This window comes from Falco rusticolus, chromosome 3, assembly GCF_015220075.1.
Source record: "Falco rusticolus isolate bFalRus1 chromosome 3, bFalRus1.pri, whole genome shotgun sequence".
In the NCBI taxonomy this organism is placed as follows: domain Eukaryota; kingdom Metazoa; phylum Chordata; class Aves; order Falconiformes; family Falconidae; genus Falco; species Falco rusticolus.
The window spans coordinates 92154909-92299087 of NC_051189.1; the positions used below are offsets into that span (position 1 = coordinate 92154909).

At 39.6% G+C, this 144179-nt stretch overlaps 2 protein-coding genes and 1 long non-coding RNA gene across 15 annotated transcripts; 1 reads left to right on the forward strand and 2 right to left on the reverse strand.

The window, feature by feature from the left end:
- Nucleotides 1-12330: 12330 nt before the first annotated feature.
- On the reverse strand, nt 12331-36347 carry LOC119143950. Of its 3 annotated transcripts, none has more exons than XR_005102900.1 (5): nt 36012-36347; nt 33631-34713; nt 30403-30503; nt 16571-16694; nt 12331-13113 (listed from the first exon to the last, which is right to left on the reverse strand). It is a non-coding gene; the product is annotated as an uncharacterized LOC119143950 (long non-coding RNA). The 3 variants fall into 3 exon arrangements; XR_005102899.1 differs by lacking the exon at nt 36012-36347 and adding an exon at nt 35179-35293; XR_005102901.1 differs by lacking the exon at nt 36012-36347 and adding an exon at nt 35063-35159.
- On the forward strand, nt 35279-61241 carry PRPF4B (pre-mRNA processing factor 4B). Of its 7 annotated transcripts, XR_005102897.1 has the most exons (19): nt 35279-35691; nt 39500-40693; nt 43718-43891; nt 44157-44312; nt 45034-45115; nt 46619-46829; nt 49347-49420; nt 50899-50989; nt 51347-51494; nt 52712-52849; nt 53939-54092; nt 55054-55168; nt 55686-55837; nt 56317-56403; nt 57190-57964; nt 58478-58523; nt 59047-59132; nt 59951-59996; nt 61057-61241. XR_005102897.1 is itself a non-coding variant. In XM_037378578.1 (15 exons), the coding sequence occupies exons 1-15, from the start codon at nt 35306-35308 to the stop codon at nt 57391-57393; spliced, it is 3366 nt and encodes a 1121-aa protein (XP_037234475.1). In that variant the 5' UTR covers nt 35279-35305; the 3' UTR covers nt 57394-61241. The 7 variants fall into 7 exon arrangements, 2 of the variants coding, with proteins under 2 accessions (XP_037234475.1, XP_037234476.1); XR_005102895.1 differs by having other exon boundaries at nt 57190-58523; XR_005102898.1 differs by having other exon boundaries at nt 57190-57467; nt 57830-59132.
- A 14514-nt stretch (nt 61242-75755) lies between these two features.
- On the reverse strand, nt 75756-110198 carry ECI2 (enoyl-CoA delta isomerase 2). 5 transcript variants are annotated; one of them, XM_037379796.1, is made up of 11 exons: nt 110080-110173; nt 95582-95653; nt 90771-90933; nt 89656-89754; nt 87883-88074; nt 86973-87042; nt 83817-83919; nt 82104-82224; nt 78965-79054; nt 77073-77216; nt 75756-76286 (listed from the first exon to the last, which is right to left on the reverse strand). In XM_037379796.1, the coding sequence occupies exons 3-11, from the start codon at nt 90891-90893 to the stop codon at nt 76131-76133; spliced, it is 1098 nt and encodes a 365-aa protein (XP_037235693.1). In that variant the 5' UTR covers nt 90894-90933; nt 95582-95653; nt 110080-110173; the 3' UTR covers nt 75756-76130. The 5 variants fall into 5 exon arrangements, with proteins under 5 accessions (XP_037235693.1, XP_037235691.1, XP_037235690.1 ...); XM_037379794.1 differs by having other exon boundaries at nt 95598-95653; nt 110080-110167; XM_037379793.1 differs by lacking the exon at nt 95582-95653 and having other exon boundaries at nt 110080-110198.
- Between the last annotated feature and the right edge of the window lie 33981 nt (nt 110199-144179).

Consider the following 144179-nt stretch of genomic DNA (forward strand, 5'->3'; position numbering starts at 1 on the left):
CAATATAAAAAAAATTAAATATTTCAGAACCCTAGAGGGAAACCACATAGTTCCAATTCAGACTAATGTGTTTAAAATTAATGTAAACATGTTCTTAAGAGGGGGCTTTTCTTGAATGTATCATCTTTAAGGTGTCAAGCACAGTTCATAAAGGAGGTCTCGCTCAAAACACTGGTTTACCAGACATCACAGAGAAGTGTTCCTGTTGCTCATGGTTGCTTACAAGCTCTGCAGAAAAGAGTACCCTCTTTAGAAAAGTGTTCTCAAAAGAAGCACCAGAGAAAGAAGGAAGAGTTCTCAGAGCAAAGGCAAACAGACATTAAAATAGAGAAAATAGGTCTACGATTTGTGGTGAGAATTAGAGAATGACTTTAAGGTAGGAGAGAATCAGAGCTCTGGAGCAGCTTTCCAAAAGGGTGGGAAAATGACATCTCTCAAAATGGATGTGATAAATTAATCAGAATTCATTTAATTCTTGGGAGAAGAGGAACGAGACTCAATGACCCAAGTTATCCTCTGCAGTCTTGTATTTCAGAGGTGATAGCTTTGTGCCAATTTTAGCTATTTTAGAACTTAGTTGTATATATAGTTGAGATATATTAATGATGTCCACTCCTTTACATCAGGCATGTTTTCCAAGTACATCTTGCTCTAGCATGAGGTGGGCAGGGACAGACATTGGCTTCACTCCTAATTGACTTTTAAAGGATAGAGGAAGAGTACATTTCTATGTAGGACTCCTGCCAGCAGTTCTGGAAGCTGGAGCTGTTGTCCTTATGCTTAGCAATACAGATATACAACACCACTTTGCTTCACTGTAAGGAACATACGGTCTGTCTAGCATGTGCTTGAACCACTGCCATTTCATTCTAGCCTGGCTGTTTTGTAACAACAAAAGAATCTGATTTTCAACCCATCTATTCCGTCAGTAGCATCGACTTAAACCCACACAATTCGTCACCCAGCTAGAGGCATGGATGCAGCCAGCTAAGTTTAACTTTACTCTGCAGCAGCACAGGAAAAAAATGACCTGCCAGCACTTAATCACTAAATGCATAAGGTTAAAAAAGGGCATTAGTACACTCTGCATAATTAATGTTTAGCCATAAGGTGAAATGGTTAACTTGAATCTATTGATCATCCTCAGAGACTAAGGATTAAGTGTTATCACTGTGTTTGTGTGGAACAGTCGCTGCTCCATGAGCAAGAGGGTTCAGCAGTCAATGAGATGATGTTCTCATGCGTCAGATAGGGACGAGCAAACAAAGCTGGTGCAAGTATTCACCCAAAAAACCCCACAATAGGATCACCACTCTGGATAAAACTGAGACAAACTGTAAACCTAACCACATTTATTTATTATTCTAATTAAAAAATAAATTACCACTTCAAAGGGCATTTTTAAAAGAGCAAAACCTGGTCGAACACATGTTCTTTCTGCTTACGGGTTTAAATCTTTTGTGATGCTAGTTTCCCACACAAGTTGACATAACGGAACAGCCCTGATGCTTTCCCTGTGCAGGGCAAGGAGTTGAATCAATCAGGATTGCTAATCACATGAGAAAAAACACACCGCAGAAAGAAACAGCTGGCAATACTAAATTTAAATTGATCTTCATAGAGAGAAAAATGGAAACATGTTGCGATAGGCCATCTTCACGAATGCACACGCTGCTTGGCTTTAAGCAGGGCATTTGAGGATCTCAAAGGAACAGCGTGGTTCGACAAATGCTTGCTAATGAATGCAAGAGTTGTAAAAGGAAACCTAAACACAAATATAAAAAAAAAAAAAGCAACTTCATAAATTAGCTGGTTTTACAGCTTGTACTGAACTAGCATCTTCATAGCCACATTGGAAAAAAAGAAAAAACATCCAGTTGATGTTGCCATCATTACATTATCACGTTTTTATTGTGCAAAGCAGATAGGACATAGGATCTCTCTCTTTCTGCAGGTTTCTGTGACAGCCAGAAAGCATACTATAGACAGAATCTGACAAGTAACTTACAAATTGTTTTTTGACCACACTGATTGCAATTACAGAGTGAAGAGCCAGAATGATATGAAGGCTAGAGAAAATGCCCTACCCATAGGGGACTAAAGAGTTCAACATGCTTCATTTATCAAAAACGAAATCAAGAATGATCCAATTACAGCACACACACACACATATAGTGAAAAATACCTGGTCTCATAGGGTTGTTTAACCTAGCAGAGAAATGCATTGCAAGAACCAATGGTAAAAAGTTCAAGCTAAAAATAACAACACAAATTTAGAAATAAAATAAGCAACATTTTAGCTGCGAGACATTGCGAGACAGAATTACAGCAGTACATTTCTTTTTTGGTTTTAAATGGTATAGTAGTTTCATAAAACACAAGCCATCTCTTGTCTAGTGGGAGCTGGCACACAGAAGTTCCATGGAATGGAATACAGGGAACAGGCGAGGTAGGTTATCTGACACAGGCACGCTTCTGTGTGTTCTGGGGCCAACCACACTTTGAAACCAGTCATTTCTCAATACTCTTTAACACATCACCACACCCCTCACCCTAACATTTGTAGCCAGGTTTCCTGTGAAAATAAAACACGTCTTTGTGCTCTACAAAGACATGGGTCTGTCCACCGCCTGTTAGTAATTCTGAAACCCAGTCGCAAATTTTAATCAACTTTAACAGAAAGGTAGGGAGGTTCTAAAACACTAAACCCTTAAATAATTTGTGAAAATAGACAAAAGAGAGGATCTTGTAGTTGCCACAGAGGAACTGGCCACAGTGTTAGACACCAGAGAATCTAAATGGGAAGAGGCAAGACATGCATACACATGCTTTGGAAACAAGCCTTCGTTAGTTTTGCTGTTCATGGAACTGCAGGAGAGTATTACAAAACTATGTGCTATGGCTACTGACAGTTTATCTTCTGAGCCAAATATGGTCTCTATGTTATCTGGGAGATTTTGCTCTGATAATCTTTTTGGCCTTAAATTCTATCCTAGTATATTAATTTTTCTTCAAATCTGTCATATAATAGAGGTCTTTCACTGATCTTACTCTAAGGAGGTCTCTAAAACATAGTACAGAAAAACACCACGGACAATACTGCCTCTCTTACTCATATGAATTCCACATTCAGCACTAGACTGCAGGGACTGGTCTTTTTTAAATACCATTGCAATTTTCAGACAGGTCCCGAAAAGGAGTTTTAATAACCAATTTGACTATTGACAGCATTTCATAACCTGAAAAAGATCCCTCAGCAGACCCTGTTGCAACATCAGGTTTGCAGGCAGCAGAGGTGCTGGCTGTTAGAACAGGCTGGACCGATGGGCCGAGGCCAGTGGTGTGAGGTTCAACCAGGCTCAGTGCTGGGTCCTGCACGTGGGTCACACCAGCCCCACGCAGCGCTGCGGGCTGGGGGCAGAGTGGCTGAAAGCCGCCTGGTGGGAAAGGGCCTGGGGGTGCTGGCTGACAGGCGGCTGGGCATGAGCCGGAGTGTGCCCAGGTGGCCAAGGAGGCCAGCAGCATCCTGGCTTGTATCCAAACGGTGTGGCCAGCAGGACAAGGGCAGTGATTGTCCCCTGTGCTGGGCCCTGGTGATGCTACAGCTCGAACACTGTGTTCAGTTTTGGGCCCCTCACTATAAGAAAGACATTGAGGTGCTGGAGCGTGTCCAGAGACGGGCAACGGAGCTGGGGAAGGGGCTGGAGCAAAAGTCCTGTGAGGGGAAGCTGAGGGAACTGGGGGTGTTTAGTCTGGAGAAAAGGAGGCTCAGGGGGAACCTCATGGCTCTCTACAGCTGCCTGAAAGGAGGCTGTAGGCAGGTGGGTGTCAGTCTCTTTTTGCAGGTAACAACTGACAGGACAAGAGGAAACGGCCTCAAGTTGCACCAGGGGAGGTTTAGATCGGATAGTAGGAAAAATTTCTTCACTGAAAGGGTGGTCAAGCATTGAAACAGGCTGTCCAGGGATATCATGGAATTACCATCCTTGCAGGTGTTTAAAAAACACGTAGATGCAGTGCTTAGGACATGTTGTAGTGGTGGACTTGGCAGTCCTGGGTTAACGGTCAGACTTGATGATCTCAAAGGTCTTTCCCAACCTAAGTGATTCTACGACTAACACCTCCTGCTGTGGCTATACCTAGGAAGCAACCACCTTGCTACTCCACCACCCCAATTAGGGTGAGATTAATTACTCCCAGGGTAAAAATCCTGCCTCTAGAAGGAATCTAGTTCTAGATGGAATGCATGACTTCCTAGGCTACTAAAGTTTGGAAAGAGTAATCACACATTTGGCTACAGGAGAGTTCAAAATTAATACAAGATCAGGTTAGAAAGGTTCAGTAGTAGCCGGCATGACCCCTTTTAGCAGGGTGAGGAGTAAAGCCATTGCCTGCAGACATGGTGCATGATAACCTGGCTTCACTCTGAATAACATGACTGGTACCAGCATGTCATCTACAGGAAGGAAAGTACAATAGAAGGAAGGCCATGCAAAGTCCATCCTTAGGAAACAGTTTTTTTGCCTGAAGAGATTTCCCCAATTCTTTAACAGGACATGTTTGTCTCAGTTTTATTAGAGACAGTTTCTATTACATGACCTGTTTCTGCCTGTTCCTCCAGCAGTGACTAAGCCAGGTTTAATTGCATCCTGTGAAAGGTGTGCTGCATTGCTCACTTTCTGTTAAGGAAACAGAAATTAAAGCTGCCACATGAAAAATGGAACTGCTGCGCCTCCATGCAGCAGCTGGCAAGTGAAGAAAAGGCATTCCAATCACCAAGACATCATTTCCAAAATTCAGACAACAAACGCCTTGAGCCAGTTGCACTATCACTGAGGAAGTGATGTTTTCTTAGTACGTAAAAGGATTATATTAGGTTGTTGTTTCTTTGTATTTGCATATGAACCAATAACAACAACAGTAATGCAGTAATTTACCATTGTAGGACATTTTCTAATGCTGGACACACCCATCCCTAAAAACTAGAGGCTGAAGAGAGATACTGTCTCACAGCAAGTGCGTCAGTAACAAAAAACTGGGAACAACCTCCTGAGCAATCTCATTCTGGACAAGAGCTGCTTGTGCACATAACCTCAGCGGCAGGGCCACTGGAGCGGCAGACAGGACAAGGAGCCATGATTTCTTGCCAACCCATACTGGCAAGAATAATACAGTTCTGGCCAAAGTATTCCTCATGACACAAAAGAGGAGTGCTACAGATTCCTTTCCCTAGGGATAAGAATTACCAATAATTATAGCAGCATGATGTTCTCCAGCAAGACTTGAATCGACAAGGCTCTGAGCCCCACCTATAAAGAGGAAAATTCCTCTACTAACAGCTACTAACCAGTACGGCTCAGTACCAGAATAAATCAACAGCAATTAGATGCAGTCAGCGCTTTCAGCAACAGCTTACAGGCATACCTTTGAATACACCTGGTTAGGAACGCAGAAAGAGCTTCCTTCTCCCTGGGCTACAGTGGCTCGTCACTGCTGTATGACCGCATTACTCACTGGGTGTGGAGTTACGAAGGCAATAACCCAAAAGAATGCTGAATATCAGTTTTCAGCGTGAAACATTCCACCTACCCCATGTCTGTTGGTTCATCTTCACGTGCCATCTCTCGGCACAGGTTTTCTGTATCTAAGAGTCCAGAGGCAGCTGATTATTGTGAAGATAATCAACACACTGTAAATGAGGAAACATAATCCATAGATGTTTGTGAGGTATTTTCTGCCAACACTGCTGCTGTGTTCATAGCCAATTTATTTCTGTTGGCCTTTTACATGTCCTGTTAGATGGGAATTACCTTTGAAAAGAGGAATGTCAAGTTAAAAACATTGATTTAGGTTTTCAACAAACTTGAAAGACTATTCAAGATGTTTTCAAGCAAAGCAATCCAAGAATGTATGTCATGTACATATCATTAAGTCCTGTTCAGTCATGATCAAGAAAAAAAATAAAACTTACTAACACAATGCACTGCCTTGCAAAATGTAGAGTTGATGCTTTAACTATTAGTCTCCCAACAAAAATCAGGTTTGAGCAATTCCTTCTAAATCAAACTTCTCCTTCCTACTTTTTTAGTTTTATTAGTTATCCTGAATTTGTTTTCAAGAAGAATCTTCTAGGGGAAGAAGGGAATGAAGTTACCTTTCTTCCCTATTTTTACTACTGTCCTAAAAAGGCCAGGCACATTTGAAAAGACTGATGCATGAGACCAAACTATTTTTCCTTGCCTAACTTCTGCCCCCTGCTTGTTTTGTAACCTCAATGAAGGAAAAATAAAAAACAAAAAACCAAAACCCTTCAGCCTGATGACAACCCCACAGCCCCACCACTCCTAACAGAACATTTGAAGCCACCGCTACGCACACAGGCTAATTCACTCATTATTAGCCAACAGAAAAAGAGAGTATCTATACAACATAGCATTTAAGACACGCTACCTGGAATGATGAGACACTATGCCTGTTCCATTTAATACAGAAGATTTCAGTATTCTCTGGAATTGAAATGAGAAGCCCAGTCTCCCCATGCAAAAATAACACTTTAATAGGAGAACTTTATAAACCCCATTTCCAAAAGGTTTTACCCTTCTGTACTCTTGGGAAGCACAGAATATGAAACCCTGTCCTCCTGTGCAAAGGAGTGACCTGAACTGTCATGGGGTATCTTCACATAGGCAAGTAAATTGAAGTAGGGGCCCCACGACTTTCCCCTGGTTGTGTTTGGTCAAAACAAACTCCAGCCATCAAACAAGGAGGTAAGAGTTCAGGACTGAATCATGACCAGCCAGAGGTACCTAAGTCTGAAGATTAGGGGTGAGACTCAATCCTACATTCAGCCTTGCCTCTTAATTTGAAAGCTACCTGCTCAATGCCAGCACCTTCTGGACTGGACTCTGAGGCACCTAGCTCACCTGTAACTCAATACATACCCATGCTGGGACACTGGGTTGCTCTACGCACCCAAGGCTTGGGATCTGGTGCTCCTACAGCATTTTCTGAAATCAGCCTTCAGGCCCTTCTGGAAGGATTCCACATCACTTGAGAGTTCTATACATTTGAATCCTAATTTATTCCTAAATTCTATTTCTTAGAAGCATTCTTGGAAGATCACCTCCTCCAACCTCAGGAGTGATGCGTCCCAGCAAAGAGCAAGTCAGGCAAAAATGCCAGGAGGCCTGCACAGGTGAAGAAGGTGCTCCCAGACAAACACAAAAAGGAAGCCTACAGAGGGTGGAAGCAAGGGCAGGCAGCCTAGGAGGAATACAGAGAAATTGTCTGAGCAGCCAAGGACCAGTTCAGGAAAGCTAAAGTTCTGACAGAACTAAAACTGGCCAGGGACACGAAGGGCAAAAAAAAAAGCTTCTATATGTATGTTGGTGATAAAAGGAAGACTAGGGAAAACATGGACTCTCTCCAGAAGGAAACAGGAGACCTGGTTACCTGGGACACTGAGAAGGCCAAAGTATTCAATGACTTATTTTGCCTCAGTATTCACCACAAGTGCTCCAGCCACACCACCCAAGTTGCAGAAGGCAAAGGCAGGGACTGGGAGAATGAAGAACCACCTGCTACAGGAGAATGTCAGGTTTGACACCATCTAAAGAACCTGAAGCTGCATGAGTCCATGGGACATGAGATGCATCCACAGGTCCCGAGGAAACTGGCAGATGAAGCGGCTAAGCCACTATCCATTGCATTTAAGAAGTCATGGCAGTCCAGTAAAGTTCCTGCTGACTAAAAAAAAGGGAAACTGTAACCTCCATTTTTAAAAAGGAAAATAACATGACCCAGAAAACTACAAGCCAGACAGTCTCACCTTGGTGACTGGCAAGATCATGGTGCAGATCCCCCTGGAAACTATGCTAAGGCACATGGAAAATAAAGAGGTGACTGGTGACAGCCAACATTGCTTCACTAAGGGCAAGTTGTGCCTGACAAATCTGGCAGCCTTCTATAATGAAGTTAGTGTTGGTGGATGAGGGAAGAGCAACTGATGTCACGTATCTGGGCTCGCGCAAAGCATTCACCACTGTCCCACTTGACATCCTTGCCGCTACACTGGAGACACATGGACAGACCATTCAGTGGATAAGGAACTGGGCTGCATGGTCACACTCAGGAGTTGTAGTCAGTGGCTCAATGTCCAAGTGAAGACTGGTGACAAGTGGTGTTCATTTGGGGTTGGTACTGAGACCAGTACTGTTTGTCAGCAACAGGGACAGTGGGATCAAATGCATCCTCAGCGAGTCTGCCAATGACACCAAGCTGTGACATGTGGTCGACATGCTGAAGGGAAGGGATGCCATCCAGAGGGACCTTGACAGGCAGGCCCAAGCAAACCTCATCAAGTCCAACAAGGCCAAGTGCAAAGTCCTGCATGTCGGTCAGGGAAATCTCAAGCACAGATACAGGCTGGGCAGAACAGTGGATTGGGAGCAGCTCTAAAGAGAAAGACTTGGGGTTCTTGGTTGATGAGAAGCTCAACATGCATGATGCAGCAATGTGCACTCACAGCCCAGAAAGCCAACCGTACCTTGGGCTGCATCAAAACAATGCATGAGCAGCAGATCTAGGGAGGTGACTCTCACCCTCCTACTCTGCTCTCACGTGACCCCACCTACAGTACCGCATTCAGCTCTGGGGCCCCCAACATAAGGAGGACATGGACCTGTTGGAGCAAGTCCAGAGGAGGGCCACAAGGATGATCAGAGGGCTGGAGCACCTCTCCTATGAGGACAGACTGAGAGTTAGGGTTGTTCTGCCTGGAGAAGGCTCCAGGAAGCCTTCCAGTACCTAAACGGGGCCTACAAGAAAGCTGGAGAGGGACTTTTTGCAAGGGCATGTGGCGATAGGACAAGGGGTAATGACTTTAAAATGAAAGTTATTTAGGTTAGATTTTAGCGAGAAATTCTTCACTATGAGGGTGGTGAGACACTGGACAGGCTGCCCAGTGTAGCTGTGGATGTCCCATCCCTGAAAGTGCTCAAGGCGAGGCTGGATGGGGCTTTGAGCAACCTTGTCTAGTGGAAGGTGTCCCTATTCATGGCAAAGGGATTTGAACCAGATGATCTTCCAGGTCCCTTCCAAAACAAGCCATTCTATGATTCTAGGTATATGTTTCTCAGGCCTGCTCACAAACAGCAGATTTGGGTGCCCAAACTGGACAGCAATACAATGACATTGGGCCACACTAACCTGTCTCCCCTTTTTACTACAGTTCTGCAAGTTGCAGGGCTGTGGTGTGTGTCATCTATTTTAGTATATACAAACTGATAAAAAAAACCTTGCAAAATTCATCTCGACAATGTTAAATTAATTTAAAACAAAGACTGATGAATGCGTGCAAACAGAAATGATCCAAATTAAAGGAAAACCCAACCTAGCCCAAAGCAAACTAATAGCCTTCACACACTTATGCACCACTTAGGTAACTGTCATACTCCTTTACTGAAGTTGGTAGAAGTTATTTTCAGAGGAGGCCTTAAGGTGTGGTTTTAAACCAATTTAATTAAAATAGTACAAGAAGTTGTGCTCATCCTCTTAGATGCAATCCAGCTTCATGAATTAGCCTGGTATCAGCTTGTCCACAGTAATTGTGCATGCAAGCCTAAACCTGTGGCTAACATCAGGCATAGTGTGATTAATCCCAGGGAAATCCGGCAAGAAATGAGTATGTCTATCTTCTTCTAAACTCACCCTGTACTAATAGTTTGAATTTACTTTCAGTAGGTATAGTGCACAATCACATTAATATTGACCAAGGCAAATGGAATCTAGAACTCAACATCAGCAGGTACCCAGTCTTGTAATAGTGTTTTAGGCAGCTTTCATAATATATGATGATAGAAACTCCCAGATGATTATCTAGATATGACATTTGTCTTAATTTATAGAAAGGAACTCACTAGCACAGGTATTATCAATAAAACCAACCAACCACAAATTTTGGGAATGTGTTGCGTGTTCAGCATATAAGCAGAATCTGCCCCCAAGAGATTATACTGAAATCAACCAGCCTGTAAAGACTGATATTTCTATTTGCAGTTTCCAATTAAAACATGCATTATTTATAGCAGTAGGACCTTTGCCTGAATATAACAAGACAAAGAGTCCTTTGTCAACTCTGTTACAGCCCCATACCTATGCTGAGGCTGCACTTTGTGGAAACTACTGTGCAAAGTAGAAGAAAGGAGGAAAGGGAATGGAAGGGAGAGTTTGCTCAAGAGGAAGCACAGTTACCAGCTTTATAACAGTCACACAGAAAATCTACCTCAGTTTCCCCTCTGACTCGCTTAAGTTGACATTAAAAAAAAATAAAAAAAATCAGACACATCACTCTCTGCTGGTTTACACAAAAAGAACATAAAGCATAACTCAATATTCCTAGAAAAATTGTGCTTGGAGCTGGGAGCAGGATTGGAAGATTTGTAATATATGTGACATTTGAACTAGAACTGTTTACTGATCTAATTACATTTAAAATATTTTATATTAATAAATTATAGTTTTATATGACAGTCACATTAGTCTTCCATTAACAGATAGTTCTGAATGACCAGGGCGTAGGGACTTTTGATAAGAGACTAGTATACCAAGGTGTCTCACAAAACAAAAAAGAAACGTCAAGATTATTAGTTTCTGTACCTACATTTTGTTCCTTTTCTAAAGAGTAAGGAAGCATTTCTGATGGACTACGTCATATTCATATTGAAAGACCACTTACAAGGACATACCAAAATTCTTCACTTTACTGTAGAATAACTGTACTGCCCGAGGCTGATATAAAGAACAGATCAGAATTTGGCTCTTTGAATCATATCTTATACATACAAAAGCTGCTATCAATAGTCAGTCTTTTCAATAAACTAGCTGATGCTGAATATTCCTGCCCACTTAAATAGACTAATAAATATACAAAAAAGAAATAAAAGCACTTTGTATTCAAGATCCTATTCCTAATTAGCTTATCAAGCCTATTATACAGCTTGCACTAACAGTGGGGGAAAAAAATGGGAGAAAAAAAAAAAAAAACCCCAGCACATTAAAAATTCTAGTGGGCAAGCAACTGCACCATGTTATGCCTGCAGCTCTGCTACTCCAGGCTGTACTCTTGCCTGTTCTCAAATGCTAAAGTTGAGCTTGGTGCTTAAATGAAAAATGTGAAAACAGGATAGAATGCTGCCAGAGGTAATCTCCAGTAATTACTAGTAATTTAGTAAGTGGTATAGGCCATCGTTCACAACATTACTGAAAAAATTCCCTAGAAAAGTAGGTACTAGATTGCTTACACCACAATTGTCAAGGTGACATCAAAATGAAAGCTCAGTTCACTTACTAACTATTAGAAGTCCCCTTGCACTTTTTGCAAGATTGGGACTGTTCATCCAAGTTTTGGCTGAATTCCAGTTTGGTTAATTAAATTCCACATACCTACATCCCCTCCGCAGTTCACATCTTTTGCTACTGCTAAATGCTATTAAAAACCAACTTGTTAAAGTCAACGTCCCCTGGGCCTAACATCAACAAGGATCAAAATATTTCCCCAATGCAAAGTTAGTGAAAAGCCAATGGAACCCTAAATGACTACTTACCACTCATTTTTAACTTACCAGTTAAAAAGAACAGACTGTTGCGCAAACAAGTTAAAATGCTGCCATACAAATTGTATTAAGGAAAGAAAATATTTCCCATTAGTAATTACATTATGTGCTCAGTTGCAAGTGTCCAACTATTATACTTCCAGACAAAGAGGAACCAAGTGTTTATGTTTGGTATGCATTTCAAACCTTTTCTGTTCCAACTGTACAACAGGAAGATGAGGTCTGTGATGTTCATCAGTTTCTAAGAACGTAAGAATTTTCTTTTCTGAAAAAGGTTTCTCCTTAATTCTTTAATAAAGATATTACTACAGTTTGCTAATAGCTACTCTCCACCATGACTCTTTTACTAACATTTTACTGTAAATCAAGAAAACCACAACTTACCTGAAAGGAAACTTTTATCCTGTTGAAGTAGTATATTCTTTACAATTATGTTTAAGAGAACAGTGTAGGCACAGCTCAGTCATTATTTGCTTCTGTCTGGTAGCAAGTTGTGATAACAGGTTTTCTATTTTTAGCAAGGGTTACATTTCTTGAGTAACATTCATAGCTAATAACAGACTCCACAAAACCACCATAGTCAAGAAATAAATGTGCAGTCAGAGTAAAACCAGTCCTCTAAGCCTAAAATTAGAAAATATTCCATTCTTCTAATTTAATCTTTTTTAAAGTAAGCAGTTTCTATTGGGGTAAATAAGGTACAGATGTGTTTAATCACTGGATTTTCAAGTCAAGTTTATTTGATGTCATATTTCAATAGTTTGTATTTTTACTTCAACATTGGATTAGCTTATGATAACACGTTTTGTTATAAAAAATAACCATGAAGAAGTTTAATTGATTTTTTTTTTACCCCATTGTGAGTGCTATTGCATCAGTTGATTTTCTTCAGTAATTTACTGTTTTATATAAAGACCTGTGTTAAAAATGAGAGACTTAGTACAGAAACCACCTGTTAGCTTTGTCACTGTCAGCTTTGGTACATACATTTCAACAGATTCTGCCTTGAAATGTCAAACCCTTCATTTGTAAGCAAGCGGAACGTATGAGCAAGAGGTAACCCTAACAAATCTACATGTCTACCCTTTGCGCAACCCAAACCTCCACACTCCTCTCAGCACACTGGAGTCACCACCTGCACCATAATGCGCACACAGTTCTTTGGAAGACCATTCCTAAGTGCTTTTAATCGGCAGACAAGGTTCACTTCTTCTCTTCTTCCAGATAACCCCTGGCTTTCAGCACAAAAGTCTGACAATGCCAACAGCTTCTTTATTTGCTGGGATGCTCTGGTGAAGTTTAAGAGTGAAGGACCTAATGTTCCACAGGAAGTGATTTGAGGGTAAAGGTGGGCTGGGAACCAGCTCCTGAACCCAAGTGACATTTCTTAATGTGTTTCTGGAGTTGTTTGTCATGGGAAGAATAGCAGCAAAAACTACAGCCAAATGCTTCACAAGTGTGATGTCAGTGCATCTGAAGGTCCAAGCTCTTCTTCTGAATGCTGTAATAAATTAAAAACGTATCAGTCATTAGTACCACCAGTAGCAGTGAGCACTGCACAAATGCAGGCAGTCAGTCTCTAGCTGGAGCATTCACAAATCCAAAGCGGCCATACAGTAGGTCAGGGGATGAGTCACCCCTAGCAAGATCTCATAGCTCTGTCCAGTGGCAGAGCTAGTCCAGAACACAGCTCTCCTGACTCACACCTCAATGATTTCGCTTACAGCTAGCTGTGTCCCCAAATGAGGGTTCCTAGTCCTAAAATACCTCTCATTTTACACAAGCAAGAGGACACCTTTCACCTTTTTTTTTTTTCCTACCACTGGAGCAAGTTAGTGCCATGTTTTCAGCAGTATTTCTGGTTTAGTGTCAGTTGTGCACCTGTGAATATATCTGTTCTTTGAAAATAAAACCTCTGTATAGATAATAAGAATCCAAACTCCTACAAGCACAAGTGTCCCCATTTACTTTTCAGTCTTAATAGGACTTACATGCATTTACATCCTTAGATTACAATTACACCAGCGGTGCACACTTTTGTGTGTGCATCTGCATATAATTCCAGCTCAACATAGGGAAAACTGCAAACCAGTCTGAATATACTGCTAAGTTTTGACCCTGTATTTGTAATTTCATACTACCTATTTTGCGTTATGACAGGGGGACATACCTCAAAACCAAGAACTTAATCATTTAACACAAATACTGTCAAGGATTATTTCTATGTTAAAATGTGAGGTCTGGTACATACTTAATATGGGTCTAAATCTTCCCCTGAGACACTGGAATCATCATCTGATCCTAATCAAAACCTCAGTTCCAAGTCACTAAGGCAGATATTCACATCTTTTCTTTTGCGTAGCTCTAAGCTCTTGATAAGACAAAAGCCTTTGTAACTATTGTAATAAGTTACATAAACATTTTAAGTCTTGAGTTCACTATACACAAAACCCCCCAAATATATATACACACATATCAATATACACAGAAATGCACTTTAAAATTAAATTTCACTGTAATCCTGAAATTTGATGAGCAGTTGCCACTGCAGATTTCACTGTATTGTTTTCCATTCAATGTATCTGGTAAACTCAAAGCACAAAGAATTTTAACAGGTGAGAGCCTGAATAATGAAACTGTTTTCTAACTGATTAGCAGTAAACTACATTTATTCACAAACTAAATCAGAATACTCAAAAAGTTTAGAGATGACACTTTTCTGTATATTTCATCACTGCAGTTATGCCATCCTTAGTATTGCTTATACTCAGATCTTCATGTGATTTCTACCCTTTACATTTCATTTTTGAGTACAGCCCCCTGAAACAGCCTATAGGTTCTGTGTGGGTGTAAAGTATATGCTTAGGAACCGGAAAAGGGTTGGGTTTCTTAAGGCTTTTCTCCCCCTCTTTTTTTTTTTTCCCCTCCTTTTGTAGTCCTACATTTTGTTGTATTTTTTATACAATTTCAGAAATAGAGAGCATTATGTTCTAGTGTGCTTAACATTCGTAAGACTATTGCAGACCTGAAATAGATCACTTAAGGAAAAAACACCTTAACTGTATTTACCCAACTCAGGCAAACTGAGTGGCCATTTCAAACATCCAAACTATTTAGCTCTGGAACACTATGCAGGCATTTGCAGTTACCACTACACAGACAAGAACTAAATACTTTGTAAGTGGAGATTTTACATACAAGAGAAGGGTACTTTCAGACAGTGTTATCACTTAGTCTTACAGACATTGGTTCAAACATTCACCTCCTGATCTCAAAAAAACCTTACTATGTAATGAGAGTCAAACTCATTAAAGAAAAATTCTATTAACTGCAAAGGGAACTATTTCCTCAACAAAAGTTAAGCTTGCAAGTGTTTACATCATGATGGCTAATGTGCATCTAAACAGGGCAAAGTAGGCACCTTGTTAATTTGAAAGCAAGAAAATCTTTGATGCCTGTAAGTAGGACTGACTTAATACAAATAAAGGAAAAAGTATATACTTCAAAGTAATACTGCAGAAAGAGACAAAATACTGTGACAGGTATAACATAATGGTGTATTAAAACCCAGATATTTAGTAGTACAGGACTTAATGACAGTCCCCTGTCGTGCTCAGCTGTATCCTATAAACCAAAGCTTTCTGATAGGACAGGAAACTGGATTTCTTGTGCCTACTACAGTAATGCATAAAGAGTAACAGGTGGAGTTCACCACTACCATTTCCCTCAAATTTTCCAACCACTATTTTCTCATGTACTAGGACATATATGCTACTTTCTAGGAAGTAAGTATCTGCAAACAAGTATCTCTCTTTGTGACAAGGCAAGCTAGTGACCATTCCATTACACAAATTTCCTTCTTTTTTGTTACAATATTTAGATAATATTTACCATTCTGCATTTTAATACAGCTGCCACAAAAAAATTAGAAAAAAGCCTTTTCCCCTGTTACTCCATCGCCAGATACTGAAAAGCTCTTGGTGAAGAATGAATTTATTGTAAGCTCAAGGTATCTTATCATATTCGATGAATGCAAGTCCAGATTTTAATTCTGGTATCAAAAGACTCTGGAAAAGGAGCACTAGTTTTGTAATCAGAATTACCTTTGTTCCGACAGATAAAGAAACTGAGTAAATTAAGCTTTCTCCCACATAAGTAACAAACCAAAATTAATCAAGCTGTCACTCCATCAACCACCACATACCTGAAGTGACTTGAGGACATGAGCTTATCTTAGTTTATACCTTTCGAGTTAAAAAAACGAAAGCAAACAGTACATCATTTACTGTACAGTTTAAACACACAAGAATTTAACATTTAAACAGTGTCTAAGGCTGCTAAGTACATGCTTTCAACGTGTACTTTGGCTTTACTAAGACTAGCTAATGCTCCCACTCATCACATGACACACACTGCCAACACTGCAAAATGAAATGTGTTAGCGCTGTCAGAAATGTGATCATTTCCTCAATCGGTGGGGGTGGGAGGGTGGAATCAAAACAGTACATGCAAAGCTGCAGGCAAAATCAGTGTGAAAAAGCAGCATGGTACACCTAACACAGCAAATTAAGTTCATTCACTAACTGTATGTCTTTTTTTTTTTTTCTTTTTTTTTATACAAGTCACTACCATTTGTCCCAATGCCCCTTCACACACAGGCACAATCACCTTCTTCTACCAGGTATTTTGGTATTTATCACATTAGTGTTCCATATGTCTTCCAGCACAGTCTATGCAGTAGTTATATAGAGAAAGAGTTGTAAAGAGGGGACAGAAAACAATCTCCTTAAATGAAAAAACCTTCATAGAGCCTAGCTCCAAACAAGAATATATCTAAACGCTTGACTTTGGCAGGAGTGCATACCTTGAAGTGTGGGGTTTTGTTGTTTTTTTTTTTAAACAAAAACAACACAACAGATTTACAGAATTTGTCCAACACCACAACTATTTACACTTACCGACTATATGAACAGAGTCAACATTTGTAGGTCCTCTCACTAGTGCATGTTCAGAAATGTCGCTGCAGAGAGCTTACATCAACGGAGGTGTAAGAGCAGATCTCACATTTGAACGGCTTCTCACCTACCAGCAAATGGAAAGCAAATATGAAGGACCTAGTTCTACGGGAACAAAAAGCGTGTGTGTGAAATTCAAAAGTATCAGTGGATTAGCATTTACAGAACATCCTCAAAGCCACACCTCACCTTTCACACGATCTTGTTGCTAATGAACCACGATCTTAGATAATGGCCTAGGCAGTTAAAGGTTATAGCCTGTTTTACTAGTAGGAGACCTAGTGCATCTAAATTTGGCTTCTACCCTAAGTCTATCAAGAAAAACCAGCCAGAAGCATTTCCAAATTTAGTTTTGATCTTTTTTTCTGAATCAAAGTTCAGAGGGCAAGCTTTTTAATTGGTGACACAGAGTATGCTAAAACAAGCAAAAAAATCCCCCAGAAAGGGAAAATGTAGCATAACAGGAAATTTTCAAGAAGCAATAGGATATGACATTAAGGGTAAGTAATTTTAATTTAATAAAGAAAACACACAAAGAGTTTTCTGTAAAGACAGTAAGGACAACATTTAGGTCACAAGTAGAAAGGAAAACAATGACTTCAATAACAAAAACATTGAGAGGTACATTCTTAAAGGACTAGCCTCCCCCTTCATCTACATTCCCACTAACAGTTTCTAATTTACAGTATTTATCTTCATACCTCTCTGATGTATGAAAATTCTGAAATACTAGCCTTACAGTAGAAAATCTGAAACGAACCCGACCAGAAAGAAACCACGGACTGAAAAAAAGAAAAAATAAAGCAAAAGAATCACAAAATAGTCAAGATTGAACGGCACCTCTGGAGGTCATTTGGTCCAACTCCCAAACAGGCAAACTTATTTTCATTTTTCCAGCCAAAAGTAAAAACACAAACCAAACAAGTATATTTAAGTTAAAAACCAATGAAAAATTAACTTATTTTAAGAATCTAAGCCCTAACACCAACCCTGGTATAGCAGTAATTCTCCTCAAGACAGCACTTCACACCAATGTTATTACAAGTAACTCTCCAGCTCCAGTTTTATTACTGGTATTTTTAGAGAATTAATGCAGGGGATATCACATTGCATGACCATTGCATAGTCAGCATGATGTGGAAATCAAAGCATTTTTTATGTTTACTCCCAGTTGTCAATGGGAAGCAAACAGGAAGAGGCTGATGACATTTTCAGGAGCAGCTGTCTTGATATCTGGAAAACAAATTACATTTTCATAGGTAATAAGCAGCTTCCTAAAACTCATTAAGTGTTCGCTTGTAGGTTACATAGCAAGTCGGCAGCAGAACAAGGAGCAGGAGAGAATTCCAGATTTGCAATCCTTCTTCTAGACAGTGACTGAAAATATCTTCAGTTTTTGCAAAAGTTTTTATTCTGCATTGTTTTGGTCACCTGCCTACAATACACACTTGAATATCATTAACAGTTCCTGGCCTCACTGCCTAGTCAGTCTACTAGGAGAAGTCGGTTATCTCTTCTTTGGCTATCACTCTCCTTTCCCTGTACTTTTTGAAGCTCTGTCAATTGCCTTCTACATAAGCTAAGAATATTTAATAAAGCAAACATCTGTCTTTAAAGACATGGCATACTTGCTACCACAGAGATTGAGAGCCATCTGTCCCAGTAGCATAAGATGTCTATCAGCCTCCTTCACACCTATGTTTCCTGCCAGACATCTGCCACCGTGTGTGATGCCATGGCTCCAACGCTGCAGGATGAAGCACCACCCATGTCACTCCAGTGTCAGAGCACCACACTCCTGCCAAGCCAGTGCAAGGTATTTAATTTCAACTTGATGAAAAGTTAATTTTGCCAGTGTGGACAAAGGTGGAAATTCCCTATTCACTAAGCTGCCAGGTCCTACAGGACAACTTCTCCACATGCCGATTTATTTAAATATTGTCAAAAGCATCTAATTGGCTCCCCACTGTCCTGTCCTCCCACTCACTGCACGCATCAAGTAGCAGGTTTCAGAAGGCCATTAACACAACATAGCACGTTCCCATCCTAGTTGTTCAGTTAAACTTATTTTCTAATCCTGCAAAACACTCAGTTTAGAAGAAAGTAGAAAGGCTTCACTTTTTAAATACCAACAAGATGGAGCAGATCCAACAGTCCAAGCAGACAGTGCTACAAAGTACATTCTTCTGCATAGATCAGAAATTCTAATGCCTTTTTTGTGCCTTATTTTGGCAGAACGAGGGACTTAACAGAACCATGGCAACACAAAGTCTATGTAAACAAATCACTTGATGAACACAGAAAGAGCCCCAGAGCATCGGTCACAGAGAGGCTGGGCCTTTGATAGAGGTTCAGCATGAAGCTTCAAAACAGAAAACTGAAGCAGGAAGCTTTCCAGAAAAAGAAAGGGAATACAGCCAAGGTAGATAATCAACTTGCACATGTTGGCATATTTCAGGATTTTTAGTATAATGGATTGTTGTTTAAGAAAGTTTTGAGAAGACATTCCTATTCTTTCTTGGCCGTGGAGTACCAGTACAGAAAAACCCTAAATTTATGAACTGATTGAAGTCCACATCCCCCTGAACTAGCAAACACATCCTTTACAGTTAACAAGTCAGGGACATAAGCTGTCCTTGCCTTTGCAGTATCTACATCTTTACATAGGTGTATTCTGAATATAAATCCTAAACAAGGATCAAACACAACCTTGAAGATCAATATCTGTAAACTACAATAAAAAACATTTCCATTACAGATTTGCCTGTTTTGTTACATCAGGATCACAATGTTTGTGTTTTGTATATTCAGCGTAAGAGGAAGACCAACCAATAGGTAAAAAGATCCCTTTTCTCTAGAAATCCTTTTCATGTCACAAAGGCATCACTCCTACACAGCATTCAATATTCAACTGTACCATACTTTTTTTTTTTTCCCCTCTCCCCAAGCAGTTTAGCTAAGTGGTAACATAAAGACGACATACATGTATAATCCACCTGTATGCATTTGCCCCTTCTGTATCAGAGAGGCTTTGAGCTTTGTCTCATACTCATGGTGCTGGCAGTGGAAAAGCTTTGATGCCAGCACATGTTCCCATGTCTTTCTGCAAAGCTAACAATACAAACACTTCCTGTCAGAAAGGAAACTAACCTTGTCACAGCTGGAAAATCATCAGCTATTCTTCCTGTGTAAATGGTCCAAAGGGATGACATTTCTCAATTACTGTGTTAGTTCAGGCTTTTAATGCCTTTTATCATGAGCGTTTAAGGCTATCAGTCAGGAAAGACAGATATCGCTGCGGGAGAGATGAGAGCACAAAGATTCCTATCAGACCTGTCTATAATCAAATACTTCAGTTATTTTACTATCTTTCAATTATTTATTTATATTCCCAGAATTATATATACTTTGCTGTGTTAAAGTAATTTACTACCAGCCAATACTGCATAATGCAAATGGTCATATAGGATTGTTTATTTTGATGTTTGAATGGTCCACGTAAGTTTTCTAGAAATTTTTTTGTCTGGACAGAAAAGACAGATGCCACCTGCTACTCCTTCAGGCCTGTAAGTGGATTTTATTTAAAAGGGAAAATAATGTGTATGAGAATTATATGTGCACTTATATACAAAGAGAGGATTCCTAGGAAACAAAATCATAAAACATTTGAAAAAGGCTTATACAGATCACAGATCTGCTGTTCCAGATTCTTCAATTTTTCCAGATTCTTCCCTGCCCCATGCTGAGAATACCTCAAAACCATGTAACTCTGTCTCAAGCACTTAAAAGTTCCTCAAAACTCAGCAACAAGAGAGGAAGCACTGGCTGTTCAAAAATTCAAACACAAGTTTATAATGCTGTGAAGTCACATCTTCAACACACAGTAATTTCAAAGGGAGAAATAAAAGCATAGAAGTTGTTTAAAATCCTTGTCCTGTGGAAGTCAGCTACAGCAGGTTTAAAAGATGCTTACATCTCTATCCAGATTATTGATCAGCACTCAGCAAAAGGATACGTCTTTTCAAATCTTACCTGTAAATAATTAATTACTAAGTAAATACTATTTCCAAATACATGCACTACATTCACATTAGATGTAATAAACAGGACATTCTAACAAAAACATGCCTACGTTCATGGTACATTTGTGAAGGTAATTAAAGTCCTGCTATTTTGAAAACAAAGTATTTTAGAAAACAATGAATAGTTTATATTATGCTTAAGACTTCTACTGGTAGAAGTATTCCAGGTAATTCTAAATTAAGAGTGAATCATGATCTCAAAGGTCTTTTCCAGCCTAAATGACTCTATGATTCTATACAGCTGTTATATTTTGCAACAGTATTCAAAACAAGACAGATGCAAAAGGAGAATTACTCCTCAGTTATTTGTGTGGATTAACACTTTCTTGCACCAGAGAAATAAAGCTGACACTGCTCAAAGAGTAAAATCCCTTAACTTGCATGAGGAAGCTTAAATACACAGGGGAGATGTTGAAGCGTTTGATGCATAGAAGGTGTGAAAGCTAAACCAGTGATCTTAGTAGAACCAAGGGGCTATACAGAAAAATCTGGAATTTAGACAGTGAGCTTCAAGATGAAAGCCAACTCTAAAAGGCAAGCTGCGCCACTCTGAATAACAATTTGTAATAACTTTTCCCCTCTTCCCTAAACATTTATGATCTTTCAAGAGGAAAAACCATCACACAAAAGAATTGTTTAAGATCTAGATTCTGAACTCCTACAGGACAGAGAGAAATTTAGAGCTATGAAGCAGGGACCAAAAATGCAGTGGCTAATTTCTGTAATATCTTTTTGAATCCAACACAACAGTAGTTCAAAGGTATAACATGCCAATTCACAGACTAGGAAAATGTTTTGTTACCATTTCTACTCATTGAAATCAGAAATAAAACTGTATTTTTTATGCATTTAAACAACACTTTTTCACAATGACATAACAGAACAACCTTCTTTTGTTGAGAGATTACTTTGTAGAAAAGTAGAGCTATTTGGATTTTCTAGCTATTTTAATTACTCCTTAAGAAAAGTGTAGGCATAGCTGCCTATTTCCCACATACTTAATAGCTTTAAACGCAGATTCCAGAATTTTCATAATGTTGCTGGCAGTGCCTACCTTATGTAGTGTATGTGGTGCAAACTCTCCACAAATACTGATGTGCCCTTTTTTCTTTAATAAGAAAGAATACTGCGTTACTAAGACAGTTGGTTCAATCTTCTAAGGTTAAGAAGCAAAAGAAAGTCCAAAGCAACCTGGAATTCTAATACGGATGACTTAACCTTTCATCCTTCAAATATAAATAAGGTGTATTTGAGACAGTGTGAAATTCTGACCCATTAAGACCAAAGGGTCTCCAGTACTCTTGATCAAGTTTTAGGCTTCATAAAGGTCCCACATGCATTACAACATGATTTTAATGAAAAAGTCAGGCAAGGTCATCAACAAATCAGTCTTGTTAGGTGTCAGTTTCCTTCTTCCCAGTTAGCTTCTGAACACTGATTATAGGCAGCTGATACAGATGCCACTATGATTCTCCCAGATTCTCCCTTCTTTGCATACCTATTGGGTAGGACTCAGCAACTGAAAAGGTTAGACTGCCCTCTCTCTGTGGCTTCTTGCTAACTACTTGATCTGTAACTTAAACAGAACTATGGTCACACACATTCAAGAAATTTACAATGGTAGGTATTAATCAGCATTTCCCAATAGTCATCAAAAAAACCTATACTCCATATCAGCAATACAGTACACCTCCATAAAGTTTTAGACTATAAAACTGTGCTTTGCTGCTGAAATAAGACAATAAAATCTGGTTATATTGTTTAGTATGATTAGTACTCCCTCTGAATTGAGGCCTTCGGCTCACATGCACTGTTAGAAGAATGCACAAGCCATACTTGTACATGAACACATGAATCATATGTGATTTAAAAGCATCACTACATTTAGTGTATTCTCAGGTTTATGTTCTGATGGGAGAAAAATGGCTATGAGAGCATTATTTTCAATTGCAATGTTACAATAATTTAACTTGAAATATAGAAAAGAAATATTTGAAAGATGTTAAACAAGACTTAGGTGACATTAACTAATAATGTCCTGGGGTGTGGTTGTTTGGCTATTTTATCCTTTAAAATATACATACACCTAATGCCACAGTCATAAACATCTTAAACCTTTAGATATAACTGCCTTCTTTATAAACTTGCAACAAATTTTACTAAACAATTTCTACTGCCTAATACTGAAAAGAATTTAGACTTCCAATTCATACATTCCAGCTATCCTTACAGCAAATAAATTAGGTAGAAGTCATCATTTTAAATGCTTAACATCAGTAGGTAACCTACACTGAGGATTATAGGCCAAGAGGAACATTGAAAAGGCATTTGAAAAGTAAAAGCCAGTGTGATGTTGTTCATTTGCTGCCCTCTTCTGGGGAAAAACAAAACCAAAAAAGCACCACAAGATGGCCAGGAAAATAGCTGTTCCCTGCATAGTTACCTACACTCCCCTGATAATTCAGCCTTATCACAGCAGATGTTTTCCAGTGTAAAGGCATTTTTAAAAGTGTTTAATGTTAAAGTATCAATAGACTCTAAAATATATTTCCCAAATGAGTCTGTTAATCTAGGCTAATGAGAGATAATTCCAGGAACAAGAGAAAATGAGGCTACTTGCTCTGGCATTCTAGAGTTCCGCCTAACAGCACAAACTGCGCGCTCAGAGTCACAGTCAGCACAGCAGCATTATCTTTATGCCATCCTACCATCAGCTATTCAGCCTAAGCTGCAGGACACAGCACTGAACTGGCTGCGATTTGCAGCAGTCTGTTCTGCCACAGGGTCAGGGCCTTCAGTGAAAAGTAGTAAGAGACAGCCAAGGCTTGTATTGTACAACATTGTAATTGTACAATAGCTAATTGCTATTGTAATTAGTTTGCCCTTCAAAGAGGCTGTAAGAAAGGAACAGTATTAACACAAAGTTTGTTTTGCTGTACAGATAGCACAGCAAAACTCAAGTCAGAACTAGGTATGAAAAGTTCAATTCTTAAAGCTGGCAGCAATCACATGCATCGTTCAGGGAGAGCTCCAGAGACCCAGTCTGTAAATGCTGCTTCTTACTTCAGAAACAGAGAGGTAATGTTTTCATCTGATAATCACACATTTCATATACAACCTCAGACTAAATTTGCATTGCCATACTCCACTGGTTCAGACATTAAATCATGATATCATTAAAAGAGTTAAGTGCTTAACCTTATGTTTCTCCAACTTCTTTAAAGCTGAGACAAGTTATTTCAAAATATCTCACTATGAACATGGATGCAGCTTGTCTACCTACTTTGTGAATTTGTAATGACTTAACTGCGCTTTGAGTATGACAAGGCTTGCTATTTACTTTAAAAAAAAAACACCCACGTAAAAAAACCCCAACAATGCCTATGTGAAAGATAACATCACCACCACGTTGGTCCATTCCCTACCTACTAGCAAAGCTGCTAGTTCAAGTAACCAGGCCTTTAACTATCCAACCCCAAATTTCTTTCTTTCTATTACACCAATTTCAACAAGCTACTAAACCATGTATTTATTTCTTTCCATGTGAGCAATAGCAACATCAAACCAGGAAATCTAGATCTGGTACAGACAATTATCAGTCCTAGAAAACAGCGAGATAAACCATTTAGGGAAAAAACTCTGACAGTTTACAGTTGTGTGTTATAGTTAATTAATTAATTCAAAAGCCAGGAAGTTCTTTAGTTAAACTGAAGGTGCCCATTGTGAAAATTTTCTAATAATGTAACATACAGATGTATGGCCATAAACAACAACAACAAAAAATCCCCAAAACCAAACTCACATAGTTAGAAGAAACCTAGAGAAACAAAACGTACACTAACTTCTCTACCTAAATTCCAGAAAAGCTATCAGAATATTGTGTGATGTCAGCTCACAGACTAGTGGCTACCAGAGATTACCATCTTCTCTATCAAAGAAAAAAAAAAGATCTTTTCTGAATAACAGAAAAGCATCAAATGCCTTCTCAAGTTCTCTTTGGAAAAGAGGATATACCCAAGGTCAGACAAAGTCTTAGTGTTAACTCTTAAAACTGCAGATAAGTGGAATTTTGCATTAACTGATAAAATTGGTGCTTCTATAAATGTCCCTCTTAGAAATGCAGCCATGGCTGCAAAAGAAGCTGTACATCGTCACAGTTTTTTGTATTTAGTTTACACACAGAATTCCAAGGAGTCTCACAGCACACCTCTTGGCTCTTCAAAGAGCACATCTCAGTGACTCCCCTTTGTTATTGCTTATAACAAAATGTACGAGAAAAATCTTTAGAAGCACCTTTTGATCAGCACCTGTTTACTTTATGCAATAGACCAGTACTATCGCAAACCAATTAGAAGACAGCTATGTGAATAAGGTACCTTATTTTTATTTAGACTATCTGTGGGTAACTATCTTATTAAAATAAATGTGCCACATTATCAATTGTTCTGCAGTGAAGGTCTACAGAAGTACTTGAAGCGTAACAAAGAAAATGGCAAGCTTTGCTATAACACAGGTCACACCTGCTGTAGGTACCACATGTAAATTAACTTGAATCCTTCTATTTGCTTTTATGTTGGAGCACAGAGGATTATCTTCAGCCTGCTTTCTTCTCTTCCTCTTTCATTTGGTTTTTTTTTTTGGTTGGTTTGTTTTGTTTGTTTTCTGATGGATTTGTTTGATGTCTGTTCATCTGACATCTGGTTTTGAATATTTGATCTCAAAATGAAGACAGAAGGGCTGCAGAAGTTTTGTGACTTTCCATATGCTCTTTCAACTCTTCTCTGGATTGCCAATTAAGAAATGTTAAGTAAACTAATTAAAAAAGAAATCCAAAATACAGTATCAACCAATATTTTACATTGCCATCAATGACTGAAAGACTCCAGAATCTGAGTTAAGACACTTTCAGGTAAAAGTTGTAGAAGGACTTTTGAAATAGTGTAACCCTCATAAATCAGTCCACTAACAGAGGAAAAAAAAACCCTTGCTGATTGTTCTGTGTTATGTTTGTGAAACACACACAAAGGGAAAAAAACCAGTTTCTCAAAAAAGCTAGATAAGCCATTTGTTTGTGTTGGGTTTTTTTGTTTGTTTTGTGTTGGTTGTTTTTTCAACTGTAGGGCAGAATTTGATCCAAGTTGTTACATATAGGTAATGCTGAAGAAAAGAACTGCTCTATTTGACTTCTGCATGTATTGTAAACACAAGCAGGCAGGCAGACTACTTACAGCAATGTTTAACTGCCAGTCATACACCCCCTAGAAGTACAGATTATCATTCTTGGATCCACACTTTCACTATAAAATTGCCACAGTGCTGCTCAGCACAAAGAAAGAGAAAACCAAAATTTGATAAATACAAATTATAATGATAAAAATGACAGCGTTTGGAAAGTCACTACTGTGTTTCTCACACTTGCCACCACAATAGCTAACCCTGTTGGTTTGGATTTTTTGAAGTGACAAAGCAGGAAGGAAAATGATTTTCAGGTATCTCATTTGACCTGAATCCATTGGGTTTACCAGATTACAATGTATTTATCATACAAAAGCTTTTTCTAACAATACACATTTTAAATAGTTGTCTAAGTTTCCTCAGCTAAACTTCCAATGATCATTACACAGAACAAGCAACTTATTTACATAACATAGTTATCATCTTGCAAGGAATTGATTTATTTTTATTGTCAGGAATAACCAAATATTAAGTTTCCTTTCTTGTAGTGTTGTTAAACTAGCATAAAATTCTAATTACATTAAGACTAATATCAAGATCAGTGAAATGCCAGCCATTTCCAACCTCAAAATATAAGCTGTATAACACAGTGCTGCATACACATTTAAAAATATAACATATTTTTTTCCCTTACCTTACAAAATAAATAAATAAGCCTGTTAGATGATTGAGAACATAGCCAGAATTTGTCTCAGAGTATAGTGGAATACTTTCATCCATAGAAAATATAATTTGGCACAGAATCACTTAATTTGACTCAATATTTTTGGTCCTGACAGTTTGCGTATTACCGCTTTTGTATGAGTTAATTATTTTAGCAACCAAGTATGAATGAATCTCAACTCTCTCCCCAAAGCCTACAAATGAGAAAAAAACCCTGATGTTATTTGTTATACATGAATCACTCTCAAAATAGTTGCACCAACTCTGAAGGTGACTTGTAAAATCCATCAACTTAAGCAGCATGTATCAAATGTTCCCCACAAGAACTTTGTAATATAGGACACTTCAGCCCACTGCTGTTTACAGGAAGAAAAAAAAAAAAAATTTTTTTTTTTCCTCACCCAGTGTCATGCAGCCTTATTTATTAAATTGCCAATTCCTTTTAATGTGATGGCACAGCAAGCACCAGATTACAAATGCTGCTGGATTATGGAGCTTGTAGTGACTGGGGGAGAAGGGAGGACAAATTGCCGATTTTATGACCATTTACAGATTAAAATTTTTTTTTAAATATTTTTGAGATGGTATATTCAAGACAGCATAATGAATAAACACTTCTGTGACCCTCCATTCAGTGTACACCAGCTTCTCCAGTTGTGGTTCAGTGGTCAATACATGACCACCACGCAATGTGTGTTAGGATGTCATAATGGAGCTGAAGCAAGTAACACTGAAGGGTCTAGATGTCACAGGACCTAAGGAAGAAATAGGTGAACTTTTATCTAGTAATGTACTGCACAATCTCACAGCCTAGTAACTAAGAGCATACAGCACATACTGCTAAAGATAATGGCATTTTTAAAAACATATTTTAGTATGTTAAGGTAGACTGCCAGCGTATCTCCCACAACACATAATAAATCCTATACTAAAACACAAACAAAAGCTCAGCTCACTAAGGTTGAAGACAAGAAATAAAAATCAGGAATTTCCACAATTAAAGTTGCCTTGGTAACCTTAATTTAATTGGGGTTTTTTGTGTATATACTCTTAACAATAAACCAAGGCTAATGAAGCACTACCCATTCCACACACTGAATTTTGGAAGGATTGGGGGTGGGTGGATGGTTGGATTTCTATACAGTCAAGTCAGGCAATTGAAGATTTTACAAGTGTACCCCACTCACACATAGGAGTGTTTGACTTTGCAACCTTTATTGCGAGTTTTCTTGAACTTTTTGTGGGTTTTTAAAAACATTTAACAAGTTACAGGCTTTATTTTTTGAAACAAAGTACCTTAGAAGTTAAAACAAATTCCAGATCTCACAACGAGGAATTAAATTTAGGTTGACTGGCATTGCTGAAGCCCTTAGATATACCAGAAACCTCTGACACTTGAACTAACTGCAGTTTGAATGACAGCAACAGTAAGTAGAAGTGATTGTGTACCCTGTTATTTTAATGCTCATTAGCAAGTCTGAGACTAAGTCCACCTCAAGCCACCCTCTTGCTAAGGTTATTTTCATTCTCTGAGATACCCAACTATGTCATTCTCTGCCTACTACGCCCTGTCCCAGTAGCAGTTTTCCTAGCATGTCAAAATTCTGCTTGAGTTCCTGTTCTCATCTCATCATGACCTCTAGCAACTTCTCACAAGTTTTCCAGCCCCACTGGTCTTTAGCATCCAAATTTTTTTATACACTCTCTATGAAAGAATTAAAAACCTTTGCAGCCAGGTACCAAAGAGGGCTGTCAAGTTTTCTTAGTTCCTGTCCCTGTCTCCCTAAAACAGTCTTTCACAATTAGCTTCCTGCAGTAAAGGTATCTGCGCTGCATTTTTCAGAGGCAGTGAAGAGGCCAAATTTTGAAAGACTTTTGCATCAGGAGTGTGCCTTTCATCTATTCTAACGGAAGATATAATTTGAAAAATGCTTACATCTTTCCTGCAAGCCATGGACTATTAGGGCTTTACAAATAAAAGGTACCCACAGTCCTACTGGTTCCACTTGAAAACATTATGAACAGAAAGTTCTCCCCCCTATGCATTCTAGAAAATTAGTCTAATCCTTTTGGTTGGTCTGTTTTTAAAAGAAAATTATCAATTGGAGGCAAAGAACAACATGAGAAATTTCAGCCAACAGTTTGAACAAACAAAAAAGCAAGGCAGGAGAGCAGGTGAAAACAGTAATTTTTAGGCAAACACCACCCCTGGTAACAAAGCAGAGCATCTGGAGTAGTAAAAAAATGCAGTACGGTTTTATAACACTAAATATGAAGTATGCAGTTAAAATACAGAAGAAATGTGAGAGATGCAGGCATATGTCCTGAAAACAAAAATTAAATTAATTAGAGGAAGGGAGTTTCTTTAACATAGAAGAACTGCTGCTAGGGATGTATAGCCTCTACAACTATTATAAAATATAAATTACAAAATCAAATTTTAAAGTGTAAAAATGCACAGGTCCCTCCAACTTTTGTTCATCCTGGAAGAGACAAAGCTGGACAGAATCCTTTGAAAGTTGCGTTAGGATTTAAGAAGCTTTGAGGTCAGCCCTAATTATTGCTCTTTTGATGGAACTAAAGGAAATAGATATCAATTTATAGGCTGCTATACATTTTCTCATCAGATACACCCTGCTTCAGTTAATGAGATTAAACAAAGTCAGAAATCAGGCATGCAGGGACAAGTTTTCCACATAGCTCTGTTCTAACCACAGCTCTAGGACTTTGTGGGTCAAGGTCTGAGGAACTGGAACTGCTAACAGCATGAACTGCAACATGCACACCTGACATCATTAAATGTCCAAAAACAAAAGAGAAAGAAACCAAACTCCTGGTCAAAAAAAGACCTAAATTGCAAATTGAAACTGGCTGACTGTCATTCAAAGTATTACAATCCTGGTGTTACTCCAGTCACATTGACACAAAGCTAAAGTCAGAAAAGCTTCAGACATGAAGCATCCTTCACAGCTTTGACATTTTAAGTACAGTATTACACAGACACACACACACCCCCCCAGGGTGAAGAGCCCAGTTTAACAACAAAACAAAACAAAAAAATAATTGTGAGGTAATATAGTCTTCCTTGTATTAAGCAAGGATCTCTACCTACTGTAGATGGAAATAAAGCTCTCACCGAGTATACATGGAATAAGACTGATGAAGGAAGACAAAACTTGCTGCTACTAACTTGAAGAATTTCCTTTTAAAATAACACACAAGTGATTATCCAGCCAAGCAATTATCAATTGCCAAATAAGCCTACCAGAAACTCAACACAGAAAGTATCCAAAACCCAAGCATCTCATCACGTCCTGCATCCAGATGCCCTGCACTGAGCATCATTGTTGTCTTTTCTCCTCTACCTACTGAATAGCTGCCTAGCTGCAAGCTCAATACAGCTGTTACATCCCACCGCCACCCACTGGCCTTTGAAGATGGGGATCCTTACTTAGTACCTTCAAGAAAACTAATAAGAACTCCCTAGCACTCTTTCCCCCTCTTCAAACCAGTTTCAATCTAGCTTAATGAATTTTAAAGCCTTCTTCCACCAATTAAAACGAATGTGCCTGTACATGCACTTGCATAGAGCAAACATTCAGCACTGAGAAATTCAAGTCCACTCTATAAAAGAGACAAGAGTAAAACATGTAATCAGAATGCAGTACATGTTCATAGTATTTACAAAGCATTCGTTGCACTTTATAAACTAAGCAGTTTAAAAAAGTAAAAGAAAGAGACCTCTTGAAGGGAGGGAATGGGGAATAAAAATAAAATAACAAAAAATCCACCTACCTTTGGAAAAAACCTCTCTCATCTCACATTCAGTACAAGGATGCAGTCTGAAACTGTAACCGTGGTTTGTGCACCTTTGTAGACCTTCATCCATTCCTTAGCTGTAATAAAAACCTAAGTTTATTATAATAGGTTAAAAACAGATTAAATACATTAATTTAAAATAGAAAACACATTTTTCCATATCAAACAACTATTAACATAAAAGTTCAGCTTAACTCCTATGTAGTTTTAAAGTGTTTTGTGCTTATTTAAGCAATATGAGGCTGAATTTGGCTGAGACACAGTATTTCAGAAGAAAGAACAATTATTTATTATGAAGACACAATTCAACCATATGGGCTCTGGCAGCAAAAACAAGGCTAGCTCAGCTTTAAGGATGCTCAATGTACTCTTCTTCCCCAGTGTCAAAACAGAAAAAAAAACAACCAGGGTAACAAGCAGTTCTCAAAATTTTCAAGCCACAATTTAAAATGAGTTAGCAAAATATGTATTTCAAAAATATATGTTTGCAGTGGAGTTATTTCGATGTGAATTATGGAGCATATGAAAAATACTGAAGGAACAGATACTTAGGAAGCATTGAAATACCCAAGCTTCAAAGGATTGTTTTTAGTGGCAAGATACAATATACTTTGTCCGTTTTCTTCTAAACATCTGCTTACAGTCTAAATTTGGTTTGGAGAATGTACTGGTTGGAGGTTGTGGGTTTTGCATAGAGGATCACTGTTTAATGGGAAATGCAATCAAGATCACTAACCCCTTTTGGTAAAGGTTTTAATATTAAATCACTTAACTTTGTGGCAACTTCTGGACTCTAAGTTTTAAGATTCAAAGACCAAATATCATGACAGGTAGCACAATTAGTCTTTCAGGTCTTTTGACCCTTTATCCCTGATGCAGATGGTAAACTATCACCATACAGCCTCTACAAATATTGACAACTCTTAATTTAGACAAGTGAAGAACAAATAACATTGCCTAATCACCTTAAAGAATCTCTCAGCATGAAAAATTGATAACTTTGTCCTAAATAAGAAATTAAGAAGAAAGTTCAGTATACTCCACTAAAGTATTTCAGCAATTTGTACATCTTTTTCTGCCAACCAGTTAGGCTTTCATGTATGTTAGAAGCTATTAACAAGTATACTGTAGCAAATACCGTTAGCAATTACAGCTAAACCTTGACGCCAAGTTAAACACACACTTGGTGACAAGAAAATACAATTAAAACTTACTTCACAAACTATCCCCACCGCAAGCAGGAAGGCTCCAATACTTATTGAATCAGCTTCGCAAGCCTAACAAATTGGCAGACAGTTCTTTGTAATGTTACAATAAAACTCCATTTAATGGAGTGAAACATCTGAAAAATACTAGCAAGCTTCTCACAATTTAATGTTTCTTCTCCACCTCAAAAATGTATAGAAATTAAATATTTTTAATGTTAAATAGATATTTAGAAAGGCTTCCTCTGCTCACGTTTATCACAAAAATGCAAACAATATTCAAAACAAACATAAAATATTTACAATTCTCTAATACTACCAATAGCTTAAAAAGTTGTAAGTATTTAACCTACTAAATTTTTCAACAGAAAGTTAAAATTAAGTAAGCTTTCTGCATATGTTAACACAACAGTAAGTGGTAAGTTATAATCTTCAAAATTCATTGCTCCCAAACATGAAGGAAAGGGAGATATTTTATTTTTTACACGCGCACACACACACACCCCTCCAGAAGGAAATGACTCACTTAAGAGACAATTTATAATTTGTCAATACAAACCACTTCACCTTTCACTTAAGAAAACGTTGTTTGTATAAGCACCAATAAATCTTTTCACTGTTGTAGTCATGTCTGTTTTGAAGTACTGAATTTCAGCTTCCTACATGCCCTCCTTCCCAACCTCTTCGAGAAAAAGTTAGACCAGACTGCAGCCTCGCTGTTGGCTTACAGTCATGTACAATTAGGGGGAGACACTGCTCGTTGCTATGAACCAAGATACTCACTTTGCTTTTAGTTCTAAAGGGGGACACCTTTTTTAGTTACTTTTCCAAGCAAAAATTCTGCAATAACTTTCTATGGAAATTCTCTCTTGCCCTTTCAAACAGTAAAACCTCAGAACCACCCATCCTATCCCAAAAACAAAGACTACTTCAAAATTAAGACTGCACAACACAATCTAATCTAAACTCTTCAAAACCTACAGGGCAACAGACACAATGCCCAGCCTGGCTACAATCACAGGAAGCCCTGCTATTCCACAATGTTTCTAACGTTGCCTGTTTTCTCACCTGACCACCCCCTCAAACTACAGAGCACTCCTATAAGCCATCATCTTATTTCACATAAATTACCTGGTTTTGGTAATTACCTGGCCCTATTGAGCAATCAGAACCAAACCAGTAGTTCAACCCAGACAGCAAGGATTTGCTCTACATTATTAGCAGTAGCAGCCATTGAAACCTTGGTAAAATCAATCACTGCAATCACCTGCAACACCTAATAGTGAAACAAAAATGACCAGACTACCTTTGCACACAAATCTTTCAAGATTCTACCTACAGACTTGAAGGTAAGCACTAAATGCATGGCTTTATTGGGCCAAAACACTTGCCATTAGTGACAGAAACATTTGTACATTTTTCCCTGCTTACTTACATAAATTACAATTGGTACAAAAGCAACTTTTGTAGTCAATACAAATGAGAACAGCATTAGAACACCAGAATTATGTGCTTTTGTGATTTAAGAGGCAGAGATCATGTCACTCTGCCAACATCCTCCATTTATAAATGGAGAGAATATTTAGCTATTAGTAGTGTCACAAAACTTAAAGAGATAACAAGCATTAACCTTGATAGAAGTACCTTTACAGTAATGTTACAAAGCCATTAAAAAGCTAATAATTTTGAGATTATTGGAATACGATGTCAACTACTCCTAGAAGTATTCAGAGTCCACAATATGAGACGGGATTTTGCAGAATGAAGGAACATCATCAAGAAGTGAACATTTACACGACCTTTTAGAATTTTTGAAATTCTTGTGTTTTCTGTGTTTAAAGTAGCATGAAGATGTTTTACTGTAGCTTCTCATGATAGCATTTACAAGTCACACTAGAACACACTAATAAATTCTGCACTGACCAAATAAAGCTATGTGCACAGAAAAGTTCACAGCCGAGGCACCTGCACGAGAACAAAAGAATAAATTTTGACTTACTGGTAAAATCACTGTGTGGACATTCAAATATATCCTGAGAATGACAAGCTACATGAAGATTTCTTATCCACTCATTTTCAAGGGATGATGAATATATTGTCCACAAAAAGAGATGATGTTTCCTCCGATGGCTGTTTCTGTGCACTTCCCAGGCACTTTGTGACATAAAAAGACTTTCACAGATGAGGTACTGGTAGGTTTCTTTTATCCACTTCTGTGGTTTTAAATAATTTCCGATTAAGTCCCACTCAGTCACGCAACAATAAACACATTTAAAGCCACAATCCACATCATGACCCTTTTCATGGATTTTATGAGCATCTTTTGACTGCAGTGCTACATTACATGCGTTGCAGGAATGCTGCTTTCTCTCTGAACCCAGCTTTAAGGCACAAGCATCTTTCACAGGATGAGGTAGCCCTTTACTGTCCCATCTAGCTTTCTTAGGGTTTTTATCTTCCTAGCTAAGGTCCAAGTTCTAACACTGGAAACACGACAGAGGCAAAGACGCACAGATGGGTGTTCTTCGTCTCTGCTCCTGGAATATGAAAGAGAAGTGAGCACTGCAGAACAGGGATCCTCAAGCTGCAAATGAGTTTCTGCTTCTCCAAACAAGTTGTTCACTTCACAGGACTGACAGACATAAGGATTATTGCTCTGACTGCTTGGGCTCACGTCACAACAGTCAGGACTCATTACCTGTGTTTCAGATGCTTCAAAATGTGACAGACATTTTTTGCAAGATTGTCTTAGTTTTCTTTATTTTCTTGATTAGCTTCATCTCCTATGCTACACAAATAATTTTTGTCTCAGCCCATTTCAGGACAGCCTGAAATCTGATGTGCCGTATCCGTTTCATACGTATAAGCCAGGTGTGTCCTAATCTTGCTTTTGATGCTGCTTGTGAACTGGCACAGCTTGCACCTGTATACCTCCACCAAAAACATTTCCACCAGCCTGGCCATCTGAACTCCATACAACTGGGATGTTGTGATTTCCTCGGGGCAACGCAGGTTCATTAACAGAGCACATTGGTATTTGTATTTAAATTCATTCATTTTCTGTAGTTGCTCGTTGGCAAATCTACAAGAGACAATAAACAAAACAGTTAAAACCCACTTTATGATTTCAAGCATCATTTATCAAAACTCTAGGCCACAAAGAAATCCAGATTCATATTCCAGTCCTAGGGATTTTAAGACTATCTGAAAGAAGTGAGGGTTTTGCTGTGAGAAAAATGATGCCATAAATGACAACTCAAACCCCTTGTTGAAATTAAATATGAACTAGAGATTAATAATATTACAGCGGTTTTGTATGAAGTTTGTAACAGCTCCTGTTAAGAGACGGGCTGTATTAATCTTAAATTAAGGAGGAATCCGCCCCGCTAATGCCCGGAGCCCTCTGGCCCAACCGCCGTTTACAAGCGCACCCCAAACACAGCCTAGCACCGCGCCGCTGAAGGCCCGCCAACCGCTCCGCGCAGCTCGGTACAGTCAGACGGGGTCTGGAAAAGCAAACTACGCTAAACCTCTGGAGAGCCCGTACCGAAACGTCCGGCAGCACCCGCCCGTCGCCTGCCCCGCTCCGCACTCGAAGGGCTGGAAGCGGCACCCTCGTCCCCGTCAGGTTCCCTGAGGAGACGCCCGGGGCCGCGGCCCGGCCACCCCGGGAGATGAGGAGGCGCCGCTACGAACGCGGGCGTCGGGACAGCGCATCCTCCAAAGCCCTCCCGACCTTCGCTCCACCTTCCCTTCGCCCCACCGCAGCCGACAGCGGGAGCGCCGGCCGTGCCGCCCACCAGGCCGCTCCCGCCGCTTACAAGACGCCGCCTCCCCTCAGCCGCCGCCGAGCGAGGAGGGGGCGGGGCTTCCGGCCCGCTCCCAGCCCGGGACGCGGTTCACTTCCGGCGCCAGGCTGCCCACCCCCTGCTTCAGCCCGCCCCCCCCCCGCGGCGCCTCCGCGCGCGTGCGCCCCGGCCCCGCGTCTCCCCAGCGGCAGCGAAGGAGTTTGGAAGTTCAAAATGGCCGCCGCGGCGGAGCCCGAGCTGCGAGCGCCCGAGTAAGAGATCGGCTAGGAGGCTCCTCGCGATGGCGCCCCGGGGAGGAGGGAGGCGGGGGGAGAAGCACGGGCGAGGGGAAGGGGAGAGGGCGGGAAGCGGCCCGGGTGGAGGTGGCGAGCGAGGGGGAGGAAGGCGGGGGAAGGCGGCCGCTCCGGGGGACGGGGGTTGCTATAGGAGCCGCTCGCCCCGCCGCGAGGCTGCCCGGCGGGGCCGGGACGTGGGAGCTGGGAAGGCCCGTGGCGGGGGGATGGGGGTGGGGAGGCCGGGAGAGCGCGAGCCGGCCCGCTGGGGGCGGGGGGAGGGGAAGCGGAGCCGGGACCTGCGGGCGCGTGTCCTCAGTTCCGCGTGCGCCTTCCCGCCTCGGGGGGGCTCCGGCCCGGCGCGGCCCTCCCCGCTCCGCCGCCCCGGGAAGCGGGTTTGCCGCGGCGGGGGGAGGGGCGGGGGGGTCCCTCATCCTCCGCGTGGCTGCGAGGCCGCTGCCTTCCCGGGCCGGGCGGCGGCCCGGCGGCGCGCAGAGCTCGGGCATCCCCGGGGCGAGGCCGGGCCGGGGTCTGGTCCCGCCCCGCCGCGGGGCCCTGTCCGGGCGAGGCCTCCCCGGGCGAGCGGCGGGTGCCGCGGGGTTGTCCCTCCGCCGAGCCGCTCCCGCCCTGCGGCGAGCCCACCTCCCCCGAGTCCCGGGCTCTCTCGCGGTATAAAAACTGCCTGCGCTGGTGGAAGCAGAAAGCGATTTGTTGCCGCCAGCCCCTCCTTCCAGCCCTCGAAATGACTGGCAACTCCCGGCTCCCGTTGGGAAGCGAAGACCGAGCTGCCGCCTCCCCGCCGGCCCGAGGCTGCGGGGAGCGCTTTGCGGGCGGCCCGCTGAGCGCCGTGAGCCGGGGGGGCTGGCTGAGGTGCTGGGGCTGGCGGGCGCTTTCCTCCCTGTAACTTTTGCCCAGTGTTGACAGCCTAACGCTTACCTGCCGCTCCTCTTCCCTGTGTTTTAGCCGTATGAACGGCTTCCTGTATTTTTTCCACCTTAAAAAGGTGCGACTTGAGGCTCTGGGTTCTGTTTGTTACTCCTGGGAATAGAAAACGGATGAGGAGAAGCAGTCAGTGGATGTACGTGTGAACTATGTGAAACACATCAGCCCATGGCAAAGAGAGCTCAGTACTGTATAAAGAAATGTAACTGAGGGTGATAAGGTAAAAACTGATGATAGGAAGCCTGAATGTAGAAAAAGACAGGTGAAATCTTTTTGCAAACCTTCATGAACTTCCTATCATTCTTCTTGAATTCAAAAATAAGGAGGGGAGAACAAAAAAGCTATAACAAGATCATGTCACAGTTCTCTCTATTGAAAGCACGTAAACGTGTAGATGGGTATCTGCTTCATCACCTGCAATCTTCTTGAAAGGTTTCTCATCCCTGTCATTACAACTCTGAAGCATTTAAATGAAGTAAAAGTTTATCCATGTTTTGATGGAATTAGCTGAAATAAACAATCCTGTGCATGAAGAAACTCTGAAATATGTCATGGATATTAATGAAGTTAATAGCAATTTTCTAGCTGAGGCACGGATACAAAGAAAGCTGGCAGTTGTGTTAGTGGTCTGTAGTGGTCTGAGATGCAGCTGCGGTGATGTTTCTCATCTGGCGCCTCTGCTATCAGCCTGCTTTTATGGAATGTAAGGTGAGGTTATTACATAACATTAAAACACATGATAACAAGATAACTTGCCTATAGATTTCAGTGCCTCTTACTACTCTTAAGAGAAGGAAGACTTATCTGGAGCAGCTTGAATGGATGTGATTTTTGTTGTTCTGTAATATTTTTATAATGTATTGAAGTACCATTAATGTGTTAGTTGGGGACATATACAGTATTCTGTATGAGACTAAAACCTTGAAAGATGCATAGTTCCCTTAAAAATTCTCCTTGTGATATTTCACTGCTCTTTAGTCAACTTATGTCACTGACATACTTGCTCTGGACTGCAAGTCCAAGTTTAAAAAGTTATACATTTAATATTTTTTCCTTTTTTTTCATGTCTTTTTATGCAAATTGCAACATAGAGCAAGCTCTATGTTTGTTCTCTTTCTTTCTGACATTCTGTTGTCATAATGGTGTGGAGTGTCAGGAGGAAGTAATTAAGAAAAACACTCTTTCTATATGCTTTGAGTAAGCAGAAGTAAAAGATGTAAAAGAAAAAGCATACAGCATTCTGAGTTAGGTCTCTGAGTGTTGCATATTTTTAAATCAGTCTGTTCCCTTAGGAAATTTCACATTTCAGACCACTGTAGTGTTAATAGTATTTGGAAATAATTTTAGTCTATGTTGCAGAAAAGCCTGGATTATTTACTAGTACTAGAATTTGCATTAACTGAAGCATGAGAGAGTCAGTAACTGTACACTCTTTGAAGATCCTGTCCTTAATTAGGAAGACACCAATCTGATTTATAGTGAAGTGCCATCCTTTAGGCCTGGCTTAGAGTACCTCTGATACATTTATTCTATTGGATCATTGATCATATTATTCTTCAGAAACAAAAGTCGTATGAAACTAGTAGAGTTCAAAAGTTGCTCTACATTTCTGTGTACATCCCCTCTGCCCCACCCCCATCCCCCCGACTGTCATGTTTAGAGAATTTCTTTTCAATTAATTTTCTCATACTTCTGAATGAAGCTTGGAATACAGAAAGAGCTACATTTAAGTTATTAAAATGTTAAACTAGTAAATTTCAAAACTGTAGTTTAGATGGGATGAGTTAGTAGAAAGGTGAACTCTTGACACCTATAATATTGGGTGACAGATTTCAAAAAGCAAATGTCCATCTTGCCACAGGCAGTAACTTAATTGATGTTCTGAAGGAGATCAGGAGGTGTTTGCTAAACACCATAAAAAAACCCCTATTGATAAGCCAGTTTTAGCATCTGAGGAAGATAATGTAAGTGAATGCATTAACATCAAGACTGAATTTTATCATTTTTGAAGTATACTATTTAAATTGCTTGTTGCTGTGACTAGCTAATGGGAGTGGGTTTGGTTTTTTCTTTAGAAGGAACACTAAATTATTTTGCTGTAGACTTATTTTCTGCTTTTTCAGCCATTGCCACTTTACAGGTCTGAAGATTACCACTTTTTTCTTGGGAAGCTGATAGTCTGCTGTATACTAACAGAATGTTTTTTTGAAATTAGGCTTCTTTAATTTATCAAGTGTTCCCTGTATTGCATAAATAATAAACACATGATAAGAAGAGTTCTTGATTTTTCTAACAGATGCATATACTTACAGAAAGAAATTGCAGTTAAGAGAATCGGTTGACTCTGTGAGATTTTGCAAGATGGTTTCATTAGGTGATCAGCATCATCCCTTGAAATAGGTTTTGTTTGGAGTCAGCTGTGTTCTGCCATTTGAAAATACTTTTAAAAGGCTTAACTTGGGTTAGGCATTGGAATGGGGCAGTAAATAAGGTAGATGGTGGACTGACAGGGTGCATAAAATTGCAACACTGCTGTGTACTATTAACAGATATTGTCAGTATTAAATCTAAAAGCACAAGCATTGATTTCATCCACACATTTTGTTTTGTTAGTGCATTTACTGTATCTTCCTTCCGTAGTGTTGCTTTTTGCAGTCATAGCTGTCTGTTCCTGAGGAAGTGTATCTGCTGTTATAACTTGGTTACGTTAGTTGTACATTTTTAATTCTCCCAAAGGTAGGTAATTAGATGCCAGTTAGTATCTTATCATTAAAAAGGCTGTCAATGCAAGATTAAGGACTGCAGTGAGTTGATAGTACTGATGTGTAGTTTTTATTTTTTGCAGGGTTGAGGATGCTGAAGCATCTGAGAAAAGTGTAAATGAAGAAAATGGGGAAGTATCAGAGGCAGACCAACCTCAGAACAAGCACAGCCGACATAAAAAAAAGAAACACAAACACCGAAGTAAACACAAGAAACATAAACATTCTTCAGAAGAAGATAAGGACAAAAAACATAAACACAGACACAAACATAAGAAACATAAATGGAAAGAGGTAGCTGATACCTCTGACAAAGAAGATGGACCAGCCAAAAGAACTAAAATTGATTTTTTAGCTCCTCTGGAAGACTTGGAGAAACAAAGAGCATTATTAAAAGCTGAACTTGAAAATGAGTTAATGGAAGGAAAAGTCCAGTCTGGGATGGGATTAATATTACAAGGTTACGAGTCAGGATCTGAAGAAGAGGGGGAGATTAACGAAAAGGTGCGAAATGGAACGAGACCTACAGTGAAGTCAAACACTAAGGGGAAATTGGAACCTGTGGACAACAAAACTAGTTCCAAGAAAGGAAGTAAGAGTGAATCAAAAGAAAGGACTAGGCACAGATCTGACAAAAAGAAAGGCAAGGTAGGAGTTGATGGAATCAAAGAGAAGACAACTAGAAGCAAGTCAAAAGAAAGGAGGAAATCCAAAAGCCCTTATAAGAGGAGTAAGTCTCAAGATCAGACAAGGAAATCTAGGTCTCCAATGCTTAAAAGGCGATCACAGGAGAAAAACAGAAAGTCTAAATCTCCCCCAGAGGATAGAAATAAAGCTGATGATAAAAGTAAGTCAAGAGATCGCAGGAAGTCTCCAGTTGTAAATGAAAACAAAAGCAGAGATCGTGGCAGAAAATCTAAATCCCCAACAGAACTAAGAAGCAAATCCAAAGATAGAAGATCACGGTCCAAAGATAGAAAACCTAGGAGATCAGAGACTGACAAAGAAAAAAAGCCACTTAAATCTCCTTCTAAAGATGCTTCTTCAGGGAAAGAAAACAGGTCCCCTAGACGACCTGGCCGTAGCCCAAAAGGAAGAAGCTTGTCTCCCAAACAACGAGAAAAGTCAAGAAGAAGCAGATCCCCTCTCTTTAATGATCGTAGATCTAAACAGAGTAAATCCCCCTCTCGAACCCGTTCTCCAGTTAGAAGAGTGAGGAGTAGATCTGCCGAAAGGAAAAGAAGAGAATCGGAAAGGAGGCGTCTGTCTTCTCCCAGGTAACTTAAAAGATGTCATGAACCATCGCAAAAATGTGTTACAGGATGAACTGTCTCCTAGCTCAGTGTTTTATTCTGAAAATAGCTATTAAAAAAGACAGTCAGATTGTGCATTGTGTTATGATCGTACTTTGTATGTGTTCGGTTTTAAAAAAATACTCCCCACAGCTGTTAAACATGCAAATTCAGCTTTGGTTGTTAAAGTGCTGAGTTATCTGCTGCTCACACCGTTACTGGGAACAAGTTTTCTAGCTCAGAGTTGTCTTTTTGTCACTTGGTTGGATTCAGAGTCTGACTTCTATTTTGTTTCTTAGTCCTGTTGCTTTCAGGAATTTTTGTGGACTGAGAGTTGCCTCCTCTCTTACATATTGGTGTTGGCTAAAAGTGGGTAATTAACCTCTTTTTCCCCACAAAAAAAAACAACAAAAAAACCAAAACCCCAACAACCCTAATAATAGGCAATATGTGTGAATGTCAGCAAATCTTTATCAAGATGTCCTCCTCACAGTCACTTTTTTTGTTAAAAATACTTATTTTTCATTTGCTACGGATATAGTAGTGTTGCTTCATTGTTGGTCTGTATATATCCTTACCATGTTTTGCATACACTTAAAGGAAAAGGGCTGAAATCTTTTTCATTTATTTTTAGTCTGGGATTTTTTTAAAAAAGACAATTTAGCCTATGAAAGCTGTTAACTTGAAATTTAATATAAACCATGAGACAATAATTACTAATAATTACTCTGAAGCTGTAAAGCCTGGATGCTAAGTTCCCAAGCAGAGAACAATATAAGTGTATACATTTTTGGAAGTTAATTCATTAAATGTAGGAAGCTCAACCGGCAGAAGAGTTCAGCATTACTTCTGGATAATGAATAATTTAAAACTTTTTACTACGGGGTTTAGCTTCACCCACTCTTGAGAATTAAGAACAAAGAAATATTCATTTAAAACAGTGGATTAGAACCACAAAGACTAGCTTGGTAAGTAAGTGCCTAATAAATGTGAAAGTCTCTCTGCCTGTACAGCTGAAGGTTACTCTGGTTTCAGGTATGGGGTGTCTTCTACAGGCACATTATCAGCTTATTTGTCTGTACTGCTCCTTAGTAATATTTTGGAGGGTGTCCCCAGTGGTGTTAACCAGGTTAAGCAAGTATTGTAAATGCTAGCAGTTTTATCTGTGTGCTTTCTGGTGAATCAGGAAATTATTGGCACAACCACTATATTTCTTTGACATACTATTTGACTTTTCTTCCATAGCATTTTGAATCTTTCAGTTTTCATTTCCGATGACAGCTTGCATGGCAGCCAGTTTGAATTAGTTGTTTAGATGCTATTTCAAGTGGTGCTTGTGTCTAGAATTTTGCTATCAAATTTATGTTGTAACACTGTGGTGAGCAGCATGTGAATGGGGGACTGCTAATTTCTTTTTTGCTAGAAGTGTTTGCAGATCAGCAGTAATAATCTTTGTGGGACATCCTGAACTACCTCCACTGTGTTGGAGCTTTAACACCTGTAATTACTCAGGCTGCCAGATAATTTCAGGGGCTTTAGAAGTTTTAGCAAAAAATTTCCAGTAATTTTATTTCTCATGTTTGTTGTCTTAGTGTTCTAAGGCATGCAAGTTCTAATCATGTAAGATTCTTCCCAGGTCTTTTGACTGAATTACTCGTTATATGATGTTACTAGGCATTCTTAATCAGCTTCTACTTTTTATCTCATACCTGTGATTCCTGAAGTGATTTAATTTTTTTAGGTAGTTTGATTGGGTTTTGGCAGTACAACCACTTCATTAGCCAGGAAACCTGGAACTGTCAGTTCATCCTGTGACTTTTTGCAAGATTGTTTACGAGAACATAATGTAAATTAGATGGACTAGAGGGATCATCAGCCTGCTTCAGCATTTGAGTCTACAGTAATTTCTTGTAGAAACTGCCAGTACTTCTGCATATGCATAAAGTTTCCTTCTGTCCCACTTTTAGTATATTGCATCAGTTCTGTATGCCTGGTCATTATACGTAGTTAAGGTAACTAAAGCTGATATAGTAGTCTCAAAACAAACAAAAAAACATTACAGAATGGGTGGGATTAATCTTTCAGACCCCAGAGGTTTTGTTCATTGATGAAATACACCACCTGAAATAACTTAGCCCAGTTTGGTTTAAAAAAAAAAAGGGGGGGGGTGGCAGGAGGGAGAAATAGAGTGGCAACGTTTTCTTTAAACCATGGTGTGGAAGTATTTTCCAAGAGTTTCTGTGGCAGCCTCATTAGAATAGTAGTTAAATATTTTTAACTTATATCCTTTTACAGTTTGCGGTTGAAGACTTGCTGTCGTGGAATGCGATTAAGCTTTTTAATGTAGTTGTCCTATCAACAGTTTTTCTTCTTGAATACTTGTGAATGTGTATAGACAGGAATGAGCAAATTTTGAATAGTATATAGTGTCAGACTTGTTTTTTAATTTGAGAAGGATTAGTTTACATGTTAATTAAGAATTTTAGTTTTCAGCTGCCTTATTAGAATATTCCAAATGTTAAAGCTGTCCAGTTCTAGTGCCCAAATTGAAATAGACATTAAAGTCGTTGCTGTGGATTAGCATGGTCCTAAATTTCAATACCGAATTGTAAAGTTGCTGAGAAAATTCTCAATAATTAGTTTTTGGGTTTTATTTATTGTTAAAATACAGTTTCTGGTAAACACAAAAACAGGTCAATATTTATGTAAGACCTAAGCACAGGTTTTGTTTTAAAACCTGTCTTAGCATGTGTTAGCAATTAACAAGCTCTTTTTTCAGGGTTGTCCTCAACTAGACCTATGTATAGGCACATATTTCCCAGGGTACATACGGGGGAGAGGTGCAGAAGGGCAGCCAGCTCTGCAGCATACTTACCCATCCCTCCCTCAGAAGCCCCTCTAGTGGCCTTTCACTTGCAGTAAGATTTTGAAGTGAGCCTTAGAGGGAATTGGGATTTTTGTTTTCAGCTTGCTCCTGATTTTACCACCATTCTCTTCCTCTGTTTTAAGAACGCGGACCAGAGATGATATTTTATCTAGACGTGAAAGATCAAAAGATGTTAGCCCCCCCAGTAGATGGTCTCCATCCAGAAGAAGGTCTCGGTCCCCCATTAGAAGGAGGTCTCGTTCACCCCTTCGACGCAGCCGATCTCCAAGAAGGCGGAGTAGGTCTCCTCGGAGGAGGTAAAGGCACACTGCATTTTTTTAATATATTTTGTAAAATACTACTAAAAGATTAAAGATGGCTATCTTTTGTGCAAAAAGGTGATGCGTTTTTTTGCCCACATTTATATATGCTAGCATGGTTGAATTAATTTTGTTCTCCATGAGTTTATTTGTCTTATTACTTGGAGTCATTATGTACCTTGGTGTTTTATGAATAGATTTTTCTCCTTCTCTTCAAAAAAACAAACCAAACCAAAATCCAAACCCTCCTTACTGTTACCAGGGATAGAGGCCGAAGAAGTAGATCTCGCCTTCGAAGGAGGTCCAGGTCACGTGGTGGCCACAGACGAAGGAGCAGAAGCAAAGCTAAAGAAGACAAATTTAAAGGTAGTCTTTCTGAGGGTATGAAAGCTGAACAGGAGTCTTCATCAGATGAAAAGTAAGAATAAATTTCTAACTTGCACTGATTATCTGAAAATACAGATCCACTGATACTGCGAATGAATTGATATTTTTTGGGTGGTTGTCATCTAAAACCTTAATCATGTTTTAGTACTTGTGATCTTGTGAAATTACTATTGGGATGATCTGAAAAACTTTAGAGTATGCAAGAAACACCAAGACCTGTTGGCTAGTGGGCAGACCTGAGGGGATGATACGGTGTTAAGTTTCTAAATTCAACTTGATCAATACCTTGTGAAAATATTTGGTCTGTTTCCTGAAGCTTATTCCTTGAGGAAAAATGGTAATAGCTGAAAGGGTTAATTGCTATCTGCAAATCGGTTTTATATTTGCTAAATATCTACTTAATTAAATTGCTCAAGCGTATGCATTCTTAACCAAATAATTACTAAGGAAGAATGATGGAATGAAAATGAAGAAGGTTTTTTTCTTTCTCTTTAAAAACAGTTACTATTAATTGTTTGCAGTTAAAAATGAGATACACAAAGTCCCAATGAGATACCAGAAGATAAATTTTCTCTGTAAGGAGATGTAAATACACACACTGGGCTTTAATACACCTTTGCTTTCTGAGTCAGTTGAACAGCTATTGTTTAATACATTGTGTGCTTTCTACATAGAAGAATGACATTTGGTAAAATTCAGTAGATAATTCTATGTTTATGATGTTACATTATAAAATAAATGTATTTTTATAGTCTTGAAGACTTTGATTTGGAAGAAGAGGATGAAGAAGCCGAGATAAGACAAAGAAGATTACAGCGGCAAGCAATTGTTCAGGTACCTGGTTATATTATCATGTGGGCTACAGAAAGTAATTTTATGTTTTTAGTGTAGAATGTTGTGATAAAGGAAGGCTCTTTGCTCGTTACTACATTATGTTAGTAATTACTGTATTTTTTCCAATTAATTTATTGTAAATGTTGGTCTCCATTAAACTTTACACTTCTATTGCAACAGCATGGCTTTTACAACTGAAGCAGCTCTTCTGTCAGCCATTTTTGTGCTACAGTTGGACGTTCTCTGACAGTCCTATGATGTTAAAAAAAGTTCTTCAGTTATTTTAATCTGTAGGTTTTCTTCATAGCTGTATCATTGATATCATTCTGTCAATATAGCAAAATGGTCAGTTATTTCAAGTAGAATTTATCCTTCTCCATTTCCAAAACTTTGTAAAGCCACTAACATGGGTTCCCCCTTCATAAATATAGATGATATATTCAGTTACACATGTGAGTTCCCATGAACTTTGTATTCCTGATAAGAAGGTAATAGTAATGACTGTAATAATGTGATTGAGACCCCTGAAAGGGAGCTGTGGCAAAAGGGGATGTAATTCTACAGCTCGAATCGGGTATCTTTTTTTGATTTGGCTCACAGCTACAACATAGTAAGCAAAATGCTGTGGCTTATTTACTTAGTATTTAGTTATAAAACCACTGTTTATAATGTGCTGCTTATTTTAAGCAGCACTAAAAATAGCATTCATGATTTGACTGCTATGCAAAGCCCATTGTAAAATCCTTCCAGAACTATGACTGAGCAAAACCATATAAAGTAAATTATTTTTAAAGGCAGGTTACACCTGTTGTTGGTCCATGCAGGAAGCAAAAACAATGGGAAACCTCTGTTTGTATTATTGAATAGTTCGACCTTGATAAGTGAGTGGTCTCAGCATTTGTTCATTTTGATTTTTAACTTTTGGGAGAGGAAATGACATTTGTATACTTTCATATTACTTAAAGTTTAAAAAAAAATAATTTGTACAGGTGTTGTCTTGAACTTTTTTAATGCATCTGAACTTTTTCAACAAGAATGAATGAATAAACAGGATTTCCAATTCAAATAAAAACCCCTGAATCTAAAAACTACTTTTCTGTAACATAACACTAATAAAAATGGGAAAGATTCTAGGATGAAAGATGTAAAATCATTAATTTGTCCTTAAAGACTTCAACACATGTTAGAATGGTTTATTTTACCTCTACTGACATTTTGTCACGAACAACAAAATAGTTTATTTCCTTAAAAACTGATTTTTATTGAAGATTGAGACACATGAATTTTTCAGTCTTGTTTTATGCTCTGGGTTGTGGTGTGTTGTGGTAGAATAATTTTCAGAAGGTCTATCCCATTCTGCAAATAATCCATTGCTTTTAGAGGTGTAGATGATTATGAAAGCAAAGATTAAGGTTTAGCACAAACTGTTGAAAAGGTGAGTGTAAAAATGTTTAAATTGTGATAAGCTGTGATGGTGAGATTAATAATTAGATTTCTTTTTAGAAATACAAAGGCCAGACAGAAGACAGTAATATATCTGTACCATCTGAACCAAGCAGTCCTCAAAGCAGTACGCGTAGTCGCTCGAACTCACCAGATGACATCCTAGAAAGAGTAGCTGCTGATGTTAAGGAGTACGAACGAGAAAACGTGGACACATTTGAGGCGTCAGTAAAAGCCAAGCACAACCTCATGACAGTTGAACAGAACAACGGTAAGAATCTGAAATCTCACTGTATAGTGCAGGTTATGAAAGCTCAGACATTTTGCTTAGTTTCCTTACTATACTTCAGGACTTGGCAGTAGATTGACTTTTTGGACAGAATTTGAGAATTTCCACAAATATTACATACTGACAACATTAAAATACAGCTTGCTTGTAAGGAGGAGGAGAATGCAAACGGAACACGTTCTTTGTATTTCTAGTAACTCTTAACACAATACAATGTGTGCTGTACATTTGGAAGAGTAAATAACGATGTCTGTCTTTATAATTAAGAATTACCCTTTTAACTTCCAAATTTTTCTTTTCACTTACACATGTTCTTTTCGTAGAAGCTTAATATAGTCCTAGTCTTTACTTCGGGGTGGGTTGGGAACTGTGCCCCTTTTGTCCCTTTTTTTGGTCAAAACCACGGTGTCGGACAAGTGTAAGTGGGTCTGTAGTCATTTATAGAATGATTAAAGCTTTTGAAAGTCAATGCTAGTAAGTCCATTTTGGTGGCATAATTTCTTGGAGAAGTGGACATTTCCTCTTCCTCCCTGCACGTGATCATTATATATTATTACACAGCAATACTGAAATGAAATACATCTTGATACAAAACCGGCCTTGTGCCTGCTGTGGTAAAAGGAACATAAAGCATCTTGCAGTGCAGCCTGTAATACTGAAAATCAGGGGGGTTGGTTATTTTTTTTCACTGTCCTTTGAAAGTGGATTACTGTACATCTTAAAGTAGTCAAAGGTGTGCCTAGTTGCTGTGTGGTCGTACTTTGAGCTCGTTTTCCCTACATCAGTTTCTTTTTGCAGTTTAATTGCAACAGCATGCTGTTTAACAAGGGCTGTGAAAGCTGCCCAACCCCTCAGGAAATAGTTGGACGGTTGGTTTGTATTTCGTGTCATGCACTAAATGTATCCCTGGGGGCTCAATACACTATCCTCTAGTGGATGCTTCTCTTCGAAGTAATAAAGCTGCATCTCTTTGGGACCGGTGTACTGCCCTGTAGTTTGTACTGGTCTACCCTTGAGCAGTGTGTGTTCAGATTGTTCTCCTGCAATGGAGGTAGAAAGGAACTACCTTACGCACTTTTTCTTGATTTACATACTGCAAATTTAGACTTAGTCTTCTTGTATGTCTTTTTACTTTTTTGTCAAGGCATGTACTGCTTTATAATTTTGTCCACCAAAGCATATGAAAATATAGCTGTTAACTATGTAGATATTTTTAAGATATGAAAAAGGGTTGGTTTTGAAAACAGAGCAGTTACTCTAAAATCTGGCAATTTTCACGTATGGGTAAGATTCGGGGTTGGAGGTGGCTATAACAGATGGAAGCAGTGGATCATCTTTCTTTGTACGAGCTATTTTTTATTTCTATCCTGACCTCATACAGAGCCAGGATAGTAAGTTCCTACAGAACTAGTTAATAACTCATTGTAGCCCAGTGCAAGTGTGAGTAACTGGAACTAAAAAAGACATTTGAGGAAGTTGCTGGAAGGGTCTGTCTGTGAAATGATGGTGTAACCTGTCTCCCCATAGTGTCAGGTGACAGGTCTATACCTTGAAACAACTGTGTCAGTGTGATGGATGAGAGTTTTTGATGCTGTTGAAAGATTTCAGTCTGGTTATTTTGTATGCATGTGGTTGGCTATATACATCCTGAGACCTGAAGCACCTGAGATTAACCATTTATTTTTCTCCATTGCTTAATACCCTCGAGGGAGTGCCTGTGATTTACCATGGTCATGAGGGGATGCTACCATAATGCGTGTTACGAGATAGTTTGAAGTTTACTTGTTTTCACTAATGTGTACTTAATCTATATTTCTCTGCTTTTATCAACCAAGTAAAATGTCTTTGGAACTTTAGAGATGATAAAAAGGTGAGAAAGGGATTATCTTGCCCACGTTAAAAATGTTTCTCTTAAATGTAAGAGTAAACATTGTCTTTGACTAAAAGCTATGCGTGAGGTCCTTTTTGGCAGGGTTGAAGAAAACATTTTCCAAAGACACATCTTTTGGGCTTTACAGCTTTGTTTTTGAGTAAAATACTTTGTCAGCAGAAAAGCCTGAAATTTTATATTGAAACCATGTCTGTATTGGTTTTTATACATAGACATTCATTCTAGGTTTCTTTTTATACATAAACATATATAAATAGATATATATAGAGAGTATTTATAATATATACTATATAGATATAGTAATTATCTGTAGGGATCACATAAGTATGTACTACTTTTGCTACTACATGAATTATTTGAAAGCTATTGTACTTAATTTTTCAAGGAGATACAAATTTTTGAGTGCTTTGAAGAACTTAACCAATCTTGAGCTTTGTATTTCTAGACTGTAAAATGGTATTTGCTAGAAACATTAGTAGAGCCACCTGTTTGCCAACATACTGACCTAAGATTATATTGTAAAGATACCAAGTCACGAATTATACTGGTAACAGAGTTAGTGGTTTGTCATCTTTTTCATGTTGAGTAATCTAGATTTCATTTTTAAGGTTCAGCGCAGAAGAAGCTGCTAGCTCCTGATATGTTCACAGAATCAGATGATATGTTCGCTGCATACTTTGATGTAGGTAATTCTTGGAGATGAAATATATGACTTTTTTGCTTCATTTTTTATTAGAGAATTACTGTCACTTGAGGTTTGTGGGAACTTTGATTTCTAAGAGGATGTGTAACTGAGTGGATAATATGTTCTGAATCTTTTGATCAGCCAAGGCAAAGTAGCTCTTAATTAGTATTTCAGTGAAAGAAAACCTGCTGAAATTAGTGGGATTTTGGCCAGAGTAAGCAATTGGGGAATTCACCTGCTGTTTGGATAGGGCCTATAGTGGCAAACAGTAATAAACCTATTTCTAAGTTAAGCTTTATGTTAATATTACCATGCTGCACTGTTCTAAATAGGTGCTTTTTTTCAGAGATTCATGTATGGTTAATTAAAAAGTGTATGTAAGGTATCTTAATTTCCTGATGATGCTGTGTTGGAGTAATGTGGTGATTTGTTTGGTGGGGTTTGTTGGTTGGTTGGTTTTGGTTGGGGCTGTTTTTTAAGAGATACATTTCCTGGTTTTACTTTGCCCTATTCCACCAGTTTTTCTCTAAATGTGCTGAAGTGGCCTGTGAATATGGGCAGTCCAGTGACCAGTTTTGAGACTTTTCTTGCCATTCTCTGTAAATCTACCTCATCGTTGCTGATGTACAACACTTGAGACAACAGTCTCAAGACAACAACTTTCCTCAAGTTAGAAATTCTCTAGTTATTTTTCGGTGATGACAGGTAAAACCTATTTGCTATGGCAGAAGCATTGGTGACAAAAGGCTGCCATGGTGGCACTCTAGTAACACTGGTAATAATAATAAAATAAATCAAAACCACTTTGACCTGGAAAAAGATAGATACTTGAAGGATAGTGAAGAGTGTGTGTGTCATTTTAAAGATTTGAAAGTTACAAGTAGAGATATATATGGCTTGTAAGTATGCAATCCCCCTTCCAGAAACTGTTGTTCAGTTGAAGATTTTCATTACTTTACAGATTTTAATTTGTGATAATATATTGCTAAATTTGTTCAGAGATGTCAATAGCAATTTTAGTAATATTATGATTGTAAGTGTAATAGTATGAAATCTGTGAAGTGGCATTGAATGAACAGAAATTCAAGGCTTAAACAGTTACATTTTCCTTGCAAATTGCTAAACTTCTTTACTACAAACATACTGTAAGTAAAAAATCTTCTTCAGATGGTCCAAAATGTGCATTCTAACATGACTTGTATAAATTCCTCCTGAGTACTAACTGAAACTTTGCCCATTAATTTTTAATAATAGTTCTATTGGTTGGACCTCATCATCTTCCCTTGTATCAGTGTATAGATACTGGTATGTAAATAGCATTTTGTGTTCAGTAGTTTCTCTCTCCTACAAGATAAGTGTGTTTGTGCTGTGGAGAGGAACAGTGTTTCAGTAGGAAAAAAGGGGGTTTGATAAGTAAACATCAAGGAAGAACATAGAGCATACAAGCAAAGCTGTTACTTTTCTGTTTATTTCAGAGTGCTCGTCTAAGGGCTGCTGGGTTTGGAAAAGACTTCAAAGAAAACCCCAACCTCAGGGATAACTGGACTGATGCAGAAGGCTATTACCGTAAGTTCTATCTGTTGATTGGCAGGGACAGCTAGAATGAGGATGCTGAATGGAAAAGGTCCTCATGTAAAAGTACTGAAATGTTACTCTAGTGTAGATGTACCACGCGTGCCCTGACTGACTGTGTAATGTACTGGCTGAAATGATCATGCAGGTTTTAACCTCGCTTACAGAAAGACTCCAGACTTCCAGAATCAGTTTGTTCCCCGTAATTTCCGTAAAGCTAGGTGATAGAAGACATTGCACATTATGAAATGAAGTGATTATACCATTACCCTCTTCTTCTGAAATTTAGAGAGTGTTAAAATTTCATTATATATGTCACTTAACTTTAAATTGCTTGATTTTATCCTTCAGGTGTTAATATAGGTGAAGTTCTAGATAAACGTTACAATGTCTATGGTTACACTGGTCAGGGAGTCTTCAGTAACGTAGTGCGAGCCAGGGACATGGCAAGAGCAAACCAAGAAGTAGCGGTTAAAATCATCAGGAACAATGAACTTATGTAAGTAATGTTTTTGTTCACTGATAATAATACAGTGTATGTAACAGTTGGACGATTTCCATGTTGTGATTTGAATCTCCCTTTGTTTCAAGTGAAGTAACAGATTACAGCTGTGATTTCCTGCCTTTTCTGCTAATATGAGCCAGATAATGGGAAGCGCTTGAGGACTATGTATCCACACTTCTTTACAGCTATCACAGGAAGAAGAAGGGTACTTGCATTTTCATCAAGCACTTTCTCATTTGCAAAACTGCAGGGAACAGTGGTAGCAATACGAGGCCAGCCCAGCCCTAAAATTATTGAGATGGGAGTTGTGGACTGTAAAAAAAACTTTGTTTTGATGGACCAAATCGATTTGTCAGGCGTATGGGTTGGATCCTAACTGATCACCTGTAACTTACAAAAAGACCTGTGTACATTATTTATTTTTGTATAGTCTATATGTTTACATGTATATAAGATATATGAAAAGGAATGGGACTCTCTGTTGGCAAAAAATTTTTTTTGAGATCTTTCAGAATAACACAGTTTAATAGATCATACTTTATGTGAGGACTTACCTATAATGCTGTATTAAGTAACTGCTGCTGTATTTCTGCAGTTGTATATTATGTTCTCTTCCGTTAAAGACAGCTTAAATAAAAATATTTTCCATGCGTTTTACCTTGGAGGTTTTAAAAGTTGACTTGCTGTGTGTATAACTGTGTTATTTTGAGTTATATGAATAGGTATCTGGAAAAGTTTTAAAAAAGGAGGGGGGTGATAAGCTATTTCAGTTTGGTGTGTTGTATCATTAAGTTTGGGTGTGTACTTGACTCTTAAAAGTCTTAAGCTGAAAACTTTTTGTAATAATGTATGTGGTTAAGTACTTCTTTAAAAAACTAAACTTCTCGAGCGAGTGCTGTTTGAAACTAAAATGTCATATCACAGGAGGAAATCTTAATTTTAGCTTTACATGCAACCAGGAGGGAGGAGGAAAAGGTTAACCAGAATACAAAGGCACAATGAGGATCAGGGAATTAAACAAACTTACCCAATGTGTCGACTCTGACAGCAAAAGACTGTTGTGATTTTTTTTCAAGACGTGGTGCATTAAGTAGTGACAAGACACTTCTCATTTCTGGATAATTATAACCGCACTAGTGAATGTCTGGATTTTTAAAAAGGTATTAGAATTTCACTGGTTTTCCTTTATAATCATATTTCTTTGTTTTCAGGCAAAAAACTGGCCTAAAAGAACTGGAATTTTTGAAGAAGCTCAATGATGCAGATCCTGATGACAAGTTTCATTGTCTACGGTTGTTCAGGCATTTCTACCACAAACAACATCTCTGTCTGGTATTTGAGCCACTCAGGTAAGATGACAAATGTTTGGGGTTCTCTGTAAAAAGTAAAGTACTATTGAGTGATCTTTACTTTTTGATTTTGGCTATTGTTTTGATACCTTGTTCTATTGCCAAGATTCAAAAACGCATGGACCTTTAAAAAAATATTATCTGGAGGCACAAATTGACGAACAGAATGCTGAAGTATTGCTGATGTACTTAAAGCATCATTGTGAATTTTCTGCCTGGACAATATTTGAAATAAAATAATGTATTATTAAAAATGGGGCATCTCACCAATGCTGCTCTTTTTTTCTTTGGTTTGCAGGGCACAGGGGGGCTTGTGTGTATGTCACAATATTCTTGTTAGTTTTCATAATTAATTCGCAGAGAAGTTCAGCAAGCGCTGTATATTCTGTGAAGAGTACATATATAACAACGCTCTAAGGAAGAAAATTGTTACGGTGGTTTCTTTGCATGCTCAGTTTTCCTTTAAATAATTAAGGTCTTATGACAGGTTAATGGCAGACACTATTTTATGGTAGATGTGGATATATTAATTGCCTTAGTTCCCATTCCCACTTAGAGACATCAGTTGTTCTTATCCTGAGTTTTCTGTGTATGTCATTTTAATTTTTGCCATATTTCAGGTGAAGATAAGTTGTATGCTGAAGCAATGCAAACTTTATGAAATTGCTATTATATTTTCATAAATAAGCCATACAACAAATTATTATTTTTGTGCTGCACTATCTCTTTATAACACACTTGAACATTATTTATATCCAGTGATGGTTTTTGTCCTGGAATTATGCTCTTTTTATCTGCTGTTTAAGTCACCAAAAAATCACCTTCTCAACTTGTATCTTTTGCATACTTCCTTCCTTATTTATTTCTGAAGAAAGCAAGTACAAAGGCTTTACAGTTATTAAGAAAATGCTGTTCATGTGCAAATAAATCCACTCAAATTAGTCTTGATTAAGAATGTGTTGTGAATTAAGCCAGTCCAGTCTAGTAAGTAATTATACAATATAGGAAGTTTGTCTTACAGTTCAGGAAGCCACTATGTTTGTCTTTGGTAAGCTTTTCTGTTCTTTCTCTCTTCCTTTCTTTTAATAGTATGAATTTACGAGAGGTGTTGAAGAAGTATGGGAAAGATGTTGGCCTCCATATTAAAGCTGTGCGTTCCTACAGCCAGCAGTTGTTCCTGGCTTTAAAACTTCTTAAAAGATGCAATATCCTACATGCAGATATTAAACCAGATAATATTTTGGTAAGTAATAAATAATTGAAACTTATTTTGCAGAGTCTATATTGGAAAATTAAATATTTACAATTAATATAATTCTTTTAATTTAGATGAAGTCAAATTTCACTTTATCTGAAAATGTTAGGGATTCATGTTTTGATACAAGATGCTATTGTGGTATAAATAGAAAGAAGTATACAGCATCTAAATAAAATCTTTTATTCAATACAGTCTTTCTCAAACAAACCTGCATCCATGCATTTCTTTATAGAAAGCATACCTTCCAGTGTTCTTTCTCAGGAGAAATCTTGGGACTTTTTCCATCAGTAGTTGAAAAATGTTCTTGCTTTCTGTAAAATGGAAGTAGGTGGTTTGAGTCTGGATGGAGATTTTGTTTGTGTGAATGAGATAATGGCAGAAAGTCCTTGATGCCTTTTTCCTCTTCTGTTTCCATTAAACATTCTGCGGGTTAGCAGGGTGTGAGATCTACAACAGAGGAATCAAACACATTTCCTTTGATTTTCTTGGTGTCATCCCTGTGACAAACTCGTATTTTTATTTGATTTAAAATGTTCTCTTCTTGCCACCACAGCAGTAAAATTTACTATGTAAGCATGGGTTATGTAAATAATATGCTGTTTTATGAGTGGTACTCCAGATACTAGAATTAGAAGTCTAAACTGATACAATTTCAGTATCTTGAATGAAATCTGGATCCACCAAGGATATTTTGGTAAAGGAAAAGTATGTGAAACTGACCTTTTTGTGTTTTGTAGGATCTCAAGACATTAACTGTCACTTTCAATTAAGAAAGTTTCACAATTTCCTCAGAATACAGAGAGGAAGGATTAAAATATGGGAGGAACTTCCAATTTAAAGGCTGAATGCTTTTCTTATCTCAGACTTTATGTATTGTCACTTTCACAGTGCTATTGGCAATTCTGTCTACAAATAGTGCTAATGGATATTTACATTTAACTTTCAGGTGAATGAGTCTAAAACGATATTAAAGCTTTGTGATTTTGGATCAGCTTCACATGTCGCAGATAATGACATCACACCGTATCTAGTTAGTAGATTTTATCGCGCTCCAGAAATCAGTAAGTACCTTTGTACTGGCTACATGTATCATAAGCAGTATACTTAACGTAGCTATATACCATACCAGTACTAGCAAATGAGAATTTGACTTGAATTTACTCTCTGTTTGGTCTTAGCAAAACACCACTCTGGAAATATGATGGCAGTCAAAAATTCAGACTTTGAAAGCATGCTTGTGTGACTCTTCATGTATGTTGGTGGTCAGCTCAGTGAGGACAGGGAGAAGTCATTCTGATTGGTTATAGTTATGTTTTAATTTAGAGGTATTGTTCTGACTTCTTGTTTTTTTACTAACTTAATTCATGCTGATTAGTTTGGGTGTTAGGTAAACACCTCCCTTTCTAAAATAGGGATACTGTAAAAGTTAAGTCTGCGTCCTTTTAGGGTAACCTCTTATTCCTAAGAGGAGGAGCACCAATATAATTTACAAATTGGAAACTGTTCATCTGTCTGGTTTTGTGATATTATACTGTTTAAGGCTCCTTTATGGAATTAACTGGAATTGCTCTGTTTCAGTTATAGGAAAAATCTATGACTATGGTATAGATATGTGGTCTGTAGGCTGCACATTATATGAACTTTATACAGGAAAAATACTCTTTCCTGGCAAAACCAATAACCATATGTTGAAACTAGCCATGGATCTCAAAGGAAAGATGCCAAACAAGGTAAGGAAAATAAGTATATGATTTCTAATTAATATCTGAAACTGCTAAAATGAACAGTAGAACATACTTCCTTTTTTCAATCTGCATTCTGTTTCTTATCGTGTACATCTTCTCTTAACAGCAAGTAAATATCAGACTTCATTCTGACTGTATAATTTATATTGATTTAAAATCTTATGAAGTGAAAGTATACAGCTTCTTTTTCATAGACTAAGTATAAAGTGAAAGCAGAAAACTTCTAAGCACTGACCTGAAAAAAAATACGTAAGTCAATGTAAGATACTGTGTCTTTTTCAACTGGTTTGAACTGTATTTTTTTTTTAATTCAATCTAAATATTTCTTGCTGTCCTTTTGATATATTTTTCATTAGTTTCGAATTATTCGTGTTCCAATAAGTTAGTAGACATCAATGCTAATTGTGGAATTTGTAAAACACAGAGAACTTGCCTGAAACTCTTGCCTTTCCCTCATTTTCCAGATGATTCGAAAAGGTGTGTTCAAAGATCAGCACTTTGATCAAAATCTCAACTTTATGTATATAGAAGTAGATAAAGTGACAGAGAGGGTAAGTCCTTAATGTGTTGACTAACATTCATTTTTTCCAAGCTTTCTTACTATTATGACCTTTCAAATGTATCTTGTCCTCTTAATTAAAGATAAGATTTTTACAAACTGTTAGAATGTCCTTTCGTGGTGGTATGGATAAGATACATAGTTGTAAACTGGCAACAGAGATTTTTAATTTCCCCCCCCTACTATTTAGGAACACGTTTAAGAGAAAGCTGAGTTTTATCTTGGTAGGTGCACAGGGTACCTCCACATAATCTTAACCTTAAATTACTAATAAAAGAAATTCTGCCTTTATTTTGGAGAAGGACGTCCAATTCCAGTATGATGTGCTTATGTTGTAGAAGATCACTATTACTTTCTGTATCATTTTAACATAGTATATTTATTGCGAATCACAGAATTAGGGGATTTCACATAATCACAGATATTTCACAAGATCACTATTACTTTCTGTATCATTTTAACATAGTATATTTATTGCGAATCACAGAATTAGGGGACTTTTCCACATGAAATTTTGATGTTTTCCATTAACCGGGATGTTAGGTTCGTGTATGCACTGGCTGTTGGTGAAGGATGCAGCCTGGCCTGCCCCTGACAGTATTATTTCTACTTTTCCTTTGCCCACATGGGGATTTATGAGGCCGTATGATGAGGAAGGGCATTGCTAATCAGATCTGAGAGAACCCTGCAGAGAAGTTGCTGCTGAAGCTCTGTAACAGGGATAGGGGGTTTTGTGTGTTACTTCCGTTCTACAAGGTTGCCATTTTTGTATTTGTAGGAGAAAGTTACTGTTATGAGCACCATAAATCCAACCAAGGACCTGTTAGCAGACTTGATTGGGTGCCAACGACTCCCTGAAGACCAGCGTAAAAAAGTGCACCAGCTAAAGGACTTGTTGGACCAGATTCTAATGTTAGACCCAGCTAAACGAATTAGCATCAACCAGGCTCTGCAGCACGCCTTCATCCAGGAAAAAATTTAAACCAGATGAAGAAGTTCAAAGGGTTTGAGTAATTAAGATACAAAGACTGAAGAAATTTCACAGCAGTTATTAATGTATATAAACATAAATATTTCCCCTGCAAAGTTGAGGAAGAGATGATACATTTGAATTAACATCAAGGCTGATATTTCTTTTAGAAATGTTAGAGTAATTCTGTTTTGTGTCTTATGTGAAAATTTTCACTGTAGAACTCTTTTAATTGCCAAGACTGCACAGAAGTACAATGCTAATGTATATGGTTGCAGTTCGTATATATTATAAAAAGAAAAAAGCATCTGTTATAAAAAAAAAAAAAAAGGAAGAAAAAAAAAGAGCAGTAATACTGGGTGGTTGATTTGTTTTTAGCAGACTTGGCTTCATTTTTGTCTTTAAAAAATGGCCAGCATAAATGCTGTTTATATTCACATTTTCCTAGGTGTGTGTGTGCAGGCCACAGCAGCATGCCCTTGGTGTAGTCAGTGCCGAAGGGGGTCTGTTCCTTCTTGAGCCTGCCCGCAGGGATGGTCTCCTCTTTTAAAGCAGGTTGTGTACAACTTTCAGTACACTGAAGGTAAGCTAACCCATCAACATCACCGGTGTTTAAGCTGTTATTTTACTGGAAGAACTGACAAATGAGAGACAATAGCATTGTGGCAGAATTCCCTGCATGTTTGATAAATGATCTTGTTTTATTTTCTGGCATTGCAACCGTGGCATAGTTACAACTTCTGTTCTGTTCATCACATTTAAAACTTTGAAAGTGCGCACTTGATGGATAGAGCGCCTTCAGTGTACTGTTTCTTATTACTTTAATTTTTTTAATCAACTTGCTATAGACTTTGTATACATTTTGTTAAATACAGTTCACTATGACATAGAACCAATACTTACAGAAGAGTTTTCATTTAGTAATTACGTATGTTGGGATCTCATTCGAAAGACCTTATATCTAAAGGATAGATAGACAACATAAGGAAATTTTTAACTATTTGTATGTCATTTTGAAAGTGTACTGCTTTATGCTAAAAGTGTTTCATTTGTTCATTGTTTTCATTATTTGTGATCATGTTGTCTTTCAATACAGGCATAAACCTTCCACTCTTGAACAAAGCAGCTGCTTTTTAAAAGCGGTAATTGCTTCTTTACCTTTTATTTCTTTTGTAAATGAAGCTTTTCTTTAAGAAATGTGACTTTAAAGTGTTGTCTCTTGCATAAAACAGTTGACACTTACTTATTGTAAAGTGAAGATTGTTCTGCTGCATGTAAAGTGGACCATGCAGATTTCTGTATGTTTTCAGTATGCATCATTAGATAATAAAGTCTTTTGTGAACAAGGCATTTGTAGCCATTTTTAAAAGAATCTGTCTTCAGTGATGGTAAATCAGGTAATCCGTAAGAACCACCCCTGCATTTCCTATTAATCATTTAATTAAAGGGATTATTAAACATTATGATCTTTGGGAGAGCTATAGGCTATGTTAATTAGATATATAATTATCACTGCTTAAACGAAAACAAAGCAAAAAGCCCTACAGATACTGTCTGTCTGCTTTCATTGTAATGAAATTATTCCTGTAGGACATGGGATTAAATTCAGGCTTTAACTAATGTTTGTGCTGTTTTTCTCACTTTTCCTTTTGATGGTGCTGAAAGAGAAAAAGGAAAGCGAGTCACAGGCCACTCAACGCCTACTCCATGGGTCTGATTTGCTGAGACACCAACTTCACCTTCCTAACAAGGTTATTTCTGACAGCATGTGTAGATAAACATTTAGCAACAAATTAAAAGAGCTTGAAACATTTGAGTTGGTTATACAGGGTGAGGAAAACAGAACCAACTTTTCAGGTCTATACTGCTGTTCTAATGTTCTGTTTGACAATGTTAAGAAGTCACCTTTTCGTTTTTATTAACATATCCTGACAAGCTGTGAAAACCCCACTGGTTTCACGTACTTTATGATACTTCTTTGAACTAAGAAGGGTTTTTGTATCCATCTAGGTACATAATGGCAGCAATCATGCACTCTTAGTGCACTCAAGAATGGAAAAATGACACAAAGCAGTCATTCTGCTGGTGGGGAATACCCCACCGAGGAGATGTAATGAACTAACTACGAAAACAAGCAGGAGATGGGTGGTTTTGTATGCCTATTTGGAACCTTCAGCCTGTCTCTTCTCAATTTATATTGTAAAATATTTAATAAAAAATAATCTCTCCTTATTTCAACATATTAAGGTATCTTGTTCACACAGGAAATGAAAAAAATTAGCTTTCACGTTTAATGAAACACTAGTTGCTTGCTAGCTAAATACAGAAAGTACCTTGCACTTTTAAACGTAGGCAGCACCTCTGAGGGCAGTTTTACACAGATGTAGTAGTAGCTTATTCTTTCTGTTGCTTTGTACCTTATTCTTAAAATAGGAGTATAAAACAATGAAATGAGGTGGTGATACAGGAACAAAGCAGTAGAAAAGATGCCCCTTAATGCCTACAGAACTGTTTTAAGCTATTCTGGAGAAGCATAAAGTTGCTCGTTTACTTGTTCTTTGTGTTGTAGGTGCAGCTCAAAAGAAGATGATGGCTACCGGAAGACATGAACAAAGGTTTCTGTCCTATAAGATATGAAAAATACTCTTCATGTAGTTCTGTCTTAATCTTTTGGTTTCCAGCATTCCAATGTAGAATTGATTAACACTGCTGCAGTACTGATAATTCCTGAAACAGACTGTTTAGTGTATTAGAATTTGCTATGTAGATGTGGGTTTTTTCATTTCTGGTTGAAGAGATTTATTTATTTATTTATTTATTGTGATTAAATGTAGGTAAATAGGTATTACTGTTTAAATGTAGTTTTCTTAAAATGGTAGAATGATCAGTACAAAACCTGTGAAATTTAGGAAAAAATCTCCCATTATATTTGGTTAAAATATGTCTGTTTTAACTAGTAAATACTGAAACAGGTGATGCACTTTCTTCTTTAACTTCAGCAGGTTCATTATTTATTTTAATTCTTTCCAACTACTGTTGATACAGAGAATAGCTGATGGGTTATTCAAAACAAGTGGATTTCAGTCCTCCGTCCAGTATCAGCTTCAGCTGATACTTCTTGTTCACAATAATAGAAAATCTTTAGTTCTGGCTTCAAAAGCCTCTGGAATCAAGGACTTAACTGACAGTCTTGAGGAACCTCTCCAGTTTTAGGCAGTACCTGTCCCGGTAGCCTGTGCTCTGAGTAGAGCTGCTGCAGTCAGCTGAATTCCCATGGTTGCAGCTTGGTGCAAACAGAAGAGCTGTGCAACAAGAGTTTTCATGTTGAATGTTTCTCAGCTGATCTGAGAGGGAGGATAATTGCTCTTTTTCTCCTGTACATGAAGATGTAATTTGTATCTTCACCTGAGGTCCTACAAATAGAAAGTTTGGCTAAATCTACTGTGCTGATTTCTGTTCCCTTCTCCCTCATGGTGACAAGGAGCTTCGCATTTAACATCCCTAGTTTGCTAGGCATTCAGAAAAAAAACAAGATACCAGCCCTATGCAGTTAGAATGTGCTTTTATTACCTTGGTGTATACTGATATAATTTAAAAATTAAAAACTGTTTAAGTGTTTTTTGATAGAATGATTCATTTAAAACCTTTTTAATAATACTTTATCTCCATACATAGGGTAAGTGGCCTTAAACCTCTGAAGAGCCTTTATCTGTATATTGACCTGTACACAGAAGGCAGACCAGTCTGTGACACTGCTGGAGATAGAGCAATCTTCTACAGTACGTGTAAAATTGTAACTCGGGTGGAAGGTGTTGGGAAGTGGCAGTTGTTTGAAATTAATAAAGGATGCTTAAAACTTAGTTGCATCCTGTCTTCTGTTGTGTTTACAAATGTCATACTGGAAAGCTGCTAAATATATGAACAATTTTTAAACACACTAAAACCAGTGTAGTTCTTTGAACGGAGTTGTCTGCGTAGGTATCAGAGGTACTACAGAATCTGTGAAAAAGTCTTCCTGAATGTGTGTAGAATGGAGCTGTTGTCTTCATCTCCTGGTTTTTGGAAGCCCTGTCAGTGCCAAAGAATTCATGTGGATTTCACTTTGATTTTCCCACGCCTTTTTTTAATATTTTATAGGGAAGTACTACCACCCTGTATGAGTTGGGAGATGAAAGAATTTAATTGTATTACAGTGAAGGGAAGCCATGTGTATTTATAGATTAATCTTTGTAAGAAAAAAATTGAGGCTAATCAAATGGGAGAAGCAGCATGGTAAAGTGGGATGGAATGTGTATTTTCATTGTACTCATTACGTGGGTACGGAAGTGAAACTACCAAATATACCTCCTAGGCTTTCACATCTTGGGGTTTTTTTCATCCAAATACTTAAATAACTAAAACTTAATATAAACTTGTAACAAATTAAATTACTTTCTCTAAATGAAAAACTTGGCCCTTCCTTCCATGCTATACCTTTTGAATTCTTCATTGTCTCGATTATTCCCTTATAAACACCGATTTTGATGGTTGTGGCCCAGATCTTTCTATAAAGTAGGTATGAGCTAATTATTCATAAAATAGTGAAAGCACAGGGAGAATATTTAGAAAGATTAAGCGTTCGGTTTAAGTTAATGAGAAATAATGTAAAGCTACAGATAAGAAATAAATAGGTCATAACCTGGAAGGTGGATACTGATACAGTCACTGTCTATAACTGTTCCTGGTTTGGTCTTAAAACTGTTACTTTTCAAGTGGGAATGCAACAAATGTGGCTTTGTGTTCTTGTAAAACAGAAACGGGAGAGGGTAACTGGGGACAACCACAATACACCCCATTATAAGAATCGGGCTGATAGTTGCTATCAAGAATAATAAGCAAAGAAAGTCTGTATGGCTTTAAAAACGAGCATGAGCTGGTAAAGGAGGATACTGGGCACAGGAATCTGCAGTCTGCAGAATGAAGAAAACTCTTGACTCATCTGCCCTGCCACGCGCTGTGTGTGCAGGGTGCCTGGTGTTTCTGGGGGGCCGCTTTCTCTCGGAGGTCCCGTTAAGAGCAAGGACAGAATGCCCCACCTGGAGCCCGTGGCACCCCCATACCCAGCCCTCGCTGCATTCACAAGGGGCAAACCAATCCTCCTCCTCCAAAAAGTAAGCACTGTGGTTTCAGTAACGTGTCAGAACCACTAATCCTGTATTGTTACCGGAAATGGATCTTTTCATAGTAAAACTGTCTCTGCCATGTTCTATGAGTCTTTGAAGGCCTCTTTAGACCTGCAGCTGCAGCTGACCTGTTCCTTGGGGTAGGTAGATTTGTCACAGAATCTGGTAGATTATCTGGCAGAAGTACAATTTCTTCAGGAGAGGATGCAGGTGAATTTCTGCATTGATGGAAAGACATAACCACTGTAAGTCATCTGCTGTCTAAGCAGAATAAATGGTAATTGTCTGGTGTTGACATTCTGCATGTCCACATTTCTAACAGTCCATGGCCACTCTTAACTCTACCCCTTGCGAACCACCCTGGCTACATGTGGGTGTTTTTCAGTTTGCACAAGCTGGAAACCTGGCCACTTCGTTACTTGCATCCTGACTGGAGTATTAAGGGTCTAAATGGTGCAGCTGCTGCTGCAGATGGGGAAGTAACTCAGGGAAGCAGCCTGCCTGGTAGGCTGCTGGAAATTGCGGTGGTGTCATGGGAAGCCGGCAGTGAACAAGGTGTGGTGCCGAGGAATGTGATTTCCCTCTGCAGCTGGCCTTATTTCAAGCATGGGGCCAGACCAAATGACCTACAGCTTAGAGAGGACTGCTATGATTTGGGATTTTTTTTCTGTCGTTTGCAAAGGTTTATTTACTAGCAGCGTTGATTTTTATGCTGAGTTCCTTGCAATGAATTGCAGAGGTTTTGGTTCTAAAGTAACACAAATGTTGAAGTCTTATCCTTTTATGAGTCCTATACCTCACTGTTACCACAATTCTCACTCAGTGTTTAAAAACCTCAGAATAAATGGGAGAATATTCTTCCTGCAGTTGATTGAATGTGAGCTGAACTCCAGCAAAGAGCAATTATGCTGCTGAGCGCATTACAAGCAGGAGCAGCAGAACTAATGTTTGTGATTTGTGACAAGAACAATTTTCTCCTGCAAATACTCTTGACGGTGGCTTTGAGCTGTCACATTCACCGGTCTCAATTTATCTGTATTCTTTCTGCCCTTAAACCCTGTTCTCAAATGAGGAAGCTGAACTTCACATGCTACCTATAAAAGGAGCTTTACCTTATCTAAATACACCTAGAGCTCTGACATTCTACAAATCTATCTCCTATGTTAAAATAAAGCTCATCCTAAAAACATTATCCGGATGAGATACTCGGTGTAGAACAGCTCTACGTTTGGGCTGCAGCCTTGCCAGGGGAAAGAACAAAGTTCTGCTCAACTAAAACCAAGATGACCTTGTTTACTTGTGTATCTACTAGACATCTGAAAGGGAATGCACAGAACTCCATAAACAATTTTACAAAATTTAGTCTGGATTTAATATCCGGACAAAATAAGCCAGCTGGCTGAAGCAGGTAAAGGCACCGTTCCCTTCAGCTTCTTGAAGGAAGATGGTTCATCACGGCTGAGCAGGAGGAGTGCCAGCAATCACTCCTCCTTTGAACGGTCTCCTGCACACGGGAAAATGGCAGTTTAGCCACTCCTTGGGGGAATTTTAAAGGAACTTAAATCTGCAATGTGCACATGCACAATGCCTATCTGTTTTCCTCCCCTAGGAGGCTTAAATTAAATAAATCTGCCAGGACAAATCTAGGTGCAGAGTTCCCTGCCTCTTTTACAGAACATCCAGGCAGTCTGACAGGATAGGAAATGGGTGATTTCACAACCTGTCTCAAATTGCTCTGCTAGCTCATTAAATCTAATATAGTAAATCCGTTCCTATTTGCAAGTAATTGATCCATTTCTGTTCATAAAGGCTTAGTGAAAAACTCAGCTATGTTTACGAGAGTCTGAAGTAATGCCTAGGTCAACATGCTTCTTTCTTAAGGTTTTTCTTCTTTAAAAATAATGCAGAAATTCTCTTTCCATGTAGTACATTACACAGTATTGCATATATGTGATTAAGAGCAATTTAAGACATCTCAAAGAAGATCTGCAAACCTGAAGAAACAGCTGAATTGTAAAGTAACAAAAACTAGCAAAATTCATGTGTGGGAGGCTCCTGTACACAGACAGAGAAATGAATGCAGTCTAAACACATACTTAATGGCAATAACTCTTTTATAGCAAAAAAAAGATGAAACAAAGTATGCAATTTACTCTTCAAAGTTGAAGATGGTTTTCTTGGAATAATTATCATAGTTTTCCAAAATCCAGGAGCACACAGGAACATGTTCTGGTCCTAGATTCTGAGAGGGGGTAAATGTATTTACAGAACTCACGTATGTATTTTATTTACAAGGCCACCCATTATTTGGTCTCAGGCAACAGTCAAGCTCTCAGTAAGCTATTTTACAGATTATTCTATTCATACCAAGGTAAATACAAGTAATTAATTCCACTGGAGTCTGAAACACTTTCAGCCCACACCAGTTTTAGGCAGTTGGAATGTGGCCCAGAGACTATCTAAGTCGTATCACCACATTTACACTGTTTCAATGTATTTAAGTAATACATCTGTAATTAACATGCAGTCTGTACGCTACATTTTATTACTGTTTTACAAATATTTGAAATAAGCTGTAGTTGTAGCGAGGCATCCTCCCTTTGGAAGACAGTATTATAAACAGGTCTTAGAAAGTGTCTCAAGATTCTGGCACATGAAATGAATTAAATTTGATTTTATTTTTTTTTAATAACACAGTTGTGTTCAATTCTGATGAGGTATTACCCATCACTTCTGAACAGTAAGAAAACACTTGCTGGCTTAATTTATAAACCGTGCTAAACCAGCAGTGCTGAACGGGACTCACTCACAACAAGTAGGAATCCAAGAAATTAATATTTTTCAGTACTAATGTATTTCAGTTTTGCCACAGCAAGCTTGAGATTCTACCTTTTTCACGAGGCAAAAGTTTACTCGCTACTGAGCTCTTTCTGAAGAACATTTTGTCCTGTATTACTCATGCAGAATGATACAGAAAGGGTTGGAGGCAGCTGTATTTGGTGGCTGGAACTTTGAAAGCGCTACAACAGCCGAATGAGACCTTGGTTCAGCAACAGAGCAAGAGGAAGATCTCACCGGTGTATGGTTTGAGTTTAACGTGGTGGGCGTCTCAGAGCTCTCTGGAGAATTGCGTGATGCTCAAACTGCCTTCGCAGCCGAACTCCCAGCGGCGGGTGTTCCACTCTGCACCTGCCTGGCCCACAGCACTGGCAAACACATCTGGAACAGCTCTGCTCACATGTAGAGCAGCTGCATTTTTTTCTGGATCAAAAGCCACCTGAAGACAGGGAGAATGAAATAGCCCTGGCTGACTGATGCATGGACTTTGAAGAAATAGGTCGATTGCTGACAACCATCAGGGAGAAGCTGTGAGGTCTTGGTCTTCTCCTGGAATGTAGTCAAGGACTTCATTCCTTCCATTTTAGAAGATGAGAGAACAGTGTCACATCAGAGCCTTCCAGGGACACATCAAAACCTAACTTGTGGTCATCCTATTTTGAAAAGACTGCCTTTAGTAAAGCCTAATGAATGGCAGGGAAGGGAAGAGAAAGGAATATTTTGTTTTCATGTCTGGCTATTAGTTCCTTGGTTGTTTTCTATTGCTTATAGCTTTATCTTTATGCCTTTGAAATATTTAGGCAAACCATCATTTGTCTTTTCATTCTCAGATGCACTAGTTTCTTCCATAAAAAGTCTGTCCTCTGTGTAACTATTTTGTAACCCAAAATTACATTTGGAAACAGAGAGGGGATCTTCAGTACTGCATTCACCAGCAGGCTCAAAGTCAGAAATAACAGCTTCGGTTCCAGTACTGAAAAAATATCCCAGTCTCCTTTTGCCCAGCAGATTACTATTGGTGTCTGCTGAAAATTGTTGTAAGATGCTGTTAAATATTCATTCACGTTACCTCCCACTGCATGATTAGCAGCAAAGAAGTTTAAAAGTTATCATGTGAGCTGGAGTTTCCACTGGAGGCTTACGGGTGTGTCCAAGGAAGGAAAAAAAGACCAAAATAAACTGGAGATTCCATTTGGAGGAGGAAAATACACTAGAACTGCAATAGTGTTTTTTTTTACTGCTGAATCCAGTAAAGACCTTGGCCTTCGTTATACTCTGTATGCTAAGGGTGTGTGTCACAAGGAGGAAAGCAGTACTCCACTAGATTCATTTGGAATTTGCTGCTATTTTGATTTAAGCGTATAATAAATGTGGGCTAACTGCTCAAACTGTTTTTCAATGCCTACAAGCAACTAAAAACCAACTCTACTTCCCTCACTCAAGGATAAATGCAAGGTTGCTATTTTTATGAAAATATCAAAAGCTGAACATCCTGCTGCGTTCCCTGTCTTCTGCTTTTCTCTTCAGGGTATTACATATTCAGCTTGCAACTCATCCATTCTATTGTCAAAAAATGTAATGTGAATTTTTATTTTTAAAAAAGTAATCCTGTGTTCTTTATCTTCTACATGAAAACGGGCGCTCCCAAAAGGAACATGCGTTCTTGTAGTCTGCATGAGTGGTGTTCAGCCCCAGAGACTGAAACCGATCCTGCGTAACAGACTTGCAAGTTTCTTCCCGACTCCCAAAGACGGCGCACCCCCAGTTTAGCTCCTTACGCTCCTCGGGCCGGGGGGAGGCTGGGGGAGGCAAAGGGCCTTTTACGTACTGTTCCTACTGGCTTCACAACACAGTATGTATTTTTGCTTTTCTAATAGACCCGTTACAGAACAAAGCGAACACTAGCACAGACCAAGACATCCAAACATAGGTACCAAACTACGCCAATGTACCACCTTCTAGGCTTCCCTCCTTCTTTCCAGCTGACCCTCCATGAAAGGAATCCTACTGTGGCAAAGCACATCCTTGTTCAGAGTATGTGTTGCAACATGACGAATGGAAAACTACCCAAAAACTGCCTTAACGCAGCTAGATACTGGGCAATAATAACAAAAAACAGAGTAGTCTGGGTTTGGTTTAAAAAAGTATTCTAGCTCCAATCTCCTTTGTCCCAATAACCAGAAGAAGCCCATGTGATGAATACTTGTATTTAGATACTGTCCAGAAGAAGAAAATAAAGCAGTATCCCTGTGTTTATCTGCAATAGGAATGGTAAAAGAAAATGAAGCTTGAAAGGCACAAGGGAAACTGGTTTGTTTCAACCTGATTTCACACCAAATGCAAGTGAAAGCTGTTTTTAAAAGTTTAAGTCATTCCTTGGTTTACTGGCCATTACAGAAGTAAAGTATTAACTGCCTTCACTGAGCACTGCTTAAGCCACTGACCATCCACAAGGTTTTATGGAGTAGGGAAAGAGAGATTGGCAGAAGCCAGTTTCCAGTTGGCTCCCAGCAGAGACAATCAAGCATATCTTCATTTTTTTCCTAACTTCCTATAGAAGCAGATGACACAACTGCTACAGGAATGTCCTGTAACAGGAAGTGTAATCCCACAGAGATTCTCCCTAAATCTTTTGAAGTACCTAGTTTACAAAAAACTTACAAAAGCATATGAAAAACCATTCAAACACACACCAGTGTGCTCTCTGCTAGCTACAGCACAGAGTAGCAAAACCTGGGACAATTCCCCACTCTACACCATTATTCTCACTTTTATTTTCCAAGAAGCACAAAGGAAGAGCACATTCTTAGAGACAAAAAAAATATGAAGGAAGTGGAGGGCTTGGGAAGTGCTTAACAGAAGGGGTTTTGCATGTATTTTGGATTCTTTCCTGTATCAACAGAACAGTCAGGGTTGGAAGGTCTGGAGAGCATCTACCCAACCCCTGCTGAAGCAGGGTCTCCTAGGGCTGCACAGTCACATCCAGGCGGGTTTGAATGTCCCCAGAGCAGGAGACCCCACAGGCTCTCTGGGCAGCCTGTCCCAGGGCTCCGGCACTGTGACTGTGGTTTGGAATGTGCATTCTCCAAAAGTCCTCAGGAAGTCAGAGTTTTCTCATTAGTTGGTGGGGACAAAGCTGTTACTTTGTTGATCGCATCCATTGGGATCTCACAATGTCCATTGTGACATTTTATTCCACAAAACTGGATCTCCTGTGTGAATCCCTTGGCTTTTTTAATGGCAAAACCAGCTTTTAGAAGGATTTGGATTATTTTCTCCCCTTTCTCAAAAACTTGTGCTGTATTACCCCATACAATGATGTCATCAATGTATTGCAGATGTTCTGGAGCTTCACCCTGTTCCAGCACAGCTTGGATCAGTCCGTGGCAGATGGTAGGGCTGTGTTTCCACCCCTGGGGCAGTCGATTCCAGGTGTATTGGATGCCCTTCCAAGTGAAGGCAAACTGTAGCCTGCACTCTGCTGCCGAAGGGATCAAGAAAAATGCATTTGCATATGAAACCATTCAAACACACACCAGTGTGCTCTCTGCTAGCTACAGCACAGAGTAGCAAAACCTGGGACAATTCCCCACTATGCTCTGCGCATAGCACTTAGCCCCCTCACCATCGCCATGGCCCTCCGCTGGCCCCTCCCCAGCAGTTCCCAGTCTCCCCTGAACTGGGGAGCCCAGCACTGGACCCAGCACTCCAGGTGCGGCCTCAGCAGGGCCGAGCAGCGGGGCAGGATCACCTCCCTCGACCTGCTGGCCACGCTCCTCCTCACGCACCCCAGGGTCCCGTGGGCCTTCTTGGCCACCAGGGCACACTGCTGGCCCACGGGCAACTGGCTGCCCACCAGCACTGCCAGGCCCTTCCCCGCAGAGCTGCCTCCCAGCCCTCAGCCCCAGCCCGTGCTGGTGCGCGGGGCTGTCCCTCCCCAGGGCAGGACCCTGCACGGGCCTTTGCTGAACCCCATGAGGTCCCTCTCCGCCAGCTCTCCGGCCTGCCCAGGCCTCGCTGAATGGCAGCGCAGCCTTCGGGTGGATCAGCCGCTCCTCCCAGCTCTGTATCGTCAGCAGAATCATATGACAGAATTTGTTGACCCTTTATGGGCAGATCAGTGAAAATACTTAAGGTTTTGCTAAAATAAGATAATCACTATTGAAATAGTTCTGAGGTAACCATTTTAGAGCAATTATGTCAGTTCTTGGCGTATCTAGTTTCAGCATCACTAGAAGATAATCTAGTCATCAGTACAATTGTCAAAAGACAATTCAGCTGTAGTAGTAGAAGTGGAAAGGTGCTTCTCTTTATTGAAATTCAGCCTGTTGATTATGAACAATCCAACTCACCAAGATGATCTTAAAACCTGGTGTTAGCCACCTATTTTATAATGTAATGCTTTCTTCTCACATTCAAATCACACATATTCAGAAGATCAGAGCTAATGGAACAACATGATCAGAAGTTAGCTTCTGCCTCTTGTTGCTTAGATACTTCTTTTTAAAGTTTTAAAACATTACTCAAATCTAATAACTTTAAATGTCAAAAAGAAATAGAACAATATTTAGCAGTGCTGTGAGACAGCAAAAACATCCCTTCAAACAATGCAACTTGTCACAACTTACAGATTGTTTATCTTCTTTTAGGTATGCTGTTAGAAACGGCATGGAATTTCTGTAAGTACTTTAATTTCTGAATTATTTTTATCTATGCAAATCATTTACAGTTTTTTAAACTAACCTTCATATCCATAGGTAAAGATTTCCTTGTTTCATATCTGTGAGATTAGTTATACTACTTTTATCTAAAATGCCAGGTAAAAAATACACCTGCAATAGATGTTTTACCGGCTGAAAATTATGAAACCCTACACACCACAAAAGGTTGATTAAGGTGAACATATACTATTGTGAAGGATACAAACTGGAGATACCATCATGTTTTTTACAGATACATTCAGGGAAAATGAGGTAAGTGAATTATTCAAGGTTCAGGTTGAAGTTTTCAATCTGCATAAGTATTTCCTATGCATTAGAACATGTGGTGTATAAGAAATGTTGTTTGTAATCAAAACTACTGAAGTGGCTCTTACAGTTCTAGGGTCTTAATTAAAGTGGAAGAGAAAGCCTAGTACCAATAAAACAAAAATAGCCGAACAAAAATCTCCTTCTCTGCTGTACACTACTCCTTTAATAATGAAAACAAACATCAGAGTATACAGAGAATATACTGAAGAAATTATGCTAATAATAGAGTTAATGAATTGTATGCTTAGATATCTACAAGCATCCTTAGGGTGTAACTATGGTACAAAATAACATCTTCTAGAAGACAAAAGGCTTTTACTTGAAAATACTGTTTGTTACCTCCCAGGTGCCCTTCCTTAACTTTAATGAAAATAAATCTACATTAGTTAATAAAAGCCCTTTGAGTGCTTCAATTAGAACTATATAAGCTGAAAATTACCTGTTGAGATTTAATTCCACAGACTGCTAACATGTCTTTGCATGCATTGCTCTCACCTGTTCAGCCTGGCTGGCTGGTTATGACATTAACTACTCAATTTAAATTGATATAATTATTAAAACATTATTTTACCTGCTCACAGCAATATTGCCTTCATTATGTGTCTTCTTCCAGGCATGAAACACTCTTTGCTGATATTTTGAGTTAGCTAAAGTAAGGAAAACAGTTTTCTTTTGCTATCAGAAACATGTTTCAGAATGAGCACAAGGAATATGAAATAAAACAGGATACTTAATTTATTTGACCAACAAAGTCCACTTCTGTTGCGCTACACATATTTTCAGATGACCTCAAATCTAGCAATAGGTCTGCTGGAATTCTGCAAGAGTCCTGCATAAAGAACAAACCAATTTGGGATATAGTGCATGCGAAAACACTTCTCAGCAATTATCACTTACTTTTTTTCTTTGGTCTTTTTCTAGAAAATTTCTGTTATCTGTATATCTGTTAGCTCCAGTGAGCTGAATCTGGCTTTCAACAACATACCCCAAAATGCTGAATCTGCGTTTCAACAAACAGGGGATTTTATGTGGGGAGAAATAACTTCTATAAAACCAACTACCATAGTTGGAGAAAAGAGGTGTGCTTTTGAGGATACATGAAGAAAGAACTAAGTGCCAGAAAAATTTCCAACTTTTTCTGCTACACTAACCACTCTAACAAAGGATATCTTCCTACAAACTTTTTGTTCGCATTCTTAGCACACTATGTCTCTAACATAATACAGGTGCATATGAACTTGGCATTCATGAAAATGGTGATGTTTGCAAGTCTCAGTAAAAGAATATCCCCACCTGGAGTGCAGAGCTCAGGGCACCCCTGGGACAGCAGGAAGGTTCATGTAGGAACAAACACTGTGCCGGGACTCCTCTGCAGCAGCACTATGACCAACCATCTGCATGCAGCTTGGCACTCCTTCGAATGACACTTCTCACCTGTACCACTTGTGGCAGACTAATAGACACGAGGTCCGCAGCAGCATCCCACCAGCTCTCAGCCTGACCTCCGGGAGGTGATGAGAGAAGGCCTGAGGGAGTCAGGGTTTTCTGTCAGGAATGGAAAAAAACCAACCCTTTGGTCTAGACTGCAGCTACTCCCTGACAAGCCACTATTGAATTTTCAGCTGTATAGATTTGTATTTTAGTCCCAAAGTTTTGGACAATATGACGAGAGAAATCTTAGCTTTTTTGCTGCAGCCCTCTGCAAACCCCAAACTGGTTGCCTTGCAAAGTTCTGCAGTCTGCTGCCAGTTCTGTTAGTTGTCGTCCTGTGCTGTGTAACCTTCTTGGTGAGAAGCTGCTGAACTGCTGACAGGTGTGTTCCACTGCAACTAATTAATTAAAGCAGTATCACACTAAACACTCTATACAAACTGCTTTCAGCTCTACACATCTTGATTATATTGAATGGAGAAGTGCTTAATAATTCATAGAAGGATTTGGTTATGGGTTCCCCCCCCCCCAGGTTTTAGACGTTGCATCCTAGATCTATTCCACCTACTTAGAGCTAAAAAGTATTGATATTACATTTCACCTGTTATAGGCAACACAGAGTGTTTTAAAGTTTGCTCGCTTGCAAACCAAAGAGGAAAATTAATCCTTCAAGGAAATGTGGCAAATGGAAATATTTTGTTTAGTTTCTACAAGATTATATAACATGCATAGCTGTCTGTCCGTAGGTATCTAGGAAAGTCTATAGATGCAGGAAACATTTTAAAAATAACCAGAGTTTAGAGTTTTTCATCATAAATTCTAACTTGTTTGAAAAACATAAAATTCTATGTTTAAATCTGAGATACATTGCCCTCATGGAAGTGATCACATTCATCTGGAACAAGCACTTTAACACAGCAGCATTGTTACGGAGTATATATAACTGAACTGTAAATTCAAAGTTAGAAACACTAAAGCCAGCATCATGATGCAGCCTGAAAATAGTTTTTTTCACAATGCCCTTTATGCAGAGTTTTGTGGTTTTGACACACTTTGGATTTCTAATTGCTGGTCTCAAATATGTTTTTAGACAAACGGGTGTTGTACTAGCAGTAACTTTAATGAATATAATCAATGAATGTTGCAGATCTGATATCCAGTGTAAGCTCAGAACACCTTGTTTTCTGAAACTCGGTGCAGACACCTTGCCATTTGTATTTCTGTGCAACCTATTTGATTACTTACCTATGATTCTATGCAAACACGAAGGCAGATCATTAAGCACATGTATAATTGTGTCAAGCGTGACCTGAATTCTATTGTACATTGCACACCCGTGTTAGCAAGATAGACACCACCCAAAAGTGATACCTTGAAGGGGAACTTAAGAAACTTTCAAGAACAGTTGATGTAATTCTCACAATCCATAAATGACTGCATTTCAGAAAAAAGTATCTAAAGTTACTAGTTTGTGGTATAGAGTAAGTAGAAGTTGTTTGAAGAGATTCATCAGACTTGTTTTGTTGTTCTTAATACTGGGCACCTCTAAAATGTGTATAAATTACTAAAGATTCTGCTAATGAGAAACAAACATTTTGTGAATAAAGAAATTATGAAGTGACCTTCATAAGCGATCTGAGAGAATGATTTAACTTTTCAAGAAGTTAACTAAAAACCCATGAGTTCCATTCCCTAGAAGCAACGTTGATTTATTGTCATTATTCATGGAGAGTCAGAACAGGAGGAAATATTTCCACAGATCTAATTCATTACAAAACCAGTCATGGTTTATCTCCCATTGCTGTATGCTGGTATACTGATCAAGGAAACCCTGTTTCTGCTATTTCATCCAGCAACAGGTTATCCATGGCTGCATTTTTCCTTGAGGAAAGCAAACACATCTCACACGTGCACAAAAAATACACTTGTTGACAGAGCTCATGCACTACTAAATCTACTAAACATTGTCACTGATAAAGAGTTTTCAAAAGACTGAACAACCGTTTAACCTGGCTACGCCAACAATGGCCACCACTATGGTGGCATCACAGTGTCATGAAAACCCCACAGAAAGTGTTTCAGGCTCAGGTGAGCAATGTGGCAGAGGGGAAAAAAAGCGTATGAGCCACAAGAACCTCGGAAGGACAAAGCCATGTTTCACTCTCTGGTCCCGGAGGCACATGCCCTGCACTGCCCCAAGCCCCGGGGCTGCCCCAGGCCTGGCCCAAGCGCTTGGCCTCCTCCGCGCCCCACACAGCTGCCACCATTTTGCAGCCAGCACGGAGCTTCACGCCTTGGGGTGCTCCGGCAATGCCTCCCTGGAGCCAGCGCGGCCCCGCCGGGCAGCCCACTGCCTCCGCGTGCTCCTTGCCCATCCACGGCGGGGGGCGGCTGGGTGGGATGGCAGAGGCCGTTGCCTCGTGGGGCGGTGGCACCGTGGTGGCCCTGAGCCCCTCCAGCAGCACTCGCTGCCCACCTGGGTCTCTGCCTCAGCCTCTCTCGTTGCCTCTCCTGCGGCCACCCCCTGGGCCTCAGCCACCCCTTGGTCTCACCACTGCACCAGCCCCGCAGTGCTGCCTGTGTCACCCCACAGAGATGGCCTCCCTCCCTCCCACCGCCTGCCTTGGGGCCTGGGGCCATGTCCCCGCCCTGGGTGCTGGGGGGGAACGTCCCCTGGCTGTTTCTGCCAAGGGAAGCTGGAAGCATGCTCTCCCCGGACCTTTTCCATGTTATTTTATGGTAGCAGGAAATTATTTTGGTTTCCTGCTTTTTCCCGTCAGCTGGTCTCAGGCCTCCCTGGCAGATTTACCCTCTCCTCCTCCCCTGCTTCTCTCCCCCATGCTGCTGCTGCTGCCACCATCCCGTACAACGGCAAACTTGGTTTTGTTGGCAATCCCGTGTGGCAGCATCACCCTTCACACATGGCTAAGGAAGACCCTAAACAGGTTTAATACTTCTTCGCATCAAATTTAACCGCTGTAGCATAGCTCAGTGACGCATATCCATGCTTCTTGTTTTCCTCCTTCTCTGATCACATTTTTCTTTTTCTTTCTCAGTAGTTAAATCCCAGTGGCCAGGTACAGTGGAGAGAAAGTCTGGATTTTAAGTCCTGCTGACCCTGCGAGGCAGCAGTGCCACTGCCCAGCAGTCATCCTGCACGTCCACACAACTCTCCAGCAGCAAGACCACAAGCCACCGCCAAGGCACACCAGACCTGAAGCCATCCACTTCTGGCAGCTGGCTGCTCTGCTCCGGCAGCTCCCACCCGTGTGCTTCGCCCCGGTGCTCTGGCACTCGCACCCAGACAAGAAACTGGCACCCACCTCTGCTACGCCTGTGCCAGCCTCCCTCTGCATTGCCCACCGGCACCCGCTGCACCCCTGCTATTACATGCAGTGCCAGGACCTTTGGTGTTTCTCACTGTCAATGCTCTTGAGATTAGTCTAAAGCACTGAAATTAACAATTATTTTCTTTACAACACTGAGCACCTTGTCATTGACAGGCTTTTCTTGACAAGTAGCTTTTGCTCCTCTGTGATTTCCTTTCACTGGCACGAGCTAAATGCCTACCTACCTCCGCCCTCTGTAGTGGCTGGTACACACGCTCTACCCAAAGACAGCCACAAACAGTGAAGAATTTTTCTGTTAAAAATAATTTGTTAATTTAGCTCCAAAATGGCTAAAAAGGTCATACTACTATAATGGGGGTTTTCACAGAAAAAGTGCAATACGAGCAATTCATGGAAACATATATTTAAGATTAGAATCATAAAGCTCACAACAAACATCTCTGAGAATCTTCCAGTTAGTCAAGTGAGTATTTTTTGTAAGACTATTGTGTTAACACACCTCCAGGAACTACTTCCCCTCTCACTAAGGATGTTTAACAGAAGGAGCAAGAATCAGCACAACAGTCATTAAATACCTCTATTTATTTTTTCATTAGTACAGTATTTCTTTCCCCACAGATTAATAAAAAGAATCATAAGATATTTATTGGAGTGCTATTGAATCCGTTGCTTCTTTTGGGAGACAATCTGCTTTAGTACTATTCAGAAACACCACTGCTGTTCACAGAATAATGAAACTTCTTTCCCCAACCTAATACCCGTAATGGATCCAAGGCACATAATATTGTATTAATTTTATGAACCAGTTTTAACTCAGTACTCAGGACAAAAAGATACCGCATCAAAAGGTATAAGAACTATTATTTCAAGAGAAAGGTTATTAGCAATAAGAGTAGGTTAAGCTGTTGCCAGAAGGTGAATTATTCTACTGGTGGAGATTAGAGTTTTGATTTCTTCTGAAAGAAGCTGACAATAGCATTTACACATTCATCAGATAACCACCTCTCCTTCAGGACTTCACACTCCTTACTATTCACTGCATGGAGTTTCTCCTTTTCCACACTTCGTAAGAGTTGCTTTGACACTGCCAAGGACTGGAGGAGAAAGAGGAATATTAGGAAGTTATGTCTTCTATACCTTGATTTAATGTTTCAGAAAACAGCACAATAAACACATTGGAATTCTAACAGTTGTATTACCATTTTAGCTTTTAGTCAACTTTTTTGGTGGAAGTAATTAATTACTGACTGCTAATAAGGTGGAGGAGGTTCACGGGAAGCAAAACAGCAGTCCACTAAGTGCTCATAATCAAAGTAGATAGACATAAGAAGCAAAACCTGTTCAACTGTTTGCAGTGCCAAATGCAACCTCCATTATCAGCAGTTGGCACAAGTGTCTCCTCTTGTCTAATGGAACATAACACCATCGTGACTCAAGCAGTTTTGCAAAACCTAAACTAGTGAGCAGGAAGACTGAATTCAGCAAAAAGTAAATCCACCCAGCGTCATCTTGCGCTCCCACAGTGCATACAGTACAATTAATACTGTAGAAACAGTGGTAAGGCTCTTCAACCTAAACTACTGCCAAAACAAAAGTCTAAGAGAAGGCATCCAAGGCACGCACACAGAGACTGCAGGTGGATTCGTTAGTTTATAAGGCTTTTTGGCCTTTGAGTCTCTGCATACAGTGAGTGCACTGTCTCAGATTCAGCCAAAGCAGAAGAGATGTATCCGCTTCCCAGCGGCAGGGGGACAGATCTGTGCTTGAAGGAAAATACATTGAGCCTTGTCATTTCAATTAAGGACCAGATATCAGGATACCTTTGGCAGGATTGGGAATGCTACAGACTTACAAGGTGAAGAAAAATTTAAAATACTGACATTTTTAGGAAGGCTTGCATAAGCTTCTAGTTTTGCCCAAACTTCCTTCTGAAAAGTGCTGTCGGGGAAGACTTCAGTCACAAGTCCCTGGGCACAGGCTTCTGCTGCAGTCAGCTTTTTATTGAAAAGCAAAATCTCATTTGCCTATATAAAGGAAAGTAGGAAGTGTGATTCAACAAGACAAGAATTGAGTAATCTGACAGGAAACGTACAAGCTTCCAAATCACATTTATTTTACTCTCTTGCTTATTAATGTCTGCCCTCTGAAGGGATCTCCAGATACTGCCTAGTTCAAACCACCTGCTCAAGCAGGGTCAGCTGGAGCAGGCTGCCCAGGACTCTGTCCTGCTGGGTTTTGAGTATCTCCAAGGATAAGACACTTCTCCAAGAACAAAGACTTCACAGCATCTCTCCACAATTTGTTCCCGTGTTTCACCACCCTCGCTATAAAATTGGTTTTTTACCTTCAGATGGAATTTTCTGTGTTTTAATGTGTACCCCTTTCCTCTTGTCCTGTCACAGGGCACCACTAACAAGAATCTGTCTCAATCTTCTTTACACCCTCCCATCCCATCAAGTATTTAAAAACATTGATAAGATTCCCCCAAGTCATCTCTGCTCCAGGAGAAACAGTTCAGGCTCTTTCTGTCTCTCCTCATATCTAATATGCTCTTGTGCCTTAATCATCTTTGTGGCTCTTTGCTGGGCCTGCTCTGGCATGTCTGTCTCTCTCTCGTAGCCAGAGCCCAGACCCAAACGCAGCACACTAGCTGTGGTCTCACCAGTGTCAACTGGAGGGGAAGAAACACCTCCCTCAACCTGCTGTCAACGCTCGATCTAACGCAACCGAGGATACCACCAGCCTTCTTTGCTGCAGGGTGGTGTTGCTGGCTCACGGGCAACTTGTCCACCAGGATACACCAGTCCTTCTCTGCAAAGCTGTTTTCCAGCCAGTAAGACCCCACATACACTGGTGTGTGGGATTATTTCTCCTGAGGTACAGGACCCTGCCTTTTCTTTTGCTGAGATTCCCCAATACCCCAGCCTGTCCAGGTCCCTACGGCAACGCATCTGGTGTATCAGCAGTTCCTCTCAGTTTTGTATCATCTGCTGAGGGTGTACTCAGTCCCATCATCTGGGTCATAATGAAGAAGTTAAATAAGAATTAGACTCAGTATCAACCCCTGGGCTACACCACCAGTGACTGGTCTCCAGCTCCTATTGTTCACCAAGAGTCTACATGTCTTTCTGAGCAGAGCTCAAAGGTTCACCTGACATTACCTCATCATAAATTTGTTTGTTCACTTCCTGCAGTGACTCCAAGATTTCTAGAACATGCACTGGTAGGCTGTATCTCACTGAACAGACTGTCCTTGATACCTGGATGTTTATAAGGCAGTTCTCTGTTCCATACAGATTTAAACCCTGCTCAACAAAAATACATTATATAATGCAGGCAATGATACCAGATAAGCACTTGAAGCTATCCAGATTTTTTCTGTGGGATATCAAAAGAAGCCTGATAAAGGCAGCCTACCAAGACATTTCTTGTGAATGCTCTTATTTTCTGTTCTTTTTAATCCTTCTTTACACGATACCCTCCCGTTGCTGGAGGAAAGATACAACCTTTCACCATATGGAAATTGTCTTGAGAAGGTGGAGGAAGCCATGAGAAAAAAAACTTCCTGCATCAGTATCACAGTATAGCTTCAAAAGCGGTGACTACTCTGTTATGGTGCCTGTGCTGGTTCTGTCATACATTTCTTGATCTTTGGTTCAAAAGACATAAACAGGAGCTCTCCCTGAGGACTCTTGCTGTGACTCCACTTACAGTTGCAGGATACCAACACACAAAGGTGAGATAATTCCACATACAGTGCAGACATTCTTACCTTGGCTGAGCCCATGATTTTTGGAAACAGGTAAGAGGAACATCCTTCCGGGCTCTGCCCAAGTTGACTAAATGGGCTGTGAAATGTAGCCTGGAAAAAAAAAACCCCAGAACAACAAAACAAAGCAAAACTCACAACAGAGCACAGGACTAAATTATTAGGATTTAATTTTCATTTCAAAGCTTCTACTGTGAAAGAGTTCACCAGAAATACATCTGAACTGTTGCCATAATAGGCTTTAACCATCACCCAGTAAACATTGCTTCAAACTCTTAATGCACCCAAGAGCTGACTTTGTATAATTCAGTTCCCTTATTGTAACAAGCCCATTGATGAAGTTGCCTTATCTGAAAACAATGCTTAAAAGAAACTAATTTGCACGCGCAGAATCTTTACAGAAGAGATGTTCATACACATCTGCCCTAGAAGTTATTAAATACATAGCCCAAAGCACTTAAGAGGTAAAGAACATTTTGCTTTCTGAAGGCACACTAAGTTTATTCTACTCCTGAAAAAAATCAACTCACTGAATCTTTCCTCAGATTTTATGCAAATATAAAAAGAACCTGTGGCAGAAATGCATCATGAGATAATACAAAACAATACCCTAACTACAAGTTAGAACTCAGCTACAGAATTTTATGTTTGACAGCTCACATCAACTTTGAGCAAAGAAGATAAAATGCTTGCTTTTATTTCCATTGAAAAATATGAACTGATACACAGAGTAAAAAAGTTGTCAGTGAACCTTTCACTGTAACAGAAGGTAATCATCTATTACTGTACTACAGATGACCATACAGTAAGACAGATCAACAGACTTCCTAACAAGGAAGTGACATATAATTGTAAGAAAAGATTCATCATCTGCCAAGACACAGGCTAGTATTGGTCATGCTTAAGCAAGGGGAGATTAACTATACCAGGGGTATGAACTAGTGCCTCATGAACTGGAGCAAAATCCAGTGCAAAAGGCCATGTTAACTGACTGCCCAAAATGCTGATCTGTTGTCAGACTGGGCTGTGCAGCATCCCATAAATGTGGATGGTAATGATCTGCTCTGGAAATACCTGGCTGAGAATAAAACCAGACCTTGGACATAGCAAAGCTGGCCACTTCTAGGCTAGGCAGTCAATACCTAAGGCACTCCAATCAAACTACTGAAGAACTGTGAAATTAAGTAGTAATTTGGATGAGAATGACCCTATTGTACGGGAATTCACAATCCTGGAAAGAACAAAGAACAATCACCTTTGAGAAGGCTTCAATAAACTTGAAGTTAATAGGAAAGTTTTCATGAAGCTTTCACTTGGGTTAGTCCAAGTTAGACACTACAGAAATCCTCAAAGAACTGTTACCAAGGGCACAAGCAAAAGCTTTCCCAGTGCAGGTAGGAAGGTACCAACAGGTTGGCTCAGCTATGTCATGAGCTCATCACTGGCTTTAAACACAAGTACACAGAAAGTGAAAACTACATCAGACAACTAAGTATGAAACCACTATAAGCATGCAGAGATTAAAAAAACAAATAGAAATACAAGGCAAAAATAAGATGCATTTACCAATGATTATGTATATGACTGGTAAAAGAAAGTTCAAGTTTGAATTCCAAACCATTCAAGGAAGAAGGATAATATTAACAGGACAAAACTTTTACCACTTATTTGGATTAAACTTCAATTTAATCTATACTACTTATGGCTGTAAGCAGGTATTATGCTGAGATGCAAGTGATTAGAATTCAAAATAGTCTTAACAAAACGAAGAGGTAGGAGTAAGATGATACTATTTAATATGGACACGTTAAAGTTTGGCAGGAATAACTGTATACAGCACACTATATATGATAGGAACAACCATTTAACTTGCAACTCTACATTAAAGGATCCAGGTGTTACAGCAGATCACAAGTACGCAAATCAAATAACATTGGGGGATGTCAAAACTGAAAAACTGCCTGCAGAATGTGGAGTAGTTCTTTTGCTTCACTTCGCATCAGTAAGACATGAGCTGGAGTGATGTGCCCAGTTTGCACAACTATGCTTAAAGAGACACAGAACAACTGGAGGGAGTCCAGAGGAATGTGACTGCAGGCCACATGAGGAAAAAAACTGAATGAATTGCAGCTGTTTAGCTCAAAAAATGAAAATATTGAGAGAGTGGATGTAAACCTGAGATATATCTAACAGTCCAAGTACACTGATGGCTAAGCACACTTATGGCTATTGAAAGAGAAGATAAACATAGTCTGCTCTCTAAATTCAGGAACAAGAAACAGTTTACCCTGCAGCAAAAGAAAAGATCTCATGGGAGGGGAGGAAGAGGGAGAACCCAACAATTTTCTAGTAAAAGAGAAATCTAGGGACTGCAATAGACTGAATAAATCATGCACACTATACAAGCATATGTCAGGAGTGACACTGTCCTAGCTGATCCTGTAATGAAGCAAGCAGAAGGAGCTGCTCCCTGGTAGCTCCATTTTCCTAAGTCTCATGGTGACAAATAGAAGTCAGCTGGAACTTTGAGGAAAAAAATCTGACACAATGCTGAAGCAGGAGTCAAAGTACACTCAAAGACACTTCCGCAAGCAAAAGCTTGCCTAAAATTAATTAAGACCTTGGGTTAAGTTCCATATCTGTTAATAACCTTAACATAAAAAAAATAACCCATAAAATGGGATTCTGTGCTATGCCTTAATACAGCTTTTGGTTACATATTTGGCAAGTTACCTTAAAAGGAATCTTAAGTTGAACAAACCAAAGCTTTTCCAAAGTTACCTTGGAACACAGATTAGATAAAATGCCAGTTACTGCGCTTCCATCCCATAATAATCTTTTGCTGCCCTTCACACCACGCACCTGAAAGGGGCCTGACAACTATCATCTCACATCAGCTACTCTTTACTGTACCTACTGATACAGTAAAGACTTTCAAAACTAGAGTCAGTAACTTGATAACAGCAGCAGGAACCACTGGCTGATGCATCCCTGTGCTGGTAATTTATAGATGTTCCTTGACATGATATAAAAAGCCTTTACACTTGTGTGTTCTTCCCTAGGTCGTATCACCTCAAAACAAGTATTTCCCATAAAAAGAGGCTTAAAGACTGCCTTGGGGTCAGCTATGTAATCTACTTACCCTGTCAGAAGCATAGACAACGTCACACAATCCAAGGACTGTCACACAGATTCCAATAGCTGGGCCATTTACCACTGCTATTAGTGGTTTAGGAAAGTCAATAAAATGACCCACGAACTCTCTAGAGAGAAGGAAAACCAGAATGTAAGACGCACACCTCAATCCTTTTCATCAAATATAAACAACTTTCAAAACATGTGATTAGGTACTCTAACAAAACCCATGAGCTAGATAAGTAACATATGTTTTTAACCCTTTCCCCAAATAAATTCTGACAAAGAAAGTAAGAACTAGTTGAAATACCCGCATTTCCTTACCAACTAAGAATCAAACAGGTACATGTCAGCATAGCTTTCCTAGTTCCTGCAATCAGGTTATAAAAATGCTTTCCTCTTCAGCTCCAGTTACTCAATACAGCTCACTAAGAACAGTCATTAGCCCTGTCTAGCCATCTGCCTATACATCCATCCCAACTCCACCCATGGGATATTCATTCCCTTCACAGATTCCGTTCTGCAGTGAAGCCCCAGCAGGCAGCAAAATTGTGATGCTACCACAACACAGAACTCCCTAGTGCTGTTCTGCATGGGCTTGAGAAATAGCATTTTGTTTCATTTAACAGCTACTTCTCCATCCAAGAAGTGCAAAACACATTCTCAAAATACAACAGTTTTCAAAAGCAAATTCCACATCTTTGGCATCTCTGCGTACCAGTTGTAATGAAGCACTGTGCTTGTGTAATAGTAACAGCACAGCAAATATAGTCTTCTCCCAAGAGCAAGACATAAAGTACACGTGAGACTATTGAACACTCTACAAAACACTGCAGGCTGGAATGCTTGCCACATACCACTGACTAACATCATCACAACAGATTCGGACTGCATCATTATCACTTTGTAGGGGCAACTGTGATCTACAGACAGCTTGCCTAAGTAAAAGCTGCAAAACTGAGTACTTGCAGTTGATCTTTAAAATATAAATCAAAATCATTGTCTGATTTTCTCTGTATTTTAGTTTTTCCATCAATTGCAGGTGCTTGAGGAAGCAATCCAACCTGCAAGCATCTCTCAGATGTAATCATCACATACAGAAATAAGACAAAAAAATCAGCCTAAGTAGGGGAAAAAAGAAACACATTGTTTGTCCCAAAACCCCCACATTTCAGCACCTGTGTCAGATGATGCCCTTGAGCTCCCTGACTTTAGAAAATAAATTAGGTAGATTCAGACTCAAAGATGGAACCAAGACCTCAGAACTCCTGGGCAATTTTGAACAAGTTCATTACACCTAGTCCTATTCAAAGAAGTCTGACAGGGGAGGCATTTTGGCATGTCCTGCTAGTGTAGACACTGTCAGACATCAAAAAACCCACAAACTTTTCATTGCAGTTAACAATCTATATAGTAAAAATCACATTTTTGTCATTATATCTGCAAGTACTTTGGGGACTCAAAAATAAAGTCTAGCCTTTAACATCACTGTACTTAAAGATTTCTAATATTCAACTCAATTCCTCATTTATTTCATACAATTAATACTACTTCTCCCGCATGATCTGTGTTTATGCATATGGTGAGCCCTTAAACAGTCATCTAAATGAATGTATCATAGCATAACTAGGCCCCTGACATCGTGTTTTCTAACAATGCCTGCAAACTCTATTTTACCCGTTACAGTAACTTATGCATATATGAAACCAAGATGTTCTACTTGAGTAATACTGCTCCATCTTTTGCCATCTTCTCCATTTCACCGGGCTGGATATTAGTAAAATTATTCAGATCATTTCCACTACTATAGTAGTCTCCATTTCCTGCAGAGAACACATACGAATAAATGCACCAATTATTTCCGAGTAGGTAAGAGAAGATAAACTTCCACTTACTACGTTTACAAAAGAATTTCATTCTAAGTATCTAACATTACTAAGTAATTAGAGAGACTGTCTCAAAGTATACACACTACCTTAAAGGACATCTACAATTTAAAAATAAGGTTTGACTGACAACTCGCTGAAAAACAACGGGTAAAAACCCAAAGAATGCTAAATCTGAAAGACTGGGGGGGCAATAATTTTCTTTTTTTCTGTAACAGTGTCAGATGGAAAAACATTTATTTTATTTCTTTCCCTGCATACTTGCTCAAGTTTTTTTCCCCTGTTAATTCACAATCATTCACACAGTAAGACGTGAGAAACTTTTTAAACAAGAAAATGGAAATTTAAGTTTACGCATGTCCCTTCATCCCCCTTCAAGCTGATGAAGGAATCAAAAGTAGACAGAATAGCCTATTTAATATGTGGTAGAAGTTTCACATGTTTTATGACCAATTAAGGGAAAGTCACAGCATTCTAAGGATAAGACTGACAGCACTGCATTACTGCATTAAAATCATTGTACTGAAAGACAGATTCTTCAGTAAGAAGATAATCTGTTAGTGAAGGTATAAGTCAGTTTGAGGCATCACCAAAGAAGCAAGCTGTATTTAAAAGCTAGACTGCACGATTTAATTGCCTAAATCATCCTGTGTTCCGTGAGGACATTCACAGGATAGAATCTTTCACTGGTTAGCACATCTGTTACTTTACATTGCAGTGCTCTAACTACGTAAAATGGAACAGAAAGGTTTGTGCAGGGGTGTTTGCTATTTACTCCTAGCTATACATGTGCTAGTCTTTCCAGTTGTGTCAACTACCCTTCTCATTTTGTAAGGGCTGATGTGCCTAGTCATTACTATTGAAAAGAAGTTCAGCATCCTGAGAATATACAGTGCTGGTAAAGACAACAGTAGAGAAGAATATCATAGAATGGTTTGGGTTGGAAGGGACCTCAAAGATCATCTAAACTCCCTGCCATGGGCAGGGACACCTTCCACTAGACCAGGTTGCTCAAAGACCCATCCAGCCTGGCCTTGAACACTTCCAGAGATGGGCCACCCACAACTTTTCCAGGCAACCTGTTCCAGTGTCTTACCACCCTCACAGTAAAGAATTTCTTCCTTATTTCTAATCTAAATCTACCCTCTTTCATCTTAAAGCCATTCCCCCCCCATCCTACCACTACGTGCCCTTGCAAAAAGTCCCTCTCCAGCTTTCTTGTAGGCTCCCTTGAGCCCATTTTTTTCCAGGCTGAACAACCCTCAACGCCAACTTCTCTCAGCCTGTCTTCATGGGAGGCTCCAGCCCTCTGACGATCTTTGTGGCCCTCCTCTGGACTTGTTCCAACAGGTCCACATCCTTCTTATGCTGGGGGCCCCAGAGGTGAACACAGTATTTTGCTAGGTGGGGCCACATGAGAGCTGGGTAGAGGGTGAGAATCACCTCCCTGGGTCTGCTGCTCATGCTTCTTTTGATGCAGCCCAAGGTACGGTTGGCTTTCTGGGCTGTGAGTGCACATAGCTGCATCATGTTGAGCTTCTCATCAACCTACAACCCCAAGTTTTTCTCTTCAGGGCTGCATCCAATCCACTGTTCCACCCAGCCTGTATTTGTGCTTGGGATTGCCCTGACCCACATGCAGGACCTTGCACTTGGCCTCATTGAACTTCATGAGGTTTGCTCAGGCCCACCTCTCAAGCCTGTCAATGCCCCTCTGGATGGTGCTCCTTCCCTTCAGTGTGTCGACCACACCACACAGCTTGGTGTTGTCACTAGACTTGCTGAGTGTGTGCATGATCCCACTGTCCATGTTGCCGACAAAGATGCTGAACAACACTGGTCCCAGCACAGACCACTAAGGGACACCACTTGTCACCAGTCTCTACTTGGACATTGAGCTGTTGACCACAACTCTTTTGAGTGTGACCACTCAGCCCAGTGCCTTATCCACTAAATGGTCCATCCACCAAACCCATGTCTCTCCAGTTTAGAGACAAGGATCTCATGCAGGACAGCATCAAAAGCTTTGCACAAGTCCAGGTAGATGACACCAGTCACTCTTCCCTTATCCACCAATGCTGAACCCCCTTGTAGAAGGCCACAAAATTTGTCAGGCATGATTTGCCCTTAGTGAAGCCATGTTGCCGATTATGTATGGAAATACCTCAGAAGTAACAAGTAAACAGGCTTAAGCCCAAATTCACCTTGCAACCACACTACCTAGCTTCCAGGCAAAGCTCAAGCTTTGGCTGATTTCCTAAACGCACACCTACTGCAGTGAGGATAGGCCAGACAGGCAGTGCCTGCACTCAGCTGGTTCATCCCTCCCGCCTGCCCTTGCCACTGTGGTGTTCAGTCAGCAGACATCATCCAAATGACATGGCCTCAGAGCAGCTAGACTTCACAGGCAGCATGAGTTTAAGCTGCCCTTTCACACTGTTGCTGCAGTCATCCAGCTGCACACATCTGGCAACTAGGGCAGGCTACAGTTTGCCTGGCCAAATCTCTCCTACGGCAGCCACAGGAAAAACAAAGTATTTTTTTTTTTCCCCCCAATGATCATAGGTAAATATGCAGTGTAAACTTTCTACTGGCCATGCTAGTACAGGATTTGAGGGCCTTGTTTTAGTATGTTCCAACACATCACAGAGGTAGAGAAAATTGACTAAACCCATAACAATGAACTTCAAAAGCAGTAATGAAGATACTCTGGAGCAGATGTATCAGCTACTCAAAAGTGATAAAGGAGTACTGACATCCATCTTCTCATCTCAGATGTTTTGATGCAACAGCAAGCTTGCTAAAGCATTTGAAACATCACCTTGAAAGAATTTTGCCCAAACACTGGAAAATCTTTGGTCTTTACTGGAAGAAAGTATTTCCTTACTTACTTGTTTTATATTATGCCAAAGTACAGTATCAACATAAACTATCTACCTGTATTTAGACTAAGATAGAATTGTGTAAGACAGGCACATGAAGCGTGGTACCAGTAATAACTGCTATGGTAGAATCATCTTTCCCAGCTTCTTCAAGCGCTTTGATAATTTCTCTGTACATCTGCGTTAAGAAGAAAATTAACAAAGTATAAATGTGATGCTGCAAAAGATCATAAAAAGGAGATTCACACTGACAACAAGGAACTTAAAAGGACCATAGTTAATCTGTCTTTCAAGTATGAAAAAAAAATCTGCATCCACAGAAAGTATTACATGTGAGGTATTTCTGACCATAAAGACACATGCTTGAAATACTCAAGACTTGCAACGCAAATCTAAAAGGACAGAATAAGGTCCTTTGAAAAAACAAACATTAACTGGAAACAGCTAATTTTAAAACCTGAGAAGCAGTTTAATTGGGAAAAATAATATATTAAAGAATTAACAGAAGTGGGGTGAAGTCCCTGTTCTGGTACCTTTGCAGTTGTGAAACAGGATGATCACACTGTTTCCAACAGGATGGACTTCATCATGAAGACAACTATGGGAACTGGAAGACTATCAAGACACACACACAACAGTGCTGAGCCAAAGTAGGCTGCACACTTGCTTTGTTATACATAAGACTACAGTCAAATCTTGTATCCACAAAAAAGGCTAGCATTCCCTGCAGTCTGCCATTTTAGTTTAGTGCATCCCATTATCCTATATTAAATTTGAAAAAAACAAGAGATACAGAAAATCCCAATCGGTAAAATTTTAGCTGAATAGTTTCATTTTGCACTGGGTATTTATTCCTTAAGTTGTTATTGGAGTCAAGATACTAAGCTCTCATAGAATTCAGACCATTATGGTTTGGTCAGTTCTACTAAACCTGTAGTAACAATCTTTAAAAACTTAGTAGGTTACCCAGGAAAGAAAAAAAAATAAATCATTAATCCTCCCAAGTTAATTTTTTTACCTTATGGTTGATGGCATTCTTCCTATCAGGTCGATTAAACATTATCTTTGTGATATTGTTTTTAGTGGTAACTAATATTGTTTCATAACCATCGTGTCCACTCTCTTCTGGAGAAGCATCTTTCTTCTGGCCAGCAGATTCTGCAGAGACCAGACTTGAGACAAGTTCAGTATATTTCTGTCTGGCATTATCCTGTAACGAAAGGGAAAAAAAAAAAAAAAAAAAAAAAAAAAAAGAAATCACAGAAGATTATCAAAGGCTGAAATGAAAATCAGCTTGTTATGCTATTCATAAAACAGTTACCGGGCAGGGGCTGTGCTTCAGTACAAAAGAAAAAAAACCCCTCAGTTAGAAAGCATTCTAATTAGGGTGAGAATAAAGATCTGCTGTATTTAAACATTGCAGATTATACTTACAAGTCATCTGGAAAGCAGCAGCAAACGATCCACAATATAAAAGTGCTGCGATGATGACATTTATTTTGCTGAAGAGGTGCCCCCATCACTAAGATTACCAGAGACACTTTTGTCTTATTCCCAGCATTTACACGTTTCTATGGATCCTTTGTTTCTGCTTTCCAGTTTGGTATTTCTCCCACAAAATATTTTATTTTAGAACATGTGTTGCTGAAAATAAGAGTGCTGAAATGGGTGCACAGCATTTTAAAATTGCTTGAAGACACTAGCTTTCATATAGCACAAACATGACGTTTAAAAGCCTGAAGAATTTTATCTTCCTATTTCTATCATAAGCAGTGATTTAAAACAATTTTAAGTTCTTGGTTGTTACAACCTATTTTCTTGAAAGGATAATATACTTTGAACAATTCTATAATGCATAATCTGTAGCATGTGAAATTGCCTATTTCCTCTCCAGTATAACTTCAAAAGCAGATTCTTTCCCTTAAGTGTGTCTTGAAGCTGCAGAGCAATCTCAAAAAACAAACAAAACAAGACACCAAACCACAGCCCAAAACCCACAAAGCAGCACAGGAATATGTTATATTCATGAAATTATGCAAGCATGTTTTCTTTTAAAAGAAAAAAAATGCAAAAAACCCCTCAAGTAGTATCTTTGACTGATCTCAAACTACTCCTGAAGGCAGGCCTAGCACAGCAGTGACACAGCTGGTTTGTAAAGCTGATGTTTCCTACATTTAACAACAGCTGAAGAAACTGCAGTAGCTATATGTGATGTCAGACTTACTACAGTCTGCATGAAAAATGAATGCTTATGTATCTGCATCTTTAATTTTCCTGTTTGCTTCACTTGAAGTAAAGACTTCTCTCAAGGTTGTGAAAGGTATTGATGTCAAGATAGAGAGAAAGAATGAGGAGAGGCTCTCAATAAACCACTTTTTTTCTAGTCTTTTAGTCAGTGGCATCAGAGGCTGCCTTTAAAAGTTACTAATATGCTGGATTCATAGATTTGTTCTTTGCTGTAAGAACCGAGAAGCTCAATCCGTCTTTCTTAAAGGGAACAGCAGAACAGAAGAGAATGTGGAACAGACTTTTTATTGGAAGTCACCACATACATTTCTTACACTGATACAAGCTGGCAGTAATAATGTAGAACTAGGCTTACACAGCACAAAAAAAATCTCCAAACACTGAGGCAGTGAAATGACTATAGAATACAATGCAAAGTATTTTGATGTCTGAAGCAGAGTTGCTCAACTAGTATGTAATATGTTTAGACACCAGCCATTCACTTACAGACCAGGCACTTCAAGGTAATCTACTAAGTATTAAGTGAAATTATAGGTAATATCACCTGAGACAAATTTCCAAGAGAATTCCATGCATCCCACTTGGCTTTCTTGACAAAGTCCAGCATACCTGGTTTTGGAGCATTGCAGGGACCTTCAGTAGCCTGAAAAGAGTGAAACAAACTTACTTAAGTTAAACATGTGATTAAAGTTCATACGTCTTGGTACAAAAGATGACAACTGTTAGGAATAGTCATCTGATTAGGATACAGAATTCAGCTTTCAGACAAGAAGAACACCTAGCAGTTGGGCAGTATTCAGACATACCATGAAGTACGCAGTGTCTGGCATGTCCTAATACCTGGCGCTGAGCTTTCAGAAGCTCCTAACCAATATGAGACACTGGTTTCCAAAACATCCATGCATGTTAAGTTCTCCTATCTCAAAAACTGTGGAAGCTTTATACTTATAAAGGAAGTTAAAGACTTGTCAGCTGTGTGAACAAAGAAACCATGACATAGGACCAATTTAATAAAGTTGGACATACGACAAGCAAGGGCATTGGACCAGTTGAACTGCAAGAGTCTGAGCTATCCTGAAGTATTCTATGAGCAGTTTTCCTCAAGAAGAGTACACTATCAGAAAGAACTATTTCAAGGAGGAGGCAGGAAAGAAAGAATACATTTATAAGCTCATTATTATTAATTAGTAAAACTACCTGGAATAGGCTGAAAGATCAACTGACAGACCAAAAGACGCCAGAAATCAACCTTCAAACATCAACACTGTTATATTATAGGCCCAGCTGACCAATTGTAGATACAACAAATTTAAGAGAAAGCATGCAGCATACACCTTTTTTCCTAGGCATAAGCCATGTTCCAGAGCTGCATTAATATATGCTATATTATATGGAAGGCATCACAGCGGATGTAATTTGGCTTTATTTCTTTGAATAATGGTTTCTAGTCCAAGAATGATTTGTAAGGTAAAACAGGTTTGACTTCCCTCAAAATTCAGGCAGAGTTTGAGGGGCTGGCATTTCAAGAACAGAATTTGAGCCTCTGAAGAACGTTAAGACACAATACATTTGAACAACCCCTGTTTTAAGTAAATATTTAACATGTCCATCCCCTCAGATTACAAATGCTCCCTACAAAATAAAACAAGTCAAGCCTACCTGTTTAAACAGAGCATAGAGCTTCAACTTAGTTTCATTCCCAGGATCCTTTTTCAAAAGCTTCAGCTGTTCTTGAGCCTTTTCAAAATCTTTCTGGCTGACTTGCATGGTGGCTGCAGTCATGTGCAGGTGAACTGCTGGAATGCTAACAGCTTGTGCTTGCCTGTTAGTAAGTGGGGAAAAAAAATCCGATTACTTAGCTTTTGTGTAAGAGTAGAGAAGAAACAAATATGCTGCTTTTTAAGACATATACAGTACACGTAAAATATTAAATATTTGTACCTGCACTGATCAAAACAACAACAACAAAAAGCAAGGTGCTAAAAGTTACAAGAAAGTTGCTTTAGAAGTTTGCTTTAGCTGCAACATAATTAACCTTTGGAGAACATGACATTATCTCCATGTAATACGTAAAGTGTGAGGTTTAATGCTGCCAGACGACAAACTATGCAGGAATATACCAGACAATTGTACACAGACCACTAAATGGCAGTAGTGGTAAACTAATGTTTTACTGTTTCTGGAATAAAGCAAAGCCCTACATGTTGTGTCCATGACAAAGTATGAAACACAACATTTCTATTAATGGTTCAAATCTCATCCCCCTATATTTGGCACTGGTGAGGCTACACCTTGAACGTTGTGGTCAGTTTTGGGTCCCTCACTACATGAAAGACATTGAGATGTTTGAGTATGTCCAGAGAAGGGCAACGAAGCTGGTGAAGGGCCTGGAACACAAATCCTGTGAGGAGCAACTGAGGGAACTGGGGTCATTTAGTCTGGAGAAAAGGAGGCTGTAGCAAAGTGGGTGACGGCCTCTCTTCCCAAGCAACAAGTGATAGGACAAGGGGAAATGGCCTCAAGTTGTGCCAGGGAAGGTTTAGATTGGATATTAGGAAAAATTCTTCACTGAAAGGGTCTTCAAGCACTGGAGCAGGCTGCCCTGGGAGGTGGTTGAGTCACCGGCCCTGGAGGTACTTAAAAGGCATGTAGATGGGCTGCTTAGGGACATGGTTTAGTGGTGGACTTGGCAGTGTTAAGTTTATGGTTGGACTTGATGATCTTAAAGGTCTTTTCAAACCTAAATGATTCTATGATTAACAATCCGTTATGTCTGTGAATTAAAATGGGTATGTAGCTCATCTTTTTTGTGATCTTTTCAAGTCTGCGTGAATCTGAATCAGGGCAGTATAAGAAAAGACTAATTTCAAAATGTACTTTGCAAAAGGACTGGCTGTAAAAAAGCCTGTAGACCCTTCAAGAAAAGAGCTGGTCAAAATATTCTGGCAGAAGAACCTTCCACCAGAAAAAAAGGTAATTCCATTTAAAAAAAAAAAAACACCACCACCCCACCCCCCCAAAAAAAATAAAAAAACCCACCCCAAACTCCAGTCCAAAACCCCAAGCCTAACCCTACTCTATAATGCTTTGTAAAAGCAGGTTTACTTCAACAGTTTGGAATGAAAAGCCAAGAAATCTAATAATTTTGTCTTGCTTCACCAGGGCAAAAGCATGTTGTCTCAGATTTGTTTGGTGAAATTGCAATATACATTAAGCATTTTTAAAATGTTGGCAGTTTATGTATCAGTGTTCCTTCTTTATTTGAGTAAAAAGAGAACAAAACCCCCCCAACTTTCCTCATTCTAACTTAGACACAACTGTCATGTTAGAACATCACATATAATAGGTTTCATATGCAGTCACATTTGAAAAATTAATAATCTGAAATGCAGACTTATACAATACTTAATCATTAATTCTATCTGTTAACATTTCAGTTACAGAACCGTCATTTAAAAATCATACCTAACATGAGAATTCTACCTTTTTACACACACCTGATGAAACTTGTAGAGAAATTCTACTGCTTCCTTCAAAGACATCCTCATTGCTCTTATTTCTTAAATAAAATTTATTTTCTGTTGCAAGCCTAAAAGGTGTAGGCAGGAGGTGTGAAGAACGCCAACTGTTTCCAATTATTCTTATTACTATTTCATTTCATGCAGACAGAAGGTTTTAGTTGTCTTGTAAAAATGTTTGTAAGATCTATTGGTTTTGTGTCCCATTATAGCCCCTTCTGCCTTAATAAATCTAAGTTCCTGGTGTTTTGGAGCTACCAAGTTTGAATGACAGACATGGAAAGAATATTTTCTGTTATACACAGAAATGCTTTCAAAAAGAAAGAATTCCAGAATCTGCTTCAAAATCTTATGCTAATAAAAAGAAATTATCTGAACAATAAAAAATGGGATAGGCTATCAAAAAAGGCTGCAGGAACACAGTATTTTTACTTAAATTGATCAGCTGTGGGCCTTTATTAACAGCAGTGCACCCAGATGAACACCAGTTAACCATCTGCCAGTTTAACCAACATTCAAACTTGATGTGTTCAGAAGACTGTCAGAATTTAACAAGTTTATCCCTTAACCAACTGGGAGGTGATTTAGCCAACTTGTGGACTTCACCCCCAGCATCAATAGAAGACCTTTGACAGAAAAAAGCATACCTAAACAGATACAAGTTTTTTTTAATACTGAGTTTCTTCAATTAGTCTGTCCAGGAGTCACAGAACATGATGCTCACTTTCAGATCCTATCCCCAAATGTGTTTTTAAAGTCACATTTACACGAAGAAGAAAATGAGAGTGCAGGAAGAAGAGTAGTGGTTTCTTTTTTTGTTTTTCTTCCTCCTCCTCCCAATTTGCTGGCCACCTTTGGAACTATTTGAACACCGTTGTTCCCAGAACGATTCATGTATCTGGTACATTTTATTTTTTTTTTGTCAGTCTAGGCAGTGACTATAGTGAAGCAGATTCAATGTTTAAAATGAGAGATTTGGGTTTACACCATGTTTGACAATCTGGACTTCACTCCATCTTGGCTATGGTCAATATTATAAAAGAGATTCTTAAAACCTATTTATATACGATTTGATAGTGACCATAAATTAACAAGAGTTGAGGATGGGCAGCTGGGGAGAGAGGGATGGCATAGCAGCCAGTCTGAAGGTGTGTAGGCACATATATTCACAGTTAAGGGGTTTTTAGCATTTCGCAGGTCACAAGTTCTCTTCCTTATTAAGGATGCAAAGTGGCCAAGTTAGAAGAGGATGAGAAAACAATTAAATGAACAACAAAAAAAATCTGGCTGGGAAAAAGTGCAATGATCTTTCAATAAGTCCAGACTCAGCAACTTTCCTTTGCTGTTCAATTACACCCAATTTTACTTCTTAGTTAACTATTTTACCCAAACAGTTTGTATCTATCCACTCTAAATACTCTGTCTGTCATCCTTCTCCTCCTTACCTATTGATTTGCAACAGGAGATTGTGCAACTTAACTATTTATTAAAGTCTGGTTATAAGAAAGGCCTCTTTTCTTTAGTTCTTCCTTGCTGCTTGTAGCTCAGTTCTCTGCAGGATATTGGTGATTCACTCCTTTCTCTCTGACTTCTGATCTCTAGAGGACATTTACTATACATCAGTGATGATCACTAATTCTCAACATGCTAAGGCTAAGCTGACTGCTACTGTTTCTCTACTAAAATAACCAATGATGACAATGCAAAGGAAATATCAAGTTATTTCACACTTTATTCATATTGGGCAGGACCTTGCCCTTCAGAGCAATACAAGAATAGCAGGAACAGAGATCCTTGACCCTCAAGTAGATCACAGAGTGATGAGGAGATGACTTGCCACCTGGCAGCATACAAAACAGCACTGCCATCTCTGAGACTACACGGTGATACCATGCCACAATCCCAGAGACCGATGAGCAGGAGAGGCTGTGGTAGCACACTACAAGGATGACTTGCTCCCTCCACCTGCTGTTCCTTTGCTGTGACGCTGAATCCTTCTTACTCCCTCACTGAGCAAATCCATGCCCCATTTTAACAGCCTCACTGAAATACTTTGCCAAAACCACACAAAGCAGGCAGAAAGGCTAGAACCTGACCTGCAGACTACCAGTGTCAAACCTGCACTTGTTTCAATCCAAGCAGAAAAAGAGGCCTAGGAAAGGCAATCAAAACCCCCTCCATATTCCCCCTTCTCATCTACTCGCTGCAACAAAGCTAAATTATTTCCTTCACAAAGTTTCCTCTTTTTTGCCCTGTGCCCTATGGGCAATTAGCTGCCACTGCCTCACTGCTACAAATGGGTGCTGTACTAGCACCCATGGGAGAGTGGTGAGGGCCCAGCAACCTTCCCTGGGTAGGTAAAAAGCCAAATCCCATCAGAAAGAGAGAAGCAAGAGGAGTCACAACTTGGCAGAGCAGCCAGAGTCCACGACAAATGCCTGTGCACTCCTGCAAGATCATTCACTGGGTACTTCACAAGTTGTACACTCTGAAAAAAGAAATAAATCCTGGGCATCACTGCCTGAACCTGAAACATCCAGGCTGACAATCATTTCATATTTATGCTTCAGACACCTCTTTGTTGCCATTCAGTCATTCAGGATATCTTGCAAACCCGCCATTCATCCTATTCACTCTACCTGTTCACATAAGCATCTCTTATTCTGATAAATATTCAGACATGGCTTTTAATTAAGACATTAAAAGTCAATTATACGGAAGACAGTTTCTCACTGTTTATACGATTAGCAAAGACTACAAAGCCTGTTCAAAGACAGGGACTCTCATTACCATGTAGTTCCATCACTTACATAAGGACTTTTATAGAGTTAAAAATGGCAACTTTCTGTAAAATGCTGGCTGCTCACTTTTAAAGCAACTTAGCAGTTTCCTCATTAAGACTAAACAGAAGCCAAAAGATCTCTTTGCACAGGAAACATCAGACATGCTCACCAAAAGAGAGGGATACCTGAAATCCATCTTCCATTTACTTAATAAAGGTTTTCTTTTAAACGTTAGTAGATCCTGGGGAAATAAAGCACAGACAAAAGCAGTTAAAAATCCTATTAGGATTAAAAGCAGCGGGGTGGTGCTAGAAACATGGGTTTAAAACTCCTGACAAAACTGGATGGGAAGTGCTTATTTCACATTATTGTAACTAGCTTTAGAGAGACAAGGAAGAAAAAGAACAGGAAGTGTTGCCAGACAGAAGCAAGCAGTAAATTGAACTGTCATTTGGATGAATCCTGGGACTTAATAGGAGATGCAGTATCTTTTATGCATTATGTGTAATACTTCAGATAACACATATGACATATCTTCTTTGCCATGATCTCCATCTCAAGGTGCTGTGATGTTTTGCACTGCTCTTTCCACACATTCCTCATGCAGAACAGTGAGCAGCATGGTAGCTGCCCCCTTGTTTCAGAGACACCTTGCCATTTCAGAGACCTTTTTTCATCTTAAGAGAAAATTAAACAAAATGCTGATTTTCTGCTGCTACTGTAGAAAGAGTTGTATGGGTGGCTGGTTTGTTGTTTTGTTGGGTTTTGTTTTTTTTTTTAGTTAGGATACAAAGCAATCAATTCCCACAAACCTCAACACACCAAGTGTTTGGTTATAAACTGAAACAAGCTTCTGATTACATGCCTCTCCAGAGTCCCTCCAAAGAAGAGGCAGCACACATTGCCCAGCACAGCCCAGCCCATCACTGTTTCTGAGTCACCAGCCAGAGCTTCAGCTCTTCTACAAAGTTCCCAAGCACTTCACCTGGTCTGCTCCAGCACCAGCAACCACTGCTCTGAGCAGCTGCTGCAAAGTCAAGCAGGGGAGCAACCACATGAAACGTCCCCACTCTCTGTCCTCCTGCTGTTGGGACAGAGATCCACAGTGAAGAACCTACGAGCCCTCCCTAGCAAGGTGACCAGGGTAGTCCTTGCCTGCTGGCACCTGGCCATGGAATATTCCTGCTCCAAGCAGAGCCTCAGGCTTCAGTCCCCCTCTTCCAACAGCACTTCTCCTACTTTGATCCTCCCTCAAAATTATCCTAATTTTTCTCCCCAGAGAAAAAAAAAGGGACCTGGAAAAGGAATAGCCTTTGATCATCAGTTCAGCTACCTCAAGGGATGCTGGAGCAGAGCTGGTGGGAAAGGCTGCCACCTTTGGTAACTGCAGCAACTGTTAGGAAACCAGGCACGTGAAGGGAATAGAAACCAGTACTTAAAATGTAACCATGAGAAAATAAGTGGACCATCTGCAAAAAGAAATTCAACCCAACACACCAACTCCTCTTATTCTTCCCTCCAAGACTTCGTATCAGAATCTCTAAAAAGATTTAAAAAGGAAGATTGATAACCAAATAATGACAATGAGCAAAGCATTAGCAGTACCATGATTTTATAGCTTTCTTGGTAACTGGGAAACTAATGTTACCATTTTCCATATCCACTTGCAGTATTTTCTGTGTGCAATTAAATTTAAAAGTTGTACTTCACTTTATTTTGCTGAACAAGAGGAAGCTACTGTCTATGATGTTAACATAAAAATCATTAGAAATTTTAATTGGCAGGTTGCCCACGTCACCATTCATCATGCCATTTTTTATATACTACAGACTCCAAACAGATATTTACCTACATAATAATGTAAAATTCAGGATTCATAGATTTTATATAGCCTGAACACTTACACAGCAATATAAGAGCTTTCCCCAGGCAGCTGAAGATGGAAAGGGCTAATGTCAATTTTCTACCATACCTCTCAGTCCTCCAGTTATTCTCTCCACACAAGCTACCTAGAGCTGAGCTGGGAAAAGAAGAGGCACCTGATAGTGCCAAACAAACTGAGCAGCTTGTGGTGTGTTAGAAGCAATCGTTCCTCCTTTGCTGTTAGAGGGGGAGAAAAAAAAAAAAAAAAAAAAAAAAAAAAAAAAGAGCAGTATGTAGGGGGTGGATGTTTAATCAATACAGAAAATCTGGGCAGAGGTTCTTCTGGCTGCAGAAGCAAAGCAACCTTCTCTTTCTTTAGGCCATCCTGTTACCAGCTCCTCCCAAAGAACTTTAGGTCATTTGACTATATGTACTATTTCTTTTCATATACTCTTTTCAGGCTGTTTCTGGTATTGCATTTCCTCTCCCTGCAGAATTATTGTCTTTTATGAGTCTCTATCAAATGAATATGACATAACATCTTTTCAGACTTCTAGGTGGAAGGCTGTATCCCTATAACTTATGCAGGCAGACTTGCTTACAAATAGGAGTTCTGTACTAGGCAGACAGTATCATACTAAAAAACCTCAGCTTGACAGTTTTTGTACTAATAAAGTCCAATTACTTCAGCTGTTAATTTCTAGTCCTGTCCTTCCAAGTTTCTCCTCTTATACTGGAAAATGTGGAGTATCCATATCTGACACAAACATCTTCCTTTGCAACTTCTGTCATCCTGAGAAAGCTTACACCTCCTTCCACAACCATCTCATGTGAAAACTTCCAGTTTCCCTCATTTGTATGCACCTCTTTAAAGATTCCTTGCCATTAATTAAAACAAAAACAATTCAGAACACAGGCAGATGGAATTCAATCTTCATTCAGAAGACGGATAAGCAGAGACCGCCTCTAAGAATTTTTGCCTCCTCAAAATTTCGTAACTGGTACATTTCCTACTATCTAGCAACTACAAAAGATGGAAACAGCTAAATAATTGAGTTGCTCCCTTTGAGTTAAAACCAAAACCCCACACTTTTCATGACAGCAACTGTAATAGCTTACAATCAACAAGTTAACTAACTTGCAGCAAGTGTTGCAAGCAAAGCAGTCTGTACTGTCCCACACAAGTTCACAGGTTCACTCTGTTAAGCCCTGCATTGCTATCACCTGCTAACATGCACTACAGCAGTAGGTTAGTAGTTGTCCAAATTAGTAGGTTGCAGTAGGTTAGCAGTAGGTTAACAGCAGCTTAGCAGCCAGAGTAGTTTTATTTCTTTGTGCAGCAAGAACCAATCCACACATTCGTTTGATAAAGCAATGCTACTGTTCACCAGGCTCCTGCAGAGATCTATTGGAACAAGTGCATCACCTCTTAGAGCAAACACCAGCAGCGTAAGAAAGTTTCATCAGCACCAAGTTAATTCTCTAGAAATAAATGCATTTAGCTCACTTGGGGAAATACAAAGTTTTATTAACCATGATGATAACATGGAACTGTTGATGACTCAGTAGACAGAAGTCCAGTTTTCCTAAAAACGCCACGCAAAGCAAAACAACAAAAAAACCCCAAACCATAAGAAAACAACCATCCCTCCCTGTTCTACCAGCACAGTTCCTGGCAGTACCCCATTATACTGTGGCTAGTGTGGAGTAACTAAAATGTATTGCTATCAGGTAATAGGAATGTTCTGCTATTTCCAATATATCTAGCTAGCAAAAAGGATCAGTGCAAATACTCTATAACCAATTTACTTACTGGTACTTTAATAAACAAAGAAATGAAAGTCAAATGATTTCCTCCATTACATTAGAACACTTCAATAGTTGTTCTAAACACAAGTTTGGTCTATAAAACCTTATCAGCTTTTACTATTTTACACTCCTACACTGTTTTGACATATAAAAGCTAGAGGATAATGATGTGTCTGTTGGCAAACTGAAGTGCTGAATCACTGTTTGTTTAGTGTAAGTGGCTCAGCTGTGCTTGATAGGGCTTTTTTCAGTATTAAAGAATAGCTAAGAATCAAAGATCTAGATTACCATTCACTGAGCTCTGAAATGGTCTGCTCTTTGTGCTCTATACAGGCACAGTTAATATTCTCTCATCACAGCTGCTGGGAAGAAAGTCGGGATCATCTCCTAAAATCTCTGCAAGAGCTCTCTCTTCCCAGCACACTTAACTGGTCATGGTGAATGACTAAAGCACAAAAGAATTTCCTGTACATCCTCAGTCTGTTTAAGACATCTCCACAAGCAGGAAGATTTACAGACAGGTATCCTCTGAAACACATTTGAAAGTTAGAAACATGAATGTTAGCAGAAAAATATAGAGCTATGATACTCATACATGTGACATTTGCTGAGAATTGCTCAAAGATTATTGTAGCATTTGGAGAGCAACAAACTCAAATAGGTTCTTTATGCATCCTTATCCAAGGTGACTTTAACAAAATAGTTATGAACAAGTACTCAAAATAATTTTGCTGCTAATGGAGAAAGGAAAGAGCCATTTTTATTTGGCTTCCAGGGACAAATCTTGACTGTACGGAGAACAAGAGTGTACACTTTGATGTTAAGAGGTTTTGCCAAGGTACGTAGGTTTCTGACAAGGATGTAACGAGCTGCTGGAGTTCCCATCCACATTAGAAAATCCACCGACACTCCTGCTAGTTCAGCTGAGCCAGTGAAAGATGAAAAGCAATTTGTCTGAATCTTAGTTTCTCTCCTGAATCCATGATGCCTAGATACAATGGGGATGGACACAAAGAATACTGAAGAAGCTGTATGACAATAATGAAGCAGTATTTGTCAATGGCTTATCCTGTCCAAATCCAGAATTCTTTCAGATAATTTAAACAAATCAGGTCTAAACACAAAGTAGCACACTACTCTTGGCTTTGGCACTATTTCCAGCACCCACAACCAGACAAACCTACTGGTGTCCTGTAAAGACCTGGACCAATTTACTCATAAATCTGATGATTTGGGTTCAGAGCTGAAGTTCTCACATACGTGGAAGACTTGCAAGTACCTTTCTGTCACAGCAAAATTTACATCTGCTCTATGAATAACAATTTTACTGAAGTTTTATCAATTTCCAACTGATAACTTTCTCTTTAGATACCCTCTATAACACACCTTGCTCTTAGTTTTATCACAGAACCAGATAAGTTTGTAGGTGTGACACAATATACAAAATACACCACTGAACATCTGTCACTTTTAGAATTGGAAGTTAGACACGTTCCAAGGAATTTCAAGTCATGACTTACTAAAAACACTGTAAACACTTAAATTATAGCATTTAGAACACTACACCTATAGCAGCTGCTCCCAATACAGAGGTCAGAGGCTCACATTGCATCATGGCAGTTATTAGTGGGGAAGCAACATGTACAGAGGCATATTGGCTTCTGCCATCATTGTACAGATTATGAAGAACTATTGGTCTGGGAAAGTGGCTGACAACCCAAATAACTCGAAAGTTCTTCCCCAGAATAAAAGTGTGTTTAATATGTCATCTTACTGGCAATTAAGGAGAACAACGTAAAGCCAACCAGAAAGATTCTTTTGTTTTAGGAACAGGCTTGCTGTAGTGATGTTTTTGAAACAGCAAGCATTTTACAAGTACATTTATCATGGTATAAAATAATAGAGTAAAGTTTTTATTTCAAATTTTCTTTGTGTTTTAATTGTTGGCCTCTAAGGACCAAAGTATTCAAGAATTACTGGGGATTCTACAAGTTACATATCACTTATACCATATTGTCAGAATAAATATTATCAGAACACTTTACTAGAAAAACAGTAGCCACTTTTTTTTTTGGAGGGCCAAACAGTCAGCAAAGAATCCATACAACACACAATCTAATCCTCAAGAAATCATTTTAATTATATATATTTATTTTTATATATTTTATATATATTTATTTATATATACGTATTTATTATATATATATTACCAATTAAGAATGGAATCACCCTACTCAGCACTGGTGAGGCCACACCTGGATTACTGTCTCCAGTTCTAAGCTCCCCAGAATAAGAGACTCATGGGCATACTGGAAAGAGTCCAGCGAAGGGCCACAAAGATGATCACAGGACTGGAGAACCTCACATATAAAGAGAGGCTGAGAAAGCTGGGACTGTTCAGCCTACAGAACAGGCTCAGGGCAATCTTATTAACGTATATAAATATTCAAAGTATAAAGAATATAAGGGTATAGTGAGTGAGCCTCTTCTCGGTGGTGCCCAGTGACAAGACCAGAGGCAATGGGCACAAACCGGAACACAGGGGGTTCCCTCTGAACATCAGGGAACACTTTCTTACTGTGAGGGTGACCGAGCATTGGCACAGGTTGCCCAGGGAGGTGATGAGTCTCCATCCTTGGAGATATTAAACCACTGTCCATACATGGTCCTGGGCAACCAGCTCAAGGTGGCGTTTGGTGCCTGAGCAGGGGGGGTTGGACCACGCAACCTCCTGAGGTCCCTTTTCAACCTCAACCAGTCTGTGATTATGTGAAGAACACACACATTTAACCTGCTAGCTATACTGAAGCAGTACAACTGGCCCACGGACTTTTACAGTTCATCACTAGACTCGACTTTGAAGCTATAGCTCTTTAGCCTTCATATGAAAGCCTTCAGAGTCTGTTTGAGGGGAGGAATCTGAATGACCTGTTCTAGGACACTCAGAAAATAGGAAGACTACAATTGCTATTAAACTGCGACTGTTTAAATTCTCAGCTGGCAGGTTCACTCTAAGTCAATCTACATTCAAGGACAAAGACAGTACTGAGATTAATGTACACATCCAATCTTTGTAGCCAGCAAGTCTAATCATGAAGATCAATCTGCAGGATCATGACAAGAAAAAAAAAAATTCTGACTGTAAATTAGTAAAGATCTTTCACAGAGCAAAGGACACTATCTACTCCTTGAAATGGTAACACTTGCTAAAAGCCAAGTTCTCCCCTCTGCCATTGCTCAATCACAGACTACGCTGGGACGAAGGGCAGGTACACACAGCCTCTGCCACAAGGAAAGAGGTTTAGCTACAAGCTATCCTAGCTACAGATAAAACATGTGAAATATCAAGAATTACACTGGGACCTAAAGGGACAACTCCTGTGTGGCATCCTTCTCCAACCTAAGCTTATTTTTGGCAGAGCAATAAGATTACCAGGAGGAAAAACCACAAAAATGCCCAGCAAAAAAAGCGGGCTCTGGTGCAACAGAACATGACACTGTGAGCAGGTTAAAAGGACTCTACCATATTTAGATAGGAGGAGCTTTTCGTTCTGAGGGCTTTTTGTTTGGTTTTAAACATGGCTTTTCACTACCACGGTCAAAAAGCTAGCATGAACTATGTCATCAGATAGCACTCAGGGTAACATCGTGTTTACTTCTTTCTAAACCAACAAACACAGTGATAAATTTCCATTTAGTCTTCGATTAAAATAGACTTCATTCCCTGACTGGATCATAGAAGTCTCCTCTTGGATTACTCCACTTTATCAGAAAAAAGGTAGCTTTCATACACACAGCAAAACAACAACGTAACAAAACATTACACAGTGATCTCTGGATTTCAGCACAAATTATATCTGTCTACCTACTGAATTTACTGCTATCTACTGCTGTTATCCTTTCTGCAGGCGTTCAGGTGAACATGAAAAATTGGTACCTTATGAACAAAATAATGCAGTTATTAGCTCACTGATAATGCTTATGGTTTGATTTCTGTGGCTGGCTAACCTGCAGCTCTTAATGCTGCTTGTACTAAAAGCACTAGCTGATAAAATACTATTCTGACAATTGTAAGAGTGATTTTTTTTCTTTAGTATCATTGCTTTCAGTGATAAAAGACTACAGCCAGGATAATTTACAAAACAGGATGTTGGCAAGTTATCAAGTCGCTATGTGTTGATCACTGCCAGACCTCTCCAAAGCCAAAGAGCACCACTTTATTCAGTAACTTAAAGCCTGAGTTTTGATGGAAGGAAGAAGCCTTAACCAGAACCCATTCGAAGAGAGCTTTTGCTTCCTCTTTTCTGCTGGAGTATCTAGTACTGACTTGCCTGGCAACAGTTTCTGATTCTTTGAAATAAAGGACAGTTTAACAAGACCTTTCAAATCTTAGCTCACAGTTTTTGCTTTTTACTGATTACAGACTAAATTCTATTACACTGAACTTCAAGGGAACCTGAAAAATGTCATGGTAATCAGTGAACTCATCACAATAGAAAGGCTCAATCATTTACTACATCAGAATAATAAACATCCAGTCTGAACTGAGTAGCAGTATATGATAGTTTTAGGTAGATTATTTAAATTATTATTTTAAAATAGAACAGTCATGAAATAGGAAAAAAATCACAAATATTCTTATGCTGAATCACAGAATGATCAGGGTTGGAAGGGACCTCTGGAGATTACCTAGTCCAACACCCTGCTAAAGCAGGTTTTCCTAGAGCAGGTTGCACAGAGTTGCATCCACGTGGGTTTTGAAGGTCTCCAGCGAAGGAGACTCCACAGCCTCTTTAGGCAGAATACAACAATAAATGAAAAAAAAAGAAGAGGCTGACATTAACTGCTTCACTCTCCTGTACATGTTCACTCCAACAAGGGTAACTACAAGTGAAACCTCTGGGGTCTACTCTAGCATTACTATAAATGGAGGTTACTTGTAAACAAGGTTCATTACAGTGAATTAAGTCTGCATCTCAAGCCCAGGTAGGAAGACATGGTTTGCACTATGAATTCTGAATTCCTGACATTCAAGTGTCTTTCGTTGCTTCAAACATGCAACATTCCAGAAATGTGGCTAGAAATAAACAGACGAATTTCCATCCTAATGAGGACCGCTTGCTTGCTTGCTCTCTTAGCTAGATCGTAGTTGCAGACACAACATAATCTGCTCAGGGGGAGAAGTACATGGGAAGAGAGCAATAAGTAGCTTCTTCAAACGGTACTATCCAAAGACAGTACCTTCTACCCTAGCAAAAACTCAAAATTAATTTCTAGCACCATAATAAAAAGACCACAAACCAAACATTTGTAAAAGTATTTATATTCTCCTCGAGAAACTTGTAACTTAACTTCTGCTGGGGAAAGAAATCTTAAAAAGCAAGGGCAGAAAGAAACTGTGTGGCTCATCAAGTGGGAGCTACCGGAGAGCCCACTTTGGAGAGGATGGCTGTTCAAGCCTAGCAAAATTCAACAATGAACAGTTAACCACCACCTTATTTGCATTCACATTATCAGATTCTTTTGAACTCCACAGCAAAGCTGCTGCAGAACCACCTAGAGATCACTGAATTCAGCAGGCAAAGCTGACAAGGTTCCACTGGCTTCTATGATCAGCTGCTTCAAAGCACATGAACTACAACAGAAAGCTCTGTTCCATGCCAATCCATCTTCAAGGCTTCCAGACATTAGCTGTGAACTGTCAGATCCAGCTCCACTACATACAGTTGGTGAGCTTGCTGCTCTGGATTTTGTTTTGTTGGTTTTAACTGCTGTGTGTATTGCTGCTCAAAACGGTTTAAGGTGGTGTTTAAATAAGGACATATGTTTATTAAAATGCTTTTCTGGACAACTGTTCAATCATTTCACCACTACCTTTTGTCTTTTAAGTTGTATTGGTCAAACAGGATGTAGTAACTCATGCAATTAATGTTAGCCAATTTGCAAGAAAAAGCAGCCCATTAAGAGATTTGTTCCTTTTCCATTGACTAGTTTGCCTCAGTATTCAAAGGACAGTGGATGAGTTTAATGGCTCTGTGGAAAAAGAGAAATTCAAGATTAATTGGTGGTATGAATACCATTTCTGAAAGACTATGAAAATTACCTTACAGTCACGATGTTCAGGGAGGCTCATTTTACCACTATTTTGAAAAAAGTTACTGCAAAAGTCAAAATAGGCAAGATTTCAAGAAAGAATATGAGGTGAGTTTTTAATATTTTTTTAATATGAAATTATTACAACTTAAAAAGGTAAAGGAAATGTGACAAGCTGTCTAAACTTTTTATTGACCTGCACCAAGACAGAAAAGACTAAAAAGAAAGAAAAAAGAAAAGGTTCAAAATCAAGGCAGTTATGTGCTCTGCTTGCTTTTCTGGTGATCAGGCAAGATCAGTGGTTCACAGTCAAGGCTGGGCAAGACAACCTGGCTCACAAACTAACTAGAACTAGAGGCTTGACCTACCCAAGGGAAGTTTGAAAAAATAAGCACAATTAACTTGAGCAGGAGGAGCACAGCAGAGTACCTGCGACTGACAGAATCCAGCATAAGCCAAGGAGAGCTGATAAATAAAAGCCTGTCACAGAAAAGGAAATGTTGGCTGGCTGATAGGAATAGCAAACAGCTGAGCAAGGCAAGCTAGTGCAGCCTGAGACACAGCATCAAGAGGCATGACTTAAGAGACATGAAAACCAAAACACAAGAGCGCATGTTAAGACAGCGAGTAAAAAGCGTACTCCACAGTGCCTCCCTGGTGTAGGATCAGGGTATGCATTTTGTGCTGTGGATAAAACACAACCCTGTACATGGACACATTTCCTCTGTCAACATGTCAGGATGTGTTCCCACCCAGCTGCTAGTGAGCAGGCAAGTTGGTGGGCACATGTTCAGGAGGCTGCGGGACACCTGCTGCCTATGCCACACAAAGAGCAGAAGGGAAACCATATCCAACTCAGACAAGACGTAACATCTGGGCAAGAGTTTCAGTCATAAAAGCAACTTCTACTGTCAGCACCAGAGGTTTTGGTACGGCCCACAGAAGACCCAGGAGTGTGAGCAAACAGGGTCTTTAAGAATATAGTCTGATACATGACTTGAGAGCAACACTACAAAAATCCAGTCCTTCTCCTTGTAAAAAGGGATTGGATTAGGGGTGACAGCAAACAGCAGAGGAGAGAAGGAAAGCAGCTGCTGCAATACAGAAATAGGGCCTGGCGGCAGGAAAGTGGGTGAGAAGTGAAGATTTGCTCAGCTGGCACGAGAATATCAGAGCAAAGCTATTGAAATTTGTGTGCCCATATCCAACCACAGCTATCTGAATAGAATTGACAGAAAGGACCAGACATTTCCCAATACAGAGTTACAAGGCAGACTCCCTCTGAGGTAGATTAGCACCCTGTGGCCAAACCTGGAAAAAAGGAATGGGACAGAAGAAGGGATACCACCAAACTCACTGGTCATCTCCAGGATGACAGCAGCCTCAAAGAGATTTTACACAAGGCAAGGTTCGCATGCATTTGGGGTGTACCAACATCTGCAATTAACCCCAAATGCAGGAAAGTTTATCGCATATCTGTAGATAGGCAGGAGACAGTGTCTACATCCTTCTCACATACTAAAAACAAGCAAACAAAACCCCATGATACAGCCAACAGACTGTTAACAGCAATAAAGAAGTATCTTCAGGGAATGACCTGGAATACTGAGCCTCTTTTCACTGAGAGGCCCCAGACCATTACTGTGATGAAGCCAGAAATAATCTCTCAGCTGCAAGTGATCAGTTCTTCCTCCACCCTCAACAGAGGAGTTTCTTCCTAACAAGCACAGTTCCAGGGCAAAGACAAACACCCTGTGCCTTTTCCCAGGACCTTACATCCGACTGGCCTAGTGGAAGGGAAGGCAGAAAAGAGCTGTAAGGTCCGCAGTCAGAGACAAGAAAAGGAAGAGATGGAAGGTTTACAAAGTCCTGCTTTGCCACACATCTATCAAAGGGCCCTTGATTTAATGACCAACGCATACAACTGCTCTACCAATTAAAGGATAAGCAGTTCAGGGAGCAGGTTCAATTAATTCCCACACAGAACTAGAAAAGGGCTGCAGACACTGAATAAAGGCTGTTGCATATTGTGGTGGGACTCAACAGCACCCGAGCTCCTGTTGTGTGGGTGGGCTGTAGACATGCAGATGTCATGAGGTGATGCAGGGAAGACAAGAATAGATTTGGGACACTGCTCACGAGCCAATACAGAAGTGAACGCACACCCTTAAGACTGCTGCCTCACAAATGGAACAGCAGATACCGTAGTAAAGACAGATCTACCGCAAGCAGTAAGTATTCCAGGCACAGACAAAAGCTAACAAGGCTAAGCCAAGAGCTTAACAGAAAATTAGCAATTTTCTAATTCGCTTCATTTAAAGACCAGCACTTAATAGCACTCCTCTGAAAAAGACTCTTCCGAGATGCTGAGAAATAGAGGAGCTCATAGGGAAACTGGTCTTTGATAAGATCTGACCTCCTTTAAAGTTGCAGAGATAACTAGTAAGGAACACACGAGGATGTTAGGGTGGGACTATGTTTCTGTCAGTCTGGACCAGGTGAGCACCCTTGGACCAAGTCTCTAAGTTGTTGCCAACTCCATTCCCCTGATTTGTGCTGCCGAGCTGTCCTGGCACAAAGGAGTTGGAACCCTTCTAGATTACATAAAATTGGTAGATGTCCTAGAGCTGCTAATAAGTGTTCAGTGCTGGGATCATACTACAACTAGCCTGAAGGAAACCTCCAAACCAAGGATAGCGTGGATACAGGTTTCCCAGTAGCAAGCATTCTGCACCCAGTGGCCCAACGTGCCACAAACACAGAGCTGTGAGCCCTCTGATCTCAAACAGCTGAATGCAAAGACTGTTGGATGGGTACAGCCCCAGTAAGACTCACCTGAATGTGCATTTGTGTCAGCATCCCCCCTGTCAGCCAAATTCAAACTTGGAAAAATAACATACTGCAACAGGGCAGGACAAAAAGTGGGCATGTGGGAGAAGAGCCTATGGAACCCACTACATGTCTGAAAGGATTAGGAATGTCCTGCTTAGAAAAGAAAAAAAAATAAAACAACAAAAACTCACAACACCACCAACAAAGAGGAATTCTTGCATTCTGTCCTTATATGAGTATTCCTCTCCCAAGGATATGCCTCTCTTTTGAATTTAGATTACAAAAAAAGCTTCCTAAATTCATTGGCACAGCAAGGCTACCAGTATCTTTGATACAATTCCACTAGTATACTGCTGATATAGAAAATAAAGTCCACCTGCCTGGTGTGCCACCATTGGGAAAATGGCACCATTTTCCCGTGTTATATCTGATCATATAGTAAAAACATTAACTCATTGTTGGTTTATGATCTTATTTCACATACAGAATATTGCCACTTCAAATACATCCAACTCCACTAGCCTAATGATGTCCAGCAGGCCAGTCTTTTATGTGTTTTCCCATTCGGAACCACTTTCCCTCCCTCTTGTTGTAACAACTTAGGTATATGAAATTAATATTATCTGTAGAAGGCTTGCCTCAAGAGTTCTTTTTTTGAAATGAGGGCAGAAATCACCCTGATCACACGGTTTGCTTTCTCCTTGTTTCTTCCTGTATCTTAAGATGTTCATGTACATACTTCAAATAATTTCTCACAAAGCTTTGGGAGAAAAGTATTATGATTTAATGTACAAATAACTACGGTTTTCTGGTCAAGATGCACTCATATCTAATGGAGGTACTTGAATACCTGAGTAAAAGCATTTCACTTCTGAAAGTATGTACTATTAACAGTCAAATATGCATGTTGTTAATAACCAGAGTATCACAAGCCTTTTATCTATTGGTATGATGATGCCTGTTTCACCACTGTGTTTAGGAACCTGCTTACCAAGTACAATTAACAAACAAACACTTGCTTTTCTTTGAGTATTTAAGCTATTTTTGACAGAAAGGAAATTCTACAAACTGACATACTTTGCAATTCTTACTCAGACACAAGCAATTTTACAGCAGAATTTCCAATTTAACCACTTTCATCACAATTTCAACCCTGCAATTCCAAGTCTACTTGCAAGCCAAGCCATCCTTCCTGCCTCGCACAGCCCAGCTGATGCTGAAGGTGCACAGATGCTGCAGCACACGCTACTGCATGTGACACTATTTGAAAACAGCTTAAAAGCAGTATGTAATAAAGCCACACCACAGGAGATACTACATCGCTATTTGGAAGTTGGAGCAGTCTTAGCAAGAAACCTTAGTTAGCTGGACACAATTAAACTTGTTTTTGTGGGACTGACGAGGTAGGGGTGGAAATCCCAAGCAAGCATGGAACCACACAGTCTCCTCCACATTTTGGTACAGTTTCAGATGCCATACCTCAGGCCTAACCAACATTTCTTCGGTGGTTAAACAATTGCCTCAGGAGACAGAAAGATGAGGGTATAAGCCCTGTTTGCGGAAGGCACCCGGTGCGTGTTTCCCACTCCCACGCCGTGTTCAAACACTTCAGAGGTGGCTGGTAAGTGGAAGCGCCCCCAGCTCAAGCAGAAAGTGATCTCGCTCGTCTTAGGGTGAAGGCAACGTCTGTCCTGCGCCTTAACCCCTACGTATGGGCCACAGGGAGCGAGCTAACCCGGCTCACCAAGCGGCACGGGCGGACAGCACCCGGCCCCCGCGCCAGGCGCCGGCAGGGGGGAGATGGGGCGGCACCGGCCCGAGGTAACGGCTGGCCCTGCCGCCGGCCCTGCCGCGCTCACAGCCCCGGCCTCCCCCGCGCCCCGGCCGCTGTGAGGGGGCCCCGCAGGAGCCGGGCGGCTGCGGGAGGGGAAGGCGGCCCAGGGCCCGCCGCCGGCGGCTCACCCGGGAGTGCGGCGGGCAGACGGCGGCTCGCAGAGCGGTCCCTCCCCAGGGCAGGACGGCGCCGGGTCTCCTAGCCGCTGGGACGGCGCGCGGGCGATCGGGGCTCACCTGATTTCGCGGAGCGGCCGCCAGCACAACCTCCGAGCGAAGGTCAGCGCCGGGGCCGCCATGATACGGGGAGCGAGGGCGGGAGGAGGAGGAGACGGCAAACTCCGCCCCGCCGGAGCCGCCGCGCCCTGGGGTGAGGCGGTGGCCGCCGCCCACTGCCGCCCCGGGGAGGTCACTGCGGGCGGTGCCGCGGGGCGGCCGGGGCGGGAGCTGTGACGCGGTGGCGCGGTCGGGGCCGGGCGGTGCGCCTGCTCTCGGTTCGCGGCGGGACGCCCCGCTGGGAGCCGCACGCCGGGAAGCGGGCTGTGGGGTCAGGAACGTGGCTGTCGTGCGAGTGGCCGGCTAGCCACGGCCGCCGGGGGGGGGTGCGGAAAACGAACGGAGGTGAAGCCAGAACCCCTCCGTGGGGAGAAGCCGTGGGCTGAGCTCAGCCCCCCCGAGGCGCCTGGTAGCGGACGTCACGTTGTTAGTCAGGGCCGTTACTTGGTGGTCTGTCTGTTTGTGCATGCTGCGTAGGTCTGTAACATGTTCGCGTTGTTGTTGTTCCACACGGAGCACCTGGCGGGCAGCTGGGCAGCCCCGCGGCCGTTACCTCAGCGGGGTGGGCGGTGGGTAAAGGCGCGATAAACGCCAGCGTCTGCCCCGGCTAACCTCAAAAATACCGCTCTTTACTGGTAAGCTCGTGCTCTTTCAGCTTCAGCTCCTGAGGGTGTATTTCATTTCTCCTTGCCGATACTTCTGCCCTGTGAAATTCGGTTAGGTGCTGGGAAGACCTTCACGATTTGAATGCTCTGCTCTGTCAGTCTCCTTTCAAAACGCATCCAATAAAATCACCTTCTAATCCTCGTTTGGTGGGGTTTTTTTTTTCCCCTGACCAAAAGTAAATACATTTAAGACTTTGAGTTCTCCCTCAAGGATAAATCTCTCAAATGTGGGGTTCGCCTTTCCGTACTGTTTGATCACAGCTTTCCAAAGGCCTGCGTAACCACTACAGACCAGCAGTTAGGACAGCACATTTTTTTGACTGGTAGTGCAAAGGTCATGATGTGTGACCCTGGTCAAATCACAATAGCTGACTTTTTCTAACGCGGCCTTGGATTTCAGTTATGGGCGTTCCTCGAAGTTGATGCAACTTGAATTTTGCTTATGATTACAAATCCAAAAGCCTAGCATTTCTCTGTTTCAAACGCAGCTTTCACTGGTTTGCACCTCTAGCAGACCTACTTAAAATAAGTATTTATTTGCATTTTAGCCTCTCAGTGGCAATTTCCTTCTCTGCTACGTGGGGCTGTGAGGTGAAATAGGTTTGTAAAAAAAAAAACACGTTAAAAGCACCATCCCAAAGGTGTTATAGGAAATGCTATTGTAGATCTATATCCTTACTTAGCCCTAACCAAGCAAAACTCATGGGTTGTAAGTATGTACCTCGTTAGACAGAGACAGTATTTTGAATACCTAAAACCAAACTATGGGCTAAATTTTGCTCTGAGCTAGAGGAATGAGGCTTTCTGTGAGTAAGAAAGAGGAGAATTTGGCCCTAACTAGCATTCATTTTGTCAAATAACCACTTTTTTTTTGGTGGTTACCAAAAAAACACACAACAGTTTTTGTCTTGTAGTTTGAAAAGGCCAGAAGAATCATTACAGAAATGTAATATAATGAACATCAGTTGAAAGTTTACTGTAGTAGTATTGTTAGCACTAATGTAATGAATCTGGAGAGGACTCCCTAGAGAACTCATTTACTAAGTTGGCTCAGATTTATTGTTTGACGAACAAGTCCCTAATGACAATACCCTCTCTAGCATTTTGTTGTTAATGGTAAGACGAAGGATTTTTCCTGGCTGTATTTTTATCCTTGTGTAAAATTCTCGTATTCTCTCCTTTAGTTCACAATAGTACAGCTTCACATTTTGTGCTACTGTTTAGAAACTACAAGAGGAGTGAAAAAAAAAAAAGTGTAGTTCTCTTTGCCTTTAAATTATCACTCTCTTAAAAACCTAAGAGCCTTTTATATATAGTGCTTAGTTGAAGATCATTAACAGTAATGAAAGTCACCTATTAGACCCAGCTCACCTGTTTCAATTCCAAGGCAAAACAGTATCTTGCAGTATGTTTTCTGTTGCCTCTGTGCAGGTGAATAAAAAGCATAGCAGCTGTGCTTTGTTTGGGGAGCTTCCTTCTAATCCAATACCACTTGCAAAAAGCTTTTGCTGTTAAGTATTTGAGATTAAATATCTTAGATTTTGTTTTTCTTAATTTCTTTCTGTTGAACATATGTCAGTTTAAATAGACCTGCCTTTTTAATAAAGTTACCCTGGAACTTGCGAGAATGAATGCGTGTTTTCTAGTTTTACCTGAAGATAGCAAAAAGGCATCTCTGCATTCAGTCAAAGATGGATTGCATGCTGTAGGAATTAAATACAGACACTAGCAGTATTCAGTGCTCACCAGAGAGGGGCATAGAGTAATAAATAGTAACTAAAATGACTTCTTTTTCTCATCGCCTCTCTAAAATACTTACCACAATCCATGTATTCTGTCTACAAGAGTACAATTTGCTGTATGTGTTTGTCTCTATAAACCTATACCTCCAGACGTTCTCCTTCCTTTTTTCTTCTTTTTTTCTTCTCCTGTCTTCCTTTTGACTACTTAGCTACTTATCATTCATCTGACTGCTCAGGTGAGCTAAAATATTAAAAAAGCATTTTGTGAATAGCACATCACATAAACATCTTTCCAGTCTATTGATGTTACCTTTTCCTCTCACACATGGTATTACTTATTTTCTTAGCATGCATTTAACTGTTTCTTCTTTGCAATGTATTCTTACTCCTTGAAGTGGGATCTCAGCGGAGCAAAGTCACGTACCTCACAGGATGGGATTTCAACGTGGCTTAACGCTTTTGTTCTGGCCCCTTGCATATGTGCATAAGTGCATTTTACCATATATGTCCTGTCATAATAGCTATAAGCCATGTGTGTGCTAGAGAAACTGTTGTGCCCTTACTACAAAACACAAAATCACACAGTAAGTTTTCAGACCACTGGGTCCTGATTCTTTGGTTGCAGAATGAGTGGTTTGGCTGTTGTAGTCTACACCTATGTGCTATGTGTTTTAGCATAATTGCAGGTTCTCTAACATGCTGGTACAAGCCTAAACAAAAAGTCTTTTGCATAACTTTACGGTGGAGGGGAGGAAGGGTGCTAACATCACAGGAGCTGATTCTGATATATCAGGGTGATCACTGTATCATCTGCATCTCCAGTTTCTTCAACACTGCAAAATATTCTACAATCTGACCAGCACAATCATCTTTTTTTTTTTTTCTGTAATGATAATTCTTGTCTCTTTGTAATAATTTCTGCAGTCTTTGTCAAGTGTTTGACAGTTTTTCCCATAGATTTTCTGCAATTTGCTTTCTGTAATGTCACTAAACTGAAGTCAGTATTAAGGAGTTGGATATTTGTCATACTTTACCATGACAAGGCAGCTGTTCTCTCTTTGATAGAAATTGTTTATCCAGGAAGCAGATGTGTCGGATACTTTATTATTCAGAATTTGATTTCCAAGGCAAATGGTTTTGCATTATCACTACAGGGAACTTTAATACATATTTAACAGAAAGTTTTCTTGATGATTTTTTCACCTTCCCCTTGAAAATCAATCCAATAAATCCTACAGGACTTAATTGTGTGATAATATTATAATGCTTTTTGCATTGATGATGATGAGCTGTTTCAGACGTGGAACAGGGGTTTTCATAGTTATGTTGCTACAGCTTAGGAAACTACAATGTTAGCAAAGGGCATTAATCACTGACATCTTTGTAAGCATGGTTTTGGAAACCCCTGTTTATGTGGGCCATGTTCATACCTCAGCATGAAAGGTATGCTTAGCTCCTGACACCCAAGAAGTCAGACTTGGACCCATTTACTTAAGCAGAGATTCTAACCGACAGAGAAATACAAACATGAGCTCTAATCAGGAGGTAATGAATTACACAGTACTCTACTCAACTTTTCTTAGCTGGATTTCTGGTTCATTCTCAGGCAATCAGGAATTCTGGAGGAGTAACTTTTTTGCAGCATTGTCCCTTAGTATGGATTTCAAATACCAATTTCTTAGCTCACAATTCTCAGTAATCACCTCCACTGACCACCTGGTGTGTGCCTTGAGCTGTCTGTATCTTCTCACACTGCAATAACATCCACCCAAAAACATCCTTGCCACTCCAAATCATTGCAGTCCTTTTACCATGAATGCAAATTAATTTACCCCATCTAGCTGCAGATTATCCTCATTAATAAAAACGTAACCTCTTCTATCTTGAATTGTGAATCTTACCAAAACTCTCAGGATTCAGTAAAGTTGGAGGACACATTTTATTTTGATTAAGATCATATGTTCTGGAATACAACTTTAGGCCTATGTCACTGAAATATTTTAACAAATGAGGATCTGAAGGACTAAACCTCATGTCTGGAAAGTACTGTAATTATTCAGGCACTTTGCCGCTATTGAAGGACTTGGCCTCAAGTGTGCCATGAAGTTAGCTGTCACATTGTATTTTTATTGCTTAGTCCTCCTTTCCATGTCCTGTAGTGTCTCAGTATTTTCTCTCAATATTTCACTGTACAGTCTTTCTGATCCCTTTACAATACAGCTGCAAGAGGTGTCTGTGTTGTGCAGGGTCTACTACAATTTTCCTTAGGTAGAATATGGGCAGATTCCTATTTACTTTGGTCATTCACTGTTTGCTTCCAGTATTCAGAAACAGGAGAAGGCTATGTACTCTGTAGTCATAATAACTTTTTTGCTTATCACCAGCACTTAGCTGTTCTTATGAGTCGCTGTTGCATGTTTAAATAAACTATTTGGTAATCTTGTTTTGAGGCTGCTCTCTGTAACTCCTACGTTTGTGTTCAGAAATTGCCACACTTTGCTAAGCAGGTTGCTTAATGTATTGACTGAACATTTAAACTGCATGGGAATTAAGATATTTAATCAGAATAGAAACAAAAGTGCAATTACAAATATTTGTTTTTTAAGGAAATAACATATGAAACAACCTTGAAGAGGTTTTGTAGAAGTTTACCTGTCAGCCAGCAAATCTATGTATTTAGCTTTTCAGAGACCTGTATGTTTCTAAATATGTTGTAGATTTGCAACCTCAATTAACAATCTATGGAACGTGTACATTCTTATCTTGGTGTTCTGAAGTGCTACAATTATTTGTGAAAGGTTACATACCATGTCTTATTTGCCAGGACTGTCAAGATAACCCCTTAAAAATAATCTGCAAAATGCAGGAAATGAGAAAGTACTGTTTGAATGCATCTAAAGTAGTATGTTGGGTTGCATAATTTTTTCACACTAGGAACACCTGGGAAAGAAACATTATTGGCAGGAGTTCAATCAGGAGATATGGTTACAGGAGACTTATTTTACATATGAATCAACTAACAACAGAATTGTTGTTAATTAAAGGAATTGAAATTTTTCTAAGCTGGAGTCCTTTATAGTTTCCTGAACCATTAATCAATGCAGGTGTTGGGTGCGTGCTTGTCAAACCCTTTTGCCAAAGAACTGGCATTCCTACTTTTTGTACTTCCACTTTAAAAAAAAGAAGTCTTTGGGGCCATCATTTCACAGTTTAAACTTTAAGCCAGGATAAGCAAACACTGCTACTGAAAGGAGTAGTCTTTCTATTTTCCTCAGTCCCTCCTGGTTCACTTGCATGCCTTCTTTTCTGCTGACACGGCTGTTTTCATGGCCAAGCATTGAACTAGTTCAGGGAATTGATCTGAGTTACAATTAACCAGGCAAAACCAAGTAAGTAAATGAATAAAGGTTAATTGTGACCCAGATCAGATCCCTTATCCTTTTTATCACGCAGCTGAATGCACATTTGTGTCGGTGCCAAGGCGGGAGACGTAAGGGAGTCTGGCAGTCAGTAGGGTTGCTTCTTTCAGCATCAGTGCTTTGTGATGTCAGCTTATGACATTCAAGCGTTAATGCATCACCTCTGAGTAATTTGTTTCACTTTCTGTCGTAGCTTCTGAGGGATTTGGTACGCTTTCTATCTTGGGCTGTTTAATATTGCAAAAATATTGCAGAAAGTATCTCTATGAGTAGGTATAAATGGGGCCATTAGCTTGCTCCTCTAGGAAGTGTGTTACAAAGCAATAGTAATGGGCATCTACTGGCGTGTTAAACCAAAAATTGACGGAGGGGTAGGGTAAGATAGTAAGTCCTTACACATTTTTTTGCCTGACAGAGAGAAGTGAAACTATTAATGATCCCAGTAAGCAAAAGACTGTGTCATGAGCTTTATCCTCTATAAAACAATTGTCATAGGAAACATTTTTCTCATGTGTGGGTTTCTCTGGGCCTTGATGTATTGTAAGTGGCAGCAATCTCTACCTCTGTTTGTTTGTGTTTGCTCTTGCATAGCCTGTTGTGCTGCGCCAACACCAGCATTTGTGTGGGCATTCAGTGAACAGGATCAGAGAACTGACTGAGTTAAAAAATAACTCACCCAAGAAAACCCATCAGCTAGACCAGTTTCCCATTTTGATTTACTCTCTCCACAAAAACAGTGGAGCCGACACAGCTTAGAGCATAGTCACTATTCAAGAGGGCATGATTGCTGAAACATTTATATTTTGACTACATCCTTATGTCTTGTAAGACTTAGTTCCTTCACTAGATTAATATATCTCACTTTCTATATGGTGACCACTGTCTAACTGGAGTAGATCTCTGCCTAGCTTTATTAATGTGAACATTAGTGAAAAAGGTATCAACAATCTAATTACTCCTACCAAGCTGCCAGGGCAGCATAACCTTAGACCAGTTAAACCATTTAAGTCTTGGGTTTACCAGTGTTGCACTGCACCTCCTACAGCTCCAGCACTTCAGCCATCCCAGTTTGGCCCAGTGAGCATCCAGACTGCAGGATGTATGTACTGCCTTTTGGCTGCTCAGTGTGTAATTTGCTTTGCAGGGTGCCAGTTGTGCAGGACTGGTTTACCTATCAAGGGGAGAGGTTTTTTCAGGATGGTCTCAATTAGATTGCTAAGTAATTCAGCATGGGTTTTGTCTGCAGGTTCCCAAAATACTTGGGCATGTACTTAATATATCCTTTTGCTAAGGGAGCATTTCTGATCTGATTTTCTTCATCTAGGGCAATTCTCTTCCAGCAAAGGCAAAATTCACCTCAAAACTTCCCTCGCAGATCTCTTTGATAGTAATGTCCTTCTCATTTGAGGGAGGGTAGATCCCTTTCCATCTCTCTGTATTAGCTTTTAGGAAGTCATGGGTAATCACATTGTCTTCTAACGAAGTTTAGCTGTTGGCATTCTTTCAAGCTGTAACTTTGCAGTCTAGCAAAATGTATCTGTGTTGCTTTGACTTTTAGTGTATGCCACTATCCCCTTTTCTCCCTCCAAATCTGATGGACAGTTACTCGTCTAGATCTGTTAAAACGCTTTCCTGTGGCTTCTCACCTTTCATGACATAAGGCTTGGATAATACATTCAGACAGTTAATTTTCAGTGAAAAAAAAAAAAAGAAAAAATTTAAATAAACTATAAAATAATGTCACTTCAGTAAACAGGTTCCATAGTGTGCTCTGATGATTATTTGTTGATGCCTACATTGCACCTCCACAGTCCTTAATCTCTCTCTGCTTTTGTCTAGACTAGGATATCACCAGGGTATTCACCTTCCTTGATAGCATCCCTCCTGCTTACTTGTAGAAACACTTTTGGTTAAATTAGGTAGCCAAAGTAATCAGAAACAACGTCTGTGAAAAATAATAATTATTAGTGTGAGCTATTTTGGATTTTTTCAGAAAGAATGTTTGTCAGAATGGTTTGGGCTTATTTGCTGCAGTGCAGCTTGCTGGAATCCAGCCAGTTCGATATTTATTGCTTTGCAACTGTCTTGAATGGCAGTGAATTCCTGGTTAAGGATATTTAATATTTTTTTTTTTCAAATGAGGACTGGCATTCCAGCTGGGATTTTCAGATGACAGTGCTCATACTTTTTTTACTTCCTTAGGTTTTAGGTGATTTTTAATTACTCCTTGATTTATTCAGGTGCATGCTTAAATTGTTCCTTATATGCATGGTTTAGTTTGCGTTTAGCATAGAACAGCACTGAATTTCTCCAGGGGGCTATGTGGACCGTTCATCTCTTCTGGAGGGTTGTTAAGTCCAAGTTTTGTTTGGATTTTAGCGCTTGTCTTGCAGTAGCACGAGTCATAGGCCTTCTCCCCCTAGTGGATAGGTTTTGTACAGACACAAGGCAAGGCGACTTTCCACATCTAAAGGATTAAGGTTTACAGCGTCCTGTAAAGCAAGACACCACACAGACATGAATGAGTGAGACAAGACATAGCAGTGAAACCGCTGGTCAAAGGAGCAGGCAATGGTCTCGGCATTTCAGGTACTTCATATTTGCCAGGTACACAACAGAGTATGAAAGTACTTCTATTTTATAATTTCTTTAGCCCAGATTTATTTTACGTTGAGAACTGGATCCATTCTGAGGTGTACTGGTGATGATACTAGGAAAGGTTAGTAAAACAATGGTTCTGAGAAAGTGGTGGCAGATATACCTGAACTGTCACAAATTTTCAAACAGATGGAAACCCCACCACCACCACCACACCCAACAAAACAGATTCTAGGCCCTCATCTTCTAAAACATTCTCAGTATAAAAGCATCTATAACCACAGTCGCAATGGCATACAAGTCTCTGTACCTGCTGATACGTTCAGCATCCAAACGTGGCATGTAACTTGCTTTCATTTTAAGCGATCTATACCTCAAAAGGATTGAAGTGCCTCCTACTGTTGCTCAGCTTTGATTTCCTATGCACTTACACAAGAGAAAAAGACCTCAGAAGGATGACATTAAAATTTATCTGCCATTTAGGGAGCTGCCTGAAGCTCACCAGCGTGAATTGCTAAGTTTAGGGGAACACTTTCAGTCTCATTTCTGAGAGCCGATGCAGAGCTGCAGACAGGATGACCCTCCAAGGACAGATGGTATCCATAGGATTCCCCCAAGGGTATGCGCCTACCTTCATTTCTTGAGACAATTTTGAAGAGCTTGTCCTATTTTAACATAGGAATTAAGGAAATGGCAGGGAAGGGGATGGAGCAGTAAAAAGAGAATTTGTCAGTCTTTTACATATAACCTACAGGTGAAAGCACCCAGCCCGGCCTTGAGAGGCTTAGGTTCAAGCCTGTATCTCTTCCAAAAGAGCCTTAAATTTATTTAAATGTTACTTTAATAGCATTCTGCAGTTTCCACTTGCACTTATGTCATGTACAGGCAGTCTGCTTACATTTATTTTAATGGCAATAAAATTAGCGTAAGGCAGATGAAGAAGAGAACTGGGCAACTTTGTATCTTGAGGTAGCTGCAAATGAATTTTGGGCTGTCCTCTCAGCCTTGACTTCCTCAAGGTCCCTGCCTGCAGTGAGTGGCTGGTTTCTGCAGGATGCCTGTGGCTACTGCCCTGGCTCCTGCTGGCTGATTACTGCTGCACCTGTGACAAATTAAATTAGCCACAGCTGGGCTGGCTGGAGGCCATGGCAACAAGTTGTCAGGCAGTTATAGCTGGTTCAGATTTGGCCTGGATTGCAAGCTCGAGAGAAGACAATTGTTATTTGTTTTCCTTCCAGGTAAGGATTTCTACATTAATTTAAAAAAATCAAAATTGTTACTAGATCTTGGTTAAGCCTTTTTCACTGAAAGATGACAGTCTTTCCTTTTGATTGTAATTGTGCTGTGTAGCTCATAATTTCCAAATGATTAGTTTTCCAAAGTCATCAATTCTGCAAGGTATGGTACTATAACATGCTTTCTATTTTTGCTGATCTCAGTGGGACTGTTCAGCTGAACAAAATAAAATACATGTGTGCTGGCAGCGCGGCAGCCTTACTATGTTTATTTAAGTGCTGGTTTGCAATCATGTTCTCTCTTATTGTTTATATTAATGTCAATATTTTCTATATATTTATCCAAAAGTGTAAGAATCGCTTTTTAGTATAGAGATAGTTGATCTTCCCGTGATTATGGCCATGTATCAAAATCTTCGTATGGCTAAGAGCTAAGACAGGTATCAGCAAGCTAGGGGAAAAAAGGAATTTTAGCAGTAGATCACACCTGGGTTGGAGGTAAGTGCAGCAGGGCATTCAGCTAGGACCCAGTGTAATTTGGGGACTGGCTCCTGCTAATTCACTCCCTCCCACAGTCCAAGGCTTAGATGAACTAGCAGACTGCAGGCCTCTACAAGCCTGTTGACAAGGGTATGGAGTAGGTCCATTTCAGGAGCTGTGCTTCAACTGCTTGAAAAGTTCAAGCATTAGAAGCTAGTCACCCCTCTTTAAATGTGACCTAGTGATTTTTTTTGGGTGTTAATGGTGTTCTTGGGAGCTACCCTAATATGTAACATTTTTGCTTTGTAATTCTTCTTTGCATTGTCTCTTTGCTTTAAAGCAAGTTTAGTTTTGAAGTGCAATTGAAGTCAGTATATATTAAAAAGACTTCTTAGTTATGGGAGATTGATAGAGATTATTAAAAAAGATTAGAACTTGTAATGACATAGATAAGTATGATACATTCTTTTAGCATGTTTTTTCTAAAGAGTCATAGAATTGTTAAGTTTGGAAGGGACCTCTGGAGATCATCTAGCCCAAGTGACCTGCTCAAAGCCGGGTAAATTTAGAGTAGGTTGCTCAGGACCATGTCCAATTGGGTTTTAAATATCTCCAAGGATGGAGACTCCATAACATCTTTGGCCAACTTGTGCCAGTGTTTGACCACTGTCAAAATAAAAGTTTTTGCTTATGTTTAAATTGAATTTCCTGTGTTTCAACTTGTCTCCCTTGCCAATTGTCCCGTCGCTGGACAGCACTGAGAAGGCTCTGGCTCCATCATCTTTACATCCCCCATCAGGTATTTATACAACTTGGTAAGATCCCTCTGAGGCTTCTCTTCTCCATAATTTCTCAGTCTTTCCTTGTATGTCTGATATCCCAGTCCCCTAATCATCTTGGATGGTGGACCCTCTCCAGCATGCCCATGTTTTTCTTGTACTGGGGAGTCCAGAGGTTGGCACAAAACTCCAGATGAGTCTTATCTGTGCTGAGTGGAGGGGAAGAATCATCTCCGTCAACCTGTTGGCAATACTTTTTGTGATGCAGCCCAGGATGCTGTTAGCCACCTTTGCCACAAGGGCACATCCACGGCTGATGGAGAACTTGTCCACCAGGACCCCCAGGTCCTCTTCTGCAAAGCTGTTTTCCAGCTCGTTAGCCTCCAGCCTATTTTGGCATGCAGTGCCAGGTGCAGAACCTTGTTGGATTTCCTAAGATTCCTGTCTGCCTGGTGCCCCAGGCTGTCCAGGTCCTTCTGACTGGAAGCACAACTGTCTGGTGTATCAGCCGTTCCTCACAGTTTTGTATGACCTGCAAACTTGCTGAGGGTCTGCTCAGTCCTGCCATCCCGGTTAGATGGTACAGGTCTCAGTACACATCTTAGAGACGCACCACTAGTGACTAGAGCCTCCAGGTGGGCTTCATGCAGCTGATCACAACCATTTGAGCCCAGCAGTTCAGGCAGTTTTCAGTCCACTTTACTGTTCGCTTCTATAGTCTGTATTTTATCAGTTTGTGTATGAGGATGTTAGAAGAGACAGTGTCAAAAGCCTTCCTGTAGCCAAGATCAATAACATGCACTGCTCTTTCTTCATCCAGTGACCTGATAACTCCTGATGGAGTTATTCACAGTAGGAATAATGTGTGCCAGTGGCGAAGATGTGCAGAAGGACATCGTGATATTGAGTGACTGGTTGATAAAAAGGCAAATTAATTCAGTCCAGATAAATGTTAAATGATGTATAGATGAGGAAGAAAATAGTTATTTTGAATAGAGATACTAAAGTGTTTATTTCTACTCAGGGTCAAAATTTGGGTTATAATAGATAGTTCTGTGGTCACCTCAGTTTTGTGCTGAATAGCAATTAAAACAGACAGCTGACTCTAAGCATCTTTGTTCCACATCTGTGTGAAATGAACTGAAATGCCTCTACATCATATGCATCTTATGAGGTTAAGGAAGTATGCCTGCTACCTAGATGCTTTGATGCTAGGGGTATATTACTCTGATGTGTAACTAAACTGACCGATTTCTTTAATTTGTTTTAAAACTACTGTGTTTTTTTTAAATTGGGTTGATAAGCAGCTCATATAAAGGAATATATTAATCATTACAATAATAGCAGTACTTTCATAGAGGAATTCCCTTCCCCCAACCTTTAAAAGAATTCTGAAACTTGAGAGTCAATTCAAGCAAAAACTTACCATATTTAGTCAAAATTGTCAAATCTCAATACTTAAAATCTAGTCTCACTTCACTGTCTCTACAATAATATTCTCTCTTTTCTTCCTGTAGGTTTTTTATCCCTTTATTTTATTTCCTTTTCTCAAATTACCCTTTCAGTCTTTATCCTCTTGTGATCCTCCTGACCTCAGACTTGCCCTTGTGTTACTAGTTGTTTTAAATCAATTAGTCAATAATAATCTAAGATAACATGGTGAAGAAAGATGCTTTCTTAGCGGGGGGTGTTTATGAAAATGGCTTTTCCCAATTATGTTTTAGAATATTTTGGTTTTGGTGCAAATCTCTGACTGCTGAGGCGGTGGAGAAAGCCTTTAAATCATGTCATTGCCAAATGGATAAATGCAGGTAAATGCCTTGGTCTCCACTACAATGATCTGACCCTCCATTGCTACTTTCTGTTGCATGGAAGCATCACTAATGAAATCAGGGATCTCATGACTATGAATGAAGTGAGAACTTGGGCTCGAGCTTGATTACAGAATGAACTGGGGCAATTCTGGGGCACTGTACTTCCCATTGAGAGAACCTGAGCGTTGCCAGTCAATGCCCTTGAGTTGTAAATGAAAAGAAAAGACTGCTTCTGCTTAAAAGGGAAGCCCAAGCTGCATGAATTGGATTTGGCATAGCTGAGAGTAGAAGTTAGCATTTTTCCGTCTAACATCACCTGTTTTGTTCCAGTAAATAATACTGTTTCTCAAAGAACTAAGTAGAGTTTGCTGAAAACCACGCTACCTCCTTCCTGCACATATGCACTCAATCTGTGCATCCCAGCAGTGCTATAAACGCTGCAGGCCAAAAGCATTGCATCATTCTTAGAGGGGTAAACTATGCCTGACAAAGAAGTTAGTGTCGTTGCAATAAGTCAGTAGAACTTTACTGTCTCTGTTATGGTGGAAATGTCCGGTTGAAGAAAGGGTAATAGCGTTCTTCCTCCAACGTACAGTGGATACCCTTTCCTTGTCCAGCTCTAAAATGTGCTTTCAGTCATGTGTGGAGAATGTTTTCCAGCTATTTGCCTTAACATTGAACTATTATTTATTTGGAAGATGCAGAGCCATAATACGCCTCTTGGAAGCTTTCAACTGATTTATCTTTGGAAACCCTAAATATATCTGTTGTGGATTTTGGGTTTGTTTTGGCAATACACAAAGAAAATTGAGTGTTAGTTTATTGAAAGAGGACATGGTATATGCAGTTCTATTCCTGACAGCAGCTTTTTTATGTATAGCTCCAATTCATATGAGGGCCTAGAGACCCTCAGCATAAGTGCTGAAAGCTATTAGTAAAACATCTTAGTGCTCCAAATTACCCTGTTTATTATATCACTCAAAGCAAAATTTTAAAGTTCCTGCAATTAAAATGAAACTTCATTATTGACTGAATGTCTTGGAATGATGCATTAGAACAACATGTCAAATTTGGAAATAGGGATTTCTTTTGCAAAGTAAAATTCTGTCCTAAAGAGTCATACGATAGAATTAGATCAAGCTTGCTTCTAGTTCCTAGCAAATACGTGTCCAGATCATACCTGTCACTAGCACCAGTTGTCATGCTGGTAGACAGCAGCATGCAGTAGAGAAGCAAAACAATGAACAGACCTGAAGAGTTAACTGATTTCTCCCATACATTGGGAGAAAAAGAATGAGAAGGAAAGGTAGGGACAGAAGAAATTTCAGCTGACTTAATGTATCTGATTCAGTATAGAGAAGGCTAGATGCTGAAACACAGAAAAGAGGATGAAAAGGAGAAGGATATAGCGGTATTATTTCATTTATATACTTATTTCCTGTTAACCGGTAATTTTCTGTTAATTTCCTGCTAATTTGTGGTAATTTTATCATCCTGTTCTGCTTCATGAAGTAATGTGTCATTAATCTGAGTTTGGAAAAAAGTTAAAACATTTCAAAGTATGGTTGGCTTGTAAAATATTTATTATGACTATTGCTTTGAATAGCATGTTCACAGTATGCTATCGGTGTTTTACATCTCTATAACTAAATAGTCAAGCTGCTGTAAAATTGAGCAGGAAATAACATAAAATTCCATAGGCTTCAAACAAAATTCTTGTCTAATTTCTTCTCTGGGATTTAAAAATAATGTGTACACTAAAATTTTAGAAGACATTAGAATGTAATATATGCTAATCCATTTCCCCTTCTCTGGAGACAACTCAGCCAGTTCAGCATAGGCTTCAGCTTGTGGTAGACTTGCCTGCTTGAAAAAACAACCACCTCCCATACAGAAGAGACCTTTGCAGGCACACACACGTAACTACACGTGAATCCCAGTGCTAACGGTTGGTTCCGCTCATCCTGCATTTGGGAGAAGAAATGGAAGCTAGGAATAATAGCTAATTCTTTTTATTAGCAAACTGAAAGTGTTTTTTAAAAGAATAGAAATGGCATTGGATGGTTTTAGGAGACAAGAATGTAGCCTTTGATTTTTCAGCCGTGCTAATATTCTGATTATAAATGTTGCAAGTAGTTGGCTGAAGTACTTGTTCCATTAATGGCTGAGTCTGGAGCAAATGCTTGCTATGAGTGTGTTCAAAGATAAATTTTCCAGTTTTCCACCTTGTTACAGGTCACCTTACAGCTCCTCCTGGCGGTAAAGCATTGCAAAATGAGGACAAGGAAGATGTTAAGATGGTATCTTCGTACTGAAGCAGCAGAGATAATCAAATACAGTACACAAAAAAACCCCTACCCAACTAATCAAATGATTCATACTCTGTCAGATCCTTAAAGTAACTGAGTGAGGATAAATAAGTGTTGTATATATTTGCTTTCCTGTTGAATAGCTTTCAGATTGCAAGCTGTGAAGGGTAGAAAATGCAGAGCTGAATGCAGCCCCAATAAGTAAATGAAGTAAGATTAGAAACATTAGCAATTGGTAACATCTGAAGCATAAATTCTAGTGATGTTTTCTGAAAATACGTCTCTATATCCAAGGTTTAGTAGCCTTCAGTAACCTGGAACATAGCAGCATTGATGTGTATTTTTAATGACATTACCCTCCCTGCTGCTGGCAAACACAAGCTGTAATGCTTAAGCAATGCTTCTTTAGTAATTAAAGATTCTTAACACAACCTAGGAAATATAGGCACATGTCCATTGTTTTATAAATAAGCACAGTATCTTTCTTCTTGGAGAAAGGCCACTAGATGTACTGTAAGTTAATTATAAGGAATTAAATGTAAACTTGAGACAGCTTACTAATTCTTCTCCCACCAATTTACCTCTAAATGATCTCTAGCACCCTTCACTGATCTTTTGAACAGTGCAAGTTTGTAGCTAATAGAGCTCTACGTTCTCGGTCATTTGCTGCAAGCCAGCCAGTTAGTTGTCTGGAACAGATACCATGGGCCAATAATGCAGAAATCTCCCAAATTCGGCTTCACTTTTGCATAGAGTACAAGCTGGTATAAGTAGCTTTTGCACAGCAGGAGCTGTCTGGAGTGAAATAGCAACTTTCTGGAGCAGAAGAATTGCTCATTTATTTCACCAGTATCAGTTGCTGCACATTTAGGGACATATAGATGCCATGTGAATTCCTGCAAATTCTGAGACAGAGCTGGGAAAACTCCAGACTTGCTCAAGCCCAGAAGAGGTCTGCTGATAAATTCACCCATCTGCAAAAACTACAGCGTTTTCATTTTTGCCTTGCACTGCTGATGCAAGTTGTAAATGGGAATCCTGCAAGAGCTGGTCACTTTGCAGGTATCAGTTCCAAGGGAGCGTACTCTCTAGTTGTTGGTTTGGTTTTTCCCTTGCTCCCTCCTTTTCTGGTACGTTGTGCAGGATTTCAGTGTTGTATTCCCCCATTGCAATACAGGTACATTTGCGTCTTCAGAAATGACTGATTTATTTATACCTACTGAGAGCAACATGACAGGAATATATCTCTCCTCCACGGATAATTGGAGTAGTTAGGCTTTCTCACACTGACTTTGGCTAGCTTAAAGGAGATGAACAGCTTTAAGTGTTATAGAAGTATTATAGATACCTTTGTCATGCTTATGCTTGTAATATCTTTTTAACTGTCCTTTTGTTCAAGCATTTGATAAAATGCAGTTTATTGATGAAGCTATGCAAAAAAGTATTCATCTGTCATATTGTGATTTGCGGCTGTGTTCTTAAAATACTTTCCTAAATCTCTGTTGTACCTGTCAGCACATTTTATTGCTATGCCCCAGCATGTATGGATTACCACATCAGTTCTAGGTATTTGCACCGATTTGCTTTGCCAGTGACCATGCACTTTCCACAAACTCTGCAAATTGCTATTAGCAGTGTTTGTTCTTTGGCTCAGACTTATGCCAGCAATAATACCAGCCTGGCCTGGGGCTGGCTTTAGCATGACTTGCATTCTTTGCTGCTCCTTTTCCTGAAGTTGTTTCATTCTGTTTTTTTTAGAGGTAGAAGGGCAGTTCTTGGAGAAAAAATAGGACATTAGAGCAATGCTTAACATGGTTCAAATGAACTTGTCTTTTTTTCACTATAACATTATTTCCTGAGAGCTCTGCCCTCTTTTCTTTCAGATGAGATCCAAAACCATGTAAGATTCTAGTAGAGAGATTACTATGACGTTCTCTGTTTTCAAGGCCGATCTGGAAGCTGTCTTCTCTTTGCTCTGAAGAAATACATGGCAGGACTAGTTGGTCACTGACTGATGCCCAGCTAGTCCCTGAGCAGCCATCCACAAGCCCTGGCCAACTCTCCCCAGTTTATGTACTGAGCATGACTTTCTATAGTATGGAATATAACTTTGGCCAGTTCGGGTCAGCTGTCCTGGCTGTGGCCGCTCTAACCTCCTTACTGGCAGGGCCTAAACAACTGAAAAGTCCTTGACTTAGTATAAACATTACTTGGCGACAACTAAAAACATCAGTGTGCTATCAACATTGTTCTCACACCAAATCCAAAATACAGCACTGCACCAGCTACTAAGAAGAAAATTAACTCTGTCCCAGCTGAAATCAGGACATGTTACTACAATCTCATGGGCAAGCAAAGAATACTTCAGTAAATATATGATTTGTGAAAATGAGTAAGTCTGAAAGATGGTATTGAATTTTTCTTGGTAGATGTCATCGTAAGTACTGCTGATCGGTTGAAGTTCCCAGTTCAAGTAGACAGTATCAGTGAAATAATTAATCCTTTGTGATTCTTTTGTGCTTTGAAGCATTTGTTTCTTGTCTGACAAAAGAAACATTCTGCCTCTGTATTGTTGTTTTGCATGAAATTTGTTTGTCACTTCTTAGAAATTTATTCCTAGCTGGAATTACAGCTGCCTTGCTCTTTGGACACAATAATATTTGAAAACTTCTTCACTGAGAGCAGGGGTGCAGCACTTTATTGAATCTGTTTTATTTAAGTTTAGTTCAGGCAGTGTGGATTTATAATACAGTTGAAGTTCTGGGAAGCTCTTAGGAGAGTATCCCATGAATTAATGCTTTGGAGTAACACTAGGTGGACACCTGGATCTTCTGAAGCTGTGTGAATTTTGTGTTACATGTTCTCATTTAGAATGGTTTACGCTAGATCCTCCTTCATTGCTACTTCCATACCTTCGGCACTTATCCTTCAAACATGCATTCAGTGTTATTGTGAACAGCATCAATTACTTGCTGATATTACTGAAATAATTGCAGTACCAGTAGGTGCAGGAGCAACACTGAGTTTGGTGCCCTCAGTCTTGATTTCAGTAACCTGCTTGGAAAAGCTGCTTATATGGAAAAGCCACCCCGTATACCCTAATACTCTGATAACCCCTATAAATAGACTTGGCACCACTGGTGATGCATTGGATTTTTATCACTCAAAGGGACTTGATGTTGACTGGGAAAAGGCAGCACTGTCTTCTGTCTTGCGTGGTGTCCTGGTATGGCCAGTACTGATGGAGTGAAAATACAGAAAAAATAGAAAACTATTGCTTCATTAGACTCTTTCCCCTTGTGAGCGCTCAGCTGAAATGGCTGGAGTGTTGCAAAGTAGTAGAGATGAGAGGGACCCTATTCTCAGTGTAAAACAAACAAAGAAATTTCAGTCTTGTAAGGTGATGCACAAAAATGCTTTGCTGTTTGGAAGATTACTTAAAAATGAGCTGAAATCATAGCTGTTTCTTTTTCACATGCAGTAAAAGAAATCATGTCTTAAAGTAAAGTGGTTATTATGAGCACCTCAGAAGAGCTAGAAGATTTAGGAACAAAATATTAAATGATAAAAGAAACAAATTCTGAGAGGTGCACCTTGAATGTTTTGCACATGCAGGCTGCAAGAGCCTTACAGATGCACTGCTGTAGAAATAGTGCTTGTTTATTAGTTATTCAGTCTTTGTTAGAATTGTATGGTGTAAGGTAAATTGGTGAATTTGCTTCAGGGTGTTATTACAGACATTTAATATGGTTTACAGGCCTAAATATTTGAATTTTTTAAAGATTCATATGGCATAAACCCGGATTTCAGAGCATGAGAGTGTCTCTCAAGAAAAATGCACACAAAGTACAAAGTATTATGCAAATCAGGCTTCAAGAAAGGTCAAATTTTTTTTGTTTTGTTTTACAGTTGCTTAGAAGTGTAGGGAAACTTATTCATGTAGGTGAAAGGAGAGACTAATTTATTCAAATCTTGAATAATAGGTTATTAAAATAGATAGTCACTGCTGGAACAAAAGGGCGTTCCACCCAAAGTACCATCACAATGAAACCGTTCTGACATATAGACGCAAATGAGAATATAGAGTCATTCATCAGTGTTCCTGAAATCCTGTGCTATTTTGATTATGCTTGAATAGACTACATAGCTGTAGACTGTGTTCTTAAATACTGCAACTGTTGGGATGAGAGTGACTGTCAGTACTGAATTGTCTGAAAAACACGGGTCAGATGTCAGGTAGTTGGATCACCTTTCTGCTGACCCGAGTAGTGTCATCTCCAGAGGCAGATATTTTTTTGCCTCTCCCCAGCAGGTAGTGGCATTTTAGGTAGCACTTACTAAGATTTGGAAGGAACTCAACTTACCAACTAATTGTAGAAGAAACAGTGTATGTACCTGTGAAAAGAGGAAATGAAGCCTTTAGAGACAAATTGTTTTTACTTTCTTCACCATTCATGACATATGCACCTATGCTTGTGGGGAGTGTGTAATTTTTTTTAAAGGTGAAGTTTATTCTACATGACTGTGTGTCACTGAAGGCATGATGAAACACTGGTATTCTGGTGCTCCAAAGCTTTCAAAAATAAAAAGTAACCTTTCTCTGGGCCTAAGTGTATACTGTAAAAACTTCAGTGCAAATATGCCGGTTCTTCAGTGGCAGTTAATAAGAAGTCTCTTCCTCTCTCATGAAGAACAGTATTATGTTCTTTTCAACTTGTCTTTTTGTTATTTTTGAACAAAACCATTTACTGTAACAAAGATCATCTTGCTCTCTCTGGCAATAGCAGCTCATAACTTTGTCATCTTTCTGTGCCTCTGTCTCTCTTCAGAAATCTGATTATATCTGTAGATGATGTATTGGGCAATATTTATGTTACACATTTGAAGAGGAGTATTTGGAACAATCTTCTACTTACTGTAGCCGAAACCACTATCTTAGGGAAGATGTGTGTGGAGCAGTTTCTGTAGTGTGGCTGAGCTGGGTACAAAGGGTCTAAAATGTCACCTATATAAATATAAAAATAGAAAAAAATGGATGAACATATGTTGCTTAATATTCTGGTAAAGCTTAGGAACCTCATTCCTCATTGTGCTGGGTGCTGTCCAAAAAAATCCACCACAAAACAATGAACAAAAGGCTTTTCTGCCACAAAGGGCTTACAGTTTAAGAGGCAACTGGGTAGAGAAAGACAGTGAGGCATAAAGAAATAAACAGCTGCCTCTGAATTCATAGGAGGCTGGTACAGTTGTCATTGCTGGACATTTGAAAGAAAGCGGATAAGAACACAGCTTTGGAATCCCCCAGTGCCATATTTTATAAAGAATAAATGTATTTACGTGACACGTCAGGATTGATAACTATATCTTTTAAAAGTTGATATAAATTCCCCTGAATAATGAAATCCATACGTACACACAGGACAACCTTTGCCATTTATTAAATTTTTTAGGAAGGAAAACAAAATAAACACATTTTCTGCTGCACAGTGAACTTTCCTCTGCAAGCATTCAGAGTCCTGGGTCTTCAGCTTTACAGGAGTGATTTCCACTACGTGTGTTGTAGGACCGAGTACCTCAGGCCTTTGCATGCTATGATCTGAGATGATGTAGTTTGTTGGTGGGATCTATTGCAGCCTTGTCTCTCGTTCCTGATGGGGGGTGAGGTAAGAAAAGAACAGGGGAGAGACCCTGGGCTTCAGAAGAGCAGACTTTGGCTTATTCAGGGAGCTGGTAGGTGGCATCCTGTAGAAGGCAGCACTGAAGGGCAAAGGAGCTCCAGAGAGCTGACTGACTCAGAAAATGTTGTTCTTAAGGAGTAAAGAGTTGTCCATGCCAGGACTCAGGAAAGTGAGTATACGTATCAGAAGACTGGCTTGACCAAATCAGGAACAGATGACTGAGCTGCAATGCAAAAAGAACATATGTAAGAGGCAGGAACAGGAGCATATTACAAAGAAAGAATATAGAAGTTGCCCAGGATGGCACAGGTGGTAGTAGGAAAGCAAAGTTCACCTAGAGCTGAGACTGACAATAAGCAGCAAGGGCATGCTTACCACTACATTAGCAGCAAATAACAAATGAGGAAAATGTAGGCCCATGGCTAATGTGCTGGGTAAATTAGTGGCAGCAGATACAAAAAGAATGAGGTACTCAACACTTTATTCACCTCTGTCTTTACCAGCATCTCCCAGGCCTTTGTGCCTGGAGACAGGCTCAAACACAAGAGGAACTACTGGTAGTGCAGGAGGGTCCAGTCAGGGTTCACTTGAGAAATCTTAACCTGTACAAATTCATGGGACCAGATGGGTCAGCCTTGCTTAGGTCCCCAGGAAATTATGGTGCAAGTCCTCTTGGAATTCAGTTCTTAGCACATGAAAGAGAAGGTCACTGGGAACTGACGGTGTGGATTTGCCAAGAGTAATATGCTTGACCAACCTGATTCATGTTATAATGCAATGACTAGATTTATGGATGAGGAAGGAGCAGCAGATGTTGTCTTCTTTGACTTTAGCAGGATGACAAGATCTCACACAGCATCATTCTACCCAGGCTGGGGTGTTACAGTCTAGGTGGTAGAAAAACTGCCAACTCTAATAGTTTCAGTTTATACTTCAGTTGACTTTTGGGTGTTTCCAGTAGTACAGCTTCTACAAATGGCCTTTATACTGTCCCACATTCTAGTTATCCCTACCACTACCATTAACTTCAGTAAATATTTTTTCCTATAAATCTTCCTTTTCAGATATAATAATAGGAAATAACTTACTCTGTCCTGGCAAACAAGTCTTCCCCCCTCACTCCCTGTCACCCTTAAGATAAATAGTTGTGGTCTGGTTTTGGGTTTTTTTTTGTTCCTGTTACCTTTTTTTCTGAGTTAAATGTCATTATTACATACTCTGGTTCTTCTCAGTGTTGATTCATGCAACACTTTAATCACATTGGTAGCATGTTCTTCTTGTGAATTGCCTTCTAGTTTCAATATCACTTTTGTTGTTGAGCTACCTATTGCAGCGTTGATTTATTGAACCTGGATAAATAAATAATCTAAATTTCCAGGCCCTTAGAGTTATAAAGAATAACTGTGTTGCTTGAAGAACAATTGGACTCTTACCTTCTCAGGTTATTCCTTTTCCACTGATGCAATACTGCTGACTTAGACGCCTTGATCTTGATGTATGCAAGTTTGTACCATCTGTATAGGCAGAAACATCTATTTAAAAAAATCTGCGGTTTCTGAAAGTTCTCTCTGCAAAGAAGTATCAGCCAAATGTCTTAGAGTACATAACATTCATATCACAAATAGATGATTCCATGGCCAAGTCAACTTGGAGGGGAGCTTCATGAGCATGGGTCTTAAATAGGCTGGCCACTGGTGTTCTCATTGATTTTTAACACAATATTGCAAATACCTAGGAGTGCTTAAACTTAGATTGGTATTCACTTGCGTGATTCATTGCATATTCAAGGTTTGGTGCAATGGTGAATTTTTTGCCTTTTATCTACATAAGAAATGCATCTGAAAATTCATTCCAATTTGCAGTTTTCCTTGATCTTAGTTCACATGGTATAAAGGAACAAAATATTAATTAATATCTTATTAAGTCTGGTTATAAATTAAGGTTGACAGATGTAGATTTTAGTTTACTGTAGACACAATCATTTATGCATTATAGAACAGGATTGGTTTCTGAAGAGGAGAGTTCTCTTGTGATGGTCCTTCACTGTAAAGAAAACAGTATTCATATAATTCACAAATGCCTCTTTAGGTGGCTTCAGCTTTAAAGGATTTTCAATTTCATTTTCAGTCTGATATGTAGCAGCATCTACATTCACAAATGTCAGCATGAATTTGTCTCCTAAATTAATTTAATTATCTAAATATCAAAAGTAATTTCACACCTGCAACTCTTATTTAATTCACAAAAGGCAACATAATTATCCTGGCTGCAGTCTTCCAAACAAACTGTAGCTCTTGGGTCCAGCTAAAAGTATTACGTATCCCAGAGTTTTTCTTAGTCTTCTTTTTCTTGACTTAGCAGGTTTGGTGGCTATACAATAATGTTATTTTAACACCTCAAAAATGTGTTTTAAAAATACCCATATCACAGCATCTAAAGGAAAGAATGCTTTACCATCTCAAAGTACATGAACAGCAGCCCATTTGAAAAAATGGTTGGCAGACAGAACAAAAATTGGAATAGTTTTTTTGCTGCATCCTGAAAGACCAAATGCAGAGATGTATCACATCACTGTCATAATGTATCATTTTAATTGTGGTGCTCAACAATGATGTGATACTGTTATGACTGCACTACAAAAGACTTTTCTGGTACCTTCCTATTTTTAACTTTCAGTGACATTTGAAGAAAAAAAAATTTTTTTTTTAAACAACCTTTTTAATAAAGTGAAAGTGAAAAGAATGTCTTGACTATTTTGGTTTTGTTTTGAGATTTTTTGGGGAGAGAGGAAGGGAAGCATAAGAATTGGATTTAATTAGATAAGAGGATTACTTAAATAAGAATGAAACAGACATCTTGTTTTTTCTGCCATTATCATCAACAAGCAAGTATTGAGTTTTAAATAAGGGAAAGGCATATGCTTCTTCCCAGTCTTGTCCCAAGAACAAATGAATGTAAATTGGCCGTCAACAGAATAATCTTGAGGTTAGCAGGAATGCCTTAGCAGGGCACATGAACACATTAACATACCATGTTCCATCTAGAGCTGTGTTTCTCTGCTAAAGGAGATGGGAGGTTATTGTCCTCTTCCTGTCTTGAAAAATGGTGCTCCCCCCTCTTAATTTCCTTCCTCCTTTCCGTGCCCTGGAGCCTCTGTGCTGCTTTAGCTCGTGCAGTAAGAACTTGCCCTTCCTGTCTCAATCTCTCTCAACCATTGTGCAAAGGATTAAGTCACAACAGAAACTGGTTGCTTCTGAGCTCATTGTGGGTGGCTGAGCATTTCGCTTAAATAAAATATGCAGGACTTTTAGTACTTGAAAAATCTTATTCCATATAGTGAAAACCTTGTAAGCAGGTCAAAAACTTATTTTTCCTGAAAACTGTTATTGGAGTTATGAGAGTTAAGAAGAATGCAAAAGCCTTTATAAAGTCTGAGATGCAGTAAAATGAGGCTAGATACATGAATTAATTAATGAAGATCTGTAGTGTGAGGAGATGCTAAAAAAGCTGTGGGACCTGTGTTGCAAATAGATCGATGTAGGCACAGTCCTATTGTTCTCCTAAATTCTCATAAAGTTTCCTGGAAAAAACCCCTACTGTTATCAACTGACTGCCACTGTGGTTGACAAATCAAATGCCGTTTCAAAATCCATCTGTATCAGTCTCAGAACAGTGCCCATATCTTGCCTATATCACAGATCACGACACGGCAATCTCCAAACCAGTCCCCTGAGTCACCCTGTCTGTAGGCTGTAGCTCAGTCTAGAGTACAGAGTACAGATATTAGCTGAGAGCTGGGAACGGTGTAGCTGCACCAGCAGAGGTTTTGCACCAGGTTTTTCTACTGTGTTCGGCTCATGTTCTTATGGACCAAAGTTTAAAAACGTCTTTTCTGAATTTATTTACTCACCTTCCAGCTTTTCTGCCAAACTGTTGAGGTTGTTCCCACAACAGTAATAATTGCTGCTTCCTGAAACAGTGAGGAAGTCTCCTAAACACACAGATGCGAGCTGATGCTGTTCTTAAATGTGGCATTCAGACACTTTTACAACCTGATGATGGAGCTGTCTGACAGGCACAAAGGAAGTGACGGGGTAGGGGATCCAGATCAGCCTTCTGAGAGGTGATGGGGCGTATGACTGGGCTCAGCTGGTTAGTGTTGTATTTAATCAGGATTCTTCCAGATGCTCACCTTTGGCTGTCAGTAACACAGCATTGCAGAGGCTGTAGGTGCTCTTGAGTTGTAACAGAGGTCACAGACATTTCCCTGTTTCCCTTTTGTTACTAGTCATGGCTCTCTGCTGTCCCTGCCCAGATTCCCAGCAGCCTGGCCTTTGGTAGATTTGTCTTCTTTGCAGGCCTACTTGTTCGGGGAGCCCCTTGATTTACTCCACAGCCTGTACATGAGAAGCTGGGGGGCAGAAATGAGGAGTTGGTCTGATGTGTAGTAACCCAGTCAGTGCAAGTTTGGCAGTAAATGCCCACAGAGAGATTCAGGAAGTGCAAAAGGTGTAAGTATTCAGCTCCCTGCCTAGTTTTCTAAGCTTTGAAATTATTCCTGAGGGGCTTTCCATGAATTCAAGGCTGGAATATTTCCAGGGAAGTAACCTCCATGCATTCACACCAGCTTCCTTCTGCTGTAGCTTTGGGATGGTAGATTGGTCTGTCCTCCCGCATGCCAAATATCATCTGATCTTTCCTGCATGACATCAAGGCTGGCAAAGAAACACATGAAATGTGATGCTTGTTATGACACTTACAGCTGAACTGTCCTTGGCAGCTTTGCTAAGTGCTGTGTAATTTCTATGTACCTCTGAGGAAAAAAAAAGTAAGAGAGACAAAGAATAAGAAAGATGTTTGGGGTTTTTTTTGCCAGGATTTCTAGGAAGAAAACTGTAATACAAATCAAGGGGGAAAAGCTTTTGTTTTAAATAAAAGTTGTAAAGATATTGATGCCACACTCAAAAGGCATGATTGTGGTCTCATGTACTCGTTTTACACTGCCCCCAGTTGAATTACATGTCGCTGCTGCTGGTAGAAGTGTAATCAGGGTGAAAATCTTGAGAGCCAGCAGACTTTATTATAAATGATCCCATCGTTTCAATCAGATTACTTTGTCATTTAGCTTTTCAAGAGTATTAATATTTTGGATAAATTTAAGGCCCAATTCTTTGACTTCCCCAGTTCTTTGACTTGCCTTTAACTCCTGAAAGATTACATAAATGTGACTGAATAGAACTTGGCTTGTGCTCAGCTCAGGTATTGAGCAAAATTGTATTTTGTATGAATAGTTTTATGAACAACTCATCAACCGATTTGTGCCCTTCCATCCTTTTTGAGCAAGTGAGAAACAGAATATTGCAAACGTTAAGGTATTTGTGCCTTCCATTAAATCAATTTCAGATATATTTAAAGTATGGTAAACTTGATTACTCTCTCTAATGCATGTTATTTTGTCTCCCTAACCATTACTTGGCAGGGAATGCCTTTTAAAAAAATGTCATGAACTTGAGTTACTAGAAGCCAAGTGTACTAATGTTTTATAAACTGCAGGACTAATTTGAGAGGACGTTGTTCTGAAAACAAACTTCACAGGCTGGAACAAATCTCCTACCTATAATTACAAAACCTAATGTTCAATAATAAGGAGGTGACTTCAGTCATTTCTCTTGAGCATTTTTAAAGATAAACCTGTAGCCTCATATAGGGTCCAAAATTCAACACTCCTCAGTTTTACTGGAAATTTTACTCTGCTAGCTGAAGTTTAGTTGTTCTTTTAGATGGAACCCCACTTAAATTAGTAAGTTTGATCATAAAATATTGTTTGCATGGATTAAAATGTATAGTAACATTTTAAGGGGAACTCATGGAAACTTGTGTTTAGTACATGTGATGTTTGACTGTATTTCTACTTAATATTTACTTTAAAAGAGCAAAACAGTTTTACACTTCTTTCCGTTAGCAAAAAAGTTCAGTGCATTGTTTCCAGTCTTGATCTAGTCATGCTCCTGACAGACAACATACACTTGCTTACATGGGTTTCATTTCGTCCTGATTACACTTTTGTTGAAATCAATGGATGTTAGTGGGATCAGCAACTGCTTTTGATAGTCCTTTGAATAGGTCTTAAAATTCATTGCACAAGCCTGGTAATCTGTAGTTTACAATACATGTATTACTCAGTGCACCACAAGATTGGTATCATTGCTTTTTCTGGGCAGTTTACTGTTGCTTTGGTTTTGCTGTTAGTGGTAAGTTGCAGGAATCTTTTATTTGCATTTACTAATATCAGTCAATGTCTTCCTAAATTAATTAATTCAAATTATAAACAAGGTAAGAAAATTAGGAGGAATGTTACTTTATAGGTTAAGGAGACTCAATTCCAGTAGAATCCAGCAGCAAACAGATGCTTTTAGTCAGGCAGTGTTTTGTGTCCAAGGTTTTTCACATTGGTAAGAGCATTAGTGCATACCTGAGATACTAAGTCAGCAAGCAGACCTAACATTGGATATGAATGCAATGCTTTTCATCCACAGTGCCCTCCACAGTAGTCTTCCATCAGCTTCAAATCATCAACAGGTATTTGTTGTAAGTGTTATTGTAGGTGACTGTATTTGGCTTGAAGGAGGTCTTTAGGATGAGTTGCATACACTTCAAGGCTTTCGGAATGCATATAGGATAGAGAAGTTGCTCATGCAATGCATGCAATGTGTTTTTTCATGAGGGCTTGAGGCAGAAACAAAGCGAACAAGCAAAACTTGCAGTGCTCCAGCACCATCGGACAGACATACACAAATTAATAGACTACAAGCCTTTTTATGGCCAGGTCTCTTACAGTGGCCAGAAGCTGAAGAGATATGTGCCAAGAGGTATGCCCAACAGCATCTGTTAAGCAGGAATCTCTTGTACAACTTCTAGTCATTCATGTAAGAGACTAGCAGGAGGCATGAAGTATCTTTTGGGGTTGTTTGGTGGTTTGGTTTTTTTTTTTTTATATATAAATGCTTTCTACTTCCCTAGGAATAATAAAGAATATTTAGTCAAAGTTTCTTCTAATTTTTAAAAAAGAACTTTGATAAAATATTTCCTTCCCAATATTTATATTAACATTTGGTAGGATCTCTCAGAACACTATTCACATAGTTAAAGAAACTGAAAAAAGGCAATACATACTTCATATTTGTATACATAGTATATGTTCTTAGACAAATATGCTTAGTCACTTGAGCTGGGAATAGAGAAGTTAAAAAAAAACAAACATGATGCCTTGACTTGCACACACAGTGCCAACTCTTATTTAGAAATGTTTCAGGACACCTGTAGTTACCTAAAAGACCAGAGGAGAGAATATTTAGACAAGCAAGAAAGACACAGGGAAGTGACAATTTTCATCTAGCTTTTTCAGGAGTTACTTCTGGAACAGAGACACATCAAAACAGTGCATGAAATCGATGTGAATTAGGCACCTATATTGCATATTAAAAATTTGAGAGGTCTGAGACATTTTTGATGAGTCCACCTACCAATCAAAAATCCCATCCTGGATTTATAAGGTATCCAAGGATACCATTTTCTGGAAGTCAAAAAGGATTCCTAATTTGTGGATGTACTTTAACTTACTCTGCCTAGTCGTTCCCTGAAATCCCAGTCACAACTAACTCTTGGTACTGGTTCTCAAAAATACTAAAAAATAGATTTGTTCCCTGCTCTGAAGTGTCTAGGCAAATGAACAGCAAATAAAGTGAGGTCAGTATCAAGTAAGTTCATTTTTTTTTACATTTTGGATGTATGTTGTTATGCTTGTTTATGCAAGTACTATATATGCTTTCTAGTGGCTGCAGTCAATAGCATTATACTAGAATTTTGTCTCTGTCTAGTCTGGAGAGTCTATGGCCAAGACCACGTCCTGTTGCTAGTAGTGTGTTGGTAACAGGCGATGACTGGTTGTGTCATCTTTGTTAATGCAGATGTTAAGCAATACCAGTACCAAGAGCAACACTTTAGAAACATTGCTAGTAACTGACTGCCCTTTGGATATTGAACTCTTTGAAGCTGGCAATCTAGCTAGTTTTCCACGGACACGAGCCAGATAGGCTGAAAAGATGCTTTGGGAGACTGTGACAAAAGCATTACTAAAGTCAAGGTAAACGACATCCACTTCCATCCTCTTGTTTACTGAGCCAGTCATCTCATCACCCCTCTCTCCTTCATGTGTTGAGAAGTGATGTTCAGGAAGATTTGCTACATTTTCTTCTCAGGCATCGAGATAAGACTGACCAGTCTGTAGCTTTCCAGATCTTTTTTCACCAAAAAAGTGTTTGATGTTTGCCAAAACAGTGTTCTGCCATGCCTGCTTGACACACCGCACATCAGAAAGGGCTGTTGTCTGTATTTTGAGTTTGCCCTAGGAGGTCAGCCATCCTTCTGTTCTCTGTCTTGTTAGAAGACATATGAGATACTATTTTAATTCTAGTCCTATCAAAATCAATGAGACTGTTCACTGCTTAAAACTGGACAGGGTATTATATATATGTTCAGGTGAGGTGCTGAAGTGTTGGAAGAAGGGTTCACCAGAGTCAAGAAGACGCTCCATATGAGTTATGCATCTTGCTCAACTTTATTAGTTTCTAACACTACTTATATAGAACCGATACACATGCATATTCGTAAAGCAGAAATATAGTTAGTAGTCTCTAAACGCGCGCGGTTCTCACACCCCTAATTATCATGACTAAAATAAGCATTCTATCCATGTAGCTAATTGTGTTGCTGTGCTTCAGCTTTGTAGTTTGTTACTCCCTATTTTCTCATAACCAGTCCCTATCTTTCTTGGCCCTGCACCTGCTTTCCCAGCAGCTGTATCTTGTTACAGCCACGGCCTGTTGGCACAACATAATTACTTGGTCTCAGGATTCAAGAATAGCTCAAGGCTACCTTTCTTGTTAACTTCAGCACAGCAGCTTCAGTACAATTCTGATTACAGGCCTATTCTAATACCAGGCCTGGATTGTGCAGATCTTCAGAGATTCTAAGGCCATGCTTCTGCAGCCATTCTTCTACACTGAAGGACTCTCTAACTGGCAGCAAAACAGGCATTAGCTAAAAGGTATCATATTCAAACATCTAATTTTGTATCTCATTTTCAGGAGTCAGAAAAAATATCGGAAAACCAAACCAAAAGGCTTGCCAGGTTTTGAGGAAAATTGATCTTTGGAGCCAGGCTTTGTCCCTTAGGTCTGTCACTAGTCAAGAGACTGATCAGCAATACTTCATTTCTGAAAGATATAGCAGTGGGAAAATTAGTTTTAAACTGTTTCAGACAATCCATTAGGCTTTCCATAACTGGATTATTTGTATCAGTGGGAGCCAGGCCTTCTTGAAATCACACAGCTAATAGTTCACCCTGAGAAATTTCAGTGGGAATAGTGCAGTTTTTTCCCCATCTAATTCCAGATGTAATGCATTCTTCTTCTAATTGCTGATGATATGTCCTGAAGTTGCTAAATGCTCCAAAGGCAAATATTTATAGCTACATGAAGCTCCTAAATGCTCATAAAAAGATCAGCAATACTCCTTAGCAAATAAAGGCAGACTTATTTAATTTTATAAAATCTCATTCTTTCAAGACTTCAGAGAGTGAAAAGAAAACGCAAGTGAGGGAGTCTCTAACTGATATGGGAAATATGTATACTATCAAGGATGAACACTTTGTAGATTTTACATGCAGTTTATTTAAAGTACATACAGTCATTGGTCTTCTCCCTGGGTGCTGTCTAATGCATGTGGAATTAAAATGCCATCAGGAATTTTTGTTTGCGGCTGGTTTGCTTTTTCATTCTGCTTCCTATATTGATCACAGATTTCACACTTGGGTACCTTTTATCTTCAAAGCAAACATTCCCTGAACCTTATGTAAGACATCACTGTTTTGGAGCTCTGCCATTTGCAAAATTGTTTCCATCTTTCCTGGATTTGGTCAAACTTGTTCGGCAATGAGCATTTGGTTTATATATTTATCCCATTCATTTCAGCTTAGTAGGTCTTTCTCCTCTTTTTCTCACTTTTTCTTTGGTGTATTGCAGAAATTTCTGTTGCAGAGCCCTCTGTTGTGATAGTGCTCTGTGCACTCAGTGTCTCTGTTCTAGACAAGGTCTTTCACAATCTTAATGCCTCTTGATCCTGTTGTGTGAGAAGTGATGTTTTGGGACTTAGCTGCAAAATGAGATCGCTTATAAATGTATATTTTTCAATACGTGGGCTGAAGATGCAAAATTTTATACATTCTATATGAGGTCAAACCTGCCAGAAATGTTGGGTTTCCTCCAAATGTGAAACTATTCGAAGTTTGTCTGATTTTCTGGAATGCTGTCATGGGGAACAACAGATTGCTTCAGCCATACTGAAAACATTGTGCCATATTGTGAGTATCTCCAAATTTAAAGTAGGAAAACAATTTTATACCTAGTCATGGTATATGTCTTTATTATTGTTGTTATCGTTTAGAAAGCACAGTTCTTAATAAGTCTTGCAAAAGCCGCTTCTGAGAACTTTTACCTAGTTCTCTCAATAATGTTACTTTGACCAGTTAGACTACAAAAACTTTGCTACCAAATCTGTACTCTCAACTTTTATAGCTTTATTTTATTTTATTTCACTTTAGATATCTGTAACAGATCAGGAATAGTCTTGCCAGGTAACTGTTTCCTTGTAAAGAAAAACACTTTTCCTAGAAGCAAATTTTAACAAAACAAAATTATACTTTAAAAATCTGGCTGGGTTTGTCTTGCAGTATTTTTCATGCTCCTGATGGAATATGTTGTGGGTCTGTAATGTCTAGTTACAAGTTTAGCTTTTTGCCTGACTGCCTCCTTCTTTCAAAGGAATTTGGAAGAGGGGGAACCATTTTCCTACATTACATTACGGAAGATTCAGGTGACTTATGTCACCAAAACCTCCTGAATTTTTGGTAAAAAATAATCAGAAATTTTCCAGTGGTGCAATTGTTTCCCCCCAGAAAATGATGATTCTGTGACTCCAAGCATTTCATTTGGTAGAGGCTGAGTTTATCAACCTTATTTCTGATGTACCCAAGACAGTGTTTATCATATAGATGTTCAGAGCTCACGGACTCTGTCCAAAGCCCCTGCCACAGCCCCTGGAGCTCTGCACAGTCTTTCCTGTGGTGGGCAGGGCTGGGAGTGCTCCTGTTAGGATGCTGCCATGCTAAAGACCTGACCAGGCTTGGAGGCCTCCAGCTGTGGTAATGAGCCACAGAGCAGCATGAAGTCTGTTCCAGTCTTCTTGAGAACTAGATTCTTGTTATTATGCCAAGCTCTGAATAAATGATACATTCTCATTTGAGGGAAATGTATCATGTACCTTCTCATTCTTTTCTCTGTTCCTCACTCCCTTTTCTTGAGAAAAAAAGGACTTAAATACAAACTTTGTAGTTTACCAAATGAGAAGCTCAGATTTCATTTCCCCCTCCCCTACAAATGCTTATAAACAGTTTTCCAAAGTGTGAAGTTGACTTTCACACTCATTTCTTTGCTAGTCTTTCCAGATCTACTAAGCAGCTGCAAAAATATATTCCAGTTTAGAAAGTGTGCTTTAGTGTCTTTGAAAAAGGTATTTCCTCTATACTTCTGGTTTGCAAGTGAAGGCATTTGCAAGAAGCTTTCAACATCTATAAAGCATAGGCAGGGCAGTTTCGGGGGCCTGATGTTTGCTGATAGTCTTAAGTACAGTGCCGAGGGCCAGCCCTGTAACTGAGCACGGCAGTGAAGCAGGCAGAGTCATCTGGAAGCCTACGTGAACGACAGACTACATCAAAGTCCCCAAGACCATTCAGTGGCACAAACTTCATATCCTGCCTAAATGCGTTTGCAGGAAACTGCGTGGTGATGACCCAAGCAGGAGGCCCCTCCAGCAGCAGATGGAGCTGCATGTTATGCTCCATGTGTGTGGCCCAAAGTGGGCGTATGTTGACATCACCAAGTCATTGCAGGCAATTGCTGAAGTGATTCGGAGCTTGGGTTTTGACCCACAAACATGTATGTAAATACAGATGAGACTTTCGCAAAGCAGGAAGATGTTTGTGGGGCCCTGCTGAAGAAATGGTCTCTAGAAGAATGCTTAAAGGAAACGATGTTAGAAATATGGTCAAAAGAAGAAACAGAAAGGAGTAGTGAAATTAGTGAGATGTAACAAACAGAACTGAGAGAAATAAAAAATGTTTAACACACACACCCTATATAAATACATATATAAAAATATATATCTTCCTCAATACAGTTGCCAGTACAATAGCCTGGTAAACAGGGAGTTGCATGCTTCTGTGGCAGTAGGGGAAACTTGTCCTATTTCTCCTTCTGCGCTTGTTTATATTCCTCTTCTTCAGAGGATCTGTAAATTTTCCTTCCCATAAAATAGTGCCACTTTGAGTGAGACAGTTATGCCTGTCATCCAAACCCACTAGCAGATCAACTAGTTGTCTCTTATTCCTTTATTACTCAACAGAGTAGCTGCTGTTAACCACATGCAAGCCATCCCAACCATTTGCTTCTCAGAAAGCTTCCAGAGGTACATCCCAGTCCTCTTTTCTTTTCTAATTCATCTGGAAACTTCATTATCAGTAGCTAAAATACCCTTCAATGCAGAAGTTGTTTTGTTTTGATTTAATTTCAGTTCTCATTCTCACTCCAAACTTATTTTTTGCCCTTGTCTTCTTTCCCCTCACACTAACATGCATTTTTACAGCAAAGAAGAGCCCATTATAACACAACTTCATTACAGATCATGCTCTATGACAATATCATTTTCTTCATGGATGTGCATAAAGAAACAGAACACATGAAGGAGAAAGTTTTAATGTTAATACGGCAGATCCCATCCTTAGAGGGGTGAATCAGTGCAGCTCTACAGGAGTTAGCGGAGATTTACTGCCCGTGTACTTCCGAATGAAGCCTGTTCCCTCTAGCAGTGGGTGTTACAGACAGATCTTTTTTATTGCCTTCACCGTGTTATCAAGTTGTCTCCTCGATAAATTAATAATGTGGTTTTTAAAGAGCTAATTGATATTACTATACAAGAGCCACAATTTAATTAAGGATACTGTAATTGCTTCAAGAAAGATTCTAGTTCATATATTTAAAACATGAACTTAGAAGCTATAGTACTTATAGGATAAAAATTTCAAGGCTATCTATTCCATTTGAACTGTGGGGTTTTTTGAGTACACTACTTTTTATATTGAATCCATAAATTTATGTTTCTTTCTTCTTGTTCCTCTTCCCTTTTCCTTGAAGTATTTTTGGTTTTATACTGAGGCCTCCTCAACTAG

Excerpts from the sequence above, each read along its gene's own strand:
- PRPF4B (XM_037378578.1), top strand. The coding sequence starts at position 35,306 with ATGAGGAGGCGCCGCTACGAACGCGGGCGTCGGGACAGCGCATCCTCC. Across the intron at positions 35,692-39,499 it reads CCCGAGCTGCGAGCGCCCGA|GGTTGAGGATGCTGAAGCAT; the intron begins GTAAGAGATCGG and ends TATTTTTTGCAG. Across the intron at positions 54,093-55,053 it reads TTAAACCAGATAATATTTTG|GTGAATGAGTCTAAAACGAT; the intron begins GTAAGTAATAAA and ends TTTAACTTTCAG.
- ECI2 (XM_037379793.1), bottom strand. The coding sequence starts at position 110,141 with ATGGCGGCCCCGGCGCTGACCTTCGCTCGGAGGTTGTGCTGGCGGCCG. Across the intron at positions 83,920-86,972 it reads TACCATAGCAGTTATTACTG|GAAATGGAGACTACTATAGT; the intron begins GTACCACGCTTC and ends TGTTCTCTGCAG. Across the intron at positions 77,217-78,964 it reads AAATCATGGGCTCAGCCAAG|GCAAATGAGATTTTGCTTTT; the intron begins GTAAGAATGTCT and ends TCCTTTATATAG.